General features: G+C 38.7%; 16 protein-coding genes and 4 pseudogenes across 16 annotated transcripts in view; 4 read left to right on the top strand and 16 right to left on the bottom strand.

Annotated features, from left to right (window-relative positions):
* LOC124059173 (extracellular calcium-sensing receptor-like) overlaps positions 1 to 676 on the top strand; it is a 4,145-nt gene extending 3,469 nt beyond the window's left edge. The window contains exons 11-13 of the mRNA XM_046388996.1: positions 1 to 12; positions 104 to 184; positions 323 to 676. The exon at positions 1 to 12 is cut by the window's left edge and continues 461 nt beyond it. Coding sequence (XP_046244952.1) covers positions 1 to 12; positions 104 to 184; positions 323 to 676 — 447 coding nt within the window. The remainder of the gene's footprint in view (positions 13 to 103; positions 185 to 322) is intronic.
* A 1,268-nt stretch (positions 677 to 1,944) lies between these two features.
* Positions 1,945 to 4,625, bottom strand: LOC124059486 (annotated as a pseudogene).
* Positions 4,626 to 10,410: 5,785 nt separating this feature from the next.
* LOC124059487 (extracellular calcium-sensing receptor-like) lies at positions 10,411 to 13,212 on the bottom strand. Its single transcript, XM_046389513.1, has 4 exons — positions 11,988 to 13,212; positions 11,678 to 11,902; positions 11,417 to 11,540; positions 10,411 to 11,312 (listed from the first exon to the last, which is right to left on the bottom strand). Exons 1-4 carry the CDS (start codon positions 12,516 to 12,518, stop codon positions 10,411 to 10,413), a joined length of 1,782 nt encoding a protein of 593 aa, XP_046245469.1. The 5' UTR covers positions 12,519 to 13,212.
* A 6,320-nt stretch (positions 13,213 to 19,532) lies between these two features.
* On the top strand, positions 19,533 to 28,291 carry LOC124059485 (extracellular calcium-sensing receptor-like). The gene is made up of 8 exons (XM_046389511.1): positions 19,533 to 20,072; positions 20,191 to 20,488; positions 20,817 to 21,104; positions 21,902 to 22,453; positions 22,563 to 22,784; positions 26,642 to 26,765; positions 26,883 to 27,355; positions 27,477 to 28,291. The coding sequence occupies exons 1-8, from the start codon at positions 19,852 to 19,854 to the stop codon at positions 27,897 to 27,899; spliced, it is 2,601 nt and encodes an 866-aa protein (XP_046245467.1). The 5' UTR covers positions 19,533 to 19,851; the 3' UTR covers positions 27,900 to 28,291.
* A 1,520-nt stretch (positions 28,292 to 29,811) lies between these two features.
* Positions 29,812 to 35,383, top strand: LOC124059172 (extracellular calcium-sensing receptor-like). Its single transcript, XM_046388994.1, has 6 exons — positions 29,812 to 30,126; positions 30,744 to 31,031; positions 32,152 to 32,703; positions 32,809 to 33,011; positions 33,612 to 34,104; positions 34,360 to 35,383. The coding sequence occupies exons 1-6, from the start codon at positions 29,812 to 29,814 to the stop codon at positions 34,780 to 34,782; spliced, it is 2,274 nt and encodes a 757-aa protein (XP_046244950.1). The 3' UTR covers positions 34,783 to 35,383.
* Positions 35,384 to 35,497: 114 nt separating this feature from the next.
* On the bottom strand, positions 35,498 to 39,623 carry LOC124059171 (extracellular calcium-sensing receptor-like). Its single transcript, XM_046388993.1, has 8 exons — positions 39,492 to 39,623; positions 39,269 to 39,402; positions 38,756 to 38,884; positions 38,332 to 38,515; positions 37,400 to 38,212; positions 37,060 to 37,281; positions 36,826 to 36,949; positions 35,498 to 36,745 (listed from the first exon to the last, which is right to left on the bottom strand). The coding sequence occupies exons 1-8, from the start codon at positions 39,621 to 39,623 to the stop codon at positions 35,847 to 35,849; spliced, it is 2,637 nt and encodes an 878-aa protein (XP_046244949.1). The 3' UTR covers positions 35,498 to 35,846.
* Positions 39,624 to 40,881: 1,258 nt separating this feature from the next.
* Positions 40,882 to 41,976, bottom strand: LOC124059873 (vomeronasal type-2 receptor 26-like; the record flags this gene model as incomplete). The annotated part of the gene is made up of 1 exon (XM_046390253.1): positions 40,882 to 41,976. A coding segment is annotated over one exon (921 nt), but the record flags the coding sequence as incomplete, so codon positions are not given.
* An 882-nt stretch (positions 41,977 to 42,858) lies between these two features.
* LOC124059872 (extracellular calcium-sensing receptor-like) lies at positions 42,859 to 44,123 on the bottom strand. Its single transcript, XM_046390251.1, has one exon. The coding sequence runs from the start codon at positions 43,801 to 43,803 to the stop codon at positions 42,889 to 42,891; it is 915 nt and encodes a 304-aa protein (XP_046246207.1). The 5' UTR covers positions 43,804 to 44,123; the 3' UTR covers positions 42,859 to 42,888.
* Positions 44,124 to 46,593: 2,470 nt separating this feature from the next.
* Positions 46,594 to 51,766, bottom strand: LOC124059170 (extracellular calcium-sensing receptor-like). The gene is made up of 9 exons (XM_046388992.1): positions 51,687 to 51,766; positions 51,023 to 51,196; positions 50,496 to 50,784; positions 50,329 to 50,415; positions 49,790 to 49,981; positions 48,887 to 49,420; positions 48,577 to 48,801; positions 47,737 to 47,860; positions 46,594 to 47,628 (listed from the first exon to the last, which is right to left on the bottom strand). The coding sequence occupies exons 1-9, from the start codon at positions 51,764 to 51,766 to the stop codon at positions 46,727 to 46,729; spliced, it is 2,607 nt and encodes an 868-aa protein (XP_046244948.1). The 3' UTR covers positions 46,594 to 46,726.
* Positions 51,767 to 52,503: 737 nt separating this feature from the next.
* LOC124059871 (extracellular calcium-sensing receptor-like) lies at positions 52,504 to 58,230 on the top strand. Its single transcript, XM_046390250.1, has 8 exons — positions 52,504 to 52,870; positions 53,026 to 53,377; positions 53,982 to 54,269; positions 55,486 to 56,037; positions 56,137 to 56,358; positions 56,926 to 57,049; positions 57,160 to 57,632; positions 57,721 to 58,230. Exons 1-8 carry the CDS (start codon positions 52,647 to 52,649, stop codon positions 58,141 to 58,143), a joined length of 2,658 nt encoding a protein of 885 aa, XP_046246206.1. The 5' UTR covers positions 52,504 to 52,646; the 3' UTR covers positions 58,144 to 58,230.
* A 782-nt stretch (positions 58,231 to 59,012) lies between these two features.
* LOC124059169 (extracellular calcium-sensing receptor-like) lies at positions 59,013 to 61,850 on the bottom strand. The gene is made up of 5 exons (XM_046388991.1): positions 61,716 to 61,850; positions 60,784 to 61,596; positions 60,442 to 60,663; positions 60,202 to 60,325; positions 59,013 to 60,121 (listed from the first exon to the last, which is right to left on the bottom strand). The coding sequence occupies exons 1-5, from the start codon at positions 61,848 to 61,850 to the stop codon at positions 59,202 to 59,204; spliced, it is 2,214 nt and encodes a 737-aa protein (XP_046244947.1). The 3' UTR covers positions 59,013 to 59,201.
* A 1,263-nt stretch (positions 61,851 to 63,113) lies between these two features.
* LOC124059168 (extracellular calcium-sensing receptor-like) lies at positions 63,114 to 66,177 on the bottom strand. Its single transcript, XM_046388990.1, has 4 exons — positions 65,830 to 66,177; positions 64,987 to 65,217; positions 64,575 to 64,698; positions 63,114 to 64,426 (listed from the first exon to the last, which is right to left on the bottom strand). Exons 1-4 carry the CDS (start codon positions 66,175 to 66,177, stop codon positions 63,513 to 63,515), a joined length of 1,617 nt encoding a protein of 538 aa, XP_046244946.1. The 3' UTR covers positions 63,114 to 63,512.
* Positions 66,178 to 76,628: 10,451 nt separating this feature from the next.
* Positions 76,629 to 79,842, bottom strand: LOC124059837 (annotated as a pseudogene).
* A 704-nt stretch (positions 79,843 to 80,546) lies between these two features.
* On the bottom strand, positions 80,547 to 86,645 carry LOC124059851 (extracellular calcium-sensing receptor-like). The gene is made up of 6 exons (XM_046390231.1): positions 86,498 to 86,645; positions 85,985 to 86,282; positions 84,940 to 85,734; positions 83,929 to 84,156; positions 83,614 to 83,737; positions 80,547 to 81,693 (listed from the first exon to the last, which is right to left on the bottom strand). The coding sequence occupies exons 1-6, from the start codon at positions 86,584 to 86,586 to the stop codon at positions 80,780 to 80,782; spliced, it is 2,448 nt and encodes an 815-aa protein (XP_046246187.1). The 5' UTR covers positions 86,587 to 86,645; the 3' UTR covers positions 80,547 to 80,779.
* A 979-nt stretch (positions 86,646 to 87,624) lies between these two features.
* Positions 87,625 to 92,033, bottom strand: LOC124059606 (extracellular calcium-sensing receptor-like). Its single transcript, XM_046389762.1, has 6 exons — positions 91,536 to 92,033; positions 91,010 to 91,307; positions 90,048 to 90,842; positions 89,663 to 89,890; positions 89,355 to 89,478; positions 87,625 to 88,901 (listed from the first exon to the last, which is right to left on the bottom strand). Exons 1-6 carry the CDS (start codon positions 91,766 to 91,768, stop codon positions 87,988 to 87,990), a joined length of 2,592 nt encoding a protein of 863 aa, XP_046245718.1. The 5' UTR covers positions 91,769 to 92,033; the 3' UTR covers positions 87,625 to 87,987.
* Positions 92,034 to 93,436: 1,403 nt separating this feature from the next.
* Positions 93,437 to 97,939, bottom strand: LOC124059607 (extracellular calcium-sensing receptor-like). Its single transcript, XM_046389763.1, has 6 exons — positions 97,144 to 97,939; positions 96,653 to 96,947; positions 95,655 to 96,449; positions 95,250 to 95,477; positions 94,955 to 95,078; positions 93,437 to 94,783 (listed from the first exon to the last, which is right to left on the bottom strand). The coding sequence occupies exons 1-6, from the start codon at positions 97,374 to 97,376 to the stop codon at positions 93,876 to 93,878; spliced, it is 2,583 nt and encodes an 860-aa protein (XP_046245719.1). The 5' UTR covers positions 97,377 to 97,939; the 3' UTR covers positions 93,437 to 93,875.
* A 1,370-nt stretch (positions 97,940 to 99,309) lies between these two features.
* LOC124059167 lies at positions 99,310 to 105,693 on the bottom strand (annotated as a pseudogene).
* Positions 105,694 to 106,432: 739 nt separating this feature from the next.
* Positions 106,433 to 110,048, bottom strand: LOC124059166 (annotated as a pseudogene).
* Positions 110,049 to 111,839: 1,791 nt separating this feature from the next.
* On the bottom strand, positions 111,840 to 118,278 carry LOC124059604 (extracellular calcium-sensing receptor-like). Its single transcript, XM_046389758.1, has 6 exons — positions 117,188 to 118,278; positions 116,694 to 116,991; positions 115,620 to 116,414; positions 115,220 to 115,447; positions 114,925 to 115,048; positions 111,840 to 113,286 (listed from the first exon to the last, which is right to left on the bottom strand). Exons 1-6 carry the CDS (start codon positions 117,418 to 117,420, stop codon positions 112,370 to 112,372), a joined length of 2,595 nt encoding a protein of 864 aa, XP_046245714.1. The 5' UTR covers positions 117,421 to 118,278; the 3' UTR covers positions 111,840 to 112,369.
* An 807-nt stretch (positions 118,279 to 119,085) lies between these two features.
* LOC124059845 (extracellular calcium-sensing receptor-like) lies at positions 119,086 to 123,425 on the bottom strand. The gene is made up of 6 exons (XM_046390225.1): positions 123,165 to 123,425; positions 122,654 to 122,951; positions 121,737 to 122,531; positions 121,337 to 121,564; positions 121,042 to 121,165; positions 119,086 to 120,437 (listed from the first exon to the last, which is right to left on the bottom strand). Exons 1-6 carry the CDS (start codon positions 123,395 to 123,397, stop codon positions 119,521 to 119,523), a joined length of 2,595 nt encoding a protein of 864 aa, XP_046246181.1. The 5' UTR covers positions 123,398 to 123,425; the 3' UTR covers positions 119,086 to 119,520.
* Between the last annotated feature and the right edge of the window lie 2,364 nt (positions 123,426 to 125,789).

Raw genomic sequence — 125,789 nt, 5'->3', positions numbered from 1 at the left:
ACAGCTCCTCAGGTGGGAGGGCGATAGAACCACTACTTATTTTAAGTTGTGATCATTTTTTATGTCTTCTAAATAATTGACTATCTTCCTTTTTTGCTCTCAGGTTTGTCTCTGTGCTGGTTGGCTGTTGGGCGCACCTCCCTTCCCGTTCAGAAACCCAGCTTACCAAGCCTCAACTGGAAAAGTAAGACTCACAATGTCCCAACATCAGAAAACTTCAAAACCTACACATATCATATAAAATTTGTTATTTCACACTGTCATGGAAAGTGTAGCATATGTATCTACTGATTTGTAATCATGTGTTGTCGGACACATTTAGATTGTTGTGGAGTGTAAGGAGCCATGGCCTCCTGGATTTTATCTGATCCTGGGCTACATTGGCCTACTGGCCTTCCTCTGCCTCCTGCTGGCGTTTCTCGGACGCAAGCTTCCTGATGCGTTCAATGAAGCAAAACTCATCACATTCAGCATGCTGATCTTCTGGGCTGTGTGGATTTCCTTCATCCCAGCTTATGTCAGCTCCCCTGGGAAGTTCACCGTGGCTGTAGAAGTTTTTGCTATATTAGCCTCCACTTTTGGACTGTTACTGTGTGTTTTTGTGCCCAAATGTTATATAATTTTATTGCGGCCTGAGAGAAACATTAAGAAAGGTTTAACTGGAAAAAAGGCATGAATGAACACAACATTTATCAAATGCTCTTAAATTTGAAATGATGAAACAAAAAAAAAATTGTTGTTTCCATGTTTTCTTTTCAATAATGCTTCAGTGCCTTTGCCTCTTTATGGTGAAATTAAAATTGACTTTGTCAGTGCTTTTTGTCTCATTCTGGATTGTCACTTAGATGCTAACTTATTTTGCTCAGCAGTTCATTTACTTTAATTATACATAAAAATGCTGCAATAATTGATGGTATGTGATCTTCTTTCTCTATGCTGTGGAAGCTTGGTGTCAGTATCTGTAGTACTGTAGTACCAAAACTCTTGACCTAAGATCCAGGCTCTACTGAGTAAAAATATTTAATCCTCCGTATTCTTGAAAGAATAGCTATGATTATCTGCTTCAGTTGAGCTTGAGGAGCATGTAATCTTAATTTTATTTTTTGCATTTTGTTCTGGGAACACAAATGGTACAGATATTGCACTTAATCTCTCAATGCTGAATGATTTGTCAATTTCTTGAGAGGGGCTTTTGAGAACTTCACAAAGCAGTTTTTTTCTTTAATAAAAAGTGGAAGCTTATGTGGCTGGGACTGACTTCACCAAGGCACTTCTGATTTTTTCAGAACCAACTTCACTTTCTGTTCGACACAATATGAAATGTACAAGGGATCATCTTGGTCATCTTCAAATTTATGCACCATTTAATGTTCTTTTAATGTTTTTTTATGTTTCTGTAATGCCTCAGCTTAGTCCTTCCCTGTCCCCCTGCCTTCCTTCTTGATTGATGGCAATTTGTGCTTTTTGATAAGCAAAGTAACAACTAAATAATCACACATATTTAACTTTAGTTTTCTCAGGTTGTGAGCCTGACCATGTTACTATGCATAAGCATACATTATGTTGCAAATTAGCCTTTTGGGATAGCATAATCACTTACAACCCTTTTCTTGTCTGATATGTATAAAATACATTTCTAAACCCATCCATCTTGGATTGATAAAAATCTTCAACTGACAGATGTAGCACGGTAGAAATTCAGCATAAAGCATTTTCTCAAAAAAAGACAAGCCTCAGAAACTTCAATTAATCAACTAAAATTCAACTAATTTCTTCATTCAAGTCACAGGCTTCCTGTAATATAATTGATATACCTATTAGATGCATATTCCTGTGGTTCAGTTGCAGTGTTATAACACATCACATACTGCCCAGTAAACAAAAATGCAAAATTAAACAATAAACATTGGATAGATATTTTAAATATTTTCAGGTAATAAAACATTATTTCTTTTATTTTCCCATGAGGTGTTGTTTTGTATTCTTTTCTGGTTTCAGCAAAATTATAAAACACTTAGGAGCAAACAGGCAGAACAACAATCCAAAGCTGGAAGCCAGAATGGCAAATGACTCCACTGCATCTGCATAATTGCCAGGAGAACTGATATAAGCAGGGATGAATGCCAGCCACACAGCACAGAAGATCAGCATGCTAAAAGTGATGAACTTGGCCTCGTTGAAGTTACTTGGCAACTTACGAGCCAGAAAAGCCAGGACAAAGGACAGACAAGCCTGTAGGCCAATATAACCCAGAACGCACCAGAATGCGAGGCTGGAGCCCACGTTACACTCCAGTATGATCTTGGAGCGTTCATATTGCGTATTTCGTGATGGACTAGGGGGAGCAACAATGAGCCAGACAGCACATATAACCACCTGAACCAGAGTACAACCAAGTATGATGACCCTCTGCTGCTTGGGCCCCAACCACTTCATGATGTTGTCCCCTGGCCTGGTGGCAGTGAAAGCAGCCAACACCACCAGAGTCTTCCCCAGGATGCAGGAGAGGCAAAGTGAAAATGTGATGCTAAAGGCAGTGTGGCGCAGCATGCATGACCAAGATGCGGGTTCTCCAATGAACACCAGGGAGTTCAGGAAACACAACGTCAGTGAGAAGAGTATGAAGAAGCTGAGTTCAGAGTTGTTCACCCGAACGATAGCTGTGTTTCTATGATGGAAAAAGACTCCAAAGACACTTAAAGTGAAGCAGGCGCCCACCGCAGAGGTCACTGTCAGGGCTATACCCAAGGAATCATAGGCCAAGAACTCCACCTTCTTGGGGATGCAGGCCGTTCTGTCTTCGTTTGACCAGAAGTCCTCAGGACAAAATGTGCACTCTACAGAATCTGAAGGGTCAAACAGGTTATTCAATATTCAAATTTTACCTGAATGTATGAGAACATATGACATTGGAACTGCTGTTATCTCTATTGTTTGGTATGAGGCTTACTTGTCTGATTGCTAATTTTGCCACTGTCACATGGAACACAGTCAAAGCAGCAAACAGGCTCCCCACGACGGACAGCCTTCCGGTACCCTGGAAGACAGCTGGAACTGCACACAGACACTGGTACCTAGGGAGCAGATAATGGCTCTCAGCTCTGCAGTGTGTAATGAGTGTGCTGAAATTATTGGTTTCCTGACCATCACTGTAAACTGAATGTCTCTGTGATTTGTGCTCTTTAAATAAAACACAGTGTGAGCAGCTTGCCTCACTGAGATGCCCTGCCCATATTATCCTGCCCTCCTGGATCACCAGCTCCTCTCCAGCAGGCTTGGTTCCATCAAACAACCCCACACTGACAAACTCAGTTTTTCCGCCTGTGCCTCTCTGCCAGTTGATGATATCATAATAGGGTATGGAGTCACCCTTCAGGTCAAAGTTCACTTTCTCCCCAGCAATGTTAAATGTCACTTCCTGGAGGTAATATTGGAGCTTGAAAACAAATAGATAATATAAAATATTCTTTCAAACAATATTTTCAGTGCAATATTGTAACAGGAACTGGAATATACCTGCCAGGGTTGTATATTGTTGCGCTCAGCACATGAGTTGTTCTGGAAAGGCCCACTGCCTGGTTGACAGAGAAGTAGGTTGTGGAGGGAATGAGCAATGGCATATACAGCCTTGTAGACATTATAGGCCACTCTGGGGCTGGATGTATTCATGTAGGCTGAATGTTGCTCCAACAGGGACTCCTGTCCTGTACAGGGAGGAAAGTGGGAGGCAGAGGAGAGAGAAGGACTGCAACCATACAGAGCCTCCCACAGCTCCTTCACTAGAAGATTATTGGGATACATGTGAGGGTTTATTGTTTGTAGGTAGTCACTGAGCCTGGAGATGTGACCTCTCCTGATGCCAAACCCAATGGTGCCCCCAAGGTAAGGGTAATACTTGCTCTCAGTAAAGACAGATGCTGTCACCCAGGCTTCACTAGCCACCCATTGGATTCCAGTGATGTTCTGTGTCATGTAGTCTTTCATGAAAGATGTCATCTCCCCTTCACCTGAAAATACCACCACCACTTTAGCCAAAGAGCTCCGCATCACCTTTAATGAGAGGCAGATGATGAAGTTAGAAGAGAGTTTCACAAGGAAGAGAAAAGGCAAAAGGACAGCAGGTTAAAATAAAAAACACTGAGTCCAAATGTGGATTATGTAAATGACTTTGTATCTTTTGTATCATCTTTGTAACAGCAGTTTAAGCCAATATAAGCTACATGAGCCAGATGAACTATGGGCTGAAAGCAACACATAGAGTTTGACAATTTGTATGTACCTGCACGATCTCTAATGTCTTCTGCCGATTGTAGAGCAGAGGGATAATTTCTTGGTATGCGACACACACTTTGGTACCCTGTAATTCTTTTATTAAACCTTCAACAGCAAAGCGGCCATAATCACGGTCCCCTCGCAACAGTCCCACCCAAGTCCAATTAAAATTTACCAACAGCTGAGCAATGGCCTTCACCTGGGTTAAAGAAAAATAAGGGTCAACTAATGTCGTCTTAAAACTTACATTATAAAAAGTAAATGCTATTGGCTTACAATTTAATATCATTTATTATTTGTGACTGTAATACTGATTTTCTCTGATTTTCCCAGTGAATAATATAAGAGAACACACATACACACATATATAGTTTTTTTTTTTTTAAATGCTATAACACAAACCATTTTAAACCTGAGGCCAAACCCTCACCTGATAGTCATCATTAGGCACTACTCTGAAGAAGTTAGGATATTTTCTTCTGTCAGAGAGACACGTACATGAAGAAAAATAGCTGATCTGTATAAAGAAAAAAATGAGCACAGCAGCAGAGTTCAGTAAAACAGATTATAGGGAAAAGCACAATGTCCTGTATTTTGAACTGAGCTTAACAGAATAAACTTATCAAGAATGGACCCAGCAGACATTCAGAACTTGAGAATTTGAGAACAATTTTTATGATCTGTCACACACCCTTCAGTGTTTATATGTCAAGTCAAGTCCGTCCTCAGACCCAGCACTCCAGCCTCAGTGCTGCGCAGCACTCCAGTCTCACTGCATCCCAGCGCTACAGGCTGCTAGCACGGTGGAGGACAAGCTGCCCAGCACTGTGGAGGACCTGTTGCCCAGTGCTGTAGAGTTGCCACCTGTCCTGTCTGGTCCCCAGGAAATGATTCATCCAACCCCTTGTTTTGGTTTCCAAGCAACAGTCTTGTACCCATTTTTCAGTTGGTTAGTTTGACAACTGGCCTAGCTTCACTGCCTGTGGCCTGCCTGAATTCTGCTCCTTGTTCCTAATTTAGACTTCCAGCTGCTTTTAGTATTTTGTCTTTAACTGTTTGCTTTAATTACTCCTTTAACTGAGTTTATAAAAGTTTCCTGTTCATTATACCGCCCTGTATTTTGACTTGACTTTGACAATATTAATAACACACATAACGTGATATCGTATAAGTAATTAAGCTCACATGTTTGGCCTTGCAAAATGTAATTTTTCTTTTTTTGGAAACACCTTCTCCACAGATGCCCTATCTGCTTCTATACACAGTTGTTTTGGGTGTTATTGATTTTTCCAAAAAAGAAACAAAACGTCCAATAGACAAGGTCAAAATTAATTTCATAAATAACATTTTTTTTTCAGTGTTTCTACTGATGTTGCAATAATATTGTTTTTGTGAATTCTTTTGGTGGTAACAGTCACGAAATGAAAATCTGATATTATGACAGCCCTAAAGACATACAGAGAAACACAGACCCCATTGAGATTTTATTTATTCTGTTTGTTTTTGAGAATTTAAAATTAGAGAAAAATAATCTTGGAATATGATGAGAAAGTAGCAGGAAACAAACAGCCTGATCAAACTGCTGCAGTGTGAAGTGGTAAAGACAAAATTAGAATAGTCTAACAATATTGCAGGAGTTCTATGTGACGTATGTTTTGTTTATCTTTCTTGAATTTCTTTTATGATAATCGGATATGTGAAAATAGTGGTTGTTTTTTTGTTTTTGCTTACTTTTTGTGGTCCCTTTTTTTGATGTGGTAAGTGCATATGATGTAGATTTTGTATATTAGCATATCAAAATAAAATCTAAAACACACATACACACACAATTATAGCGTATAAAATTAATATATTGAGAGGATTACAAAGGAATAGAGTAATCATTACCACTGGTATTCTGAATGGCTGCAGGATTCTTGACAGAACAATAGACTGAACAGAACCAGATTCCCCAATCACAGCAAGAAGTGGAGAGGCACCACTGCACATGGGAGAGTCATCCTCGCTCAGTCCGTTCAACACAGCCAGAGCAGCTCGCTGACTAGTCAGTGGATATCCGCATGAATCAATGATTTTGTATCCAAGGGTGTAATTGGCCAATAGCTCTGCACTCTGGTTTATCTCTTCCACTGCCAGTCTCATAGTCTGAGCCCAGCGGAAACGTCTGGGATCAAATCTGTAATCCAGCAAGCAAATACACACAGCACAAACACACTGAAAACAGCAAGTATAGAAACAAGGTCAAATTAAAATCAAAGATCATTTGTTCACATGAAGTTAATTGAATTGTATCAACGCAAATGGTTTCCTTTTGCTTTGTCCATATTATCTCAGATTTCTCATTCTTTAATTATATGATATGTTACTAGTATATGTATTTGGTAATGCTTTATGTAAAGGTCAGTAATTTTTCAAATGATTTGACCTCATTTTTGAAAAAATGAATGCATTGTTCAACTGGTACATTTCCAAAAATTAACTCCATTTAAATGCTTGTGTAATCTTAAGTAAATAACTTTTTTCCAAATATAAGTAGTACTGAAATACAGAGTTCCTTCCAAGAAACTTCTTGGAAATTATTTTGAAATCATTACGGAATTATACACCAGCAACATAATTACCATGCCTTCATGTGTTGGCCTCTCTCAGGCTAAATTTTTACTGTGTTCTAAATCTCGTAAATAGGTGCATACATGCTATGCAATCCAACAAAATTGTTTGTTTGTTGCTAAAATTGGAAACCAATAAGAATCCATTTGTGATTTGGAAATATGAACCTCACCCTGTGCACTTTACTTCTAGGGGTTTGTAGGTATTGTTGAGGTCCGGCATCTCCTGGTTATAGTGAATGGGGAAGATTCCCCCAATAACATAGTCACCTTTGGTCTGAAAGCCTTGCTGGTATCTGTTTTGGAGGATGCAATCTTTAGCTGCGGGTGGGGGTGGAGAGGTGAAGCTGGAAATTGGGTTATAAGTTATAGTGAGGACACAGACAGAGTAAAGAAAGAGAAACAAGATGAGTAGAGTCATACTGTTAGACATCCCCGAAAGAATAGAGAAAGAGCAAGGAACAATGGCAAGCTATATACAGTATCAGAGCCCCTCATCTTTCAAGACACATGAACAGCCCCGCCTGGTTTTCCACAGTTGGCTGATGCAGAATGAAATGATCTAACAGGAGAACGAGGCTTAGGGAGAAAAAAAAAAAGTTCATCTCGATGCTCCTAACAATAAACAAATGCAGCCTAATTTGATTAATTCTACTTACTGTAATGTTGCATTTTGGATGAAACAGTTGTAGAAAGTTGTTCATTTGAATTTGTCATCTTATTGAAGGCTATAGTTGGTGACACTGTAAAAATGTATGACGTCATACTGGAATGGAACCACAAGGTTCCATTCTGCGTACAATACACAAAGCCCACCTGCCACAAAGCCTTTCAAACACATGGTTCACCTGAAGCTGCACTTTCATTAAGTAAGTAAATTAAAGGAAATTATGCAATGTGATTTCATGGGATGGCACACAAATAGCATCCAGCTTTTTGATTATCATGTTCATGTTATCATGCCATTCATATTTTATGACTTTTAGGCATCCAGGAAAGGATGAAGTCAGTTGACTTTTGTTACACCTTTCTTTTCTTAGTCACATGACCTTTGATCACAGTTCGGGTTTTTTTTAAGCATATAAACTACTTAGGTATAGGATTTGCTAAGAAAAGATCCTGATTTGGGTTTAAATAAGTTTACTGATGTAATTTGAAAATGTTATACAAAATCAGCATTGGCTCTTAATTAAAATTGCCATAATTACACCATTCAAGAAATTAACTGCAACAAAATCTATAACAGTTGAAATTGGTCTGGAAATTTGCCATGAAGACTACTTAAAACCACTAAATACACAATGCTATAATTTATTGGGAATTTATCAGCATGCAGTCCATGTAATATGTGCAAATTTCTTTTACTTAAAATAAAATTGTTTTACCTAAAGACATAAATCTGACTTGATGAGACTATAATGTCTATATAATGAACATTATTTACAGTTTGGTATAAGAAGATAATACTACAATACCAGCTTTCATCATGATCATCTTGGTCATCTTGGCAATTGTGCTCCAGGCTTTTGTATTGAGCATGAAAGCCCTCTTTATTCATTCATGGCACTGTGAGTTTTTCTACAAGCAAAGAAAAAATCAGCATATTTGTCTAAACTCTTCCCAGGACATGAATCTGACCATGTTACAATATATTAGCATGCAATAGGACAGCACAATAATTACTTATTACTTTTATTTCTTTAAAATGCACATTTACAGTGGTATGAAAAAGTTTGGGCACCCCTGATCATTTTCAGGATTTTCCTTTATAAATCATTGGTTGTTCGGATCAGCAATTTCAGTTAAATATATCATATAGCAGACAAACACAGTGATATTTCAGAAGTGAAATGAAGTTTATAGGATTAACAGAAAGTGTGCAACAATTACTTAAACAACATTAGGCAGGTGCATAAATTTGGGGACCCTTGTTGTTTTATTGATTTGAGTACCTTTAGCACTAATTATTGGAACACAAAGTTTGTTTGGTAAGCTCATTGACCCTTGACCTACATACACAGGTGAATCCGATCATGAGAAAGGGTATTTCAGGTGGCCAGTAGCAAGTTGTTCTCCCTTTTGCATCTTCTCTGAGGAGTGGCAACATGGGAGCCTCAAAACAACTCTCAAATGACCTGAAAACAAAGATTGTCCAACATCATGGTTTAGGGGAAGGATACAAAAAGCTGGCTCAGAGATTTAAGCTGTCAGTTTCCACTGTGAGGAACATAGTGAGGAAATGGAAGACCACAGGCACAGTCCTAGTTAAGGCCCGGAGTGGCAGGCCAAGAAAAATCTCTGATAAGCAGAGGCGAGGAATGGTGAGAACTCAAACTCAACCCACAGACCAGCTCCAAAGACCTACAACATGATCTTGCTGCAGATGGTGTCACTGTGCATCGTTCAACTATTCAGCGCACTTTGCACAAGGAGATGCTGTATGGGAGAGTAATGTGGCGGAAGCCTTTTCTACGCACATGCCACAAACAGAGTCGCTTGAGGTATGCTAAAGCACATTTGGACAAGCCAGCTTCCTTTTGGATTAAGGTGCTGTGGACTGATGAATGTAAAATTGAGTTATTTGGACATAACAAGGGGCGGTATGCATGGCGGAAGAAGAACACAGCATTCCAAGACAAACACTTGCTACACACAGTAAAATTTGGTGGTGGTTCCATCATGCTGTGGGGCTGTGTGGCCAGTGCAGGTACTGGCAATCTTGTAAAAGTTGAAGGTCGCATGGATTCCAGTCAGTATCAGCAGATTCTTGCCAACAATGTTCAAGAATCAGTGACAAAGTTGAAGTTGCGCCAGGGCTGGATACTTCAACAAGACAACGACCCCAAACACTGCTCAAACTCTACAAAGGCATTCATGCAGAGGAACAACTACAACGTTCTGGAATGGCCATCTCAGTCCCCAGACCTGAACATTATTGAAAATCTGTGGTGTGATTTAAAGCGGGCTGTCCATGCTCGGAAACCATCAAACCTGACTGAACTGGAGATTTTTTGTAAAGAAGAATGGTCAAAAATACCTTCAACCAGACTCCAGACCCTCATTGGAAGCTATAGGAAGCGTTTAGAGGCTGTTATTTCTGCAAAAGGAGGATCTACGAAATATTGATGTCATTTTTCTGTTGTGGTGCCCAAATTTATGCACCTGCCTAATGTTGTTTAAGTAATTGTTGCACACTTTCTGTTAATTCTATAAACTTCATTTCACTTCTGAAATATCACTGTGTTTGTCTGCTATATGATATATTTAACTGAAATTGCTGATCCGAACAACCAATGATTTATAAAGGAAAATCCTGAAAATGATCAGGGGTGCCCAAACTTTTTCATACCACTGTAAGTCATAAGTTGTTTATAATTATACTTTGTTGTACACTTCCACAATGCTGTAATGTCAGTCACATAACACCCAGTCAATACAAGTATAAAAAATTGTTAAGACATTTTTGAAATAACAAAAACTTTGAATACAAATCTTATTTATTTTCTCAAAATATTTTAAATATGACATTTTACTTATTTTCTTTTCCCATGAGGTGTTGTTTCGTATTTTTTTCTGGTTTCAGCAAAATTATAAAACACTTAGGAGCAAACAGGCAGAACAACAATCCAAAGCTGGAAGCCAGAATGGCAAATGACTCCACTGCATCTGCATAATTGCCAGGAGAACTAATATAAGCAGGGATGAATGCCAGCCACACAGCACAGAAGATCAGCATACTGAAAGTGATGAACTTGGCCTCGTTGAAGTTACTTGGCAACTTACGAGCCAGAAAAGCCAGGACAAAGGACAGACAAGCCTGTAGGCCAATATAACCCAGAACGCACCAGAATGCGAGGCTGGAGCCCACGTTACACTCCAGTATGATCTTGGAGCGTTCATATTGCGTATTTCGTGATGGACTAGGGGGGGCATCAATGAGCCAGGCGGCGCAGATAACCACCTGAACCAGAGTACAACCAAGTATGATGACCCTCTGCTGCTTGGGCCCCAACCACTTCATGACGTTGTTCCCTGGCCTGGTGGCAGTGAAAGCAGCCAACACCACCAGAGTCTTCCCCAGGATACAGGAGAAGCAAAGTGAAAATGTGATGCTAAAGGCAGTGTGGCGTAGCATGCAGGACCAAGATGTTGGCTCTCCAATGAACACCAGGGAACACAGAAAACACAACGTCAGTGAGAACAGGGTGAAGAAGCTGAGTTCAGAGTTGTTCACTCGAACGATAGCTGTGTTTCTATGATAGAAAAAGACTCCAAAGACACTTATAGTGAAGCAGGCGCCCACCGCAGAGGTCACTGTCAGGGCTATACCCAAGGAATCATAGGCCAAGAACTCCACCTTCTTGGGGATGCAGGCTGTTCTATTTTCGTTTGACCAGAAGTCCTCAGGACAAAATGTGCACTCTACAGAATCTGAAGGGTCAAACAGGATATTCAATATTCAAATTTTACCTGAATGTATGAGAACATATGACATTGCAACTGCTGTTATCTCTATTGTTTGGTATGAGGCTTACTTGTCTGATTGCTAATTTTGCCACTGTCACATGGAACACAGTCAAAGCAGCAAACAGGCTCCCCACGACGGACAGCCTTCCGGTACCCTGGAAGACAGCTGGAACTGCACACAGACACTGGTACCTAGGGAGCAGATAATGGCTCTCAGCTCTGCAGTGTATAATGAGTGTGCTGAAATTATTGATTTCCTGACCATCACTGTAAACTGAATGTCTCTGTGATTTGTGCTCTTTAAATAAAACACAGTGTGAGCAGCTTGCCTCACTGAGATGTCCTGCCCATATTATCCTGCCCTCCTGGATCACCAGCTCCTCTCCAGCAGGCTTGGTTCCATCAAACAACCCCACATTGACAAACTCAGTTTTTCCGCCTGTGCCTCTCTGCCAGTTGATGATATCATAATAGGGTATGGAGTCACCCTTCAGGTCAAAGTTCACTTTCTCCCCAGCAATGTTAAATGTCACTTCCTGGAGGTAATATTGGAGCTTGAAAACAAATAGATAATATAAAATACTCTTTCAAACAATATTTTCAGTGCAATATTGTAACAGTACAAATACTGGAATATACCTGCCAGGGTTGTATATTGTTGCGCTCAGCACATGAGTTGTTCTGGAAAGGCCCACTGCCTGGTTGACAGAGAAGTAGGTTGTGGAGGGAATAAGCAATGGCATATACAGCCTTGTAAACATTATAGGCCACTCTGGGGCTGGATGTATTCATGTAGGCTGAATGTTGTTCCAACAAGAACTCCTGTCCTGTACAGGGAGGAAAGTGGGAGGCAGAGGAGAGAGAAGGACTGCAACCATACAGAGCCTCCCACAGCTCCTTCACTAGAAGATTATTGGGATACATGTGAGGGTTTATTGTTTGTAGGTAGTCACTGAGCCTGGAGATGTGACCTCTCCTGATGCCAAACCCAATGGTGCCCCCAAGGTAAGGGTAATACTCTTTCCCTGTAAAGACAGATGCTGTGACCCAGGCTTCACTAGCCACCCATTGGATTCCAGTGATGTTCTGCATCTTGTAATCCCTCAAGAAAGGTGTCATCTCCCCCTCAGCTAAAAATACCACCACCACTTTAGCCAAAGAGGTGTGCATCACCTTTACAGAGAGGCAGATGATGGAGTTGAGAAGAGGAGAGTTTCCCAAAATAGAAGGCAAAAGAGAAAGCAGGTTAAAAATAAGTGACACTGCGTAAGAAAGGTGTATAATGTAAAGTTATGTGTATTTTTTATACCACACATTATATGTAGAATGTGAAATTTACAAATTTGATGATACCTAGTGATAACGTCAATTAAGACATTGTTGCAGACAGCCGCTTAAGCCAGGTGCAGATAATAAAATATAAGGGCTGACAGTAAGCCAAAGATGGCACCAATTTTCACCAGGGTTGTCTAATTTTTATGCCAAACTAAACTGGCATATGGGGAAACAATACAAACTATAAAAAAGGTGAAATAAAAACTGACTAACTGACTAAATTCAGTGTGACTTTTTATCTACCTCTATGATTTCCAGTGCCCTCTGGCGATTGTAGAGCAGAGGGATAATTTCGTGATATGCTACACACACTTTGGTATCCTGTAATTCTTTGATTAAACCTTCAACAGCGAAGCGGCCATAATCACGGTCCCCTCGCAACAGTCCCACCCAAGTCCAGTTGAAGTGTACTAGCAGCTGAGCAATGGCCTTCACCTGGGTTAAAGAAAAATAAGGGTCAACTAAAAAACACAGACATATTGTTTAAAAAAGTAAAGGCAATTAGCCGACACTGATACATTGATGTAATCTGAATTTGAATCTACAAGGTGTTCAGACAACTGAAGTACATTTTTTGTGTGTATATATATATATATTCATACATACATATTAAAGGCGATGAAACCTGAGGCCAAATCCTCACCTGATAGTGATCACTAGGTATTACTCTGAAGAAGTTAGGATATTTTTTTCTGTCAGAGAGACATGCACATGAAGAAAAGTAGCTAATCTGTGTCAAGAAAGAGAATGAGAACAGAACATTTGATCTTCATGATAAATTTACACTCAAGAATGGTACAAGACGGGGTTGCCAGACTTCTTTTTCTTGTCTATAGAGCAATGAAATACATCACAAAACACCCAAAAATCATTTAAAATTTAAGTGGACAGAATAATATATTAAGGATGTGTAATAAGTGACATCATGCCAATGAGAATGGCAACTGTAAAATACAGGCAGTAAGTAGCCTAGCTGCCTCTGATATTTGTAGGCTATCACATAATCAATCACCTGATCTAACATCCCATTCACTATTCAGTTTGATAATAGAATCTGCTGCAACAATTGACTTTTGCTGTTTCACATTATATCAAATTATATTATTATATTATTTACTTTGCCAAGCTAGCATAATGCTAGTATTCCGACTCAAAGCTTAGCCAAAGAGCTCAAATATATCCCATTGCCGAGTCATGTCTAAGGTTCGTCCTAATTACTTGAGCAGTAAACGTTTCCGTTGCGTGACATCCTTAGAAATGATTACTCTAGTTATTTATCAAACCCTCAGGTCTTACCAAGGAAAGTGAATGATGACTTTTGAAAAACTTTAGATTTTAGTTGCAAAGTGTGAAAATATAAGTTAATTGTCTTCTTTTTTTCTTTGTCTTGTAACCATCTTATTGTTGAAGTATAACCAATGGGTAATTAATAGACTTCAGGACACAATCGTCCTCCTGCATTGGATGCTACAGACCACCGTATGTGATAATGGATACCTCATTGTATATTATCATTTACATAAGCAAAAGATACAGGAAGTATTTACTATGTCACTCAATAATATTAAATCTGACTTTAGCAAACGTGAACCTTTTAGATAGTATTAATTACCCTTAATTGTTTTTAGGGCTGGGCAATATTATCGCTGTAAACGTATTAATTAATTAACGCCAACAATTATTTTATCATGCATTAACTCGGTGTTTTTATTACAATAATTACTTTTAAAATCCGTAGCTCACTAGCTAACTAACCGTTGCTCACTTGCTCACTAAAAAAACTGTGTTAATGATAGATAAAACAATTGTCAGCGTTAATTAATGCGTTAACTTGCCCAGGCCTAATTATTTTTTAAAAGCATATTCTGTTATTACAAACTCTATGTCTATCCACCAAAACATATTTTCAAATGAGAGAATATGCATTCTGTCAAATTTATGGGAAAACAATGAGCCAATTTTTAAAAAAAAAAAGAAAAAAAGAAAAAGGAAAAAGAAATTGTAACTGACAATATGAATGGAAACAAATTTGGTCTGACCAGTGCAGGATTTTTTAAGTGTAATTTACAATTTAAATCCAAACACTTAATTAAATTCATTTGGTTGGCAGAGGAATTATATAATTAGTATAATTACAATTGATTCAGAGCAATTCAGTTTACAAAAGTTTGCAAAAATGCAACAATCATATTCCATAAAAACAATATAGAACATATTTTTGGGACCCAAAAGTTAAAATGTTGTTGTATGTTTTTGTACAGTTATAGTCACAGACTTGCCCTCCACCTCTTTGCACTCTGCATCAGGAAAAAAAAACACAAAACACAAAATAAACAATGTCGTTGACGATTAATTTGAATGTTGAATATTGCAATAATATCATGATTTATTTTCACCACAACAATAATGTAGTGAAAATCTGATATTGTGACAGACATAAAAACATGTAGTTTGGACTTAAACATGGTTCGATCTTTTGTTTGTTTGTTTGTTTGTTTGCAAGAGAGTGAAGAAATGCAACAGCCCGCTTGAACACCTCAAATGTCCACTAGTGACAGATAAAAGAGGGGTGTAACTGTATTCCAAGATATATATATATATATATATTTGATGTTTGTTTCGTTTATGTTTGTGTTTCATTTAAGTTGATGAGATATGAAGCTGAAGAACACTTGTTTATTTTATAAGTGGATAAATGTGTGTTGTAGTTCTGTTTGTTCTTTGTGTTAGGCTGGGTTTTTGGGGTGAATACAGTATGATATACATTTTGTATATTGAGAAATTAAAAGAAAATGTTGTGGAGGGTCATCATTACCATTGGGATTCTGAATGGCTGCAGGATTCTTGACAACACAATCGATAATGTAGAGCCAGATTCCCCAATCACAGAAAGGAGTGGAGAGGCACCACTGCACATGGGAAAGACATCCTCATTCAGGCCATTCAGCACAGCCAGAGCAGCTCTTTGGCCAGTCAGTGGATATGCACATGAATCAAAGATTTTATATCCAAGGGTGTAATTGTCCAATAGCTCTGTACTCTGGTTTATCTCTTCCACTGCCAGTCTCATAGTCTGAGCCCAGCGGAAAGCTCTGGGATCAAATCTGTGACCCAGCAAACAAATTCACACACACACACACACACACACACACACACACACACACACACACAGTTTACTTTGTCTATATTTCCTCATAAAATAATTTCATTGTATTTATTTTAATTTTCAATAAAGTAAAGTAATTTTAGGGAAAATAAATACATTGCTCAAATGATACACTTCGAAGGATAAATTCCAATTAGTTGCTTGTTTATCCTTGGGCTAACGACTATTTCCAAATATAAATAGTACTAAATTACACAGTTCTTTCTAAGAATGAAAATTATTTTGAAATTAATAAGGAATTACAAACCCATAAAATAAAATAATGCCATGCCTTTTTGTGTGTCCAATTTTGAATCTGAATCTTTAACTCAATCTCAAAGTGCAAGTTAGCCATTTCTGTATAAAATGTTTTCTTACATGTCAGGCTAAATTTTTTTTTTACCACATTTTAAAGTCTGGTAAATATACTGTAAATAGATTAGGCCATCAAAAGGATTTGACATGTTTATTGCACAAAATCAGACATCATATCATTTCGAACCCACTTACATTAAACTCACCCATTGCACTTCACTGGCGGTGGTTTGTAGGTATTGTTGAGGTCCGGCATCTCCTGGTTATAGTGAAGAGGGAAGATCCCCCCAATAACATAGTCACCCTTGGCCTCAAAGCCCGGCTGAAATCTGTTTTGAAGCATGCATTCTTTAGCTGCAGATGGGGATGGAGAGGTGAAGCTGGAAATTGGATTATAAGTTATAGTGGGGACACAGACAGAGTAAAGCAAGAGGAATAAGATAAGTAGAGTCATATTGTTGGACTTCCCTGAAAGAGAACAGAGAAAGAGCAAGGAATTAAGACTTAAGTTATATACAGCATCAGACCTTCTCATATTTCAAGACATCAAGACATTGGATATGAGCAGCCCCGCCTGATTGTCTATACTTGGCTGATGCAGAATGAAATGATGTAAGAGGAGAGCAATATGGGAAAATGAAAGTTCTACGAAAAAAATATTTTTGTTACTATTCACCTCAAAATTTATTAGGTGCTCCTAATACTGCAGTCTAATGCTATAAATCCTGCTGGGTTGTAATGTTCCATTTTTGATGATACTATTTAGAGAGGTGTTCATTCAAACTTTTCATCTTTTTGGAGGCTGTAGGTGGTCACACAAAGTGCATGATGTTGGATTGAAGGATTTCCAACCCGCTGTCATCCCAGGTTGTCAAATTTTGTCACAGGCTGCTTGGGTCTAAAAAAGATGCACATGACTCCCTTTTAAGTTTTGTGCGCAAAGCACAGAGCTTCTCTGCCATGGCATTGGGTTGTATGCCATATGTGACTCAGCACTCAACCCCTTCCATCCCTGTTTAATCCCACTTACTTTCACATCTTATTTAATAGCATTTATATTTTATAACATTTAGCTAAAGGAAAAGGTAAAGTTACACGACTTTTGTCATGTGATGTTTGTGATAGTTGCAATTTGGTTATGTTCAGCCACCAAAAATTAGGTTTCAGATTTACGTGCACTATTTGGACAAAAATATTAATATCTCATGACACTTTCCAATTAGAGCAAGTCTAGACCAAACTCTTTAATTAAATTGTAATACAGAGAGCCCAACATTCCCCCTTGAGCAAGCACTTGGCAACAGTGGCAAGGAAAAACTGCCTTTTTGAAGGCAGAAACCTCAGAGCAGACCCCTATAAGCTTTATCAAACAGGAAAGTTTTTAGTCTACTCTTAAATGTAGAGAGGGTGTCCGCCTCCCGGACCGAAACCGGAAGATGGTTGATAACTAAAGGCTCTGGTTCCCAATCTACTTTTGAAGACTCTAGGAACCACAAGAAGTCCTGAATTTTGGGAACACAAAGCTCTGGTTGGATAGCAGGGAACTATCAACTCTTTAAGATAGGATGGTGCCTGACCGTTCAGGGCTTTATATGTGAGGAGGAGAATTTTAAAATTTATTCTGAATTTTACAGGTAGCCAATGTAGAGAAGCCAGTACAGGAGAAATATGATCTCTCTTGCTGGTTCTTGTGAGTAATCTTGCTGCAGCGTTCTGGATTAGCTGGAGAATCTTTATGAATTTATTGGCGCAGTGTGATAGAAGGGAATTACAATAATCCAGCCTGGAGGTAATGAATGCATGGACTAATTTTTCTGCATCTTTCCGATTCAGAATGTGCCTAATTTTTGCAATGTTGCAGAGGTGAAAGAATGCAGTCTTTGAAGTATTCGATATATGTGTGTTAAAGGACATGTCCTGGTCAAAGATAACTCCTGAATTTCTTACAGTGGAGCTTGAGGCCATGGCTAAGCGATCTAGCATTGCTATATCACTGAATAATTTGCTTCTAAGGTGTTCAGGGCCCAGTACAATAACTTCTGTTTTGTCTGAATTTAGAAGTAGGAAATTGCAAGTCATCCAGGCTTTTATGTCTTTAAGACATGCCTGAAGTTTGACAAGCTGATTTGTATCATCTGGTTTCATTGACAAGTACAATAGTATGTCATCTGCATAACAATGAAAACGTATGGAGTGTTTCCTGATAATATCACCGATGGAGAGCATATAAAAGGTGAATAATAATGGCCCAAGGACAGAACCTTGGGGAACTCCGTGACTAACTTTTGTGCATGTGTACGATGTATCATTAACATGAACAAATTGAGATCGATCTGATAAATAGGAATGAAACCAGCTCAATGCAGTTCCTTTGATGCCCATTAGGTATTCCATTCTGTCTAATAAAATAGAATGGTCATTGGTGTCATATGCAGCACTAAGGTCTAACAGTACAAGGACAGAGATAAGTCCCTTGTGTGATGCCATTAGGAGGTCATTTGTGACTTTGACCAATGCCGTTTCTGTGCTGTGATGGGCTCTAAAGCCAGATTGAAAATTCTCTGTTATGTGACTTCCATGACATTGCATTCTAAATACATAGACAGCTTTGCAGCTATAAGGGCTTCCACTCTTCTGACAAGTTTTTGAAGTGTTTCTGTGGGACGTTTTCCCTATTCATGCAGTAGAGCATTTGTGAGGTCAGACCCTGATTTTGGACAACAAGGTCTGACTTGCAGTCTGTGTTCCAGTTCATCCCAAAGGTGTTCAATGGGCTTTGAGGTTAGGACTCAGGACAATCTCATCCAACCATGTCTTTATAGAGGACCTTTCCCAAGCTGTTACCACAAAATTTGAACCATAGCATTCATTTACTTAAATGCATGATATAATTTAAAAATGTTAATAGATCACCCCATTATTGACCTACGTACATTTATCCAGATAACTGTGCCTTAAGGTCTTTCTTCAAAAGACTATGACCATGCTGTAATACAAGAGTGAGAAAAGCATAATAAACAATAGTGCCCTGATTGAATGTGTAAAAAGCAAAAATAAATAAATATAGTAAGGAAAATGGGAATCCAACAACTACAGAGAGAATTAAATGATAATTTTAATGTCATACCAACAAAATAAAGGGATAAAAACTGCTAGGGTGTCCTCTCCTTGTTGTTCCATGAATGTGCAGTACACTGTATAGTTATATATCCCGTGAACTTGAATTAGAATTTAGAGGTATTTTACAATTATGAAATCACAAATTGTTTTCTAATGTTGAAAAAACATACGTGGAAGAGTACACAATATCCTTTATTGTTAACAAATATATTAAAAATAAACAAATCAACTAAAATAATGAGCAGTGTATTGGTCTCTGACCAGTTTGTCATTGATGTTATTAGGAAACACTATAGCATGCAGGTAGTCAGAAAGATCTCTCCCATGGCTCATCATCTACGATGTTGTCTCAAAAGGGGCACAATACTGTCATCGTAAACTATTGTACTAACTATGTACAGGTTGTACAGTTAATGATGTCACAACTGCCGTAAATGGGTGGTCCTCTCAGCTTCACATGTGTTAACTACAGTATATAAATCAGAAGCGTCATGAACTACAATCCCTTGCATGTAACCAGAAAGCTGCTTCTCTCATATATTCAGCCGTTAAACTATTTAAAATTACTTACTCAAACCTGGACCAGCAATGGCAATGATAGCTACAAAGCTGCTTATTTTTCTTTGTCTCTTCAGAAAACTTGGTTTAGCTGCTGCTCTGGTTAACTGTGTTTTTTGGGGTGAAGAGGAGAAAAACAGTTTGTATGAAGATGGAGATGTAGTGATAGGGGGCTTATTCCCTCTACACTACAGCCCTGTCGCTTCTCTTTCAACATACAATACAAAACCAATACCTACTATGTACAAATAGTAAGTGACTGTTTAATATAGATGATGGTAAATAATTTGTGTGAAAAGAGCTAATTTAATTTTATTGATTTGTATTTGACATTTGCGTTGTGTGATGAACTGCTTTTCACTTCTACAGTTTCAATTCTCGTGCCTTGCGATGGATGCAAACCATGACTTTTGCTATCAAAGAGATCAACCAGCGCATTGACCTCCTGCCACAACTCAAGCTGGGGTTCAACATTCTTGACAGCTGTGATGATGACATTTCTGTGTCCCTGAGAGCATCTTTACTGCTGGTGAACGGCCAGCCAGAGAGTTCTAACTCAGGCTGTGCTGCCGTTCAAAGGACTGTGTCCCCAGTAATCATAGGAGGTGCTGCCTCTGGAGTGTCTGTGGCTCTGCTGAGAAGCCTGGGTTCTTTCCATATCCCTCTGGTAAGATTTCCTGGATGTCTAAGCACATTTGTTCTGATAATATTTAATAATATTATGTTTTTGCCTTTTTAAATCAGTTGTCAGACAAATTTATATTTTCAAAACTTTTAACATAACAGTTCAAATTTTCATATTAAAAGATCTGTATCAATTCTGTATTAAATCTGTATTAGTTATATTCAATTTATACAACTGATTAGTCACCAAAAAGTCGAAAATTGTGCACCGTTGAATGCTTGTGAAGACAGCGGTATTGTCTGGTAAAATTTCCTTTCCAGGGAGCCAATTTTTTTGCTGAAGGTTAACTATGTTTTTGCTATGAAACCAGGTGAGCTACTTTGCCTCCTGCAGCTGTCTGAGTAACCAAAGGGAATTCCCCTCATTCATGCGCACCATGCCTAGTGATGCCTTCCAGGTCAGAGCTCTGGCCCGGTTGTTTAGCTATTTTGGCTGGACCTGGGTGGGAGTGATTGGCATGGATACTGATTACGGTCGCTTTGCCATCCAGCTCTTCTTGCGGGAGTCAGTGCAGTATGGTGTATGTGCTGCCTACACTCATCTCTACCCTATTGTCCTCAGTCAGAAGGCTCTAGATGAACTTCTGGATGTTATCCAGGTACGTATGTAGAGGTTAAAAAAAACAAACAAACAAAAAGAAAAAACAGTGGCAATAAATTCCCTCTGAAAGATGTGAGTTAACTCTGTGGTTATTTGGGGTTGCTGTTTGAATTTACTTTTTGTTCTTCATAAGTCTAACAAAAGAATCAGAAAAATGACCAAATGGTCAGAATATTTAGTGCACTTATTTTGAAAATTACAATTCATTTTCTTGTTTCATTGAAAATATAAGTATGTACCTCCTACCACAGACAACAATAAAAATAAATTCAAATTAATAAATCAAAATTAAATAATTAATCATTGGAAATACTTTAAGTAAAGAAGACTGAAAACTGAAGTACAGTTTTAGTCTCTAGACATAGTTTTTTTGTCTGTCCTTTGTTTCTTTGGCTTTGATTGATGATCAAATCTAATGTTTTTGGCTAAGAGTAATAAAATTTTAAATTGCCATATCGATAGACGTTTGGTATCACAAAGCTTTTGTATTGTAACAATACAAACTGTAACTTATGTTGTTATATGACCTATAACTAACCAAGTTTTGACAGCTTGTCAGTTTAATCTGACCCATTTTAGGTTTTCACAGCAGAACATGGCATTGATGATCAGTGTTCACCTACCTGTCTGTAGTGCTGATATTGTGGCTGACCTTTGAATGTTATTGTAGGTGTTTGAATGCAAACCATATTTCATATGAAGAAGGGGAAGCCCAACACAATTTGACTTATAGTTCTTAGAACAGCTTAAATTTCTTTAGATCTTAACTATACCTATACCATGTTTATTGTTTAGACAGCTTCTGCAAAGGTCATCATTAACTTCTCTGGTGAGACAGACATGAACAGTATTCTGAGAGAGATTCGACATCGTAATATCACTGGTCTGCAGTGGATCGCCAGTGAGGCTTGGGCCACTGCCAAATCACTCTGGGAAAAGTTTGGGGACCTCCTAAAGGGAACGCTTGGATTCGCCATTCGGAGAGCTGATGTGATTCCAGGGCTGAAACAACACCTCACTAGTCTCAGACCATCCGACATTCATGAATCAGCATTCCTGGCAGAGTTTTGGGAAGAGATATTTAACTGTCGACTGAACGGATCAGCGAACAGCCACTCTCACGGGGTCGACAGTTACCTTAACAGATTGCCATGTAAAGGGACAGAGGATTTAAATAATATTTACTCTCCTTATTCCGATGTGACACAGCTAAGAGTGTCCTATAATGTCTACAAGTCTGTGTATCTGGTGGCCCATGCTTTGCAAGACATGAGTAACTGCAAAGTTGGACAGGGGCCTTTTCTTAATGGTACCTGTGCAGACCCAAAAGATTTTAAACCTTGGCAGGTGAGACTAATGATGCAAATATCATTTTTTTAAAGTAAAAACTTGATAAGATGAAAAAGTCAAATCCAACAAAGTTTTTGTTGAGATAACCTGTTCCTTATTCCCTCAGCTCATCTACTACATGAAGCATGCCAATTTTTCTGCACTTGGGGAGAAAGTCAACTTTGATCAAAACGGTGACCCCATTGCTTATTATGATCTTATGAACTGGCAAAAGAGGCCTGATGGCTCACTACATTTGGTAAAAGTAGGTTTCTATGACGCCTCCTCGCCTACTGGACGCAGTCTGGTCATAAATGACACAGTGATACAGTGGCCTATTGGGAAACAGGTGTGTTCTCTGCAAAAGGGCTTGAGGCCGTGTTCACCTCTTCGACTGTTGTATGTACTGTTGATCAACACATCAGCTAATTTGTTTTTATTAGTGTGTCATATCCTTCACTTTTAAGAAAAAGTTTAAGAGTAATTACAAAGGTAATATGCAAATATTATTAAGATCAAGATGGCGCCGCGGACGGTCGCCTCGGAGTTTCTCTCCACCCTGTGGACTATCTTTTTTGTAGTTTTTGTTAGTTTTCCGGTAGTTTTCTCATTCCAATACACCAGAGAAGAACTCTTGAGCATAAGAGATACGTCTCTACCCAATTTTCCACCACTTTTCCACAATTCTGGAAGTTTTCCGGAGTTTTTGGTCAGAGGCGCAGCGGCTCTCTATGGAATTACGCGGAGATGGAGACGCCGTCGGGGGAAGCGCGCAGGAGCACTCGTTAGGCTGAGGCAGCGGGGGTTACGCACGGCGCTCCCGTCTATTCACCTGGCAAATGTTCGCTCCCTGGCAAACAAAATGGACGAACTGCTGCTTCTAATCTCCAAAAACTCCGACTTTAGGAACTCCGCCGCTCTGTGTTTCACTGAAACCTGGCTCAGCGAACACATCCCGGACGCTTCTCTCCAGCTGCCCGGCTTCCGGCTCTTCCGTGCGGACCGCAACTCGGAGCTCTCTGGAAAGAAGAGGGGAGGCGGAACGTGCTTTTTTGTCAACGAAGGTTGGTGTGAAGATGTCACAGTGTTAAGGAAATCATGCAGTCCTCATCTTGAGTCGTTATTCATAAACTGTAAACCATTTTATTCACCGCGGGAGTTCTCCTCGTTCATCCTGGTCAGTGTTTACATTCCACCTCAGGCATGTGTAACGGAGGCGTTACAACACCTAGCTGACCAGGTATCAGACATGGAGGCTAAACATCCAGACTCCCTGCTCATCATTCTTGGGGATTTTAACAGAGCAAACCTCAGCCAAGAACTCCCAAAATACAGACAACAGATAAAGTGTCCCACCAGGGATGCTAACACGCTGGACCACTGTTATACTGTTCTAAAGGACTCCTATCGCTCTGTTTCCCGTGCTGCTTTGGGACTCTCTGACCACTGCATGGTCCATCTCATCCCAACCTACAGGCAGAAGGTAAAATCAGCAAAGCCTGTAGTGAGGACAATTAAGAGATGGACAGCTGAGTCAAAGCTGGAGTTACAGGCCTGCTTTGACTGCACTGACTGGAGTGTCTTCGAGGCTGCAGCCACAGACCTGGATGAACTGACCGACACTGTGACATCCTACATCAGTTTTTGTGAGGACTCATGTGTGCAGACCAAAACCTTCTGCACATACAACAACAACAAACCATGGTTCACCAATAAACTCAGGAAGCTGCGCCAGGCTAAGGAGGAGGCCCACAGAAGTGGGGACAGGGCCCTGTACAAAAAGGCCAGGAACACACTGACGAGGGAGATCAGAGCTGCAAAGAGGTGCTACTCTGAGAAGCTGAAAGACAGGTTTTCAGCCAACGACCCTACTTCAGTGTGGAAAGGCCTGAGAGACATCACCAACTACAGGAGCCCATCCCCCCACCCTGTGGGTAACAAAGGACTGGCAGAGGAGCTGAACAGCTTCTACTGCCGCTTTTCACACCCTTCTCCCACCCCATCCACAACACTCAACCTCTGTGCCATACCTGACACCTCACCCTCCCCCCTCAACTCAGACCTCCTACCAGCACTGAAGGTCAATGTGGAGGAGGTGCATCGGCTCTTCAAGAGGCAGAAGACCAGGAAGGCTCCAGGACCTGACGGTGTGTCCCCCTCCTGCCTGAGAATCTGCGCTGACCAGCTGGCACCCATCTTCACCCAGATCTTCAACAGATCTCTGGAGCTGTGTGAAGTACCCTCCTGCTTCAAACGTTCCACCATCATCCCAGTCCCCAAAAAACCCACCATCACGGGGTTGAATGACTACAGACCCGTCGCCCTGACGTCTGTGGTCATGAAATCCTTTGAGAGGCTGGTGCTGAACCACCTGAAGTTCATCACAGGCCCCCGGCTTGACCCCCTGCAGTTTGCCTACCGGGCAAACCGGTCGGTGGATGACGCAGTCAACATGGGACTGCACTTCATCCTCCATCACCTCGACACCCCAGGGACATATGCCAGGATCCTGTTTGTGGACTTCAGCTCTGCATTCAACACCATCATCCCAGAAATCCTCCGCCAGAAGCTCTCACAGCTCACAGTGCCGACCTCCACCTCTCAGTGGATCTACAACTTCCTCACTGACAGGAGGCAGCAGGTGAGGCTGGGGAGCATCACCTCCAGCACCAGAACCATCAGTACTGGCGCCCCCCAGGGGTGTGTTCTTTCCCCGCTGCTCTTCTCCCTATACACTAACGACTGCTCCTCAGGGGACCCGTCCGTAAAACTACTTAAGTTTGCGGACGACACAACTGTAGTTGGCCTCATCAAGGATGGTGATGAGGCTGCCTACAGACGTGAAGTAGACCAGCTGGTCCTCTGGTGTGGTCAGAACAACCTGGAGCTTAACCCGCTCAAGACTGTGGAGATGACAGTGGACTTTAGGAAGAACCCACCCACCGTACCTCCTCTTACCATTCTCAACAACACAGTGTCTACTGTGGACTCCTTTAAGTTCCTGGGAACTACAATCGCCCGGGATCTCAAGTGGAAGTCCCACGTAGACCTAATCAGAAAAAAGGCCCAGCAGAGGTTGTATTTTCTGCGACAGCTGAAAAAGTTCAACCTGCCTCAGGAGCTGCTGACCATCTTCTACACCTCCATCGTCCAGTCTGTTCTCTGCACTTCCATCACTGTCTGGTTTGGATCGGCCACCAAACAGGACAGAAACAGACTGCAACGGACAATCAGGTCTGCAGAAAAAATCATCGGGGCCGACCTGCCCTCCATCCAGGACTTATACCAGTCCAGGGTCAAAAAACGGGCAGGAAGCATCACTGCAGACCCCTCACACCCTGCACACAAACTGTTTGATCTGCTTCCCTCTGGTAGGCGTTACAGAGCTCTGTATGCCAAGACCACCAGACACAAAAACAGTTTCTTCCCCCAGGCTGTCTCCCTGATCTCCCCATAAACCACCTGCCATTGTGTGAACCATCACACTGTTTGCACTACCTCATTCCACTGGTTGCACTACATGTATATATATATATATATATATATTTTTTCTTCTTGTAAATATTTTATTCTTCTTTTTATTATTATTATTGCTTTTTTGTATTTTGTATGGTGCACAGGACAGAGAAAAATCCGGAGTCAAATTCCTTGTATGGTCACACATACTTGGCAAATAAAGCTGATTCTGATTCTGATTCTGAAATTTGGGAAATTGTCATAGCCGATGTGATTACAGAGTGTAAGTATGTTTTACAAACATAATTCATGATTATATCAATGTAAATCCCTTTGCATTTGTGTAATACTCTGAGAAAACTTTATTCAAAAAATGTTAGGATAATTCAAAATTGCAGTAATTATCTTTACAAGAAAAAAAATGTTTATTGATATCAAATTTTTGGAGATTGGATAATGTTAATAAATTAAAGAGCATACAAACAGGACCATCATTTGTAGTATAAGATTATTAAAACATTATTTCTTTTTAATCCTATTGATTACCTATTACAGCAATTGGTAGATCACATAACTGTATATACTTTGAGTTGTAGCTTTTATAAATCATATTAAATTCAGTTTCTATACTTTAACATTTTAGTCTGTATCTGAAATAGTCTGCAAATAGTATTGCATAACACAGCAGTGACAGTGGTGGATACTGGTTGGAATCAGAGTCTTTCTGAGTGGCTGAAATTTGCCTCTTAGGCCTCCCGCTCTGTATGCAGTGAGAGTTGCCCTCCAGGCTCCCGCATTGCCAGGAGAAAGGGGGAACCCATCTGCTGTTTTGACTGTGTCCCCTGTGCTGAAGGGGAAGTTAGCAATAAGACTGGTTTGTTGTCTTCTGTCTTTTGTCATTCTTTCTTCTATGTTGCCCATATATAAACTGATGTGCTTATATGTAAATGTAGCATCTCCAAACTAAAAAATCCTCTTCTGGCATCTATAGATTCTTTAGAGTGCTCACGCTGCTCAAAGGACACGTGGCCCAATCAAGCAAGAAATCTCTGCATCCCAAAGACGGTTGAGTTCCTGTCTTTCCATGAGCTGATGGGTGGTGTGCTTTGTGCTGTATCCGTCCTTGGAGCTTGTATTTCCCTCTCCATCCTGGCCATATTCTTTACATACAAAGACACACCACTTGTTCGGGCCAACAATATGGAACTGAGCTTCCTTCTCTTGCTGTTTCTTGCTGTCTGCTTCCTTGTTGGTCTGTTGTTCATTGGTGAGCCTTCAGACTGGCTTTGCCGTATCAGGTACCCAGCATTTGGGATCAGTTTTGCTCTGTGCATTTCATGTTTACTGGCCAAGACTATAGTGGTTCTAATGGCATTTAGATCCACGCTGCCAGGAAGCAATGTCATGAAATGGTTTGGACCCAACCAGCAGAGAGCCAGTGCACTTTTAGGAACAGCAGTCCAGGTAGGATCACTTTCCACAAGTCAGCTTAATAAATGCATTTGGTTTTTTTTCTTTTTGCTTTTTTGTTTTTCACTTATGTCGATTTAAAATGATCATCCTACATATTTTTCCCTCCACTCAGGTAATAATCTGTCTTATCTGGCTGCTCACCAGTCCACCTCATGCCAATAACAACACAGGTTACCACAGTGCTATCATCATCATCGAGTGTGTTCCTGGTTCAGAGGTTTGCTTCTGGTGTGTTCTTGGATACATTGGCTTCCTGGCCTGCGTGTGTTTCCTGATGGCATTTTTGGCTCGGAAGCTACCAGATAATTTTAATGAGGCAAAGTTCATCACATTCAGCATGCTGATATTCTTTGCAGTCTGGATTACTTTTATCCCAGTTTATGTGAGCACAGCTGGGAAATACACAGTGGCTGTCCATATTTTTGCTATCTTAGCTTCAGCTTTTGGTCTCATTTTTTGCATTTTTGTTCCCAAGTGCTACATTATCATTCTGAAACCAGAAAGAAACTCCAAGAAAAACATGATGCAAAGATGAAGATGGAAGTAAAATACATGTGTTGAGTAAGAATTTACATGTGTGAGAAAGTCTTTTTAATGCGATATTTGTGTGTTTTTTCAATAAGGATTCGTGATGGAAATAAAACTGCGATATATAGAAAATCGTTTTTAAATGATGTTGTCCTAATGCAACCTAAAACAGCTTTTTTCTCATTAGAAACACTCTGTGTATTTAAATTAGTTACAACTACCTAAATACTATTCTCTTCTTGATTTAAATTATATATAACCTTCTAATCTAGAGCTTTCTTCAGTGTATCATCAGTACGCTGCAGTCTAAATAAAATGGAACACCTCTTACAGAGTTATAAGAGTTATTTTTTTATACATTATTTATTTAAAGTAAATAATAATAAAGTAAATAATAATAAGTATTATATTAATGATGATAAAAGTAATCAACAAAAAAACAACACTGTAATACAGATAATTGTTTGTTATTAAATTGTGAAAGATGATATTAATTAAAGTTTTACAAAACTAAAAATACTGAACATTTTTCAGCATCCAGGGCCCCCTTGTTGGGAGCCCAAAAAGGGATCACAAAGATAATAGAATGAATAGCCATGGTCCTGAATGTACAGTCCCTCCCTACAAACAACTCGTGTGGTTATCACACATTACATTTTGATTTCTGCATATGGCCTAATTAACAGTCAATAGAACTAATTTACAGAAATTCTTATATATGTATATATATATATATATATATATATATATACATATATAACTTTGAATGCATAAATGTGAGGCAGCTACAAAATGTATATAGATATGGATACATTTTTCTTGGATACTCATACTGAATACTCATTTCAACCAAGTACTTGCTCAATCCTACAAACTGAATATTAATGCCATTTAAATGTATCTATTTACCCAGTATTTAGTGTTAGTATTTAGATGTGCTTAGCTTAACATAACATTAACAGATTCTTAATGAATATGGCTTGCAAGTAAGATCAAATGGTCAGCAACAAAGCAGCAAACAAAAACATCCAAATAACAGAAAAATGGAAGAAAAAAAAAACTGTGAAAGATCACATATGCATTGTCAACACTGGATGTGTTTTTGGCATGCATGTCTCATACAATGCATATGTTTGACACAACAACTGCACTATAACAGCTATCTATGCAAGAGCAGATTTACTTCCTTGAGGAAGTACTCACTACTTGTGTTTTTGACTTTGAGCACCATCAAAACATGTGTGACCACAACCTATGTTAAATCTGTTGTTTATTTATTTATTTAGGGAACTGGATATTCATCATATAGGAACACAAGGTGTCACCTTTCATCATGTAACAACTGTATCTGGGCGGTCCTTCAGTATAGTATAGTTTATAAATCAACAATGTACTGCGTGTGAACTATCATAATCCCTTGCATGTGACCAGAAAGGGGGCTGCTTCTCTTATATATTTAGCCATTAAACTATTTAACATTATTGAGCTAGATTTCTCAAACCTGGGCCAATAATGGCAATGACAGCTGCAAAGCTTCTTATTTTTCTTTCTCTTTATGGGCGGAAACCTGGTTTAGCTGCTGCTCTGGATAACTGTGTTTTCTTCGGGGAAGAGGAGAAAAACAGTCTTTACGAAGATGGAGATGTGGTAATAGGGGGCTTATTCCCTCTACATTACAGCCCTGTGTCATCTCTTCCAACATACAAAACAAAACCCAAACCATATATGTATAAATAGTAAGTGACTGTTTAATATAGATGATAGTAAGTAGCTTGTGTGGAAAACAATTGATGTAACTATATTGTTTGTGTTTTGTTTAGAAGATTGTAATATACTAGTGTGTATATATTTGTGTTGTGTGATGAACTGCTTTTCACTTCTACAGTTTCAATTCTCGTGCCTTGCGATGGATGCAAACCATGACTTTTGCTATCAAAGAGATCAACCAGCGCAGTGACCTCCTGCCACAACTCAAGTTGGGTTTCCACATTCGTGACAGCTCTGATGACATACCTGTGTCCCTGAGAGCATCTTTACTGCTGGTGAACGGCCAGCCAGAGAGAGTCTCCAGAGCTGAGAGCGTGATGAAAAGCAAAGATCCAAAAAGTAACATTAGTTCTAACTCAGGCTGTGCTGCCGTTCAAAGGACTGTGTCCCCAGTAATCATAGGAGGTGCTGCCTCCGGAGTGTCTGTGGCTCTGCTGAGAAGCCTGGGTTCTTTCCATATCCCCCTGGTGAGATTTCCTGGTTGTCTAAGCACTTTTGTTATGTTAACGTGAATAATATATGTCTATTGCCATTTTAAATAAGTTGTTTACGTTTTATTGATATTACTGAGGCGACTTACAGTTGCAAATCATTTCTGCCTTGTTAAAACTGCGTAACATCTCCACAGTATCAAAAGTCACTTTTCAGCTTTATGTAAAATATATTTTCAGACCACTGAAAATGGCTTATTAAGCTTTAGAGATTGGAATGTTTTTAGTCCATGAACAGATTTCTTCAGGTTTTTTTTTTTTTTTTTTTTTAAATTCAAAATCAGTCAGGTTTGTCGCGACAGATAAAGTGAATAAAATACAGCTGTTCATTGGACATTTCTTTGTTTGTAAATTCACCAGTATTATGTCTGTAGTGTAAAAAATTTTAATCTGACATTATATTTTCTAGGCATTTTACTTAGACCATTTCAAATTTTAATATTTTTAAATCAGTATTAATTTATCTGTCAGTTTTACAACTGTGTAGCTACATCGTCAGACTGCAATCTTCTTTTTTCATGAAATGAAATGAAATATCTTTTTCAGGGAGTCAAATTGTGCAGAAGTTTAACTATTGTTTGCTATGAAACCAGGTGAGCTACTTTGCATCCTGCAGCTGTCTGAGTAACCAAAGGGAATTCCCCTCATTCATGCGCACCATGCCTAGTGATGCCTTCCAGGTCAGAGCTCTGGCCCGGTTGATAATCTATTTTGGCTGGACCTGGGTGGGAGTGATTGGGGTGGAATCTGATTACGCCCGATTTGCCATCCAGCTGTTCCTGCAGGAGTCAGTGCAGTATGGTGTATGTGCTGCCTACACTCATTTCTACCCTGTTGTCCTGAGTCAGCAGGCTCTAGATGAGCTTCTGATGGTTATTCAGGTATCTACAAATAAATAGAAATGCAGGGGTTAGACGGTGGTTATTTGAGGTTGTTGTTTGACTTTGTTTGGGTCTGCAAGTCAAAAGAAGCAAAAGAAGTAAAAATGTGACCAAAAGTTCAGAATATCTAATATTTATCTTGACAAAAATCTAATTACATTAAGTTTAAATAAACAAAGCATGAAATACTTTCAGACTCAAGTATAGTTTCAGTCAAGAAAAATATATTTTTTTGTTTCAATAACACTGTCCTTTGCTGCTTTGACTGATGATCAGTTGTAGTGTTTTGTCATCAGAGTAATAAAATTAAAAACTTTTAAGAGGTTTTGGCTCACAAAGCATATTGTATGAAAAAGCATTTTCAGGATTATACACTACACTACATTTTTATATCTTCTTGTCATTTACTGATTAAATAAATAAGGCATATTTATTCAATCAGCAAATAAATAACTTGTTTTGCAGCGCCTGTATATGTGGCTTATTTTTATACATATTCATTAGTGCAGTTCTTCAGAGTGTTATAATGTACACTGATCCGCCACAACATTTAAACCACTGACATGATGTGAATATCATTCATTATCTTGTAACAATATTCTACTATGGTGTCACTTTGACATGCACCATCTGTCCGAATCCAAACGTTCCTCAAAGGCAAAGGCCTCCCACAGTGGGAAAATATTCCCACTGCACCACAAAAACTGCTTAGGAATTGCCCAAGGAATTTGACAAAGAGTTCAAGGCATAGATCTGCTCTCCAAAGTCCCTAGATCCCAATCCAAATGAGCACTGGTGGGATGTGCTGGAACAAGTCTAATTCATGGAGGCCCCACCTTGCAGCCCACAGGACCAAAATTATCCATCAGACACCACAATCCGGAGAACTGAACCTGGCTCTGACCCATCAAGGCATTGATGCAGCCTGGGGGCGAGCAGAACATTGTATTTATGATTTGTCTTATTCACCTAACCTTTCAGCGGCTTTAATATTGTGGCTGATTGAACGTGCACCAAATTTCATATAAAGTAGAGGAGGTCCAACACACCATCATTTACAGCACTTAAAACAGTATAAACTTCATTAGATATTAACTATACCTCCGTTTTCATTGTTTAGGCAGCATCCACAAAGGTCATCATTAACTTTTGCAGTGAGTCAGAGATGAACAGTATTCTGAGAGAGATTCGGCGGCAGAACATAACCGGTCTGCAGTGGATCGCCAGTGAGGCTTGGTCCACTGCCAGATCACTCTGGGAAAAGTTTGGGGACCTCCTAAAGGGAACACTTGGATTTGCCATCCAGAGAGCTGATGTGATTCCAGGGCTGAAACAACACCTCACTAGTCTCAGACCATCCGATATTCATGAATCAGCATTCCTGGCAGAGTTTTGGGAAGAGCTGTTTAACTGTCAACTGAACGGGTCAGTGAACAGCCACTCTCACGGGGTCGACAGTTACCTTGACAGATCGCCATGTAAAGGGACAGAGGATTTAAATAATGTTTACTCTCCTTATTCCGATGTGACACAGCTAAGAGTGTCCTATAATGTCTACAAGGCTGTGTATCTGGTGGCCCATGCTTTGCAAGACATGAGTAACTGCAAAGTTGGACAGGGGCCTTTTCTTAATGGTACCTGTGCAGACCCAAAAGATTTTAAACCTTGGCAGGTGAGACTAGTTGTGCATAAAATATTATTTTTAAGTAAAAACTTGATGAGATGAGAAAATCTTTTTTTTTTTTTTTGGGATAACCTGTTTCCCTTCCTCCCTCAGCTCATCTACTACATGAAGCATGCCAATTTTTCTGCACTGGGGGAGAAAGTCAACTTTGATCAAAACGGTGACCCCATTGCTTATTATGATCTCTTGAACTGGCAAAAGAGGCCTGATGGCTCATTACATTTGGTAAAAGTAGGCTTCTATGACGCTTCCTCGCCTTCTGGACGCAGTCTGGTCATAAATGACACAGTGATACAGTGGCCTACTGGGAAACAGGTGTGTTCTCTGCAAAAGGGCTTGAGGCCGTGTTCACCTCTTCGACTGTTGTATGTACTGTAAATGAACGTATTAACTTATAACAAATGTGCAATATACTTAACTGTTAAACAAGCAAAATAAAATAGTAAAAACCTAGCTTACAAGTCAAAAAGTGCAGTACTTAGGTTTGTAAGGATAAACAGACTTTCTGTAAAATAATTAACAGAATTATGAATGGAAATTAACAAAATCAGTCCCGTGGAAAGTGCACTGCACATAGTCTGTGGTGTCCAGAAACAGAACAAACATGGAAAAGTCGATGGATACTGTCTGAAATCAGCATCTTTCTGAGTGACTGAAATTTGCCTCTTAGGCCTCCCGCTCTGTATGCAGTGAGAGTTGCCCTCCAGGCTCCCGCATCGCCAGGAGAAAAGGGGAACCCATCTGCTGTTTTGACTGTGTCCCCTGTGCTGAGGGGGAAGTTAGCAACATGACTGGTTTGTCTTCTGTCTTTTGTCATCCTTTCCTTTATGCTATCTAAATTTGAACTCACTTGCTTTTATGTGTGTGTGTAAATGTGGCTTCTCTGAACTAAAAAGTCCTCCTCTGGCATCTGTAGATTCTTTGGAGTGCTCACGCTGCTCAAAGGACACGTGGCCCAATCAAGCAAGAAATCTCTGCATCCCAAAGACGGTTGAGTTCCTGTCTTTCCATGAGCTGATGGGTGGTGTGCTTTGTGCTGTATCCGTCCTTGGAGCTTGTATTTCCCTCTCCATCCTGGCCATATTCTTTACATACAAAGACACACCACTTGTTCGGGCCAACAATATGGAACTGAGCTTCCTTCTCTTGCTGTTTCTTGCTGTCTGCTTCCTTGTTGGTCTGTTGTTCATTGGTGAGCCTTCAGACTGGCTTTGCCGTATCAGGTACCCAGCATTTGGGATCAGTTTTGCTCTGTGCATTTCATGTTTACTGGCCAAGACTGCAGTGGTTCTAATGGCATTTAGATCCACACTACCAGGAAGCAATGTCATGAAATGGTTTGGACCCAACCAGCAGAGAGCCAGTGCACTTTTAGGAACAGCAGTCCAGGTAGGATCACTTTCCATAAATCAAATTGATAAATGTCTTTATTATTTGTGTGTGTCTGTGTGTGTGTGGATGGGTATTCCTTTAGTTGTGGCATCAAAAATCTGTTTACACAGTGTGTTGTTTACACACATCGTGGGGACACTTATGGGGAAAAACATGTCCCTACAATGCAAATCATTGAATATTGGTGTAAGCATTTGCATTGAGGTTAGCTTGTGTTTTCAATAAGAACATCTTGTTTTTTTTCCACCTCAGGTAATAGTCTCTCTGACTTGGCTGCTCACCAGTCCACCTTATGCCAATAACAACACAGGTTACCACAGTGCTATCATCATCATCGAGTGTGTTCCTGGTTCAGAGGTTGGCTTCTGGTGTGTTCTTGGATACATTGGCATCCTGGCCTGCATGTGTTTCCTGATGGCATTTTTGGCTCGGAAGCTACCAGATAATTTTAACGAGGCAAAGTTCATCACATTCAGCATGCTGATATTCTTTGCAGTCTGGATTACTTTCATCCCAGTTTATGTGAGCACAGCTGGGAAATACACAGTGGCTGTCCATATTTTTGCTATCTTAGCTTCAGCTTTTGGTCTCCTTTTTTGCATTTTTGTTCCCAAGTGCTACATTATCATTCTGAAACCAGAAAGAAACTCCAAGAAAAACATGATGCAAAGATGAAGATGGAAGTAAAATACATGTGTTGAGTAAGAATTTACATGTGTGAGAAAGTCTTTTTAATGCGATATTTGTGTTGTGTTGTTTTATTCAAGTACAATGCTTTGTTGTCCAGAACAAATTTTTTCTCACATTGCAAAAAGTTTTCTCTGTCGATGCAACTATTGATAGCATGTTATAATACAAATATGATTAGATTTCTTTTTTTAAATTTACGTTGTTGACAACTTCCTTTAGTGTATGATCAGTGTACGACAAACTTACATAATATTAAATAAAGTGAAACTCATCTTATTCATGTTGAAAAAGAGTTTTTTTTTATGATGAAACATACATAAACAAACAGCAATATTGCAGTACAGCAGATTGTTTGATTAATAAATTGTTTAGGATGATAGAGAATACAGTTTGATCCATGTTAAAGAAACTGTTCAAGTGAATGGTGTAATGATGCCTTAATGGTGACATTTTCAGCCACAGACATTTGATTTTTTTTTGTTCTTTGGACAATATAATCATGATTTACTTATACTTCCCACAGAATTTAGGTAGGTATTCAATTATTTGCTCATACTTTATGTACATTTGATTCCTTGACTTAAACTTGGATTTGGACTTAGACTTTATTGAAGACCACAAAAACAAGAAACTTTATAAACTTTAAACTTTATATTTTTTATCACTTTTATTAAAAAAAAAAAGGTCTAAAACTGTAAGAACATAGATTTTCACAGCACTTGCATAGATACAGTGAGAATAATTTGTTAAAGTGAACAATCTCTGATATTTAATAGATATAAAGTAAAGTAATTATAAAGTAATTATAGATTTGAAGTAATTATATTGATATATCAATTATATCAAAGTTTTCTCCTAAAATAGCGTATTTCTTGTGCATCTTGTGCACTTGTGCTTTCATCTATACAGAAGACTTTTAGTAAATAAATACAAAACCTGTGAATCTTTATCATCTGAATTACATAAAAAATACTATAATATCTTGCTCCACCCATATACTCTTGCATAGTTACTTTATATAAAAGTGAGAACCTTTTAACCTTTTTTGTTCACAGTTTTCCCATGACATGTTTCTTGGTATTTTTATCTGGTTTGATCAGTATTATGTAACATTTAGGTACAAAAATGCTAAGTAATAAGCCAAATGCTGAAGACAAAATCGCAAATGTTTCCACAGCTACGGTGAACTTTCCTGGAGAGCTGACATATGCTGGGATAAAAGTAATCCACACAGCACAGAATATCAGCATGCTGAATGTGATAAATTTGGCTTCATTAAAGTTATCAGGCAAATTCCTTGCCAGAAATGCCAGGACCAAGCATATTACTGCAAGGATCCCTATGTACCCCAGCACCACATAGAAAGCAGCCTCAGAGCCTGTGTTACATTCTAAAACAATCTTCTTGTTGCTGTATTTGAAAACCATGTCTGGGAAAGGTGGGTTTAACTTTAGCCACAACACACATATTACTATTTGAATCAATGTGCAGAAGCAAACGATGATCCTTTGCTGTGCCTGACCAAACTTTCCAGCAATGTTGTTGCCAGGAAATCTGGCTTTGAACGCTGTAACAACAACAATAGTTTTCCCCAAGATGCAGGAAATACAAAGTGCAAATGTTACACCAAAAGCTGTGTGGCGCAGCATGCATGTCCAGACTGTGGGTCTGCCGATGAAAGTAAGGGGACAGAGAAAGCACAAGAAAAGAGAAAACAACAGGAAACAGCTCAGCTCAGAGTTGCTGGCCTTTATCACAGGAGTTTCTCTGAAGCGGATAAAGACCATCATTGTGACCAGCGACAGGGAGGCCCCTAACAGGGACACTACTGTCACAGCTATTCCCATTGGCTCATGATATGACAGGAACTCAATAGCTTTAGGAATGCATTCATCCCTCCTCTCATTGGACCAGTATTCCTGTGGACAGGGTGTGCAGTCGGCTGCACCTGTTAAAATACAAAACAGATTTCATTCTATGATACTGGATTGTTGATGTTTGTTCTTGTGGCATACACTCTTTTGATACCTGTTGAATTAGCTATAGTTCCATCAGCACATGTGACACAGTCAAAACAGCAGATGGGTTTTCCCTTTATTTGTGCTCTCCTGGTTCCTACTGGACAAACGTTAGAGCACACTGATGTCGGAACCTGAGGGGGACAAAAAATTAAAAAATGAACAATAGTACAACTAGATTCACTTGATCTTATATTATGGCTCACACTCTACAAACTTAGAAAGACAAAGCCTTCACAATTACCATTTTTCCTGTCCTCCACACAATTTCTTCCTCTTGGATGCTCAGCATATGATCACCATGAGCAGCAGAAGAAAAGTGACCCAGAGTGACATGCTGCACTTGTCCATCAATCAGCTGCCAGTTAATTATATCATAAGAAGCAGGAGGGTCACCATTGACATCAAAGAACACATTATCCCCAAACTGATTCCTAAAATTCACCCTCTGCAGATGATCAGTGACCTAGGAAAACAAACAAATTTTTTGTTCACTTTGAAGTAATAACATCTACATAGATCCATCCATTTAGTTTCATTTATTTGCAGATAATTGGACATACTTTATTTTGATTATTTCTCACCTCTTTGGGTTGAATTTCTGATACATTCAAACAAGGCCTCACTGTTTTTTCTCCCGGTGACTGGCAGAAAATCAGTTGATGAAGAGCATGTGCAATGGCATAAACTGCTTTATACACGTTATAGGACACTCTGAGCTGTGTGACATTAAAGAACGCATGCTTTGAATTCATTAATGTCTCATTGCCTGTGCATATTTGAGCATCTGTGTGCTCCCCAGGTGAAACTGGTTTACAGCCGACCATAATCTCCCAAAAATCCATCACAAAGGCAGCACTTGGATTGGAATAAGGGCTAATGCTTGTAAGAAATGGTTTTAGATTTGGAATAGCCATCTTCTGCACCACAAACCCTAAGGCTCCCCCAAAAGCTTGGTATATTTCAGGGGTGGAGGGTCGAGCTGCTGTTATCCAGGCCTCACTGCCAATCCACTGAATTCCTGTAATGTTCTGTTTAACAACCTCTTTCATCAAAGGGTAAAAGTCACCCTCTGGAACAAAAGCAAGAATGACTTTGACAGTTGACTGCTTGATCATTTCCACAACAGCCAGAATTTTATCCATACTGTACGTACGTAAAATTGTCCCGACAAATGCAACACAAACTCCAAGCTTTTTAACCTCTCGAGTAAAAGCCGTGATCCCGTTTCGTCCGTAGTCATTGTCTGACTGTATGGCCCCGACCCACTCCCAGCCAAAACGTTTGACCAGAGCTGCCAAAGCTTTTGCCTGGAAATAATCGCTGGGGATTGTTCGAAAAAATGTAGGATATTTAGTTCTATCACTCAGGCAGGCACATGTTGAGAAGTAACTTACCTAGAAAAAGAGCACCAAAGAAAGTCTAAGTAAAATCTCACAGAACAAGTGTGACAAAAGCATCAGATATCACAGAATACTAATGCAATTAAACACCATTTAAACATTTAAACACTTACTACTGGCACTTGAAATGGCCCAAGAGTTCCAGCCACAGCTAGAGACTGTGATGATCCAGCCTCTGCTATGAGGGCAGATATAGCAGGAGGGCAAGGGGAAGTCAGTTCTACCTCCTGTGGGTTACTAGCCAGCGTTAGTGCAGCACGTAATGTATTTGTAGGAGATGAACAAGAGTTGAGAATCCTATAGCCAAGAGATATGTTTGGCAGGAGAGCAGGATCTTTGTTGATTTCTTCAATTGCAAATATCATCACTTGAGTCCACCGAAAAGCACGCAGGTCAAATCTAAAAAGGTTTCCATGATTGAAATAGGCTGTAGGTTTACAGACTTGCTGCTGTACATGTTAATACAATGGCACATTTGTAAGACAACAGCAGAATAACAATTTTAAGTATGGGTAAATAAAATACATTTAAACTTACAGTGCACACTTCACTCTGGGTGGGTTGCTCTCAAACGTAGTAGAAGTGCTACTTATGTCTTTGTTGAAAATGGGGAAAATCCCTCCGATCATTATGTCTCCCTGCTTGAACGAACTTGGCATGTCAAACCTACCAAAAAGTTTACATCCAGAAACTGTGTTTATGTAGAGTACAAATACAGACAAGACAATAGCTCCTTGCAACCCTCGCATGTTTGCCAGGCTTTTCTTTTTCTTATTTTTTTTCAAAGAGACAGGAGACAGCTCTCATAACAACTGTGTTAGGTAAATGTCGACATCTCTTCATAAAAGGTAGATTTGTTTCCCACAGGACAGAGTCATTGTGAATACATAGGTAAGGGGTGTGTTATGTGACGTGACCTTTTTTCATTCCTTTTCATCAATAACTGGCTTTTGAAAGACTAATAATAATGATAATAAATAGTTTGTAATAAGAATAATAATAGTTTGCATTTATGGATGAGGAGGAAGATTTTTGTATGAAATATACTACTTGACTGGAAGCCAGTGAAGGTTGATAAATGTGCGAGTGATGTTCTGGCCTGGCAGCTGAGGGTTGCACGTACTGAGGACCTTGCAATACTTTGCTGGGTACCCCAGGCAGGACACCATTGCAGACAGGCAGTGCTGAAGACATGATCATGTCTTGTCTCATCATGTCTCAGCCATGAGGTCAAGGAGTGATGGGCCAAGTCTCAAGAGGCTTGATGTTTGACTGGAAAGTGGACTGGAGTGGAGTCCAGTATGACAATCAGGTTGCAGACTTTAGGGAAAGGGCAGGTGGAGGAGCCATCTTTGTCAAGAAGGTCTCCAACCTTCTGGAGGAAGGCCTTGGTGGTCACAGTCATGAGCTCAGTTTTATTGCTATTGAACTTGAGAAAGTAAGACCAGATCAGATGAATTTACTTGCATATATCACAATTAAACTCATACCTCTGCCGAAACAGTAAGTCAATTATTATGTCCACCTGTATTTGAAGATAAACAAGTATTTTCCAAATAAACTGCTGCGTAATCTTAGAAACAACAACAAACAACAACAACTGGATCACAATTACAACGTATGCCAAGTTGAACACTTGCAATTAAGCTCTTTCTGGTAAGGACAGGGAAGGAAAAAGGATAAGCATAATAATAAGTTGCTTGTCAAAATATATAAATAAATAAACTTGCCATGCGTATTTAGACACATTAGCTAACAGGTCTGTTTCTCCCCATATGTTTCACTCACTTGGACAAGTTATAACCTTAATTGTCAAGGCTTATGTGTTTGACTCACAAGCAAAGATAGTGAAATAATGTTAAATGACATGTTAACCCAGCCAATGTTGATATATATTGTCAACATTGGCTATTGTGGTTAACTCACTGTTGGTTTAGGAATCAAGCTGTACATATCACTTTAATCTGCCCACATCAATTAATGACAGGGATTTACGCTTCATATTTTGACAGACAGACGAGTCATACTACTGGGGAAAAATATCATGAATTTTTTTTAATGTCCAGTAGTTAATCACATTACAGTTTATTCTTAAAGAACAAAGTAGAGATGTTTTCTATTAGGATTATCATTCTGACATCTTTACATACAGTTACTGACTACGGTGACATCTGCTGGACATGACTTGATTCCACAGTGATGAAAGGATTTAAACAGACACCTTGTGAAACAACAATTCAAAATGTAAATCATGTCAGCCCTGTCATCTTTGTGTTCATCAATAATATAAAAATATAATAACATTCAATGACAGTGTCAGTATGTACAAGTTGAAAAACATGCAAAGACATCTTGGTTTGGTTGAGCAAGTATGATGAGCTCATACATGTTTTCTTAATGTTTCCAAGCAACATTATTATTTATGGTTTAATATTAAATATCAACAAAACTGCACTGTTTTTTTGGGGTTTTTTTGACAATTGTGTAAGTCCCACTAAATTAAAGGTGTTAGCGTTAGTCTGTACTACACTGCATGTATGTTTATGCTTTGCAATTTGGTTAAATGTTGTAAAATTTTGCATCCAACATGAGCATAATGAAATTATAAAGTGACAAAGTATAATGCAGTTACAAGCTGTGTAATATACAGTAATGATGTTAAAATAAAAACCGAAAAGAAGGCCCAAGTCAGTGTATTCAATTTATTCAGCACATTACAGCAAGTAAAAGATTCCGAATTACAACAGGGTTCCAAATTAGCTGTGAGACGAGGCAGTGAATTTTAATTTGCTGTCATACTAAGGCTATTCGTATTGAGGAAACATTTGAATTACAGATTAGAGAGTTCTTGGGGGTATTTTGCCCATCAAATGTTTTTTAGAGTTTTGTTCTGGTCTGAAGATAATAATATAACATTTTGGTAAAAAAATGCATATCAGCAAACCGAAACTGGAGGCCAAAATGGCAAAAATCTCCACAGCTACAGTGAACTTTCCAGGAGAACTCACATACGCTGGGATAAATGTGATCCAGACTGCACAGAATATCAGCATGCTGAACGTGATCAGTTTGGCTTCATTAAAGCTATCTGGCAGCTTCCTGGCAAGAAAAGCAAGTACAAAGCACAAGAGAGCAAGAAATCCAATATAACTCAACACAGCCCAGAATCCAACAGCTGAACCCAGGGCGCACTCTAAGATTATTTTCTCTTTATAGTACTTCATGTTCATCCTCGGGAATGGAGGGTTGATTGTTAGCCAAAGTATACAAATCACAACCTGAATGAGAGTAAAAGTCAGAACACTAAGTCTCTGTTGTGTAGGACCAAACCATTTCATCACATTACTGCCTGGAAGTGTGGCTCTGAAGGCCATCAACACCACTATTGTTTTCCCCAGGACACATGAGATACAGAGGACAAAGGTGATGCCAAATGCTGTGTGTCGCAGCATGCAGGACCACTCAGAGGGCCGACCGATGAAGGTCAGAGAACACAGGAAACACAGTTTTAATGAGAAGAGCAGCAGAAAGCTCAGTTCAGAGTTGTTGGCTTTTACAATGGGAGTCTCTTTATGAACTAGAAAAATGACTGATGTCAGAAGAGACAGAAATATGCCAACACAGCCAAATCCAGTTAAAAGTGCCCCCATGATCTCTTTATAGGAAAGGTATTCAGAAGGTTTTGGAAGGCACTGATCTTTCTTTTCATTTGGCCAAAATTCAGGTGGACAGATCAAACAGTCCAAGGAATCTGTAAAAGATGAGTGTTTTTTTTAAATTATTCTATTAATATTGCAATTCATTCTTAATACAATACACAAAAAAACTAATTGGATTTTGAAATCCTTACTCACTTGTCTGATTACTTATTGTTCCCTCAGGGCACTCAAAGCAGTCAAAACAGCACACAGGCTTAAGCTTGTTTATGGCCTTACGAGTCCCTGGTGGGCACGGTTCTCTGCAGACAGACCTCAGCACCTGGTTAGGTAAAACACAGCAGGTGAAAACTAAATAATGCAAAATATAATGTTTTGGAATTCACTGACAATGAAATATTTAAAACATGTTTATGAAAAAAAGAGTGCCACTCTTAACTCTGAAAGGACTCAATGTAAAGACTACCTCTCCATCTTAACCCCAAGAGAGGAAGCTGATGTTTATACTCTTTAAGATACTTGCTACTTGTGGTGACTACACTAATGTATAAGGTGCTGAAAATCTGGGTTACACAGTTTTCCATTCACTTTACCTCATTACTGTTTCCTCCCCAAATTATTTTGGTGTTGGCCTTTAATTTGAATTTTTTCCCCTCTGGAAAAGAGATATCATATAGTCCGATATTTACAATCTCTGCAGAGCCATCCTCTTTCATCTGCCAGTTCACTAAGTCATACTGGGCAACTGAGTCTCCATTTTCATCAAAAAAAACTTTAGCCCCACTCTCTGTTGTGAAGTTCACATACTTCAAGTGTTCCAACACCTACAGAGAGACAATTGGCATAGTGTAGTTGTAGAATAGATACACTTTGCAAGCAAAAGTCAAGACACTTGCTATTCAAATGGAACCCAAAATGGAATGAATACCTAAACATTTGAGTGTGTGTGTGTGTGTGTGTTCGTGTGTATGTGGTAACCACAACAAAATCAAAACATTACATGCCAAATATACATTACTGTGCCTGGATACATTTTCTATAACTTACTAGCTTAGGCTTAACTTCGGTCTTGTTCACACAGGGCTTTCCCGTGGTTGGATTTGATCCATTTTCACATTGCAATAATGCATGAATTGCATATGCCACCACATACACAGCTTTGTACACATTATTCTCAGCCCTGAAATCTGTCACATCTGTGTAGTCACTGGAAACTGTCCGGAGATCCTCTGTGCCAGTGCAGATAGCGGATGTATTTGAAGGAGAGAAGCTGCAGTCAAAGAAATTCTCCCACACAGCTTTAATTATAGCACTCTGTGGTTCATCAGATGGCTTTAAGCTGAGTAGGAATTCACCAAGACCTGGTATGGATGCCTGAGGGATGGCAAAGCCCATCGCTCCTTGTAAAATTCCTTTTCTTTCAGCCGAAGCAAGGTCTGCTTGTGTGATCCAAGACTCACTACCAACCCACTGCTTTCCTGTTATGTTATAATTCTCCATTTTTGAAAGGAACGATTTGGTGAAAGACAGAGACATAAATAACAGGACCACATTGGATGAGGATTCCCTTAATGTCTCTAAAATAGCTTTGAATTTGATTTCAGATTTCTTAGAGAAAGGTAGTATGTATTCAACACATATCTCCTGTTTCTTTGCTTCATCAATGAATTCAGCTGTACCTTCCTCTGAGTACAAACCATCAGAATAAATAATCCCCACCCAGCGCCAGTTAAAGTATTTCATAAGCTGCACCAGACCGATGATTTGGAAGCGGTCACTTGGCACTGTTCTGAAGAATGTGGGATATAGTCGTTTGTCACTCAAACAAGCACAGGTTGAAAGATGACTAACCTTCAAAGAAATAGGAAATAAAAACATATAAATATATATAAAAAGCAAATATGAATAAATTACTATAATAATGAACATTGCACAGTGTGCTTATTTCCCAAATTCCCCAATTTTATATTTTTTTCTCACCTGTGGAATGGATAATGGGCTTAGTATCATGTTTATGTCTTCACTCACTCCAGAAGATGAATGACCTAAAAGAGCCTGAATCTGACCACTACAGCTCTTTGAGTCCTCTCCATTTACAGCTTCTACAGCTGCCCGTATCAAATTTTCACTCCCACAGCCATTGTACAGCCTGTAGCCCAGACTCACTCCAGGAAGTAGCTTAGTATCTCTGTTGATCTCCTCCACAGTGAAAATCACTGTCCGGGCAAACTTCAGTTCCCTGTCATTCCACCTGAAAACACAGTTAAGTGTTGACACCATACAAACATGTTATTATAAGCTGATCATTTTGCAAAATATGACAAAATGCATGCATGTATTTTCTTAATGTCACATTTAAGGCATAGTCACTTACTTCTTGCAGTACGCATATGGAGGTGCCTGATAGTTATTATCTACCAGGGTGCGAGTACTAGTAATAGAGAAAATTCCTCCTATAATAAAATCACCTTCTTTTGAAAATTCCATGAATCCTGTCTGCCCAATTAATTTACATGTTTGGTTCTCTGACTTTGCACTCACCAGCAGGGTGCACAAGATAATAGCAATCCAACCCATCACGAGTCACCCTCCCCTTCACTAAAGCAATTCTGACCCTGGAGCTGACATTTATAGCTTTTTCTGCCTTAAGAGAAACATCATCAGCCAATGAGAGCACAATCTCAATTCTGCAAAGATCATTTTTTTATGCCTCACTGCCCTTCTAAGAGATTGATGTGTCCAATTTATGTGTTGAAGAAAGATGCTCTGGTTAACCTAAGGTAGTGAACTACTGAACATACTTCACAGTAAAATATTTTGTACAATGCAATTTTTGAAAATGATATATGAATTTTTGCATGTTTCCGAGACCTGGCCACCTTACTTTGCTCTTAGAACTGTTTACCTGTAGATCAAGTAGTGCAATGAAGGTGAAAACAAATTTCGTTGGAGTGAGTTCCCTCCAATGACAAAATATGTCACTTTAAAACGATCTCCAGTTAGAAAAGGTCGACCTAAGAGGGAGTGCATTAAAAGGAAATCAAAGTGTTGAATGGGCTCTTGCTCCTTTGTGCACACTAATGGGTGTAGAAACAATGGCAACTAGTTGTCACAGCTCTGAATTTTCATGTGTTTTGGATACTTCATTAACAAATGATGCTTCCTTTGCCCATATGTAGGGCAAAAGAACCCCATCTCATTATCTGTCATGCTCTGGTATATCAAGTGTATATCGCATTAAATGATGATTGTCACGATTGTCTTTTTCATTCCCAGTATGTGATACAATCAACTTATTTGCGCATATATGTTCTTAGGCAGGGTTGTTTCAGGTCAGTTCCCACATTTGGGTTTACCAAGTGTATCTGGCAGGCTCTCCTGCTGTCTGATCTAACTCAGTACCAAGTGGTTCAGTTCACAGCTCTTAGCTCATATCTCTCTGGTTTCCAAAGGTACAGCTGCAGATCTGGTAAAACAACCACAAAGTTGATCTTTGACTTGAATACACTTATGAATTGCCCTTTGCTAAAAAGTTATATAGCTGCCGAACAAGAAAAAAGCACAGGTATAAATTGGGCAGGCCATTCCTCCCCGTACCCTCCTGTGATGCCAGCTGTCAGCACATTTAGGACCCCTCCTTTACCTGTTTCCCAGCTGACACTGCACCTGACCCCTACCCTCGCAAGTGGTGGGTCCACAAGGTGGCGTCTGCATGTAGTTTTTTCAGGCTGTGACCGATAAGGGTCCCATGGGTCAAGACAAGATCCACCAGACACTCCTGGGTGAGCTTCCCTCACAGGTCTGGCTCCAGGGAGGAAATCATGACGTAAGCATTGCTTCTGTTTTGTACATTTATTTGTGTCCTTTCAAACAAAGTAGTGACCTAGTTCTTACACTTATAAATACCATATTAATGTTTTGTTTCATTTTACTCATTATTTTAATGTTAAACAAGCAATTTCAGGTGTACAGGTATCTCAAAGTCATTGAAAAGTAAAGTTAAAAAAGGCAACTTAAACTGTTTCAAATGCCCAGGGTGGTTCTAATGAACAAATGTATCTTATGTTACAAGAGGAATCTAGCAGCACATCTGAAATTTCACTGTTCCACATTTACTGTAAAAGATTTGCATTGTATGTTGAATGTTTTTTCATAATTTTATTGCAGTACCCTACTCAACTACCCTACTCAACTCAACTCACTGTATTGTTTCATTTGACAAGTTTGTCAGTTATAACATGTATTTCTAAATACGGAATGGCTTATAATGCATTGTGTATAAAAATTTGGAGGATACAAGGATACAAAGCGGAAGTGTCTTGTAAGCAAACTAACTGCTGAATGAATGGAGTGAACCACCCACTTGCATCTGCATTTGCAGCGGTTAGGAAATTCGAGAGCTCTTTTTCAAAGAAAGTAGGTAGCGCTAGCTCTGAAAATAGCTAAAAGTCCTGAGATGCATCACATACTAATCTGCGTACTGACATTGTTATCATGTGTTAATTTTCTCTATCTGTTTTGGCCAACAAGAGAATCGTAAAAGTATGACTGAGAAATCTTGCTGCACATTTCTGCTTTGTTTGTCTTGTTTTAATGGGCCTGCTATTTGTTTTCAAGTTTCATTGTTTTCATTGTGTTTAGCAGTGCATAGCAGGTGTCATGCTTTGGTTACAAAGACTGTGAACTGACTTATTTTAATGAAGTAAATATCAAATGAGAAGAAACAATAAAATTCAATTTTACGTGACACATTAGCTCATAGTACAAACATCAGGGTATTTTGAGACAGGTAGATAAATAATTGCTTGTTTAATGTTCATGAGATATTTTTGAAAGGTTAACTCATGGGAAGTTACTTCTTTTCTTTTCCCAGTAGGTGTTGTTTTGTATTCTTTTCTGGCTTCAATATAATAATGTAACACTTAGGAGAAAACAGGCAGAACAACAATCCAAAACTGGAAGCCAGAATGGCAAATGACTCCACTGCATCTGCATAATTCCCAGGAGAACTAATATAAGCAGGGATGAATGCCAGCCACACAGCACAGAAGATCAGCATGCTAAAAGTGATGAACTTGGCCTCGTTAAAGTTGCCTGGCAACTTACGAGCCAGAAAAGCTAGAATAAAGCACAGACAAGCCTGTAGGCCAATATAACCCAGAACGCACCAGAATGCGAGGCTGGAGCCCACGTTACACTCCAGTATGATCTTGGAGCGTTCATATTGTGTATTTCGTGATGGACTAGGGGGAGCATCAATAAGCCAGGCAGCACATATAACCACCTGAACAACGGTACAACTGAAGATGATGACCCTCTGCTGCTTGGGCCCCAACCACTTCATGATGTTGTCCCCTGGCCTGGTGGCAGTGAAAGCAGCCAACACCACCAGAGTCTTCCCCAGGATGCAGGAGAGGCATAGTGAAAATGTGATGCTAAAGGCAGTGTGGCGCAGCATGCAGGACCAAGATGTTGGCTCTCCAATGAATACCAGGGAGCACAGAAAACACAACGTCAGCGAGAAGAGTATGAAGAAGCTGAGTTCAGAGTTGTTCACCCGAACGACAGCTGTGTTTCTATGATAGAAAAAGACTGCAAAGACACTTAAAGTGAAGCAGGCGCCCACCGCAGAAGTCACCGTCAGGGCTATACCCAAGGAATCATAGGCCAAGAACTCCACCTTTTTGGGGATGCAGGCCGTTCTGTCTTCGTTTGACCAGAAGTCCTCAGGACAAAATGTGCACTCTACTGAATCTAAAGGGAAGATGATCAAACAAGATATCCAAAATTTAAATTTTATCTCACTGTATTACATCTTAGACTGGAACTGTTGTTGTCTCTATTGTTTGCTATGAGGCTCACTTGTCTGATTGCTAATTTTGCCGCTGTCACATGGAACACAGTCAAAGCAGCAAACAGGCTCCCCACGACGGACAGCCTTCCGGGACCCTGGAAGACAGCTGGAACTGCACACAGACACTGGTACCTAGGGAGCAGATAATGGTTTTCAGCTTTGCATTGACCTTGCTGAAATTATTTGTCAATCACTTGATTAGTCAAAGTTCTAAAAAAAAAAAAACTATTTTGAAAATTGAAAATTATTAAGAAAAAATATTAAGTAGCTCCTTAAATGTGAAGATGTGCTGCTTTGGTTTTTTGAACATTACTGTGAACTGAATGTCCATGCATTTAGCATTGTTGTTGAACAGACAGAAAACTTGCAATTGTCACTCTAGGTGTTTTTATTTTCTGACATTTTATAAATAAACAGATTAAGTTAAAAAAAAAATCTTCATAAATCATCATGATCTAAGTTTTAATTAACTGGTATTTAAGAAATTTCTCTAAATGACTCTGTTTCGGAATGTGTAGTTCTATTCAATATGTAAAAATGTGAATATAAAATGGAGGCATCTGAATACCTGTGATTGTTTTAAAAAGAATTCATTCATTTTTAATTTTATTGAAGGGAAAAACCCAAAGAGCCCTTTGTGCCTTTGTATGTTTTGTGTGCAAATGTAGTGTTTCATTTTTATGTATCTCTTAACTCTGCACTAGTCTGTCTACTGTTAGCTGTATGAATGTAACGGAACTCATATCAGATCCAGCTCATCCTGCCCACCTGACTTACCTCCACCTCAACCTATAGAACGTCAACAGTTGGCACCTGATGAAGGTAAAAACACAGTGTGAGCAGCTTGCCTCACTGAGATGCCCTGCCCATATTATCCTGTCCTCCTGGATCACCAGCTCCTCTCCAGCAGGCTTGGTTCCATCAAACAACCCCACGTTGACAAATTCAATGTTTCCGCCTGTGCCTCTCTGCCAGTTGATGATATCATAATAGGGTATGGAGTCACCCTTCAGGTCAAAGTTCACCTCCTCTCCGGCAATGTTAAACGTCACTTCCTGGAGGTAGTACTGAAGCTTGAAAACCAATAGATAATAGTAATTAGTCTAAAATACAACATTTTTGATGTAATATGGTAACAGCAAGAATACTGGATTATACCTGCCAGGGCTGTATATTGTTGCGCTCAGCACATGAGTTGTTTTGGAAAGGCCCACTGCCTGGTTGACAGAGAAGTAGGTTGTGGAGGGAATGAGCAATGGCATATACAGCCTTGTAGACATTATAGGCCACTCTGGGGCTGGATGTATTCATGTAGGCTGAATGCTGCTCCAACAAGGACTCCTGTCCTGTACAGGGAGGAAAGTGGGAGGCAGAGGAGAGAGAAGGACTGCAACCATACAGAGCCTCCCACAGCTCCTTCACTAGAAGATTATTGGGATACATGTGAGGGTTTATTGTTTGTAGGTAGTCACTGAGCCTGGAGATGTGACCTCTCCTGATGCCAAACCCAATGGTGCCCCCAAGGTAAGGGTAATACTCGCTCCCTGTAAAGACAGATGCTGTCACCCAGGCTTCACTAGCCACCCATTGGATTCCAGTGATGTTCTGTGTCATGTAATCTCTCAAGAATGGTGTCATCTCGCCCTCTGCTGAAAATACCACCACCACCTTAGCCAAAGAGCTCTGCATCACCTTTACAGAGAGGCAGATGATGGAGTAAGAAGAGAGTTTCATAATAAAAAGAGAAGGCAAAAGAAAGCAGGTTAGAACTAAGTCACAAGGTCTAAGGTTTTGGTAAGATTTGGTAAATTCCAAATTTGATATTACCTAGTGGTGATATGACATTTTGTCAGAAAATAGTGTATGCTGAGAGCAACATGCAGACTGAAATAGTTTTCACCGGGGTTGTCGAATTTTTTTGTATAAATATCACAATATTCCACACAAATTTTCATAAATGTCACTGAAACATAATCGGAATCTATTTTAAAATTGTCCGTGACGTGAAAAAAAAAAATCTCTAACGTTATAAAACTCAATGCAGGGTGTCTTTGTGTCTACCTCCATGATTTCCAGTGCCCTCTGGCGATTGTAGAGCAGAGGGATCATTTCTTGGTATGCTACACACACTTTGGTACCCTGTAATTCTCTCAGTAGACCTTGCACAGCAAAGAGCCCATACTGATGGTCCCCTCGCACCAGCCCCACCCAAGTCCAGTTGAAGCGTACCAGTAGCTGAGCTATGGCCTTCACCTGGGTTCACCAGAAATGAGTGTCAACATTTGGACAAGAAAAAAAAGACTGACATCATTTTAGTTTGTTTATAGTTTCTCTGCTCTACTCTGTATAGCACTGCAAAGTAATATGCTTTGCTGGTTGAGCAATTTTATAATTTTATAACTCTCAAAAATACTCCATAAACTCAAGCGACAGTTTGACTGAAAACAAAGCACTGATATTCCTAAAAAGTTAATTAAACTTGAACTCAGCAGACACAAGATCTTCCCTGGATGACACATATAGAATTTTGAAAAGGTGTCTTTTTACTGTGACAGCACTGAAAGGTTATCAAATCGTTCTAAATCTGAAGCCAAACTCACCTGATAGTCATCATTAGGGATTACTCTGAAGAAGGTGGGATATTTTCTTCGATCAGAGAAACAAGCACATGAAGAAAAGTAGCTGATCTGTGTGTAAAGTGCAGTAAAATGTATTATAGGTAACAAGTTGATGTTTTTTGGATTAAAGAGGAAAGAGTGATCATTACCATTGGAATTCTGAATGGCTGTAGGATTCTTGAAACTACGATAGACTGAGCAGAACCAGATTCCCCAATCACAGCAAGAAGCGGAGAGGCACCACTGCACATGGGAGAGTCAAGCTCTCTCAGCCCATTCAACACAGCCAGAGCAGCTCTCTGGCCAGTCAATGGATATGCACATGAATCAAAGATTTTGTATCCAAGGGTGTAATTAGGCAATAGCTCTGTACTCTGGTTTATCTCTTCCACTGCCAGCCTCATAGTCTGAGCCCAGCGGAAAGCTCTGGGATCAAAGCTGCAGCCCAGCCAACATAGATGCACACACGACACACACATTAGATACATCAAGCATGTAATCTTTACCTGCTGATATATGGCATATATGGCTAAATTATGCTATATTCTACCCAAACAAGTCTGGTGAATGTAAATAAATGTTGTATAACCCAATCATTAAAAAAAGAGTTCTACAACATCTTTGTTGTACAAAATCAGTCACCCTATAATTTCCAACCCACTTGTATTAAACTTACCCATTGCACTTCACTGGTGGTGGTTTGTAGGTATTGTTAAGGTCTGGCATCTCCTGGTTATAGTGAAGGGGGAAGATCCCGCCAATAATAAAGTCACCATTGTCCACAAAGCTTGGCTGAAAGCTGTTCTGAAGCATACATTGTCTAGCTGCAGGTGAGGGTGGAGAGGTGAAACTGGAAATTGGGTTATCAGTGATCACAAGGACACAGACAGAATAAAGCAAAGGGAATAAGACAAGCAGAGTCATATTGTTAGACATCCCCAAAGACACACACACAGAGAGAGAGAGAGAGAGAGAGAGAGCAAGGAATTAAAGCAAGTTATATACAGTATCTGATGTTATTATTCTTTCATCTTATGAATGACTGACTGACAGTGGGTTGGATATCAGCAGTACCGCCCTATTTGTTCAAGTAGATTGAATCACAAAAAATAAGTTTCATAAAATTCAAAAAGAGAACATATTCAAAACTTTCACATTTCCATGACAGAAATGTCTGATGTCGTGGGGTGCAATGGCATTGATTATGGCATTTGTGTTGCATTTTGCACTGTACTGAGCTGCTTCAAGGAATGAATGTACCATTCAGCACAAGTGGGTCCATTAATCAAAGGGTTGGTGGTTTAATCTCCAGTTCCTCCTGTCTACATGTAAAAGTGTACTTGGGAAAGACAAACTGAAACTCATGTTGCTCACAGACCAGGGCCTGAACACTGGTAGGTGCATGGTATCTTGCATCCATCACTGTGTATAAATGGCTGAATGAAAGGCATGTCTTAAAGTGCTACATCAATGTAGCAGCTTACACAGCATTTAATGTGCTTTACTTAACATACGAATTTCTGAATTCAGGCATACCGGAAAAGCAGCAACAACAACAACAAACTGTTTATTAAAGGTGAGGTGAGCTTTTCTTGAGAAAGATAGTATACACCATGTGTAAGGCCTTATCTTGTTCCCTCTTCTGCAAATCTCCCAACTCTGGCAATGTGGACAAATACAGGAAACCCAGACATGCTAACATGCTAAGAAACAATACAGAGACATAATAGAGTCTAACTAGCAGGCCTTCAATTCTGAGAACATGCGTTCCGTTTTAAGAATGAATCCAGACTGCTAAAGGAAAACTAGCAGTGCTGAAATAATGTACATTTCACCAAGATGAACGAAGGCCCAGAAGCCCTATCCACTAGCAAAGTCAAGTCAATTTCTTTATACTATACACTGTTTAGCCCACTTTAATATCCAGTGCAAATGTATACAGATCCTTCAAAGGGCTCAAGAACTTAAATTGTGTTGTATGACTACAACTTCAGCGCAAAGAAAACTAAAGAGATGACTATGAATGTAGTTTTTCATTGAGGGTACTGTATTCGCCCTACCATATGAACACATGTTCTTTCCTTAACCCTCCTGTTATGTTAGTGATGTCACAACTAGTGTATCTGGGCACTCCTCTCACCTTTGTGAGTGCTAAGCACAGCATATAAATCAGCTGTGTCCTGAAATATCATAATGCTTTTGTATATGACAAGAAACAGCAGCTATTTTTTATTTAGCCATTAAACATTTGACTTTACCTTTAACTTTAATTGGAGCTTTCCCTCAAACCTGGGCCAAAGATGGCAATGACAGCGACAAAGCTTCTTATTTTTCTTTCTCTTTATGGGGGAGGAACTGGTTTAGCTGCTTCTCTGGATAACTGTGTTTTCATGGGGGCAGAGGAGAAAAACAGTCTTTATGAAGATGGAGATGTGGTAATAGGGGGCTTATTCCCTCTACATTACAGCCCTGTGTCATCTCTTCCAACATACAAAACAAAACCAAAACCGTATATGTATAAGTAGTAAGTGATTACTCTGTTTTTCATAGCAGCTGGCTTGTGTAGTACACAGTAGATTTAAGTTCATTTTATTGGATTTTATTGAAATTTTGTTTCTGGTACTTTAATATACATTTATGTGCTTGTGCTGTGTGATGAATTGCTTTTCACTTTGGCAGTTTCAGCTCTCGTGCCTTGCGATGGATGCAAACCATGACTTTTGCCATCAAAGAGATCAACCAGCGCAGTGACCTCCTGCCACAACTCAAGTTGGGTTTCCACATACATGACAGCTGTGATGACATACCTGTGTCCCTGAGAGCATCTTTGCTGCTGGTGAATGGCCAGCCGGAGAGAGTCTCCAGAGCTGACAATGTGAACAAAACAGAGAAAAGTCTAAAAAGTAGCACTGGCTCTAATTTAGGCTGTGCTGCCATACAAAAGACTGTGTCCCCTGTTATCATAGGAGATGCTGCCTCTGGGGTGTCCATGGCTCTGCTAAGAAGTCTGGGGTCTTTCCATATCCCTCTGGTGAGACTTCCTGCCTGAGTTCTTTTGTCGTGATAATGTTAATAATATGTGTTTTGTAATGTTGAATCAGGCTTTCGTGATTTCTTGATAATAATGTAGGACCACACCATTGCAAAATGATACAAGAGCCCTATTTCAGCTTTGTGATAAGGCATTTCAGATAAGAGTTGTTAAAATGGTTTATTTAACTAGCAGGATTTTCTCAACCAACAGAGAAACACTAAATCTTTCAATGTAAAATAATTGAATTAAAATAATTGGAATAAGTTTTTCACTGGACAAAGATTTTATGTTTCCGTTGGACTACTAATGGACTTTTAAATGTAAAATGCTTTGTTTGAAAATGTACCACCATTATGCTTTGAAAAAGTATCAAAGTCCATATTTTAAAATCAGTACAGAATCATTTTCCATTTTTACATCTCAGTAGTAATTAAGTCACAAGAATCCATCTCCTTTTCCATTTAAAGTACAGGGAAAATTTCGAGTCACTGAATGCGTGTGAAGACAGTCGTATTGTTTGATGAAATCTGATGCTTGTTGAACAGCCTTTTCAGTGAGCCAAATTGTGCAGAAGTTTAACTATTGTTTGCTATGAAACCAGGTGAGCTACTTTGCCTCCTGCAGCTGTCTGAGTAACCAAAGGGAATTCCCCTCATTCATGCGCACCATGCCTAGTGATGCCTTCCAGGTCAGAGCTCTGGCCCGGCTGGTTAGCTATTTTGGCTGGACCTGGGTGGGAGTGATTGGGGTGGAATCTGATTACGCCCGATTTGCCATCCAGCTGTTCCTGCAAGAGTCAATGCAGTATGGTGTATGTGCTGCCTACACTCATTTCTACCCTGTTGTCCTGAGTCAGCAGGCTCTAGATGAGCTCCTGGATGTTATTCAGGTATTTAAAAATGTGTCATACATACACAGCAGACAAAATGTCATCCCCACCTGCAATAAATACTACATTTATCAAGCTAGTAATATAAAACATTTGATATTTACATTGTCAGAGGGATAAATCATAGTTGGTGTGAATGAATTCCAGGGTATAATTTTAGTCACTACAAGCAAATTTTATTCTCAGGAACATTGTCCTTTGCTTCCTTTACTTTTAATGATGTTCAGGTGTCATGTTTCTGTATGATAAAATGACAAATTTTGTTCTGTTGAATAGCCGTAAAAGTAATTCAGTACCTCTCTGACACAATTTCTCAACATTTAAACATTTCCTGCTGATACACTGGACTTTTTTTGACTTATTATTGATAAATTTGTTTTTGCATCCCTTGTACATGTGGCTAATCATAAACATATTAATTGGTGCAGCAAGTAAAAGTGTTACAATCTGTATGAGGCAATTATAAGTGGTTGAATATGAATAATATTTCTTAGAAACTATAGGTCCAACTGAAAAATACATATTTTCCTCTTATCTATAATGCCGTTTATCCATCTTATGTGCTTTGGTGTGAGCAACCATGTTTTGGAGATACTGGCTGCAGAACTGCCTGTCTTCTCTTGAACATAATGGAACTAGATGGTTCACTTAGAAAAAAATATATCTGAAAAACAAGATCATGACCTTGTCAGTCCAAGGAATCTACAGACCTTGTTGTCAGCTGGTTCATGGAGGAACTGTTTTCTTTCAACCAAACTGCACCATATCACGGAAAGAAGTGGACCTGTGGAAACCTGTGTAACATTAATGGCGTCCGTCTTGGCTGGGCTGTAATGCTAGTTCCCATGTTAAACTGCACACAAAGACTGTGTGCAGTTTACCTTGATTAAACAGGTCATGCTTTCTGAAAAGAGACATTGCTGTTGAGTTGCTTTTTTTTTTTCTTCAATTTACTCATTTATTTTATCATTTTGCTGCTTTGAGCACCAAAAGCTGAGTGCCATGAAGTTGGATTATATTAGCAAGAACGCATTTCTTTGGCAAGCATCTCCAAAACTTGACAACTCACACCAAAACATTCTAGACAGATTGACAAGTAACATCTTAGGTAATAGGAAAAAATGTGTTTCATTTAAGGGTGAGCTGACCCTTTAATTAAAGTTGTTTAACAGTTTAAATTGTATTAATTATATATACGTACATTTTCACAATTTAGACAGCGTCCTCAAAGGTCATCATTAACTTCTCTGGTGAATCAGAGATGCAGGGTATTCTGAGAGAGATTCGACATCGAAATATAACTGGTTTGCAGTGGATCGCCAGTGAGGCTTGGTCCACTGCCAGATCACTCTGGGAAAAGTTTGGGGACCTCCTAAAGGGAACACTTGGATTCGCCATCCGGAGAGCTGATGTGATTCCAGGGCTGAAACAACACCTCACTAGTCTCAGACCATCCGATATTCATGAATCAGCATTCCTGGCAGAGTTTTGGGAAGAGCTGTTTAACTGTCAACTGAACGGGTCAGTGAACAGCCACTCTCACGGGGTCGACAGTTACCTTGACAGATCGCCATGTAAAGGGAAGGAGGATTTAAATAATGTTTACTCTCCTTATTCCGATGTGACACAGCTAAGAGTGTCCTATAATGTCTACAAGGCTGTGTATCTGGTGGCCCATGCTTTGCAAGACATGAGTAACTGCAAAGTTGGACAGGGGCCTTTTCTTAATGGTACCTGTGCAGACCCCAAAGATTTTAAACCTTGGCAGGTGAGACTAGTTGTGCATTAAATATTATATTTAAGTAAAAACTTGATGAGATGAGAAAGTCATATCCATCATGGTTTTTTGTTTTCCTTATTCCCTCAGCTTATCTACTACATGAAGCATGCTAATTTCTCTGCACTGGGGGAGAAAGTCAACTTTGATCAAAACGGTGACCCCATTGCTTATTATGATCTTATGAACTGGCAAAAGAGGCCTGATGGCTCATTACACTTGGTAAAAGTAGGCTTCTATCATGCCTCCTCACCTACTGGACGCAGTCTGGTCATAAATGACACAGTGATACAGTGGCCTATTGGGAAACAGGTGTGTTCTCTGCAAAAGGGCTTGAGGCCGTGTTCACCTCTTCGACTGTTGTATGTACTGTTGATAAACACATCAGCAAATTTGTTTTTATTAGCGTGCAATATACTTATTTTTGAGAAAATGTTACCTTCAAATTTAACTGCTCAAGCTGATAGTTACATCAATTACCTGTGCATCTTCATAAATCCCATTATTAACCCAACATTTTGTTGACAGTTTTAGAATAATTACAGTACATAAGTTACATCTGACACAGGCTTGATAAACAGTTCTCTTTTCATTATGTGGGGATTAAAAGAGTTCATCCATTGTGTAACAAGTATCACAGTATTCTTACACCACAATTGTGTTGATTATTTATTACATTACATGCTCGGTCACAGAATTATATTCAGTTTTAGTTGCAAAAATGTAGCTTTTATAAATCACATTAAATTCGATTTCCATAACATTTTAGTCTGTATCTGAAATAGTCTGCAAAGACCAGTATTGCATAACACAGCAGTGTCAGTGGTGGATACTGGTTGAAATCAGAGTCTTTCTGAGTGGCTGAAATTTGCCTCTCAGGCCTCCCGCTCTGTATGCAGTGAGAGTTGCCCTCCAGGCTCTCGCATCGGCAGGAGAAAGGGGGAACCCATCTGCTGTTTTGACTGTGTCCCCTGTGCTGAAGGAGAAGTTAGCAATAAGACTGGTTTGTGGTCTTCTGTCATTTTTTCTTCTATGTTACCCATATATAAATTGTTGTGCTTCTATGTAAATGTAGCATCTCCAAACTAAAAAGTCCTCTTCTGGTGTCTATAGATTCTTTAGAGTGCTCACGCTGCTCAAAGGACACGTGGCCCAATCAAGCAAGAAATCTCTGCATCCCAAAGACGGTTGAGTTCCTGTCTTTCCATGAGCTGATGGGTGGTGTGCTTTGTGCTGTATCCGTCCTTGGAGCTTGTATTTCCCTCTCCATTCTGGCCATATTCTTTACATACAAAGACACACCACTTGTTCGGGCCAACAATATGGAACTGAGCTTCCTTCTCTTGCTGTTTCTTGCTGTCTGCTTCCTTGTTGGTCTGTTGTTCATTGGTGAGCCTTCAGACTGGCTTTGCCGTATCAGGTACCCAGCATTTGGGATCAGTTTTGCTCTGTGCATTTCATGTTTACTGGCCAAGACTATAGTGGTTCTAATGGCATTTAGATCCACACTGCCAGGGAGCAATGTCATGAAATGGTTTGGACCCAACCAACAGAGGGCCAGTGCACTTTTAGGAACAGCAGTTCAGGTAGAAATACTTGCCATAAGTTAAGTTGATAAATGTTCATTCAACTTTGTCACCTTAAAATGATCATCCTATTTTTCCCTCCACTCAGGTAATAATCTGTCTTATCTGGCTGCTCACCAGTCCACCTCATGCCAATAACAACACAGGTTACCACAGTGCTATCATCATCATCGAGTGTGTTCCCGGTTCAGAGGTTGGCTTCTGGTGTGTTCTTGGATACATTGGCATCCTGGCCTGCATGTGTTTCCTGATGGCATTTTTGGCTCGGAAGCTACCAGATAATTTTAACGAGGCAAAGTTCATCACATTCAGCATGCTGATATTCTTTGCAGTCTGGATTACTTTTATCCCAGTTTATGTGAGCACAGCTGGGAAATACACAGTGGCGGTCCATATTTTTGCTATCTTAGCTTCAGCTTTTGGTCTCCTTTTTTGCATTTTTTTCCCAAAATGCTGTATAATAATTCTGAAACCAGAAAAAAACACCAAGAAAAACATGATGCAAAGATAAAAATGAGAGTACATTACACATGTTGTTGAATTTCCATGCATGAGGAAGTCATTTCAATCAAACTGTGGCCATTTGAACTAGTAAACATAATGCTGAAAATATAATAAAGCAAACTTAAATGCTTTGGAACAGTTTTCTTTGATGATGCAACCAATGATACTATGCTGCATATACAAATGTATTTTGAAAAATTCCAACACCTTAACATCTATTTCATATATGTTTTACACAGTGTCTGAATATTTGTACTTATGGACATTAAATATGTAGGGGGAAAAGTTATCATACGGCATATGGTTTGCATTAAAATAAAATAGTATGCTTTTTTGACTGCCAGTATAATACCATCCATGAATTGTTTTTTGTAAGTGTTATCACCTTTTCTGTGAGCTGTTTCATATGAACATGCAGCCAAGGTCACTCTCAGGACTGTCTCCTTCCAGAGCGCTTATTGCCACATTGTTGGTTTCAGTCCTCTTGCAAGAGCTAAAATAAAATACATTTGGACGGTTTCTTCTTTTTCCACAAACTCTTTATTTTCTTAATTTTCCACCAAAGAATACATACACCTAATTTATCAAAATGTTTCCCTAAATAGAAGTCATTCATAAACAGATTAATAAACAATTATAACATCAATCACTACACACAGGGAAGATCATTTATTAAAAATAGTGAAGACATAACACATCATTTCGGTTGTTTTTGTGAAATAAAATTACAATGATACAACAAATATTCAATAAAGAACAGGTAATTGGTAATTTATGTATTTGGGGACAGCAAATATGCAATATTTTTTGTGCATTTTAACTACAGGACTTTTTGGGTATCCTTAATGTAATATTTTGTGGCATCAATTAAGTAAATTAGACTTAAGGATTAAAACTCTGTTAAGGATTAAGGTATTTTTTTGTCCTTGCACAACACTGGGTTGTACAGCAAAATAAAAGTTATTTGCATTATAACTTGTTTAATTCTTAATAAATCTTCTATCTAAAATCTTTTAAATCTTGTTAAATTCATATACTACTGGTTCTGCAGTACATTAGCACAAATTAAGAAATATTCTTTTTATTCCAGTTATTTCCCATGACATGTTTCTTAGTATTTTTATGTGGCTTGATCAGTATTATGTAACATTTTGGTGCAAAAATGCTAAGTAATAAGCCAAATGCCGACGACAAAATCGCAAATGTTTCCACAGCTACGGTGAACTTTCCTGGAGAGCTGACATATGCTGGGATAAAAGTAATCCACACAGCACAGAATATCAGCATGCTGAATGTGATAAATTTGGCTTCATTAAAGTTATCAGGCAAATTCCTTGCCAGAAATGCCAGGACCAAGCATATTACTGCAAGGATCCCTATGTACCCCAGCACCACATAGAAAGCAGCCTCAGAACCTGTGTTGCATTCTAAAACAATCTTCTTGTTGCTGTATTTGAAAACCATGTCTGGGAAAGGTGGGTTTAACTTCAGCCACAACACACATATTACTATTTGAATCAATGTGCAGAAGCAAACGATGATCCTTTGCTGTGCCTGACCAAACTTTTCAGCAACTTTGTTGCCAGGAAATGTGGCTTTGAAAGCTGTAACAACAACAATAGTTTTCCCCAAGATGCAGGAAATACAAAGTGCAAATGTTACACCAAAAGCTGTGTGGCGCAGCATGCATGTCCAGACTGTGGGTCTGCCGATGAAAGTAAGGGGACAGAGAAAGCACAAGAAAAGAGAAAACAACAGGAAACAGCTCAGCTCAGAGTTGCTGGCCTTTATCACAGGAGTTTCTCTGAAGCGGATAAAGACCATCATCGTGACCAGCGACAGGGAGGCCCCTAACAGGGACACTACTGTCACAGCTATTCCCATTGGCTCATGATATGACAGGAACTCAATAGCTTTAGGAATGCATTCATCCCTCCTCTCATTGGACCAGTATTCCTGTGGACAGGGTGTGCAGTCGGCTGCACCTGTTAAAATACAAAACAGATTTAATTCTATGATACTGGATTGTTGATGTTTGTTCTTGTGGCATACACTCTTTTGATACCTGTTGAATTAGCTATAGTTCCATCAGCACATGTGACACAGTCAAAACAGCAGATGGGTTTTCCCTTTATTTGTGCTCTCCTGGTTCCTACTGGACAAACGTTAGAGCACACTGATGTCGGAACCTGAGGGGGACAAAAAATTAAAAAATGAACAATAGTACAACTAGATTCACTTGATCTTATATTATGGCTCACATTCTACAAACTTACTGCATAAAAGACAAAGCCTTCACAATTACCATTTTTCCTGTCCTCCACACAATTTCTTCCTCTTGGATGCTCAGCATATGATCACCATGAGCAGCAGAAGAAAAGTGACCCAGCGTGACATGCTGCACTTGTCCATCAATCAGCTGCCAGTTAATTATATCATAAGAAGCAGGAGGGTCACCATTGACATCAAAGAACACATTATCCCCAAACTGATTCCTAAAATTCACCCTCTGCAGATGATCAGTGATCTAGGAAAAGAAATAGAATTGACATCACATTGAATGCTTAGAAACATCTACATGGATATATCCATTTAGTTTCATTTATTTGCAGATAATTGGACATATTTTATTTTGAATATTTCTCACCTCTTTGGGCTGAATTTCTGATACATTCAAACAAGGCCTCACTGTTTTTTCTCCCGGTGACTGGCAGAAAATCAGTTGATGAAGAGCATGTGCAATGGCATAAACTGCTTTATACACGTTATAGGACACTCTGAGCTGTGTGACATTAAAGAACACATGCTGGGAATTCATTAATGTCTCATTGCCTGTGCATATTTGAGCATCTGTGTGCTCCCCAGGTGAAACTGGTTTACAGCCGACCATAATCTCCCAAAAATCCATCACAAAGGCAGCACTTGGATTGGAATAAGGGCTAATGCCTGTAAGAAATGATTTTAGATTTGGAATAGCCATCTTCTGCACCACAAACCCTAAGGCTCCCCCAAAAGCTTGGTATATTTCAGGCGTGGAGGGTCGAGCTGCTGTTATCCAGGCCTCACTGCCAATCCACTGAATTCCTGTAATGTTCTGTTTCACAACCTCTTTCATCAAAGGGTAAAAGTCACCCTCTGGAACAAAAGCAAGAATGACTTTGACAGTTGACTGCTTGATCATTTCCACAACAGCCAGAATTTTATCCATACTGTACGTACGTAAAATTGTCCCAACAAATGCAACACAAACTCCAAGCTTTTTAACCTCTTGAGTAAAAGCCGTGATCCCGTTTCGTCCGTAGTCATTGTCTGACTGTATGGCCCCGACCCACTCCCAGCCAAAACGTTGGACCAGAGCTGCCAAAGCTTTTGCCTGGAAATAATCGCTGGGGATTGTTCGAAAAAATGTAGGATATTTAGTTCTATCACTCAGGCAGGCACATGTTGAGAAGTAACTTACCTAGAAAAAGAGCACCAAAGAAAGTCTAAATAAAATGTCACAGAACAAGCGTGACAAAAGCATCAGATATCACAGATTACTAATGCAATTAAACACCATTTAAACATTTAAACACTTACTACTGGCACTTGAAATGGCCCAAGAGTTCCAGCCACAGCTAGAGACTGAGATGATCCTGACTCTGCTATGAGGGCAGATATAGCAGGAGGACAAGGGGAAGTCAGGTCTACCTCTTCTGATCTACTAGCCAGCATTAGTGCAGCACGTAATGTATTTGTAGGAGATGCACAAGAGTTAAGGATTCTATAGCCAAGAGATATGTTTGGCAGGAGAGCAGGATCTTTGTTGATTTCTTCAATTGCAAATATCATCACTTGAGTCCACCGAAAAGCACGCAGGTCAAATCTAAAAAGGTTTCCATGATTGAAATAGGCTGTAAGTTTGCAGCCTTGCTGCTGTACATGTTAATACAATAGCAAGTTTGTAAGACAAGAGTAGAGTAACACATATGGAATATGCAAAAGTCAGATGGCTTAAAACTTACCCTGCACACTTCACTCGAGGTGGCTCGCTACTGAAAGTAAAAGTGCTAATTATCTCTTTATTGAAAACTGGGAAAATCCCTCCAATCATTATGTCTCCCTGCTCGAACAAACTTGGCATGTTAAACCTCCCAAGCAGTTTACAGCCAGAAACTGTGTTCATGTAGAGAACAAACACAGATAAGACCACAGCTCTCTTCAGCTCATGCATGTTTGCTCAGTGTTTTTTAAAGGGATGATGACAGCTCTTATAACAACTGTGTCAGATTCATGTTGATGAGTTCTCTTCATAAAAGGTTAATTTATTTTCCCTTGGGCACAGTTATCTTGGATGGATAAGATTCATATCCAGGACACGGACCACATGCATGCATACACACATAATAAGAATCAGACTCCCATGACACAGTAACACATTGGCACATACTATTAATTATGTTATATAACAGTGGAAACAAAATAAATAAATATTTGTCCATGTGGAGTTTGAATGAAGTATGTTTGGAATAAGTTGACAATACAGTTAAGCTTGTTTTAATTAAGTAAAAGAAACTTGAATTCAAAGGATATACTGTTGTATTTTCTGTTTCATAAGGGAAGGAATGTTTCCTTTCTTGACACTTGTGAATTTATATTGATTTTGGACTAAAGGAGCTAAGAAACTTTGTGAAATGTAGGAAACTCTTAAATACACTAACTTGCATAAACCTTACAAGTAACACTGGATGCTGAGAACCAAACCAGATTAAATGTACCTACAGTGGCAGTGAGTTAATTTGTTAAGTGGCAAAAGTAGCGAACAAAGGTAAATACAACCACAAGGTGCCATTTTGAAATTTGGTGATTCTGTCTGTTTTTCTTGAGAATGGGATGCTAAAGAGATTAAAATTTTTTTGGAGTAAGTAAGTAATAGTTTTTTTTTTGTTTCTTTGTTTTTTTTGACAAGGTTGAAGGTAACCAAGGTGCTATTGTCAAAACTGAGTGAAGGAATATTCAGTGTATTTAAATTTTAAGTGCAGTACACTGTAGAAATAGTACTGTATATCCCTGAACAATCCTTAATTCTTGCGTTTGCACCCTGTAAACATCTTCTACTTTGGGCTGCTTAGTGGCTACACTAGAAAGTTAATTAATTACTGCTTAATCTACTGGAGAAAATTGTGTGTTGCCTATCATATTTAGTCAACGGAATCTATGATCAAATACAAATAAGAAAAAAAATGTGAGTCACTGTTTTCACTTTATTCAGCACATTACAACAACTAAAGGTCATGAATTACAAAAGCGTCTGGTGGTTCTGCAATAACTGCCAGACAATGCAGCAAAATTGTTGTATTTTTGTTACTCTAAGGCTATTAACATTTAAGTACCAAATTAAAGAGTTCTTGTGGGTATTTTACCCATCAAATGTTTTTTAGAGTTTCGTTCTGGTCTGAAGATAATAATATAACATTTTGGTAAAAAAATGCATATCAGCAAACCAAAACTGGAGGCCAAAATGGCAAAAATCTCCACAGCTACAGTGAACTTTCCAGGAGAACTCACATACGCTGGGATAAATGTGATCCAGACTGCACAGAATATCAGCATGCTGAACGTGATCAGTTTGGCTTCATTAAAGCTATCTGGCAGCTTCCTGGCAAGAAAAGCAAGTACAAAGCACAAGAGAGCAAGAAATCCAATATAACTTAACACAGCCCAGAATCCAACAGCTGAACCCAGGGCGCACTCTAAGATTATTTTCTCTTTATAGTACTTCATGTTCATCCTCGGGAATGGAGGGTTGATTGTTAGCCAAAGTATACAAATCACAACCTGAATGAGAGTAAAAGTCAGAACACTAAGTCTCTGTTGTGTAGGACCAAACCATTTCATCACATTACTGCCTGGAAGTGTGGCTCTGAAGGCCATCAACACCACTATTGTTTTCCCCAGGACACATGAGATACAGAGGACAAAGGTGATGCCAAATGCTGTGTGTCGCAGCATGCAGGACCACTCAGAGGGCCGACCGATGAAGGTCAGAGAACACAGGAAACACAGTTTTAATGAGAAAAGCAGCAGAAAGCTCAGTTCAGAGTTGTTGGCTTTTACAATGGGAGTCTCTTTGTGAACCAGAAAAATGACTGATGTCAGAAGAGATAAAAATACACCAGCACAGCCAAATCCAGTTAAAAGTGCCCCCATGATCTCTTTATAGGAAAGGTATTCAGTAGGTTTTGGAAGGCACTGATCTTTCTTTTCATTTGGCCAAAATTCAGGTGGACAGATCAAACAGTCCAAGGAATCTGTAAAAGGAATGATGCATGTTTTTATTATTGTTATTGTTATTATTATTATTCCATTAGCATTCCAATTCATTCTTAATGCAATACACACACAAAAAAAAACAACAACAACAAAAAAAAACAATTCAATGTTAAAATCCTTACTCACTTGTCTGGTTACTTATTGTTCCCTCAGGGCACTCAAAGCAGTCAAAACAGCACACAGGCTTAAGCTTATTTATGGCCTTACGAGTCCCTAGTGGGCACGGCTCTCTGCAGACAGACCTCAGCACCTATTTAGGCAAAACAGGGTTTTAAAAACTTAAACTAATTTCACAAAATGTATTAAGTAAGTTACTGACACGCCAACAGTTACAAAGTTATTATGAAGTTGAAAGTGTCATTCTGTTTTAAAATCCCATCATATAATGTTTTCTATAATGTTAAGACTACCTCTCCATCTTAACCCCAAGGGAGGAAGCTAATGTTTATACTCTTTAACACACTTGATTGTGGTAGCCACACTAATGTATATGGTGCTGGGAACCTGGGTTACATATAAAGCTTTCCATTCACTTTACCTCATTCCTGTTTCCTCCCCAAACTATTTTGGTGTTGTCTTTTAGTTTGAATTTTTCCCCCTCTGGAAAGGAGTCATCATACTGGCCGATATTTACAATTTCAACTGAGCCATCATCTTTCATCTGCCAGTTCACTAAGTCATACTGGACAACTGAGTCTCCATTTCCATCAAAGAAAACTTTGGCCCCACTCTCTGTTGTGAAGTTCACATACTTTAGGTGTTCCAACACCTGCAGAGAGACAATTGGCATAGTGTAGTTGTATATTAGATACAACTTGCAGGCAAAAGTCAAACCACGAAGACACTTCTATTCGAATGGAACCCAAAATTAAATTAATGCTTAAACATTTGAATGTGTGTTTGTGTGTATGTGTATGTGTGTGAGTGTGTGTTTGTGTGTGTGTTTATATCACAGCAAATCATGCAGCATATCAAAAAAAGTGCTATGTATTGATATATACACACAAGAAAAGTCAGATACATGCTGTATTAATTTATTTGAACACACCCAATAAAAAGAACACACATATATACACATAGTGTATATACACATCAAACAATCCATGAGTCATGCAGTAAGATAATAATAAAAATAAATAAGAAGGAATTAAAAATAATTTAAAAATAAAGGTAAAGGTTAGGGTTAGGGTTGGGCAAGTTATGGTTTTGGTTTGAGTAAGTCTGCAGGAAATGAACATCAGTCTCTGTAATGTCCCCACTGGGCATGAAAACCTGCACTGTGTATATGTGTGTGTGCATGTGTGTATGTGTAACAGCAAAATTAGAAATACTACGTACCAAATATGCACCACAATGCCTGATTAAATTTACTATAACTTACCAGCTTAGGCTTAACTTCGGTCTTGTTCACACAGGGCTTTCCCGTGGTTGGATTTGATCCATTTTCACATTGCAATAATGCATGAATTGCATATGCCACCACATACACAGCTTTGTAAACATTATTCTCAGCCCTGAAATCTGTCACATCTGTGTAGTCACTGGAAACTGTCCGGAGATCCTCTGTGCCAGTGCAGATAGCGGATGTATTTGAAGGAGAGAAGCTGCAGTCAAAGAAATTCTCCCACACAGCTTTAATTATAGCACTCTGTGGTTCATCAGATGGCTTTAAGCTGAGTAGGAATTCACCAAGACCTGGTATGGATGCCTGAGGGATGGCAAAGCCCATCGCTCCTTGTAAAATTCCTTTTCTTTCAGCCGAAGCAAGGTCTGCTTGTGTGATCCAAGACTCACTACCAACCCACTGCTTTCCTGTTATGTTATAATTCTCCATTTTTGAAAGGAACGATTTGGTGAAAGACAGAGACATAAATAACAGGACCACATTGGATGAGGATTCCCTTAATGTCTCTAAAATAGCTTTAAACATGATCTCAGATGTCCTGGAGAAAAGTAGCCTGTATTCGACACATATCTCCTCTTTCTTTGCTTCCTCAGTGAATTCAGCTGTACCTTCCTCTGAGTATGAACCATCAGAATAAATAATCCCCACCCAGCGCCAGTTAAAGTATTTCATAAGCTGCACCAGACCGATGATTTGGAAGCGGTCACTTGGTACAGTTCTGAAGAACGTGGGGTATCGTTGTTTGTTACTCAAACAAGCACAGGTTGAAAGATGACTAACCTTCAAAGAAAAAAAAACAACTTTTAAATAGAGAAGGAAATATAAATAAACAACTCTGATGATGATTATTTTACAGTATGCAATTATTTCCCATTTCATATTTTTTTTCTCACCTGTGGAATGGATAATGGGCTTAGTATCATGTTTATGTCTTCGCTCACTCCAGAAGATGAATGACCTAAAAGAGCCTGAATCTGACCACTACAGCTCTTTGAGTCTTCTCCATTTACAGCTTCTACAGCTGCCCGCATCACATTTTCATACCCACAACCATTGTACAGTCTGTAGCCCAGACTCACTCCAGGGAGGAGCTTAGTATTTCTGTTGATCTCCTCCACAGTGAAAATCACTGTCCGGGCAAACTTCAGTTCTCTGTCATTCCACCTGAAAACACATTGGTTAAGTTTTGACACATGACCGACAAACAAGTTATAGGCTCATCATTTTACAACACATGACAACATACATATAAACCCTTATTTGTCACATAATATACAGTTTTTATACATATTTTTTAATCACAGTCACTTACTTTTCACAGTATACATATGGAGGTGCTTGAAAGCCATTATCTACCACGGTGCGAGTACTAGTAATCGTGAAAACTCCTCCTATAATAAAATCACCTTCTTTTGAAAATTCCATGAATCCTGTTTGGCCAATTAGTTTGCATGTTTGATTCTCTGACTTTGCCCTCACCAGAAGAGTGAATAAGATAATAGTGATCCAGTCCATCACGAGCCACCTTTCTCTTTCACTGAGGCAAATCTGACTTTGGAACTGACTTTTATAGTCTTTCTGCCATAACAGAAAACATGACATCATGAGAGCATAATTTCAGTTCCCTGTAGATTATTTAGGTTTTACATGTCCCTGCACTTCTAGGATACCGATTACTTTTTTTTATTTTTCTAACAATACACTCCAGTACTTCTAAAATAGTGAAGCACTGAATAAATTTAGGGGATATTCTGTATTGTAGTGTTTTTAAACAGAAGGCCTAAGTTAAGATCTCTATTTAAGAGACCTGGCCACCCTACTGTACATTCAGGTATCAAATTATCAATCATTTAATTGTACTAAAAAGATAATAATTGCACTGAGCTTAAATGATATGTTTAACACAATTTCAGTTTCAACGTTATTTTGTTTTGTTGTCAGCCGCTTATCTCGGTCCAGGCATTCCCAGGCCAGACAATAGATGTAGTGTCTCCATCATGGCCAGGGTCTGTCTCTTGGTCTCCTCCTGGATGGACATACCCGAAACACCTCCCCAGGGAAATGTCCTAGAGGTATCACACCCAACCCCCTCTGCCTCTCTCCCTTGCTCTCTCTCTCGCTCTCCTGCTCTCTCTCTCTCTCTCTCTCAACCCAACCGGTCAAGGCAGATGGCCGCCCATTTTGAGCCGGGGTCTGCTCCGAGGTTTCTGCCTTCTAAAAGGCAGTTTTTCCTCGCCACTGTCGCCAAGTGCTTGCGCAAGGGGGAATGTTGGGCTCTCTCTATTTTACAATTTAATTGAAGAGTTTGGTCTAGACCTGCTCAAATTGGAAAGTGAATTGGCGCTATATAAATAAACTGAATTGAATTGAATTGAATTGAATCCTAACCAGATCCTAATCAGAACCTCTTTATTTTAATTGTATTCCCTATCTTGGCATTCTATTAGTCACTATCCACAGCTCATGACCATATTTGAGGGTTTGAATGTAGTCTGATTGGTGTAGCATTAACTGGGAACGGATTTGACTCACTGCCGGCAATGCAAACCAGGCTGTCACTCCAACAATATAGAGATCAAATGACCCATAACAACAGGCCATCTGCCCCACATTCCTGGAGATCTTCCTGCAGGATACCCCAAGGGACACATTCATAAGCTGTTTCCAAATCCACAAAACTTTCCAGCACCGTCATGAGGTTATACAGCTGGTCCAGTGTTTCACGACCAGGGCAAGAACTGCATTGCTCCTCTTGAATCTGAAATTTGACTAACTGAAGGACTCTCCTTTCCAGCACCCTGGCATAGACCTTCACAGGGAGGCTGAGGAGTATGATCCCTCTATACAAAGATATGCCTCACACAGGGCATATCTCATATCTCTGTGGCCTAGAGGTTGGGGAAGTGGCTTGTGATCATAGGGTCACCGGTTCGATTCCCCCACCGGATGGGCAGGAAAAATTTGCATGTGGTGGAGTGATTAATGAGAAAAATGACTAACAGCACCAAACAGTAGCGTTGGCTATGGCAGCACCTGATCTTCACCCAAGTGTCCAGAACATATGGCCATAGATCCACTGATACACCTACAAAGTCATTCAGCGAACTGCAACCTAGGTTGTCCTGATACAGAGTGTACTTGTGGCCACCCTTATGTTCAAACATGGTGTTAGTTATGAACTGTGACCAGCATAGAAGTCCAATAACTGAACACCACTCAGGCAGACCCAGCATATATCTAGCTGGTATGTCTCAATCTCACACACAAGCCTCCTTCCCCACCGGAGAGGTGACATTCCATGTCCCAGCATCGAGCTTCAACAACCCGGGATTGGACTGTTGTTCAGGAAAATGAACATATACATCACTGAGATATATGTGCACAATGTTTTTTTTTTTTTTTGTTTGCTTGTTTGTTTTGTTTTTGTTTTTTTTGTTTTTTTGTGACAACAAATCTGACAGGTTTACTAACAATAAAATGTTCTCTCGTTTCCTAAAGTTAATGTAAATAGTGAAAAGTTGAAACAGTCAAACAGCTGTGAGTAGTGGACAGGACAGTACAGCATTGCCATAACAAACCTAATATACTGTATGTCATGCTGAATTTACAGGACAGCACACATAATTCATAATTTGACAAAGGTGTTTCTCATTCTTTTCAGTTTACCTTTACTTAACAGCTCACCAAATTGAATAATTGTTTAGGCCAATATAAATGCATGCAAGTCAGATATCATGTTTCATGTGTACAAGAATCCATTTTGCCTGTTGTTGAGTCTTCTTCTCATGTTGCAGAGGCAGTCCTTCATTCTGGCCCAGGACACATTTCTCGACAATACATTGTGTTACCAACTAAAGTAAAGCAAATTCAGCCGTAATTATAATGGGTCAATCTGCTTCTGATGCATTAATGAATATGTCCACTTTACAGACAAACTTTTCAAGAATTAGAAACATTTCCCATTTGATTTATTTCATTAGTTTGTCATCAGTTAATTAATTAATTAATAAGTATGCATTGGCTCCAGGGCATGTCAAAATAATCATAGACCTGAAGTGAAGTAATCACAGAGGTCAGAGATCAATTGTCATTATTTAATAAATACATTAGCTAGAAACAATGTATTGTGAGATATAACAGAAAGACTCACTGTATTCACACAAGTTTGAGTTATTACTATATCATAATAAGACATTAAAATAAATGAACAAACAGAAGACATTTCTGAAAATCTTTCATATACAGATGTGGACAACTGTACTTTAGAGTCAGATATTGTGTAAAGTGATAGCAGAACTCATAAAACTGCAGCTGCTGGGGGTTAATACACGAAACTGTCTCTTACATGTAACAAACCCTCATATAGGTCACCATTACGTTTCATTTTTGTTTTAGTTTTGCTTATTCTTTCTTCTTGGGAGGGCATACAATTGTTTGATAAAGACTACCAAAATAAATACTATTAAACTAAAATATTCCTGTTGAATGCACTGCTGCATGCTTAAAGGGTGAGAATAAAGGGATTATAAATTATTGTGACATTTCCATATCTACATTTTTCATAATTCTCACATCCTATTCAACTTTTGTTACAGCATGGCAGGTTTACTTATGTCTGTTTACTTATTCTTAAATTAACCTATTGATCTTAACAACCAGTACATACTTTGTTGGTGCCCTTGAATTCTGAAGACAGGTTACCAGTTGCACATTTAAAAGGACGCTCAAAAAATTTAATTCGGTCAGGACACATTGTAGTATACTCGGAAGTGATACAAAGACACAGCACAAAGTAGTCAGCAGCTCTATCTGCCCTAACACAGCCCAGGATCTTGGTGTCGATCCCACAGCATCAGCAACAAGCATGTGTTCAAAACAGTGTTTTACATTATTTGGAAAAAGAGGGCTGCAAATTAACCAGACAAACAATACAGTAACTGGCAAAGTCCTAAACTGCTGCTGTGTGGCACAAAACACTTTCATGACAGTACGAGTGGCCTTACAGACAATTAACACATGTACACTTCTCCTCAGTGCAGAAGAGAGGCAAATAACAAGAGATATCCCGATAGCTGTCTGTGACCACTCGGAAGTTTGATGGGTGGCAAGTGATGGTGAAAAATAGTGCCAGGACATGGTAAAAAGCATCACCATTGTGGAGTTACTGCCATGAGCAGGATTGACTGTGTTTGGAGTTACTTTTACTCTTGTGATGTAGATTCCAAGCAGTAACACAGCTGCCAAGAAGCATCTGGCAACCCGTCCCCTAATGTTTGTAGGCCACAGGCTCTCCACCTCGCCTGTGTAAACAGTAAATTTGTTGCCAACACTTTTTAATGAAATTCATGCATACTTGTCTTGAAATTAGTGATATTTTTGTTTTAAATATTACCTGCTTGTGGTAGAAATGCTTCTTTTGGACAAGGTGTTTGATAGAACTTTGATGGCACCTGTTGACAAAATGTGAAAATTTACTGCAGACACATCAGACAATCGAGCAAATACAGGTGGGGAATATGAACATATACAATATACTGTGAGAAGTTATAAATTTGTCAACTGGTCAGACTTATGTATACCATTTGCACTGTGATAACTGTTTCCTGGTCATAGTGAACTTACAGAATATTATGCATCAATAAATTAACTGAATTATTCAAAGAAGCAATTGATCCCGTGGTTTTTCCTATGTGGTTGTTCTGTCTGCAGAGGGTTTCTCATTTCACTACCCAGAAACTGTCCTCTATTACAAAATATATCAATGTCATAATGTAAAATTATGCATACAGTGATAGTTCTAAATATTTTTTTATATATCACCACACTTATGTGCAAACTCGAGTGAAAAAAATACTGTTATTGTGTCACAACATCCATTGCTCACATTAAAGGCACTACATAGAAATACTGTAGGAGTACCTACAAACCTGCAGAAAGCAGATCCCGACAAAAGCCTTCTTTGATGCTGCTAAAGACATCAGGCTCACTTGGCTTCCAGACAGGATGGAGATAAGGTATTCTGGACAGGCATATCCAAATCCTCTACACAAAGAGCCTTGCAGTATTTTTATATCAAGGTTGCATGCCTTATACATGCAGATACAATCCATTTTTTTCATGTCATCCATTACAACATGAGTAATGTTAGTGATATGGTAGCAGTGAGCCACAGATCTCAGGAGAACAAATGAAGGACATATACCTCCGTAATTCAAATGTGTGTTGTGATTATCTGTTGCTGTCTGCATGAAGGAAAAGTAAAAACACAGATGAAAATACACTTCAGCACAACAGTGACAGTAAGTAATGAATGAAAGCTGTTCTAAACTCAGATTTCATTTCATGTTAACTGTTCTGAGTGTGATTCCTCTTAACATCAACCTCTGGTGCTCACCTCCATTGTAAGTGGAATACAACTGGTATTAGACAGGAAATATACCAACAACTTCCGAAACTGACACTTGCAGACATGTCTGCTTTGCTTCTTTCCATTCACAGTCTCTTTCAGTCTTTGCAACAGGTTCATACAGCCATTAAAGTTCAAAGTCCAACAAGGAAAGAGAGTACAGTCTTTTTTGATCCAGCCTTGTGCGAAAATTATCCCCAAGGCAACATTCATTTCAAGAGATCTAAACAGATCAGAAAACAGAAAATAAAAGTTGCAAGCATCAGTTCATAATCACATTATGTAGCACATATCACATATTTATCACCCTTAACTTCTGTGACACATTCTTTTGAATACCCAAGTGTTCACCATTTGTAGTTAGAAATAAGCTAAACTGGTATTTAAAGGCAAAAGGTAATACTGGTAAAATAACATCTCCAAATCTAACAGTGCAGTGGAAAGCATTATAACTCAGTCTGTTACTTTGTATATAATTACAGTAAATTGACTTCAAGTTGTAAGTGGCTCATAAAACCTCATCTGGAGAATAGTCTAATTGTCTTTTAAGCGGTCTCTCATTAGGTTCCCTCAATTCAGAATGGTTCCCTGCTGAGGTATCGTTAGATTACAAGTTCAACACTGATGAATCTGATGGAAACCACACTGGGGTATCCAGACCCTTGACAGACAAAGCAACTGAATGAAAAAGATCCAAGTGAAGGAAATGGACAGAGAACATTACAATTTACCTCCAATTTACTCACCTCTGACATGTCAGTGTCAGTTTTGTTTTTTCATGAATAGCAGCCTTTTTATATAATGCATTTGAGCTGAAGCCCTTTGTCTCTTCATCATGCCCATACTGACAGAGCTCAGTACACTGGTCCAGTCTGAGCCATGTGCCAGATGACACCATCCAAGTAAACAGTGATAAAAAGACAAATGCGACTGTTGTCATCTCAAAGCCTCGCCTTTGGCACAGTCAGGATCGTTGGAAGGATGTATTTTATAGCTTCCTCTCTGCTACTCAAGTGTAGGTGGGTCAACCTCAGAGGTACATGCAAATATTTGTGAAAGATCTGAAGGATGTCAGGCATGAAGAATAAATCTGACAGGGAATACACATGGGCCCTGTTTCCTAATAACAACCAATTTGACAAATTTAGAGTGTTTACTGAAGCACTAAATAGTGAGGCATTTGTGTAACTCATTATGTAAGTCAAGTAGTTTAAAAAAACAAAACAAAAAAAACCCCAAACATTAACTGCCAAGCATCTTATGTCATAATTTACGAGATTGTTGTATCTCAAGTTAATTGGTTTCATTGGTTATTAGGAGATTCTGAGCATAATTTCCACTTAGCTGTCTAAATTCCAGGGCAACATAACTAATTTTTGAAGAACAACTACATCATCTAATAGTTATTGCACAAACACTACAGGTCTTCTGCATGGACAACATCATGATGTCTCACAGTAGTAAAGGCACAGGGGTAAATATTCATTACTGTCATTAGTTACACCAGTAACTTTGCTACTATGACTCAAAATGTCAGATAGATAGACTTTATTGATACCGAGGGAAATTCAATGTTAGTAATGTCAGTCACTTAAATCATTTAAAGTACCAGACACACAGGTATGCACAATGTTCTGCTTATGCTACATTCAATGTTTGCATTAGTGGACCCCCTTGCTGTGAAGGCAAATGGTCCATTCAGCAATTTTGCTATCAGAAATTTCTTCAAACATGAGGATACCCCGTTAGCACATTGGGCTAAAGTTCTATTTTGTGTTTTTTTCAGATTTGTGGAAGAAAAAAAAAAAAGTTGCATTTCCCATAACCTTTCTCTCTGAAGCACTCCAATGGGCCTGTATTTTGAAATACCACAAACTTATTCTTCTTTACACAATATACAGTCATAAAAGCAAACATTTTTTCTTTTATGCAGAACTTGACGCACATTGCACATTGACGCAGGCACCTGGTGAGTGTGTCAATGTGCATTAAGATATGTGATGGAGTTGTACAAGTATGTAGATAAAGCTTTTGCCCAATACTTTGTAAAATTAAAACAATGCACTTAGCGCATTTTTCTGGGTATTCTATCTGTTCATTTTATCTAGATAGTAGTATGTCTTCATTATGGTCATGTGTGTTTTTTGGGAACACAAAACATTGTATTTTTTGTGGTCAAAGATGCAATTTAGAGTTGCAATATGTTACTGTGTTTTACATTTTCTGCTGACAATGTTGACTTTTGTCTAACATCATTACCATATTATATTTTCACTGCATTCAAAAAACACTGAAATGAAACAATCTAACAAACACCAGACGTTCATTGCTTTGTAGCCAAACATCCTGGTGCCATGCAGGCCCTGCACCTACACAATTAAAATAAACAGGACCTATAATCCAATGCATTTCTTGAGATTACTTGAGAGTCTCAGCCCTAGTTACCCGGATGTTACACTCATTTCATGGTCTGTGCAGGTTCTCTAATCAAAGAGTGAGTCTGAAACATGATCAGTAACTATGCATAATTTTATTTTAATGTTTAAAATACAACATTTAAGTTGGATTACTCATAGGCCCATGGCATGGTACAGTAAACATGATGCCAGAGCTAAAAAAAAAAAAACATAGCAGAGACAGAAAGATCAAAACAAACTAAACGATGATGTAATTGATTGATGTAAAATGCAATATTTACATGTTGTGACAAAGGTGTTAATTAAAATTGACCCATGAAGCAATATGCCACCTGTTGTACTTCTTGTTGTGTAAAAGGATGAAGCAATCTCCTAATCTCTTGTGTCTACGTCTTGGGACCTTGCTGCAGCTTTCCCACAAGACTTAAGCTACTAGGTAATTAAGTTATGCTCACAACAGATGGGAACTTGTTTATCTTACACTGCTTTTCTTCAGCTGTTTGTGTGTGTGTGTGTATGTGTGTGTGTGTGCACATTTGTAACCTTTAATTCTCCTGATTTACATCATGGGTACATCATGTACGTTTGAACTCTGACCATCAGTGCAATTTCTTTCTTTCTTTCTTTTGTACTTAGGGAAACATGTTTCAGGCCTCTGGCTGTACTGAACCCTTTTCAGAATTCCTTATCATACTCTAGTAGTGCCATCATGAAGTTTCTCACCTTTGCGTCAAAGTTTTATCTAATTAAAAATAAAATCAACAAATGATTGCAAATCTTGAGGCTACATTTTCTGCACAGAGCACAACTTTTCATCTGTCCATACCTCATCTCATCCTAACCCCAGCCTGGCCTGCAAAATTGGAAAAAATCAAACATTTCCTCTCAGGAGTGCAGTCACTCCTATTCTTCTGCTTTAAACTGTATCTTAAAAAATGCTATATGTTTAATACCATTCACATTCAGTTTATCCAGTACTGTTGCAGTATTCTAACTTTTAAGATTTATTTCAGATATTGGTTTAAGAAAATATAAATAACACAGGAGAAAAAGGCCGTTATGGTTGTTGAACATGAACGGGTTCAGCTTGAGTTCAGTTCACCATGCAGATGACAGAAAAAAAGGCACAATACCGACATCAGCAACGTTTTGATAATTTTGATTATATGTACAGAGGTACTGCATGCCAAATCCGAATTTAAAATTAAATTTTTGATTGAAACAGTCGATGCACACCAAGAGCCAGTACAGACCGGTGGAATGATCAGAGGGAGTCTTCTATTAAAATGAAATTGTAAAAATATGAATCTATCATTCAATCTGATTACATTTAGTTACAAAAGGAGGAATAAGAATTTTATTAAAGGAAGAACAAGAAATATTTTAAATTACATTCCACATACCTTTCAACTATAATTTTATTGAAAAGGAGGTGAAGAGATGTTGGTACAGCTTGCGTACCTTGTGCTTAAATATCAATTAAGATTAAAATATGGTAAGGATGTAGCTCATATATCCTGTGTTTATGGCCACTGGACATTAAGTTAATTGTGTTTGTCAAAAAGACGTGGACATTAACAAATGAATATAACCTCTTGGTGAGGCTTTGTATTTACGCGCCAGTTCAATCGTTAGTATTTTTATCATTTTTAAGGATCTATCAATACTTAAAGGGCCATAAAGAAGTCTTATCTTGTACTGACATATAGTGCTGATTGCTTCCATACCAGTTAGTTATTAATTGAATAAAAGAGTTTATGGAAACACAGAACGTTTTTTAGTGTATCACCTTACTAATTTGCTGACACTGTATAAACTCATTATATCACTACTGGTGCCAATAGCTTACAAATGTTGGAGACTTATTCATGAAGAAAATATTCTTTACATTACTTATTTGGAATCATGCCAGAAGCTATATATGGATATTGCTCATTTTTTTAGTTGTGAAGAGGTGTTATATCTAAAAAAAATTGTAAGAAGAAACCAATACAAAACAAACATAAATTTAATACAAGGTTTATTTACTGAAGCAAATATTTATGCATTGAGGAATACAAACATATCCAAAATAAGAAGCACAGAATATGCAGCAGCAATAAATACATAAATAAAATTTGTTACAAGTGATTTCAACAGTGATTAAATATGTATATCATTAGTAGATGTCTTTCCCATTATGTGCTTCTTCGTGTTTTGTTCCGGTCTAAACAAAATTATGTAACATTTTGGTAGGAATATGCAGAAAAGTAGTCCATAACTGGAGGCTAGAATAGCAAATATCTCAACAGCCACTGTGAACTTCCCAGGAGAGCTGACATATGCTGGGACAAAAGTGATCCATACAGCACAAAATATCAGCATGCTAAAGGTAATAAATTTGGCTTCATTGAAATTATCAGGTAGTTTCCGAGCCAGAAAAGCGAGAAAAAAACATAACATGGCCAGAAGTCCTATGTACCCAAGCACAGCCCAAAAGCCTACAGCTGATCCCAGAGCGCACTCTAAGATGATTTTGTCCTTGTAGTGCAGCATATTCTTGTAAGGAAAAGGAGGGTTGATTGTCAGCCATAGCGTGCAAATTAAAACTTGTATGAGAGTGAAAGTCAGAACACTGAGTCTCTGCTGTGCAGGCCCAAACCATTTCATCACATTACTACCTGGAAGTGTGGCCCTGAAGGCCATCAACACCACTATTGTTTTCCCCAGAACACAAGAGATACAGAGGACAAAGGTGATGCCAAATGCAGTGTGTCGCAGCATGCAGGACCACTCAGAGGGCCGACCGATGAAGGTCAGAGAACACAGGAAACACAGAGTCAAGGAGAAGAGCAGCAGGAAGCTCAGCTCAGAGTTGTTGGCTCGTACTAGTGGGGTTTCTTTGTGGCAGTAGAAGACTAGTGTTGTTATCATAGTTACAAAAACTCCGAGCAGAGAAAATAAAACTAACAACGTTCCCAGGATTTCATCATATGATAAAAATTCTATTGCTTTGGGAATGCAGGCATCTCTCTCCTTGTTGGACCAGTACATTGGCAGGCATTTCAAACAGTGTATTGAATCTGCAAAAATGAAAAACAGTACAGAAAAATGTGGAGTTACATCAATGTTTTGTTTTAAGAAAACACTTGTAAAGCTGCTTTTCTGATCATCTGTTTTGTTTTACGTCATATATCATGTGTTATTATTTTACTGCATTTTAAACAAAAAGTGAAATACTTGAAATACATGAAATACATTGTTTATTTACTTGTTACATTGCTGATCTCGCCTGCTGGACAAGGTACGCAATCATAGCAGCAGACTGGCTTTCCTTTTTGGAGGACTTTACGAGTTCCTGGGAGGCAGTTGTCACTGCACGCTGACACGGGCACCTGAGACCCATTCAGTATGCACAGTTAAATAAAAATAAAAGATGTAAAGCTCAGCGTCACATATCAAGATTTTTAGAACCACAAGTTCAAACGTCAGTCTCTGCTTTACCTCTGTCAGCCCATTTCCCCAGACAACTGGGAGGTTATTCATGATAAACTGATGACTTTCTGGAAGAGAAGCATCATATATGCCAATTGTTTCTCCTTCCATGGTTCCTTTGTTTGTCACTTGTAAATTAACAAGTTCATATCTTGCTGGTGAGTCTCCATTATTGTCAAAATAAACTCTTTCCCCTTCCTCAGTGGTAAAATTCACAGTGTTGAGATAGTGCAAGACCTAGATAAGAAATTACACATTAATTCAGTTACATTAAATAATAATGACTCTTGCTGTAACACTCTGTCAGACTTGATTGGCTCCTCACCTGCCATGGTTGAAAGTGTTTGGTATCAGCACAGCTCCCATTTGCAAAGAGCCCTTTACCCTCCTCACATTTAATAAGGTTGTCAAGAGCGTGAGCCACTGCGTAAACTGACTTGTATACATTATTAGTAAATCTCAGCTCAGTCACATCAGTGAACTGTGACTGAACATTCTGCAAACTTTCAGAACCGCTGCATGGCTTTCTTTGTGCGTTTGCAGTTTCATTCAGAGTGCAGTCAAATGTGTTTTCCCAGAAATCTCTGACAAACTGACTCTCAGGGAACTGTCTGGGGTGAAGCTGCCTCAGGTATTCCTCCAGCCCTGAGATTTTAGCTTTGCTCACAGTGAAACCGAGTGAACCCAGCAGGATGCTGTGTCCCTCACTGTCAGTCAGAGAGTGATCTGTGATCCAGGCATCGCTGCCAACCCACTGCAGTCCTGTAATGTTCTGTTTGTACAACTCTTCAACCAGCAACTTAATTTCTCTGTGAGACATAAAAGCCATAATCACCTTGGAAGTGGAATACTTAATGATCTCTATAATGCTCTGCAACCTATTGGGTGGATCTGATGATGAAAAGGCTTCAGAATACTCAATGCACACTCCATATTCTTGTGCTGCTTGCTTAAATGCAGCTATACCATTGAGGCCATATTCATTATCTACAGCTATAGCCCCAATCCAGGTCCAACCAAAGTGCCTGACCAGCTTTGCTAATGCTCTGCTCTGGTAGTAGTCACTGGGAATAGTTCTGAAAAAGGTGGGATACTCTTTCCTGTTGCTCAGACAGGCGCAGGTGGCAAAATGGCTGATCTGCAGTGCAAGATACAAACATTTTAGTGGCTGTAAAATGCCAATATTTAACATTCTTGCACGTTCATTACTGGATCTGTACCACAGTTATGAAAGTTGCAGAAAATTGTAATATACTGCTGATATTTTATAGTCTTGGTACAAATGAGGATTGCATTCAATTTCATTTTACATGCACAATGACAATAAAGACTATTCTGTTCTATTCTATATTTCCAATAGCACACACTTACCACAGGTATCTGAAACCTTCCAACAACTTGTGCAAATGCAATAGTTGGTCTTGATCCTGAATGTCCCAAAATAGCTTGTACTGTCTCAGTTTTGGTGCAGTTGTTATTACTGACTTCTTTCTTCAGTCCACTCACCAGTGCCAACGCAGCTTTCAGTATGTCCATAGTTCCACAGTTATCATAGATCTTGTAGCCAAGTTGAGAATTAGGAAGTATATCAGGGTTTTTGTTGATCTCATTTATAGCAAATATCACAGTTTGAGCAAATTTGAATTCCCTAAAATTGAAGCTGGGGTGAGGAAAGATAGAATGGAATTGTGTATATTTATATTAATGTCTCAAATACATCATAAGATGCATACAAACTATTGAAAGTATATAGACATAGCAATACGTACTTCTTGCATTTTCGTACTTGTGGAATAGTCTCAAACGTGTTAATTGTGTAATCCTGCCCTGTGCGAAATGAAAAAATGCCTCCAATAACAAGGTCACCATCTTGGGCCAATTCAGCTGGTTGTGCCGAGTCTTGCAGTCGGCACACTGAGTTTCCCTTCCTCATTAGCAGAGCCAAGAGGAGCAAGTTCAACAATGGCATAGCTCTGCTCTGCTCTTCAGGCTGAGCCAACCAGGTCTTGGGTATATGCAGTGCTTTATAGGCATTCAACAACAGGGGGAAGTTGTCATGGTTGATCTCAAGCCTCAGGAGACCAGAGGAAACCAAACAAGTTTAGCCACAGGCGCTTTTTTTGTTGGATTGTTTTTCGGCAAACCTGTGGATTTTATTCTTTAATTACAATTCAATACACCATATTAATAATTGTGAAATCAATAAGGAATTCGGTGTTAGGCTTATGCATTTATGTATAATGTTTACATTTAATATGGCTTATTTGTTGTATATGCATTTTTATATTTCTTTGTATATTTGATATTTTTACACCATGGGTTATTCTTTTTGTGTAGTTTATTCTTTTTCTTTCACGGTATCATCACTGTGTGTAATGCTGCTACTGGACTGTAATTTCCCAGCCTGGGATCAAGAAAGTATATCTTTCTATTTATCTGTCTATTTAAAAATGTATATACAATTGTATTTAACACAGTCATCTCCTTACACTGTGTCCCAAATGAAATAATATAGTGGGAAAAATGTAATAGAGTGCAAGTCTTCAAATAAATCAATATTCTCATTGACAAAAATGTTAAAAATTATGATGGCACTAGAATACCTATGCCACCATATGATTTTAAGTTCTCAAAGTGATTTTGGTGAGACCTTGCCCATCATGTTCTTTTTTGTATTCTTCTCTGGTTTCAGTAAGATAATATAACATTTTGGAATAAAAATACAAATCAGCAGTCCAAAACTTGAAGCCAGAATTGCAAATATCTCCACAGCAACACTGAACTTCCCAGGAGAGCTGACATACGCTGGGATAAAAGTGATCCATACTGCACAGAATATCAGCATGCTAAAGGTGATAAATTTGGCTTCATTGAAATTGTCAGGCAGTTTCCGAGCCAGAAAAGCAAGAATAAAACACAACATGGCCAGAAGTCCGATGTACCCAAGTACAGCCCAAAAGCCTACAGCTGAGCCCAGAGCGCACTCTAAGATGATTTTGTCCTTGAATTCCTTAAGATTCTTAAAGGGAAAAGGAGGAGAAATTGTTAACCAGAGCACACATATGACAACTTGTACAAAAGTGAAACCCAGAACACTGAGTTTCTGCTGTGCAGGACCAAACCATTTCATCACATTACTACCTGGAAGTGTGGCCCTGAAGGCCATCAACACCACTATTGTTTTCCCCAGAACACAAGAGATACAGAGGACAAAGGTGATGCCAAAAGCAGTGTGTCGCAGCATGCAGGACCACTCAGAGGGCTGGCCGATGAAGGTCAGGGAACACAGGAAACACAGAGTCAAGGAGAAGAGCAGCAGGAAGCTCAGCTCAGAGTTGTTGGCCCTCACAATAGGAGTCTGCCTGAATTTGAAGAAAATGAATGCCACAGCAGCAGTCATACATGTTCCAAATAGAGAAGCAAAAGTGAGCAGTGCTCCCATGACCTCTTCATATGATAGAAACTCTGCTTCCTTTTTTACACAGGCATCTCTTCTCTCATTTGACCAGAAGTCAGGGTTGCATTTCACACAGGTGATAGAATCTGAAAAATAATATCAATTCAGGTACTGAATCAGTCCATGTTCATGCGCCTTTTCTATTTGTACAATACAGACACTGCAAGATTACCAGATAATACATGGATAATCTCATTGGATGGAATCATCACAAATGTTTTGGATCTGTCAAGTAGAAGACATAGCAAGTCTGTGAAGTGCAAAGAAATTATTATTTTTGCTTCATTTGTTTTATTTCTTAATAATTAAACACTATATCTAGTGTTTCTTGAATGACATGATAAGGTTGCATTTTCAAATGTCAGTTCACACAGTTTCATTCACTCTGAATGCATTTGTTGCAATTTCACAGAGACATATGTCAAAATCTGTGCAGATAAGACCAAAAATATATGGATGCTCGAATATCGTGATGAGGAAATAAAAAAAATCTTTTAGTAATTAGAGGGACCCTTTAAATAATCCTGGACTTACCATTTTTTTTTTTACCTTTTTACGGATAGGAGTATCACTGCAATGTTAATTTAAGTACAAAGACGATGATGGTGGCATAGGCATCGTGCAATCTACATCCCTCCAGATTCTGCAAATTTTTAACTGTCTGTCTCTTTGTTTCAGTTGCATTCATTGAAGTCTTGCTTACCTATTATACAGTTTACAAGATCTTTATTTAAAAAGTATTTAAAAATATTAAGTTGTCAAAAAGTACTTGGTCTTTTAGCCTCTATAGTCCTCTTTATCATGTACAATAATAAAGGACAAGTGAGTTTTTGGACTGTTGGTTGAACAGCACAATGCAAAAAGAGGCTAAGATCTTGGACAAATGGCCTTGAGGTTGGAGATCAAGGGTATCCGAGACCTTAAGCGGAGGTTGGACCCCTACACCTATGGTGGACTGGGATGCTCTGATGGCTGACCATTAGTACTGGGCTGCTGAAGTTCTGGGGCACTGGGCAGCAGGACCTCCATGTCGCTGGGCAGATTAGTAGCCTGGGAAGCCTGAAGGATAGAGGCTAGCAAATTGGATGCTATCAGACTGGGAATCTGATTGGAAACTAGTCCATGACCCCCAAAGGCATGGAGTTTCTCAGCCAAGGCTTTGAGCACAGCTGCCTCTCTGTGTTATTCACTAGAAGCCCTGTTTGTAGAAACCTTGAACCAAATGAAGTCAGCAATCAGGTTTATCATGCAAAGTGCTTGACAGGTCCATACCATAGTCCCTGATGGGCTAATGACCTGGCCGGCCCTGACTGCATCCCTGGATGTGTTCTCAGCCTGTGCTCAGCAACTAACTTCTTTATTAACATCATTCAATTGTCATCGCCCTATGCAGATGTTCTCAAATGTTTCAAAACTGCCTTCATTGTGTCAGTGCAAAAAAAAACAAAACATTACTCTACTCTGCCCTCTCCCATCTGGACAATAGTCAGCCTATGTCAGAATGCTGCTCAGTGACTACTCTTTAGTATTTAACACAATTATCCTCTCCTAACTTGTCACCAAACTCTGTGACCTTGGACATCCCTCTGCATCTGGATTCCATATTTTCTGATCAACAGGTCAGACTTGCCACACCTCCTCACCCTGAACACTGAAATTCCACAAGACACAATCTCACCTACAGCTGTACACCGATATACTTCTAATGCCATAAAAACCATCACGGATGTCACAGCAGTGGCTGGCCTCAGTATCTACAGTGAACAAGCACAGACTACCCAGATATTCAAAGGGATGATCTAATTATTATATAATTAAGTTATATAAGTTTTGAACACACTTGATTTACATGGATTTTTTTTTTTGTGTCCTTAAAGATGGCATAATATAATAATATAATAATTACTATGCAATCCATATTTTTGAAGTTAAATGAAAAATGATCCTTTTTTTATAACTGGCATGTAAATGAGACAACTTTTAATATTTAGTTTTGTTTTGTTCACCTGAGATGTTGCTTATTTCTCCCTCTGCACATCTTATACAGTCATAGCAGCAGACAGGCTTTCCTTTCTGCAGAACCTTGCGAGTACCTGGAGGACATTTCTCACTGCAGACTGACAAAGGCACCTGCATGAACAACATGACATGCATGGAAAAATATACTGGTGTTAACTATGACAAAGGTATTGTCTTTGGAAGCGTCTATGTTTAATTTTGATGGGGGAAACCAAACATTGTTGTAATAACTAATAACTCAAAAAAATATCATGATTAAAAACACCAACATTGACAATTAAAGTGATTGCATTGTGGCTTACCTGTTTTGAGTTCTGTGCCCAAATTAAAGACTTATTTTGAAGATTCAGCTGTTTGTCTGCAGGTAACGATGAATCGTGAAGACCAACTGTAACAAAGTCCACAACGCCACTTTTCGTTGGCTGCCAGTTTATAATTTCATACTTTGCTGCTGGGTCTCCATTCTCATTGAAATAAACTTCATCTCCTTCCTTTGTTTTGAACCGAATCTTTCTTATGTGCTGTAAAATCTACAAAGGTATAAAGTACCATCAATGTAGATCTTATAATCACTTTTATTGTCTCAACAGCATGACAAACAATTTATTTATTTTTTTAAAAAGTGTCCTTTATTAAAGGGGCTTCAGTGTAGGATTTAGTGGCCTTCAGCTGTGTCGTTACAGATTGCAACTAACTCATACTCCACTATTGTATTTGCTAAAAACATGAAGAAACAATAATGGCCCTCTCTGAAGCATGAGTTTGGTCCCCATGTAAAGTTCATTTTAAGCTAATATGAATATAATGATTCTTATGTTCTGGTAATAATACACCAAAGAACATCCATCCATATCTACATCCATATCCATTATCTATAATCGCTTGCCCCGTGCAGGATTGCAGGGGGCGCTGGAGCCCCAGATGACAGTGTGCAATAGGTAGGGTACACTGGGAATGCCAGCTAATCACGAGGCTGATATCTAGAGACAAACAACCCTTAATGCTCACATTCACATTTATGGGCAATTTAAAGTCACCAATTAACCTAACCTGCATGCCTTTGGACCGTGGGAAGAAGCCAGAGCTCCTGAAGGGAACCCAAGCAGATACAGGGGAGAACATACAAAGTCCAGACAGAAAGGCTGAACACCAAACAAAAAATTTCTTGCTGTGAGGGGACAGTGCTAACATAATTATAAACATTTAACTATGTGACATGTAACTATGTATTTCTGCCCCTGAATCCGCCTGAATCAAACAAACTCAACCTTTAATGTAGAAACTACAATTTAGCCGTTTAGTGTTCAACTCACCATAAATGGATCTAGCTTCTCCTTTTTGTCACATGTTTTATTACATTTGAGAATACCATGAAGTGCGTGGGCCACAGCATACACTCCCTTATAAACATTGTTAAAGATAGGCATGAGCGACATATCAGTGAAGCTGTTTTGCATTCCAGTCACATCTTCATGTCCAGTACATTCTCTCTGATTCCCTGCTGATGACACTGATTGCTTGAACTTGCAACTGAACATTGTTTCCCAAAACTCTGTAAACAATTCATTACTAGTTGAATTGAGTGGCTTCACATCTAACATGAACTCTCTCATGCCACTGACATGTGCTTTGGGGATGGACAGGCCTATGGCACCATCCAGAATGTGATGCTTGTCCATGGCTGCAGTTTGGGAATCAAAGATCCAGCCTTCACTGCCTACCCACTGGTATCCAGTCAGGTTGTGGTGAGACAACTCATGTATGAGCACATCCATGTCCATGTAGGAGAGAAAAGTGACAATCACCTTGGAAGTGGAAGCCTTGATAATGTCAATTATCTTTTGTATTTTGTCTGGTGGATCTGTTCTAAAGAAAGACACAGAGTACTCCAGACAGATGCCCAGCTGCTGGGCAGCTTCTGTAAATGTGGCCATGCCCTTATTGCCATAATCATCATTTGTTCTAATGGCTCCAACCCAAGTCCAACCAAAGTGCTTGACCAGCTGGGCCAGGGCTCTGCTCTGGTAATAGTCACTGGGTATTGTTCTGAGGAAGGATGGGTACTTGGTTTTATCACTGAGACAAGCACAAGTAGCAAAGTGGCTGATCTAAAAGAAAAAAAATCAATTATATCCCAAGATTATATATATATGTATAATATTTGTACACAAGTGGCTGATCTAAATGACAAAAATAATAGGTAGCCAAGGAAAAAGAATAAAAGTAAACAAATAAATAAATAAGCATTTGCACAGCGCACTGCAATTCTTTTTAACCATCTTTTGCTATGACCACGTGAAGAATTACAGAATAAAATGTTTTCACAAATTTAATTTGATTCTTAAAACTCTTACTCACCAGTGGGATGTGAAAGGGTCCGATGACAGTAGCTATGGCCATGCAAGGAGAGGAAGAGGTTTCTCCCATAATGGCCTGCACTTGGACAGTTCTAGTACATGCTTTCTCAGAGGATGAATATACCATTTCATTACCATTAGCCATGGACAGTGTGACCCTCACACCTCTGACGATGGAGCCACAGGCATCATAGATCTTATAGCCCAAAGAGATGCCAGGCAATAAACGTGTGCTGTTATTAATCTCTTCTATTGCAAAGAGCATAGCCTGGGCGTACTGGAACCCTCTGAAATTCAAACTTCATGTCGACAGATATGAAAAGTTGGAATTTCAACCCATATTTTTTAAAATAGAAACAATAGCACTCCAAATGAAAGCATTTGATACACAACATAGCATGTTTCTTATTTCAGTAATCAGTTTGAAAACCTTTTTCCCTGTTTTGTGTGCATATTCTCTTCCTACTAGATATTTTAAATTCAAAAAGATCTGTATTAAATTGGTATAATTTACCTGGTGCATTGCAGTGGCAGTGGTTTGTGCATGTAGGTGTCCTGTCTGTCTTTCCAGCTGCTGTGGAAAGAGAAGATTCCCCCCAACATAATGTCCCCATCTTTAGATAGCTGCGGATATTCTGGATCCCCTCTTCTTCTGCACACTGGCTGCTCAGCCTGAGAGAAAGATGCCACCAAAAACAGTTGTAAGAGTGCCCAACCCTGCTCTGGCCACCTGTGCGTGGACATCGTACTGTCTGAAAGAACTAAACCACTAGGTGCTATCACAGGTACATTCAAGTAAATCAAAAAACTTGAGCAGGTATTTATCCATTTTGCAGCAGCACAAAAACAAATGGAACAGTGATGTTTGATCTCTGTGGACCTTCAAAGTAGATGAGATCAGGGAGGGTATTGGGTATTAGTTTATTTTTATTTTTTTAAATGAATATGTTTTAACATAAGCATAGTTATGCTGTACAAAAGGACAGGAATGACAGGAATTTTAGTTTAAAACATTCAAAAATGAATATCATATTAATAACTACTAGCTAGCCAGCTAGCAAGGTGACAGTCTAATAGACCCCCATAATTTCGGCTGGGAAATGTATGCAAGTAGCAAGTTTGTAAAGTATGACATGTTCTTTATTGTTTCATTTTAGTTTATTGTAAACCTTCTGAATTCAAATTTCTGTCTTTTCTGAGCAAAGACAAGCCTCTAAATTAAAAAACATATTTTCCTGACCTTAATCAAAGTATCACTGTTGCCTAAACCTAACCACAGATGGGATTCAAACCCTGAAACAGTTCATAAATGTAGTCTATCGATCAGTGAAAGAAATGTGGTGCAGGCATGGAAGACAGTTGGGCTTAGCATCATGAAAGAAATAAACATTTGTGTCCATGTTCCTGAAAACCTATAGACTGTATTTCATGAATATTTGATAAACCACCATGATAGTATGTTGCACTGTTACACCAAAAAAAGAGCAAGACAGACAGGCTGCAGTGGCGAAACATAGAATGAAATATTATATATTTCAATAAATGTCTCAAATACTATAAAAAATAAACTTAGTCTATCCCTAAAAGAGATAGATGTAATATCACGTAGTGTTGCATTTTTGTACCTCTGAAATTGTCTGAAACATGTTCATTGTTAACTGCGAAATCCTGCTCAGTGTGAAATGATAAAAATGCCCCCAGTAACACAGTTGCTTTCTTGAGTCAGCTCAGCTGGGTGTGTTGAGTCATGACACGGGATCTTTCTTCCCCAGCATAATCAAGAGCCTCAGAATCAGCCTCGAAACTGGATGAACTCTAGAGCTCACTACAGAGCATTAAACACACATTCAACAGAAAAAAGAAATTTATGGTGGTTGAATTCCAGCCTCAGAATACCAAACAAATGGATTTTATTCTGTGATCACAGTTTTTACACACGTGTGTGTGTATATGAATATCCATATAACATATATTGGATAGCATGTGGTACAGTGGTTACAGTTTTCAGAATGATGTTGATGCCACCTTGCCCATCATATTCTTTTTTGTATTCTTCTCTGGTTTTAGTAAGATAATATAACATTTTGGAATAAAAATACAAATCAGCAGTCCAAAACTTGAAGCCAGAATTGCAAATATCTCCACAGCAACACTGAACTTCCCAGGAGAGCTGACATACGCTGGGATAAAAGTGATCCATACTGCACAGAATATCAGCATGCTAAAGGTGATAAATTTGGCTTCATTGAAATTGTCAGGCAGTTTCCGAGCCAGAAAAGCAAGAATAAAACACAACATGGCCAGAAGTCCGATGTACCCAAGCACAGCCCAAAAGCCTACAGCTGAGCCCAGAGCGCACTCTAAGATGATTTTATGCTTGGACTCCTCGAAATTTTTGAAGGGAAAAGGAGGAGAAATTGTTAACCAGAGGACACATATGACAACTTGTATGACAGTGAAACCCAGAACACTGAGTTTCTGCTGTGCAGGCCCAAACCATTTCATCACATTACTACCTGGAAGTGTGGCCCTGAAGGCCATCAACACCACTATTGTTTTCCCCAGAACACAAGAGATACAGAGGACAAAGGTGATGCCAAATGCTGTGTGTCGCAGCATGCAGGACCACTCAGAGGGCCGACCGATGAAGGTCAGGGAACACAGGAAACACAGAGTCAAGGAGAAGAGCAGCAGGAAGCTCAGCTCAGAGTTGTTGGCCCTGACAATAGGAGTCGTCCTGTGTGCGAAGAAAATGAAAGCTACCAGAGCAGTCATGCAAGTTCCGAACAGGGAGGCAGCAGTGAGCAGTGCTCCCATAATCTCTTCATATGATAGAAACTCTGCCTCCTTCTTTACACAGGCATGTCTCCTTTCATCTGACCAGAAGTCAGGGTCACATCTCACACAGGTGATAGAATCTGAAAAAAATAATGTTAATGCAGGTATTACAACTCACTCACTAAATTTGTCTTTTTTGTGCATCAATCTTAAATATTTCCAGTGCCTACAAAAGAGAACCTACATGGTTACCAGATAATATATGTATAATTATATAATTTAATTTTAATTTTATTAAATTTTAAGTTACTTTATTAATCCCAAGCTGGGAAATTACTTCTCTGCATTTAATAGGTACATGCTATTAGCATGAGCTGAATGTCAGTACAAAATATAGGTATTTTTATTCATTTTTGTTCATTGTTTTATTTAGTAATAACAACCATTCTAGTAGTTTGAGAAAAATTATCATGTATTTCTTGTAGGAATTTCCATGTATTTTAGGTCAGATTAGAAAACTATGCCAATTCTCAATGTTGACTTAACAACACAACAACTTTTGAACTTCTGTCTTGGACTAATTATTGCAATACCTGTAATGTTGCTTATTTCTCCCTCTGCACATCTTATACAGTCATAGCAGCAGACAGGCTTTCCTTTCTGCAGAACCTTGCGAGTTCCTGGGGGACATTTCTCACTGCAGACTGACAAAGGCACCTGCATGAACAAAATTATGACAAAAAATAAATGTGCAATTTCTTTTTTTTTTTTTGCTAAGAGGCTGTCATTGCAAGGATTTATATTTTGATGTGTCCAAATCAAGCATTATAATAAAGTAACAATTATTACTAATTAGCAATTATTACATCAAAACAATTGCTGTAATTTTATGGTACTTTACCTGTTGGGAGTTCTGTGCCCAAATTAAAGACTTATTTTGCAGATTCAGCTGTTGGTCGACAGGCAATGATGAATCATGAAAGCCAACTGTGACAAAGTCCACAATGCCATTTTCTGTTGGCTGCCAGTTTATAATTTCATACTTTGCTGCTGGGTCTCCATTCTCATTAAAGTAGACCTCATCTCCTTCCTTTGTTCTGAACCGAATCTTTCTTATGTGCTGTAAAATCTAAGAAGATTTGTGTCAGTGTAAATAATAATGTGACAGACATGGGTAACATAAAGGTCCGATGTCTAAGCAGAATGACAGAATAATTATCTAACAAATATTTTGTAGGTATGTTTTCGTGTAAAAATGATAGTTTATGTATTGTTGTTCAACTCACAGTGAATGGATCTAGCTGCACCTTTGTGTTACATGTTTTATTACAATTGAGAATGGCATGAAGTGCATGGGCCACAGCATAAACTCCTTTATAGACATTGTTAAAGATAGGCATGAGCGACATATCAGTAAAGCTGTTTTGCACTCCAGTCAGTTTTTCTTTTCCAGTGCACTCGCTCTGATTCTCTGCTGATGAATTTGAATTCTTGAACTTACAGCTAAATAATTTCTCCCAAAACTCTGTAAACAATTCATTACTAGATGAGTTGAGTGGCTTCACATCCAACATGAACTCCCTCATGCCGCTGACATGTGCTTTGGGGATGGACAGGCCTATGGCACCATCCAGGATGTGTTGCTTATCCATGGCTGCAGTTTGGGAATCAAAGATCCAGCTCTCACTGCCTACCCACTGGTACCCTGTCAGGTTGTGGTGAGAGAACTCATGAATTACCATATCCATATCCAAGTGGGAGAGGAAAGCAACAATCACCTTTGAAGTGGAAGCCTTGATAATGTCAATTGCCTTTTGTATATTGTCTGGTGGGTCGGTTCTAAAAACAGACACAGAGTACTCCAGACAGATGCCCAGCTGCTGGGCAGCTTCTGTGAATATGGCCATGCCATTATTGCCATAATCATCATTTGTTCTAATAGCTCCAACCCAAGTCCAACCAAAGTGCTTGACCAGCTGGGCCAGGGCTCTGCTCTGGTAGTAGTCACTGGGTATTGTTCTGAGGAAGGATGGGTACTTGGTTTTATCACTGAGACAAGCACACGTCGCAAAGTGGCTGATCTAAAAGAAAGAAATCATATCCCCAGATGAAGAAATAAAAGATTTACAAAACACACCAAACAAACAAATTTAAAAAAACAATCATAAACATTTTTCCATGACCAACTGGAAGAACTACTCACTAATAATTGTTTTTCACAAATACGTTTTCTTTTTCTCTTACCCACCATTGGTATATAAAAGGGTCCTATGACAGTAGCTATTGCCATGCAAGGAGAGGAAGAAGTCTCCCCCATTAAGGCCTGCACTTGGGCAGGTCTGGTACATGCTGCCTCGGACGGTGCATATATCGCTTCATTACCCGTAGCCAAGGCCAGTGCAACCCTGACACCTCTGGCAATCGAGCCACACACATCATAGAGCTTATAGCCCAGAGAGACTCCAGGCAGCAGGTCCGTGCTGTTATTAATCTCTTCTATTGCAAACAGCATAGCCTGGGCAAACTGGAACTCTCTGAAATGCAAACTTAATATCAACAGTTAGAAAATAGCTGAAATTGCAAAAAATTTTGTCCTCAAAATGTAAACAATAGCTTCGTAAATGAACACAATTAAATTGTATACACATACGCATAACAATACACATAACAAGATATATGTCTTACTTTAATGCTCAGTATGATCACCTTTTTTCTGTCTGTTGACTTCTGGTTTGATAATTTAGATAGAACTAGATTTTTATTATTTAATTTACCTGACACATTGCAGTGGCAGTGGTTTGTGCATGTAGGATTCCTGTCTCTCTTTCCATGTGCTATGGAAAGAGAAAAGACCCCCCAGTATAATTTCTCCATCCTTAGATAGTTGGGGATTCTCTGGATCCCCTCTCCACTTGCACACCGGATCCTCAGCTCGAGAAAGAGATGCCACCAACAGTAGGTGTAAGAATGCCCAACTCTTCTCTGGCCATCTCTGTGTGGATGTCATACCGACTAAGACACCTAAACCACTCACCACAAGCCTAAGTCTACCTTAATCTAAATCAGAAGCTAATGCTGATATTTATACATTTCAGAGCAGCATGAACAATGACGATATTACCGCAATGCTTGATTTCTATGGACATACCAGTGTATTGAGAAGAGGGAGGAGCCTAAACACAAAAAGAGTTTTGTGCCTTAGTTTATTCGAAATATCTAAATTATATGTTTTCGCAAACAAACACTCATGTGTACTATACAAAAGGTTTCCTGTTTTTACATTAACATTAAATAATTACTTTGGTGTAAATTGCCATTGAATTCATAATTTCAGTTAAATCACATCATGAAGGAGATGAGAAAATTAGACTTATTAAACTGACTTGAATGCCCCACAACAGTGAAGTTTTATTAAAGATATATAAAAACCATGATTGTAATATCTTGCTGAATTGAACCTGCATGGAAAAAAAGCCAACTGTTCCACTGAAGTCTGTCAAAGTCTTACTTATCCATCAAAATGTGATGGATGATGTGGCTATATTTTTCCCAAAGAGTCATATTGCAACCTTTATCTTGTCCCACCAGTGGAGACAGCTCGATTCTGGCAAATGGGACAACAAGAAACAGCATCCATCCATGAGTATCTTATGTGTTGGGCATTTCCTGTGACCAGGACTTACACTGCGTTGACACATTTTTGGAGACCACCATAAAGTTCTTCAAATGAATTTGTGTACAGGTCCATTGCATTTTGGACTCACTTTTGGATTTCTGAAGCATTTTTTTTGCTTTCTGGTGAAGGATAAAGCCTCATCAGTCAGTGAACCGAAGCAGCAAGCAGGCATTCTGACCACAGATCTGGTGTTTGCACATTGCTCATCTATGACCGATGTATTTGGTGGGTTGATTCAGGTTGGTCCAAGTGTTAAATAACTGAATCTGCAATGTCATATGAGAACAATGACCTGTGGCCTTGTAAAATGGACTTCTGATCAATTTTGATCCTATGTAGGACTTAAGCAGAAAATCATGTAAAATAATTATTTTATATATGTAGAAGTAATTTGAGAAAAAAGATCTGAATTCAATTAATAAAAACAATGTTTTTCCACTGCTACACATAAGAAAAAGCTCTAGACTTGACTTAAACATTCAACTCACAGTCATGCATAAACCTAACCTAACCAAAACAATGAAGGCAACCAGTCGGAGTAAGGTGGGTAAGAGTAAGCAGAAACAACAACATATTTGTGTCCACCTGATAAAGTCCAGTATTCGTTCTCATTTTAGCACTAATTTTAATCACTTCTTTTACCTGCCGTATGACATGATGGAAAAAAACTCACAGCAACTATAATGAAGTGTGTTTATCTGTCATTTCACAGCTGATGACCAATCAGTCTAGATCAGCCAACTGCTTTTAAATGCTATGGACTCAGAACAAGTGCATCATTAGTGAAAGACACACCATCAAGTGGGTAGCCCTGTTGTAATGGAGATGGAAAACCTTGCCATGCTAGGCTGATGTACCAAGTCAAACAATGTCAATCCAAGCAAGCAAGTCTTTGGAAAACCCCCAACAGAGAAAATGTATCTCAGCAGTAGCTTGGCAAGAAATTCTGGACTCTGGGTCCCAAGTGTACTTTAGTGTAGATACAGAGAAGACATAGAAGCTAAATGTGTGGTGACTTTTTAACTTTTTCTTAATAGTAGTGCTGTATTTTAGAAAAATGTGCAGTATGCAGAACATATATTGTCTGCATGGTAGCACTATGTTAACTTGCATTGTCTCAAATAGTACTGCTCATGGCAGTGCTTTGTACAAGTTCTACAACAAGGAGGGAAAAAAACTAAAGCCTCAGGAGACCAAAGGCACCAAGAAAATTAAGCTACAATTGCTTAGTTTTTTTTTAATTCTTATTATTATCACATTACAATTTTAGATCTCGTATGACAATATATTACACTGTATTCAATTCTGTCAGTATGTCACTGTATGTATCTCAGTAATACATCTACAATATAAAATGTCTACTTGTCTACTAATTATTATTTTTTAAAAAAAAGTAATAATGGCACTAAATGCCACCATCATTTTAAAGTTTCCTTACCTATTTTGGTGCCCCCTTCCCCATCATATTCTTTTTCGTATTCTTCTCTGGTTTCAGTAAGATAATATAACATTTTGGAATAAAAATACAAATCAGCAGCCCAAAACTTGAAGCCAGAATAGCAAATATCTCCACAGCAACACTGAACTTCCCAGGAGAGCTGACATACGCTGGGATAAAAGTGATCCATACTGCACAGAATATCAGCATGCTAAAGGTTATAAATTTGGCTTCATTGAAATTATCAGGCAGTTTACGAGCCAGAAAAGCAAGAATAAAACACAACATGGCCAGAAGTCCGATGTACCCAAGCACAGCCCAAAAGCCTACAGCTGAGCCCAGAGCGCACTCTAAGATGATTTTATGCTTGGACTCCTTAAGATTTCTCAGTGGAAAAGGAGGAGAAATTGTTAACCAGAGGACACATATGACAACTTGTATGACAGTGAAACCCAGAACACTGAGTCTCTGCTGTGCAGGACCAAACCATTTCATCACATTACTACCTGGAAGTGTGGCCCTGAAGGCCATCAACACCACTATTGTTTTCCCCAGAACACAAGAGATACAGAGGACAAAGGTGATCCCAAATGCAGTGTGTCGCAGCATGCAGGACCACTCAGAGGGCCGACCGATGAAGGTCAGAGAACACAGGAAACACAGAGTCAAGGAGAAGAGCAGCAGGAAGCTCAGCTCAGAGTTGTTGGCCCTGACAATAGGAGTCTGCCTGTTTCTGAAGAAAATGAAAGCTACAACAGCAGTCATGCATGTTCCAAATAGGGAGGCAGCAGTCAGTAATGCTCCCATAACCTCTTCATATGATAGAAACTCTTCCTCCTTCTTTTCACAGGCATCTCTTCTCTCATTTGACCAGAAGTCAGGGTGGCATCGCACACAATTGTTAGAATCTGAAATATAATATTAAAACAGGTGTTCCTTGCTCAGAATAATTGTCCTTTTTTCTCTTTGTGTTGCTTATTTTTTCGTTACAGTACTGACAGATAATTATACCAGTTTCTAAAATTTGTATGTGAGCATAACTTCATGACTTTGCATGTGATTCATTCAATTAACTACACCTGTAATGTTGCTTATTTCTCCCTCTGCACATCTTATACAGTCATAGCAGCAGACAGGCTTTCCTTTTTGCAGAACCTTACGAGTTCCAGGGGGACATTTCTCACTGCAAACTGACAAAGGCACCTGCATGAACAAAATGACAGTTAAAAAACTGTGTGGGCCACTTTGACGGTGTTGTTCTTGCAAGCATCTTAAACTATTTTTAACCAAAACATAAGTATATCGTGGAGTAACATTAAATTCAAATTAAAGAAAAAAGCAGTTAACAACTACAGTAATCACAAGGTATTTTACCTCTTGTGAGTTCTGTGCCCAAATTAAAGACTTATTTTGAAGATTCAGCTGTTGGTCGGCAGGCGATGATGAATCATGAAAGCCAACTGTAACAAAGTCCACAATGCCATTTTCAGTTGGCTGCCAGTTTATAATTTCATACTTTGCTGCTGGGTCTCCATTCTCATTAAAGTAGACCTCATCTCCTTCCTTTGTTCTGAACCGAATCTTTCTTATGTGCTGTAAAATCTAAGAAGATTTGTGTCAGTGTAAATAATAATGTGACAGACACGGGTAACATAAAGGTCTGATGTCTGAGCAGAATGACAGAAAAAATCAATTTCTTTTGTCAAAATTTAAATGATTTTCTTTGGAAATGTGACTTCATATATAAACTATAATTTAAGACTATCATATTCAACTTACCATAAACGGATCTGGCTGCACCTCTTTGTTACATGTTTGATTACAGCTCAGAATGGTATGAAGTGCGTGGGCCACAGCATACACTCCTTTATAGACATTGTAAAAGATAGGCATGAGCGACATATAAGTGAAGCTGTGGTGCAACTCAGCCACATCTTCATGTCCAGTACACTCAGTCTGGTTTGCTGCTAATGGCTTTGACTGTTTGAACTTACAGCTAAATAAAGTCTCCCAAAACTCTGTAAACAATTCATTACTAGATGAGTTGAGTGGCTTCACATCCAACATGAACTCTCTCATGCCACTGACATGTGCTTTGGGGATGGACAGGCCTATGGCACCATCCAGAATGTGATGCTTGTCCATGGCTGCAGTTTGGGAATCAGAGATCCAGCTCTCACTGCCTACCCACTGGTACCCTGTCAAATTGTGGTAAGACAACTCATGTATTAGTACATCCATGTCCTTGTGGGAGAGGAAAGCAACAATCACCTTGGAAGTGGAAGCTCTGATAACGTCAATTATCTTTTGTATTTTGTCTGGTGGATCTGTTCTAAAGACAGACACAGAGTACTCCAGACAGATGCCCAGCTGCTGGGCAGTTTCTATGAATGTGGCCATGCCATTATTGCCATAATCATCATTTGTTCTTATCGCTCCAACCCAAGTCCAACCAAAGTGCTTGACCAGCTGGGCCAGGGCTCTGCTCTGGTAGTAGTCACTGGGTATTGTTCTGAGGAAGGATGGGTACTTGGTTTTATCACTGAGACAAGCACAAGTAGCAAAGTGGCTGATCTAAAAGAAAAAAAAAAATCATATCCCAAGATTATACAGTATATATATACATATATATATATATATATATATATAATATTTTCACACCACACTACAGATCTTTTGACCCTTGACCAGTTGGCAGAATTACAGAATAAAATAAAAAATAAAACAATAATAACCAAAAATATATTTTTCACAAGTATTTACCAATCTTAACCCACCATTGGGATATGGAAAGGTCCGATGACAGTAGCTATAGCCATACAAGGAGAGGACGAGGTTTCTCCCATAATAGCCTGCACTTGGGAAGATCTGGTGCATGCCTCAGAGGGAGCAAATACCATTTCATTACCATTAATCAAGGACAGTGCAACTCTCACACCTCTGGCAATGGTGGCACAGGCATCATAGATCTTGTACCCCAGATAGATGCCAGGCAGTAGATCTGTGCTGTTATTAATTTCCTCTATGGCAAAGAGCATAGCCTGAGCAAACTGGAACCCTCTGAAATTTAAACTTGATGCAGAAAATTATAAATCTTGACATTAATAAACAATTTCTCCTCAACACAGAAACAATACTACAGTAAATTAAAACATTTGATAGTATTTACAGACACAACACATTTGAACTCAGTCTGATACCTCTTTTTTATCTACTCACTTCTTCACAGCTATTTTAAATCTAATTAGATGTCTATGGTATAATTTACCTGGTGCATTGCAGTGGCAGTGGTTTGTGCATGTAGGTATCTTGTCTGTCTGTCCACTTGCTGTGGAAGGAGAAGATTCCCCCCAACATAATGTCTCCATGTTTAGATAGCTGGGGATTTTCTGGATCCCCTCTCTGCCTGCACACCACCTCCTCAGCCTGAGAGAAAGATGCCACCAACAACAGTTGTAAGAGTGCCCAACTCTGCTCTGGCCACCTCTCAGTGGACATCATATCATCTAAGAAAACTAAACTACTGTGTGATGAATCAAAAGCTTGCACTGGAATTTATACATTTTTGGAGCAGCGTAAAAAAATAATTGATTGAACAATGATGTTTGATCTCTCTGGGCTTGGAGGGTGGGGCAAGAGGAGTGTGGTTCCCAAACAGAAATAGATAAGTGTCTTGTCTATTGTAAACATCTTTATTCTATGTGTAACTGAAATATTCATTTGTGCTATAAAAATGGTTTTCTCCATTTACATCAAAGGTTTGCAGGATTGTGTAAACGTAATGTAAAAACTCACATAAAAATAATCCCTCTCAATCATCACTTGTGACTGACTAGAATTTCTTCTTTTTTAATATTTGGGGCATTTGGGAAATGTCTGGATGTTAACCTTATAAAGTTGATATGGTCATTATATTGGTAATTACATGCCAGTTTTTACACATTAAGCAGACAAGGAGCAAGATTATTTATTTGGACATGTGTTTGGGTCAATTTGATGAATGCAAGTCGGATATTCACTCTCATTTTAGCTTTCTACCAACTAATTGCCAATTGCTTGCTTTTTAAATTGTTAACTATTTTTTCTGGGAAATGTAGATACAGGCTTTCTTTGTTTGTTTTTATTTGCTTTTTTGCTAAGAGCAGCCTGTTCTGTTCTGGTTAGTGGGAAAGGTGAGTCAGAACAACAAATTGTGGTTTATAACCCACAACTGTAAGTTAAGGTTGAATTGTGCTTGCATTTAAGGGAAGGACAGTGTACAGTGCCATCTTGTACAAGGATCATGATCATAACTTTAAGGCTACTGAGGGACAAGAAAATGTCAGTTAGATGAGGGTGAGGTAGCAGGAGTAGGAATGTAAAAAAGGCATATAGTCAAGGCACATCGGGGCAGTGCAATGTTTGACGGGTTAGTGTTAGGGCTAGGGTTAGGGTTGGGGTTAGATCCAAATAAACAGACTCAGGTTGACAAGTAGGCAGGTTAAGGTACAGGTAGTCAGATAAGCAGTCAAACAGGCACAGGTGGCTCAAAAGCAAAGAAGCATGTTAACAAAGAAACTAGAATGTTTTCCATCCATGTTTTTAATATGGGGAGAACGTCCACTTCAGAAAGAACTGTATTTCATTGTAGATCCCAACTGAAGTGCAAAGACCTCGACTGATTTACAGTCAGAAGCAACACTAGGGATGCTAAATCCAGATAACCAAACCACTAGCAAACAGTAATCCCTGAGAATATAACTCTGTTCGAATGCCTATGAAGACGATAAGGCAAGCTGAAGCAAAACCTACATTCTAAATGCAGCTTTTGGGAATGGAATAAATATAACAACACAAAATTGGAATATGATTAACTGGGTTGTGCACATAAGCCCCGGTATGGAACGCTGTCCTCCAAAGAGTGGTTCAGATGAAGTTTCATGATGTTGCCATTCAGTCTCAAGTGAAAGGTTTCATCAGTCTTGAACTTGTGGCATCATGGACAAGAGGATGCCAAAAAGAGCATGCGTTTAAGTTGAGGCTTATCCTGACAAGAGATCAAGTTCACCTGACCAAAGTGCACCAAGTGCCATCATTGCTACTAGTGAGAGATTCTACAACAGCAAAGATTTACTCACCAGCTATGCCTAAAGCAAGACTGAAGAGTGTTTTGATGCTCTTGGGGTAACTACTATGTTTTCAAAACCTGAGCAACAGTCTGGTTATTGACGGGTTCCCAGTTGATGACAAAGACAACAAACAGACAACAGTCATTACCAAATGGGTATGAGCAGTGCATGAAATCCTGGACTGACTTGCATTGGTCCTTGCTTAGGTCTCCATAGCTATGGATTGAAGCTGAAGCCATTTAAATGTCATTTGCTTCAAAAATATATATATATATATGTTTCATTTTCAAACTTCTGGAATGGTCTGAAATGTATTAATTACATGTGATAGCAGCCCCTAAAATAGTATTGCCCTACTCCAGTCCTCAGGTTGGACCAATCAGGACTCAAGCCCCAGGAGACCAGAGGAAACTGAGCAAGTAAACCAAGGATGATTTTGAAACAATTTTACAAACTGCATTAAATGTGATGACATCAGTAAGGAATTATATAATAGACATGTATATTTGTTTGTTCTTAGCTCAAGTAGTAGAGCAGGCTGTCCAGTGTTCATACAGTTCAAGTTCATTACTTGGCTCTTCCTGTCCACATGTCTAATGTCATTTTTACACCAAACTCAGCGTGTATATGCGGGTATTTGTAATGTGGCTAAAACCACAAAAACACACAATTGACTTTCTCATTGCTAGGAGATGAATTTTCCCCTTTTTTTCTGCTGTGTCAATTTCAACATTACTAACTCGTTGGAAAACAGGGAACAGTAGGAAGCTAAATGGAGGCCAATGACAATGTTACGGTAGTTTCTTTTTTAAAAATATCTTTTACTTCAGCCTTTCTTTTAAACTCAAAGTTTACTGAATAATGTTTGACCACTGCTTCACCAGAGATGGATGGACAAGTAGTAATACTAATGCCCAGAACTTCATCATGCATTGAGACATTGTTCGAGAAAAGGTCATTTGTTACGATGTGGGTTGAGCGTAAAAAATTGTGAATCTATTTCCATTGCTGCTGCACTTTCCTACTGAACACAAAACCCAGATGTTAGTGGTTGTTAGTGGAGTTTTTTTGCACGGTGTGAAAAGGGTTTAAGTGCTTTTGAGCAGGACACTGAACCCCAGTTGTCCGCCTATGGTCAAGTCAATACTTTGCAGATGTGTGAGAATGTGGCATTAATAAATGATTGATGTGACTGTATTAAATTTATTATTTGCTTTCATCTTGACATACTATGTTACAAGTAAAGAGCTTTATAGTGCAAAAAATTACATTACTAGAATGCAAGTCTCCAGCAAAAGATAGATGTCAACTTGAGAGTCTGGTCAACAATTTATCATGTTAAAATTTCAATGTACTGTAATGCCTTTGCCACGATAATATTTTAAGTTTTCAAAATGCTTTTGGTGCCCCTTTCCCCATCATATTCCTTTTTGTATTCTTCTCTGGTTTCAGTAAGATGATATAACATTTTGGAATAAAAATGCAAATCAGCAGTCCAAAACTTGAAGCCAGAATTGCAAATATCTCCACAGCAACACTGAACTTCCCAGGAGAGCTGACATACGCTGGGATAAAAGTGATCCATACTGCACAGAATATCAGCATGCTAAAGGTGATAAATTTGGCTTCATTGAAATTATCAGGCAGTTTCCGAGCCAGAAAAGCAAGAATAAAACACAACATGGCCAGAAGTCCGATGTACCCAAGCACAGCCCAAAAGCCTACAGCTGAGCCCAGAGCGCACTCTAAGATGATTTTGTCCTTGAACTCCTTAAAATTCTTAAAGGGAAAAGGAGGAGAAATTGTTAACCAGAGCACACATATGACAACTTGTACAACAGTGAAACCCAGAACACTGAGTTTCTGCTGTGTAGGCCCAAACCATTTCATCACATTACTACCTGGAAGTGTGGCCCTGAAGGCCATCAACACCACTATTGTTTTCCCCAGAACACAAGACATACAGAGGACAAAGGTGATCCCAAAAGCAGTGTGTCGCAGCATGCAGGACCACTCAGAGGGCCGACCGATGAAGGTCAAAGAACACAGGAAACACAGAGTCAAGGAGAAGAGCAGCAGGAAGCTCAGCTCAGAATTGTTGGCCCTGACAATCGGAGTTTTCCTATGTTTGAAGAAAATGAAAGCTACCAGAGCAGTCATACATGTTCCAAACAGGGAGGCTGCAGTGAGCAGTGCTCCCATAACCTCTTCATAAGATAGAAACTCTGCATCCTTCTTTACACAGGCATCTCTTCTCTCATTTGACCAGAAGTCAGGGTCACATCTCACACAGGCGATAGAATCTGAAAAAAAAAGCAAAATGCAGGGTTTCGACATGCACAATGAATCAGTCTTTTTGTGTCCATGTTGTATCTTGTCTATTCCTGTGAAACAAAAATTACGGATTGCTAGATAATAAATGGATAACTTCATTAGATGTTGCCATCATGAATGTTTTGGAGCTGTTAAGTAAAACATAGATAGATAGATACTTTATTGAGCATAAAGTCAAAGTACAGTATAAAATATATTATTTTTTGACTCATTTATTTTATTTCTTAATAACTATAAACACTATAACTTTTTGTTTCTTAAAAAGTGTGATGATTTTTCAAATGTCACTTCCCACTGTTTCATACACTAAAATACCAAAATTATTTGAATGCTCAAAAACTGACGAGGAGATGAGAAAATACTTTTGATCTTTTAGTAATTTGAGGGACCCTTCAGTTAATTCTTATCTTTTTACAGATAGTATCATTGCAGCATTAATTTACATACAACAATCAAGATGGTGGTACATGCACGAGGTTCTACATCTCTCTGTATTCTGCAAATTTTTAGTTGTCTGCCTGTTTATTTCAGGTGTGTTCACTGAAAACAGGATTGCTTACATATGATACAGCTGACAATATCTTTTCGATTTATTGATGAATAAAGTATTCCATCTGAAGAAAAGTAGTTGAGAAAGTATTTGAAAGTACTAAGCATTTGAATACATTTTGAGAACTTTTCAGTGATAATTGCTGGGTTCAGCTTCTTAAATGTAAGGATTTGCTTCTTTTCTCATTTAAAATAATAAATTAATTCGTCTTTCAGGGTTTTGGACTTTTGGTTAGACAAAGGAAGGCATAAAGAGTTAGAGATCTTGGGCAAATGGCCTGGAGGTTGGAGAACAAGGGAACGAGAGGCTGGAGGTGTGCAGCCTCAGGGCAGGACAGTGGTGGAACCCCAGACCTAAGATGCACAACAATTGTTTTGAATGTTATTATACCTGTGATATTGCTTATTTCTCCCTCTGCACATCTTATACAGTCATAGCAGCAGACAGGCTTTCCTTTCTGCAGAACCTTGCGAGTTCCTGGCAAACATTTCTCACTGCAAACTGACAAAGGCACCTGTATGAACAAAATGACATTCATTGAAAAATCTATTTTCATTCACTATGACAAAGGTGTTGTCTTTGCAAACATCCATTATAAGTGCAAGGATGGCAAGTAAACACCGATGATATAATAAAAATACCTAATAACTTATGCAGTTATAAAAATTCAAATAGATTGTCATTAATAACTATAGTGATCAAATTGTGGCTTACCTGTTTTGAGTTCTGTGCCCAAATTAAAGACTTATTTTGAAGATTCAGCTGTTTGTCTGCAGTTAACGATGAATCGTGAAGACCAACTGTAACAAAGTCCACAACGCCACTTTTTGTTGGCTGCCAGTTTATAATTTCATACTTTGCTGCTGGGTCTCCATTCTCATTAAAATAAACCTCATCTCCTTCCTTTGTTTTGAAGTGAATATTTCTTATGTGCTGCAAAATCTACAAAGGTATAAAGTACGATCAATGTAGATCACTTTCTTAAAATCGCTTTTATTGTCTCAACAGTATGAGAGACCATTTGTTTCAAAAAATAAATTAACTTTTTTAAAGAGGCTTCAGTGTGTAGGACTTCTGGAGGTGAGGTTGCAGATTGCAACTAACATTGAACTTTTCATGTAGAAACTGTAATTTAAGTCATTGGTGTTCAACTCACCTTAAATGGATCTAGTTGTCCCTGGTTGTTACATGTTTTATTACAGCTGAGAATACTATGAAGTGCGTGGGCCACAGCATACACTCCTTTATAGACATTATTGAAGATAGGCATGAGTGACATATCAGTGAAGCTGTTATGCACACCATTCAAGTCTTCATGTCCAGTACATTGACTCTGATTCTCCGCCAATGATGTTGATTTCTTGAACTTACAGCTGAATAAAGTCTCCCAAAACTCTGTAAACAATTCATTACTAGATGAATTGAGTGGTTTCACATCCAACATGAACTCTCTCATGCCACTGACATGTGCTTTGGGGATGGACAGGCCTATGGCACCATCCAGAATGTGATGCTTGTCCATGGCTGCAGTTTGGGAATCCAAGATCCAGCCTTCACTGCCTACCCACTGATACCCTGTCAGGTTGTGTTGAGACAACTCATGTATAAGGACATCCATGTCCATGTGGGAGAGGAACGCAACAATCACCTTGGAAGTGGAAGCTTTGATAATGTCTATGATCTTTTGTATTTTGTCTAGTGTATCTGTTCTAAAGAAAGGCACAGAGTACTCCAGACATACACCCAGCTGCTGGGCAGCTTCTGTAAATGTGGCCATGCCATTATTGCCATAATCATCATTTGTTCTAATCGCTCCAACCCAAGTCCAACCAAAGTGCTTGACCAACTGGGCCAAAGCTCTGCTCTGGTAGTAGTCACTGGGTATTGTTCTGAGGAAGGATGGGTACTTGGTTTTATCACTGAGACAAGCACAAGTTGCAAAGTGGCTGATCTGAGGTAAAAAAAAAACAAAAAAAAAAACAAGACAAAACAAAACAAACAACAACAATAAAAAAAATAAAAAACAAGGACCCAGGGAAAAGTATAGAAAGAGTGTAAAAGTATACAACATAAAGCATTTGCACAGCACATCATATTTTTACAACCCCTTTGCTATGAGCAGCTGAAGAATTACAGGATATTTTTTTATAGAAATTTAACTTGATTTTTAAAAATCTTACTCACCAGTGGGATATCGAAAGGTCCGATGACAGTAGCTATGGCCATGCAAGGAGAGGATGAGGTTTCTCCCATAATAGCCGGCACTTGGGCAGGTCTGGTACATGCTGTCTGAGAGGGAGCAGCTACCACTTCATTACCATTAATCAAGGCCAGTGAGACCCTCACACCTCTGGCAATGGAGCCACAGGCATCATAGAGTTTATAGCCCAAAGAGATGCCAGGCAATAAACTTGTGCTGTTATTAATTTCCTCAATGGCAAAGAGCATAGCCTGGGCAAACTGGAACCCTCTGAAATTCAAACTTCATGCCAACACATATAAAAAGCTATATTTTTTTGTTGCACAGTAATTGAAAGCAGTTGATACACAATATAATATGTTTCTTATTTAGGTAATCATTTTGAACACCTTTTCTTAACCTGTCTCGTATGCATCTTCCATAATGAATTTAAAATATATATAATAGGATGTTTCTGTTATTTTCTTTCAAATTTAAATAGATTTCTGTTAAATTTGTATAATTTACCTGGTGCATTGCAGTGGCAGTGGTTTGTGCATGTAGGTGTCCTGTATATCTTTCCAGCTGCTGTGAAAAGAGAAGATTCCTCCCAGAATAATGTCTCCATCTTTAGATAGCTGGGGATTTTCTTGATCTCCTCTTCGCCTGCACACCGACTCCTCGGCCTGAGAAACAGATGCCACCAACAGCAGCTGCAAGAGAGCCCAACCCTGCTCTGGCCACTTGTGTGTGGACATCATACAGTCTGGGAGAGCCAAACCACTGGGTGCTCTCAGAAGTATGTTCATGTAAATCAAAAGCTTGTGGCTGGTATTTATACATTTTTGCTGCAGCATAAAAATAATGGAACAGTGATGTTTGATCTCTTAGGACCATTGGGGTGGGTAAGACAAGGAAGATAACCAAACAGAAAATAAAGAACCAATAGTTAGCTGTATGTTTTTCTTCCATATGTTACTATTGGAACATTATGGTGGTACAATTTATATGTCACAAAATAATAGACAAAATATTTTTTTTTTCTCCAAATAATAAATATATCAGGATTTGCAGGATAAATTTATTTCAATTATTTATTTTGGACGGGGAATCTTTAAAGATGGAATTTAATAGACATTCCTGGGGAAAAAAATAAAAGTAATGCAAACTACCGCATGTTAATCAGCTAGCCTTGGCCCATCTTATCTCGTAGTGCCACTTTGTACCTCAACTAAGGACATCATGACATCATATTTCCCTTTTTCTGAACTAAATTTAGCTCATTTGTCTTTAATTCATCGTATAACACACTTCAGATTCAGGGGCATCTTTGTTTGTTTTTCCACAGACTCTGGTTTGGTTGAAATAAAAGGGTAACAAGGTACTTTGCATGTTTTTAGTAGAATTCTGTGCTTTTTAGTCCACCTTGCGTGCTTATGTGGTTTACCTGAATTGCTGTGTCTTGTCATATGTGTCTCTATTTTTAATCACTTGGTTTGCCTTAAAATACTGATGTGATTTCTTTAATAGACAAACTCAAGTATGTTATGACCTCTGAAAAGTCAGATGTCCAACTGCAGCCACTTATTATAAGATGCGCAACAGGCGCACATAAGAGTTGTAGCTGGAGCTTAAGGCTCATGGCCCCAGGGCCTAAGGCTCAATACACCGTCTCCACAAGACATGAGTTAAAACATATATATATTCATAAATGTATTTTATATTTTTATATACCTGGGCATGAGGGAGGACAGGACTTGGGCATTTTATTGTGATTTTAACCATAGACTGTATATGAAATAAAGAATGAATCTACCATGATGTCCATGATACCATACCATGATACCATGATACACTTGTCTTGGGACTGGTTTGGCATTACAGCCACCATCATCTTGATTTTTGGAGCCAAAAGTGACCATATTTGGAGGGTTGCACAAAGAAAGATGCATATTGCTATGCCTGTATTCTACATCTCTATTCTTTGTGAATGCAAGGAATATATTCATGAAATTTTGTAAAACTTAGTTCAGATGTCAACTTGGACTCGAGACTGACAGTTCGGTGGTCAAAGGTCAAGCTACTGTGTCCTCACATCAGTCCAATTCTCATTATCATGATATTTCAGGAATGTCTTGAGGGCCAATCAATACATGACAACTGCTGAGTCACTTGAGCAAAAGAATGAATGCCAATTGTACCCTTTGCCACTGAGAGCGAAAAGGGTTTACGTGTCTTTCAGCAAGACACTGAACCTCAATTCTTTGCCAATGGTCAGGTCAATACCTGGTGGTGTGTGAAAATTTATCATTGATAAATGACTGATATGATGGTATATTATATTTGATGAATGCTTTCATCTTACATGCTATGTTACAAGAGCAAGTCTCCAATAAAAAGAAGACAGATGTCAACAGGACAGTCTGGTTAACAATTTATTAGGTAAAACTTGTGCTGTAACGTCTTTCACAATGGTTTTGATGATGCCCCCTTTCCCATCATATTCTTTTTCGTATTCTTCTCTGGTTTCAGTAAGATAATATAACATTTTGGAATAAAAATACAAATCAGCAGTCCAAAACTTGAAGCCAGAATTGCAAATATCTCCACAGCAACACTGAACTTCCCAGGAGAGCTGACATACGCTGGGATAAAAGTGATCCATACTGCACAGAATATCAGCATGCTAAAGGTTATAAATTTGGCTTCATTGAAATTATCAGGCAGTTTACGAGCCAGAAAAGCAAGAATAAAACACAACATGGCCAGAAGTCCGATGTACCCAAGCACAGCCCAAAAGCCTACAGCTGAGCCCAGAGCGCACTCTAAGATGATTTTGTCCTTGAACGTCTCAAAATTCTTAAAGGGAAAAGGAGGAGAAATTGTTAACCAGAGGACACATATGACAACTTGTACGAAAGTGAAACCCAGAACACTGAGTTTCTGCTGTGCAGGCCCAAACCATTTCATCACATTACTACCTGGAAGTGTGGCCCTGAAGGCCATCAACACCACTATTGTTTTCCCCAGAACACAAGAGATACAGAGGACAAAGGTGATGCCAAATGCAGTGTGTCGCAGCATGCAGGACCACTCAGAGGGCCGACCAATGAAGGTCAGGGAACACAGGAAACACAGAGTCAAGGAGAAGAGCAGCAGGAAGCTCAGCTCAGAGTTGTTGGCCCTGACAATAGGAGTCTGTCTGTTTCTGAAGAAAATGAAAGCTACAACAGCAGTCATACATGTTCCAAATAGGGAGGCAGCAGTGAGCAGTGCTCCCATAATCTCTTCATATGATAGAAACTCTGCTTCCTTCTTTACACAGGCATGTCTCTCCTCATTTGACCAGAACTCATGGTGGCATCGCACACAGGTGATGGAATCTGAAAAAAAAAAACCAACATAAATATTAATGTAGACATTAGACATACTCATTGAACCTGTATTTTTTTATGTCCATGTTACGTCTTTTGTATTCCTGTGAGACAGATATATATATTTATATTAGGTATATATTTTCAAAATATAGATAAAGCCTTATTATTATTTTTCTCAACAAAACATGCACTTTTCTGTTTTTTGAAAGTCAGTTTTGACTGCTGTAACACAAACACAATTTCATTCACTCTCAGTCCATTTACTGCATTTACTTTATATTGTTGGTCTCTTTGTAATTTGACTGACCTCATCATTTAAGGTCATACATACATTATACATTTCCCCAACATCTTACAAGTCCAATGAATGTGAACATAGAAGTCTGAGATTCAACGAGTTCAAAGCATTAAACTTTTCACTGTTGATAAATTTTTATCAACATTAACATCACTGTCAATCTAAATACACTTGTGTGACAAAAAATATTGACACTAGGGCTTTAACCTTGATGTGATTTCCATGACTGTCTAAATTTATGTAGGTAATTTAAACCTCATGTATCACTATCTATTTAGAAAATGTGATGATTTGATGTCTGAATTATATAGATTCTGAGATCACTTTAATCATTACATAATCATTATGTGAAACCTGTCAGAACTCCACAAATGCATTTTGAGATGATAAAACTATGAATTAATTTTTGCTTTGTCTTGCATTAAATATTACTACACCTGTGATGTTGCTTATTTCTCCCTTTGCACATCTTATGCAGTCATAGCAGCAGACAGGCTTTCCTTTCTGCAGAACCTTGCGAGTTCCTGGGGGACATTTCTTGTTGCAAACTGACAAAGGCACCTGCATGAAAAGACATGTATTCACTTTGTCAAGGTGCTACCTCTGCAAGCATTTTACTTTGCAGACGCTGACTCCAAAATTGACAATACAGTCACAATAATAGTTTTTACATATATTTATAGATATATATTCATCACAGTTCAAATAAAATGTATTTTCCAATTACAGTGATCACATGATAGTTTACCTCTTGTGAGTTTTGCGCCCAAATTAAAGACTTATTTTGCAGATTCAGCTGTTGGTCTGCAGGTAAAGACGCATCATGAAACCCAACTGTGACAAAGTCCACGAAGCCATTTTCTCTTGGCTGCCAGTTTATAATTTCATACTTTGCTACTGGGTCTCCATTCTCATCAAAGTAAACCTCATCTCCTTCCTTTGTTTTGAAGTGAATATTTCTTATGTGTTGTAAAACCTAAGATTTGAATCATCCCAGATTGTTAGCTGGCATATTTTAGGGTTATTGTCTCAACAGCATGATAGACAGTCTGCAACCTTTTAAAAAATGTAATCATTTTATTTGTTAATATAAAAACTTAGTATGTACGTCTATGATGTTCAACTCACCGTGAATGGATCTAGCTGCACCTTTTTGTTGCATGTTTTATTACATCCGAGAACACTGTGAAGTGCGTGGGCCACAGCATACACTCCTTTATAGACATTGTAAAAGATAGGCATGAGCGACATATCAGTGAAGCTGTTCTGCAGCCCAGTCACATCTTCATGTCCAGTACACTGACTCTGATTCTCTGCTGATGAATTTGAATGCTTAAACTTACAGTTAAATAATTTCTCCCAAAACCCTGCAAACAATTCATTTCTTGATGAACTGAGTGGCTTCACATTCAAGATGAACTCTCTCATGCCACTGACTTGTGCTTTGGGGATGGACAGGCCTATGGCACCATCCAGAATGTGATGTTTATCCATGGCTGCAATTTGTGAATCCAAGATCCAGCCTTCACTGCCTACCCACTGGTACCCTGTCATGTTGTGAGGAGACAACTCATGTATAAGGACATCCATGTCCATGTGGGAGAGGAAAGCAACGATCACCTTGGAAGTGGAAGTCTTGATAATATCAATTATCTTCTGTATTTTGTCTGGTGGATCTGTTCTAAAGACAGACACAGAGTACTCCAGACAGATGCCCAGCTGCTGGGCAGCTTCTGTAAATGTGGCCATGCCATTATTGCCATAATCATCATTTGTTCTAACAGCTCCAACCCAAGTCCAACCGAAGTGCTTAACCAACTGGGCCAGAGCTCTGCTCTGGTAGTAGTCACTGGGTATTGTTCTGAGGAAGGATGGGTACTTGGTTTTATCACTGAGGCAAGCACAAGTAGCAAAGTGGCTGATCTAAAAGAAAAACAAAAAAGATATTCTCAGCTTAAAATGTATATTACAGATTTACATAACACACTATTTTTGTAAAACCTTTTTTACAGAAAAAGGATTATTTTTCAAATATGTAATTTCTTTTTTCCTTTCTTACCCACCAGTGGAATATGAAAAGGTCCTATGACAGTAGCTATTGCCATGCAAGGGGAAGAAGAGGTCACTCCCAAAAGAGCCTGCACTTGGACAGGCTGATTACATGGTTCTTCAGAGGATGCAAATGCCATGTCATTACCATTAGCTGAGGCCAGTGCAACCTTCACTCCTCTGGCGATAGAGCCACAGACGTCAAAGAGCTTATATCCCAAAGAGATACCAGGCAGCAAGTCTGTGCTGTTATTAATTTCCTCTATTGCAAAGAGCATAGCCTGGGCATACTGGAACCCTCTGAAATTCAGACTTGATGAGGACAGTTAAGTTATTTGATGGTATTGCACATAAAATGTGATAAAAAAGTTCAATGATTTTAGTATTGTGATCAATTTTTTTGTACCGGTTTTATAACTTTACTCACTTTCTCTTTGATATTTGAAATCTAAATATACTTTACCTGGTGCATTGCAGTGGCAGTGGTTTGTGCATGTAGGTATCCTTTCTCTCTTTCCAGCTGCTGTGGAAAGAAAAGACTCCCCCCAACATAATGTCTCCATCTTTTGATAGCTGCGGATTTTCTGGATCCCCTCTTCGCCTGCACACTTGGTCTTTAGCCTGAGAGAAAGACACCACTAATAACAGTTGTAAAAGTGCCCAACTCTGCTCTGGCCATCTCTGTGTGGATGTCATACAGTCTGAGAGAGCTAAACTACTGAGTGGCATGATAAGTACCTTAATGGTAATGAAATGTTTGCACTGGTATTTATCATACCATCAGAAAATAGTGGAGGGACGCACTATGATGACATCCTGAGGTTTCTGAAGAGCCATTGTGAAGCTCAGTGTGGGCGGTTCCAGCCCTTGCCATCTTTGCATTGTCTGACTCCACCTAACTTTTGGCTAATCCAAAAATGGGCAAAGGGGTGGCACATGGGTGAGAGAAGTTCAGAGATGCCAAGTAACACTGAACCACAGCCACCTAACTCAAAGCTACCAAGCTAGCTAAGGCTGATAAGCTAGGCTATTGTTGTTTTCACATCATATGTTGTGTGATAAAAAGGTTCACATGGAAAGCAAGTAAGTTTACAAAAGTAAATGTTTGTCTTGCGGGAATAGGCTCCAGCCGTCCTGTGACCCTGATGGATAAGCGGTGCACCTACTACAGTAACTACAGTGATTAAATTGCCTTATAAAAAGGTGCAAATAACATCTTTATAATCAACAGACAACTGCATATATTAGACCTTATAAACTTATAGATTGATTAACTTTTAGTAAATGCTTTGCATCTACTTACTACATACTCACTTCTCGTGAGTGATGAATGTTGCCGGGATACACATGCCTTGGTTTGTGAGTCATGAAGTTGCTGAAGTCCCTTTTAATTATTTAAGTCACATTGAAGTTGACTTCAATGTGACAGTGAAAAAAAGATGTAAATCTGAAAACACAAAATCTGCATCTGAAAAACACAACACCTCCATCCATTTTCTATACCGCTTATCCCTCAGGGTCGCGGGGGAGCTGGAGCCTATCCCAGCTGACTACAGGCGAGAGGCGAGGTACACCCTGGACTGGTCGCCAGTCAATCGCAGGGCCAACACACAAAGACAGACAACCACACACTCTCACACTCACACCTAGGGGCAATTTAGAGTAGCCAATTAACCTAATGTGCATGTTTTTGGTATTGTGGGAGGAAGCCGGAGTACCCGGAGAAAACCCACGCAGGCACAGGGAGAACATGCAAACTCCACATAGAAGGGCCCAGACTGGGATTCGAACCTGGAACCCACTTGGTATGAGGCGACAGTCCTAACCACAGCACCACCGTGCCGCCCACACAACACCTCAGTTATTAAAATATGAAAGTGAAAAGTGAAAATAAATAATTTATTCAAAATAATTTCAGAACTGAATAAAAAGTATTTTTTAAAAAAACAACTTTTCCTATACCTATTTTTAGTTCGAGTACATTGTTGTATTTCAACAATAAGTTCAAATTTCAACTTTCAATTTCAAGTATTTTTTTTTTTCAAATTAATGAAACTTTGGTCCCTGATTTGCCTTCACAGTGATGTCTGGGTTTGCATCACTTTACAGTTAGGGTCTAATCCAGGGTAATGGATTAAACCCTAACTGTAACATAATCATAACATAATAATCCTTCCGCATGCAAAATTTAATAAAAAAGGTCACCATCTTGGATCTGATCAGCTGGTTGTACTGAACGTTACAACTGGTACCCTGAGTTTGCCGGCCCTCTGAGGAGAACCATAAGGAGCAGCTTTAACAATGGTTTATCTCTGTTCAGCTCTGGGCCACTCAGCCTAATCAGTTGTCATCCTACAAAAAGGAAATACATAATAGAGAGACAAAGAGAGAAATGGATGTTGATTGTAAATTACTTTGTATTATACACTATTGTGTAATGTCATGTCAACAGACTATGTCACAAATTATATTATATATATACTGAACAAATACTATAGTTGTACAGTTAAAGTCTTTACAGAAATAAAGATAGATGTCTACATGACAGTTTTTTTATGATGGCACTAGAGTGCTTTTGCCACCATATGATTTTATGTTTTCAAAATGTTGATGTTGATTGCCCCTTTCCCATCATATTCTTTTTCGTATTCTTCTCTGGTTTTAGTAAGATAATATAACATTTTGGAAAAAAAATACAAATCAGCAGTCCAAAACTTGAAGCCAGAATAGCAAATATCTCCACAGCAACACTGAACTTCCCCGGGGAACTGACATACGCTGGGATAAAAGTGATCCATACTGCACAGAATATCAGCATGCTAAAGGTGATAAATTTGGCTTCATTGAAATTATCAGGCAGTTTACGAGCCAGAAAAGCAAGAGTAAAACACAACATGGCCAGAAGTCCGATGTACCCAAGTACAGCCCAAAAGCCTACAGCTGAGCCCAGAGCGCACTCTAAGATGATTTTGTCCTTGAAATTCTTAAAATTCTTAAATGGAAAAGGAGGAGAAATTGTTAACCAGAAGACACATATGACAACTTGTATAAGAGTGAAACCCAGAACACTGAGTCTCTGCTGTGCAGGCCCAAACCATTTCATCACATTACTACCTGGAAGTGTGGCCCTGAAGGCCATCAACACGACGATTGTTTTCCCCAGAACACAAGACATACAGAGGACAAAGGTGATCCCAAATGCAGTGTGTCGCAGCATGCAGGACCACTCAGAGGGCCGACCGATGAAGGTCAGAGAACACAGGAAACACAGAGTCAAGGAGAAGAGCAGCAGGAAGCTCAGTTCAGAGTTGTTGGCCCTGACAATAGGAGTCTCCCTGTATCTGAAGAAAATGAATGCCACAACTGCAGTCGTGCAAGTTCCAAATAGGGAGGCAGCAGTGAGCAGTGCTCCCATAATCTCTTCATATGATAGAAACTCTGCCTCCTTCTTTACACAGGCATCTCTTCTCTCATTTGACCAGAACTCAGGGTCACATCTCATACAGGTGACAGAATCTGACAGAAAACAAAAACATAAAAGCAGGTGTTATGCCTGACAAGTACATTTACCTTGTTGCATTTTTATGCCTACTAAGCAGACATTACATGTTCATTACAAATGAGACAATTCAGCTCAGAAAAGATAAAATAATATAAAATAGAACAAACATATGTTGTGCTGGTACATGTATGCTGGTAAATACAAGTAGTGACCAACGGACTGAGACAACAGAGTTTAACCCTATGCAGTACAGGGACACGCCACCACATCTTTGTCGCATAACTAATTTAAGATGGCATAGCTGAAAGACACAACCTCGCTGAGAAAAGTGGGGACTTCAGACTATATACAAGTTTTTAAATTTTGCAATATGTCAAGTAAATCCCAAGTTACGATAAACAATATACACAATGCTTTTTCTTGAACATGTCACGTCACGTTTGGTGCGAGTTCTGGAAATAATATAAATAAGTTTTAAGTTTTATAAATAACTTGTGGTGCATTTTATTGTGACAGCTGATTGTGTTGTCAATAGTTGTAAATAGCTGTACAAAAAAACACCTGAGGCATTTACTGCATTTTAAGGTAAATTACAGTAAAAAACTTGTTGTTTGCTAAATAAGTTTTTGAAATTTACAATTGATATTTGCATTCTAAGTTATAAAAATAAAATTTTCACAAATGCAATAATTAAGTTACTAAATTATGTGCATGCACTTTATTTTTATTGACAAGATAACAACTGACAAAAATGGTCCTCTTCCGTAGTTGTTAGTGGGACGTACATTTGTGTATCATCCACATAGCTACAAATAATGAATGAATGAAAATTTGGAACACCATTTGGACCACAAAAAAGGAGACAACACTGACTGCAAATTAAACACCTCTGTGTGAAGAATAACATCTGACCAATCTAAAGCAGCAGGAAAAAAAAATATCACCTGTGCTTACAGCGCAGCTGAAATAAAAAATATTTAATATTTAAAGAGATTTGCAGTTTTGGTACATTTGCACACAGCCTTTATTCATATTCATAAAGCAACTCTACTCAACTAATTTCGTGATTTGGTCTTTATCCATTTTTTTTATTGTTTTTATCTTATGATGCCTACATCATCATGTATCATTAGTTTCTTGCAAATAAAAGACATTGTACGTATAATGATGCAGTATTGATTAATCTTTCATTTTTATTTATTCATAACAAAAATGATATATTCGATTTACATAATTGCTGCCAATAGGTGACAGTTATTTCATGACTAATGACAAAATCACACAGTCACAGTCAGTGTTTTATATCTTTGTTTGATGTATTGAATTTTGATGTAATGTTGGTTTTTGGTTTGTTTGTTATACTTAAACTTAAAATAGACACTTCAATGTGAGAACTTTTTAATTAATTATTTAATTTAAGATATAACTATACATATATATACATTTTAGATATTTTACTTTACTTTAGATATATATATTATTACTCATACGGATTGTGCCACAACCCCTCCTTTCACCTCATATAGATGTGACCCAAGATTTCTGAAAATAAAGGTAGGTATGTAATTAATTAGTCTTAATTAATTAGAATAAGGTATGTGATTGCAACATCTTCTACATCTTCTAGATTTTTGCATGAAATATTACTACACCTGTAGTATTGCTTATTTCTCCTTCTGCACATCTTATACAGTCATAGCAGCAGACAGGCTTTCCTTTTTGCAGAACCTTGCGAGTTCCTGGGGAACATTTGTCGCTGCAAACTGACAAAGGCACCTGCATGAACAAAATCACAATTAGAAAAATTGTATGTGCATTCACTTTGAGAAATTTTGTCTAATACAGCTTCTAGTAAAATGACACGGTCTCAATAATTAATAACATAAACAATTATTACAATTCAAATAGACTGTCATTAAGAATTACAGTGATCAGATGGTAGTTTACCTGTTGGGAGTTCTGTGCCCATATCAAGGACTTATTTTGCAGAATCAGCTGTTGGCCTGCAGGTAAAGATGTATCGTGAAGTCCAACTGTGACAAAATCCACAACGCCACTTTTGGTTGGCTGCCAGTTTATAATTTCATACTTTGCTGCTGGGTCTCCATTCTCATTAAAGTAAACCTCATCTCCTTCCTTTGTTTTGAAATGAATCTTTCTTATGTGCTGTAAAATCTAAGAAAATAGGCTTGATCATTTCCTGAAAAATACTTTGATATCTGTTGTCTTAAGATTATGAAAGACTGCGATTTATTTTCAGAATTTAAAGTATTTTCTTCATGTGACTGATTTAATGAGACTAAATGTGAAAGTAAAGTATAATTCCAGTATCTGCTGTTCAACTTACCGTTAATGGATCTAGCTGCACCTTGTTGTTACATGTTTTATTACAACTGAGAATGTTGTGAAGTGCGTGGGCCACCGCATACACTCCTTTATAAATATTGTAAAAGAGAGGCATGAGCGACATATCAGTGAAGCTGTTTTCCACTCCACTCACGTCTTCATGTCCAGTACATTCTCTCTGATTCTCTGCTGATGAATTTGACTGCTTGAACTTGCAGCTAAATAAAGTCTCCCAAAACTCTGTAAACAATTCATAGCCAGACAATTTGAGTGGTTTCACATCCAACATGAACTCTCTCATGCCACTGACATGTGCTTTGGGGATGGACAGGCCTATGGCACCATCCAGAATGTGATGCTTATCCATGGCTGCAGTTTGGGAATCAACAATCCAGCCCTCACTGCCTACCCACTGGTACTCTGTCAGATTTTGCTGAGACAACTCATGTATTATCACATACAACTCTGGGGGGGAGAGGAAAGCAACAATCACCTTGGAAGTGGAAGCTTTGATGATGTTGACTATCTTTTGTATTTTGTCTGGTGGATCTGTTCTAAAGACAGATACAGAGTACTCCAGACATATGCCTAGTTGCAAAGCAGTATTTGTAAATATAGCCATGCCATTATTGCCATAATCATCATTTGTTCTAATAGCTCCAACCCAAGTCCAACCAAAGTGCTTGACCAACTGGGCCAGGGCTTTGCTCTGGTAGTAGTCACTGGGTATTGTTCTGAGGAAGGATGGGTACTTGGTTTTATCACTGAGACAAGCACAAGTAGCAATGTGGCTGACCTAAACAAAAAAAAAAAAAAAAAAGTTATCAAATCACAAGATAAATATGTCTGTGACATTTTCACAGTTTAACAGAAATTATTTTAAAGCACATTTTTTTGATAAACAACTTAAAGAAGTAGGGAATAATAATAATAATAATAATAATAATGATTATTATTATTATTATTACTGTTATTATTATTATTATTATTATTATTATTATTATTATTATTATTATTATTATTATTATTATTATTATTATTATTATTAGTATATTTTCATTAATATCTTACGCACCAGTGGTATATGAAAGGGTCCGATGACAGTAGAAATAGCCATGCAAGGAGAGGAAGAGGTCCCTCCGATAATGGCCTGAACTTGGTCAGTTCTGGTACATGGTGCCTCTGAAGGTGTAAATACTATTTCATTGCCATTAGCCAAGGCCAGTGCAACCCTCACACCTCTAGCAATGAAGATACAGTCATCATACATCTTGTAGCCCAAAGAAATACCAGGCAACAGTTCTGTACTGTTATTAATCTCCTCTATTGCAAAGAGCATAGCCTGGGCGTACTGGAACCCTCTGAAATTCAAACTTGATGCAGACAGTTTTAAATTGTTAAATTGAAGAAACAATGAAACAGTAAATTAAATATTTGATGGTACTTATATGCACAATAAATTCTATTTCTTATTTATTTTAATACTCACTTTGAGAGTTTGGTTTTGGAAATGTTTTGTATCTGTAGTCACTTACTCTTAGATATTTGGAGCCTATAAAGATGGTTTACCTTGTGCATTGCAGTGGCAGTGGTTTGTGCATGTAGGTATCCTGTTTGTTTATCCACTTGTTGTGGAAAGAGAAGATTCCCCCCAGCATGATGTCCCCATCCTTTGACAGTTGGGGATTTTCTGGATCCCCTCTCTGCCTGCACACCGTCTCCTCAGCCTTAGAGAATGATACCACCAACAAAAGCAGTAAGACTGCCCAACCCTTCTCTGGCCTCCTCTGTGTGGACGTCATGCTGTCTCAGAGAGCTAATGCACAGAGCGGCATCACACATGCCTTAATATAATTCAAGGGTGTACACTGATATTTATACATTGTGTAGCAGCATAAAACAAATAATTGAAAAGTGATATTTTAGGTGGAGGAGAAGGAGGTGCTCAAACATAAAAAAGCTTTGGGCCTTAGCTTATTTTAAATATCGTACCTTAACATCTCGCCAAATATGAGCATTAATTGTGAAAAGTGATAAGTCAAGTCAAATTTTATTTATCTAGTCCAATATCACAATTTGCCACTATGGGTTTTTCATCACCATATTTGTATTTGCAATACATAAGAACTTGTCTGCATGTCATCTCTAATGAAAAATGAGATGCTTCTGTTACCACTTATTCAAAATGCAAAAGGTATAATATGGATCTAGTTTAAATAAAGATTTTCTAGCTGAAACATTCTAAATCATTTGAAGAACAGTCATCAGGTCAGGATGAAACAAAGGATATAAATGAAGGTCAAGACATCAGCCATGGACATGAAAGACCTAATTTTATCTTACAAAAGGGAGAAAGGGTGAGGGAAAAGCATGTAGGGATGATGGGATATGAGGCTGATTCATGTATGCAAATTTCCATAAATCTGAATATTTTGTGGTGCATGCCATTTCCAACTTTTGTGCACACATACACTTTTAGATCCACAAACTGTTACCAGAGATCTTTATATGGTAGTAGAAACAGTAATGAAGATTTTTTTATAATTAATTAATAAATAACGTACCTATAAAAAGTATTCATGCCCTTGAGTGATTTCCCCTTTTATAAATAGAATCATGTTTAATATAAGTTTGGCTTTGTTGACAAAATAAATTACAACAACAACAAGAAAAAAAAAAACCCCAAAACCCTTAATGTCAAAGTGAAAACAGATTTCAGTCAGGCTTGCACATCTGGACACTGCAATTTTACTCTATTGCTCTTTGCAAAACTGCTCAAGCTCTGTCAGGTTGTATGGCGATGAACAGGCCTTTTGAAGTCAAAAATCTATTTTAATATTGTAATTGTATTACAATCTGTCATGCCAATATACTATATCATGAATTAAATTATACACAGAAAAGTTCTACAACAAGTTCTACAGTAGAACAAGGGAAGTAATAAAATAAAATGAAGACTGAATGAATTAATATGTATTTTGCTCTACATGAGAAATTATTATGTAAAATTTAGAAAGTAGCTAGAATGACTTAGCCACCATATAATTTTAAGTTTTCACAATGGTTTTGGTGTCCCTTTCCAATCATATTCTTTTTCATATTCTTCTGTGGTTTCAGTAAGATAATATTACATTTTGGAATAAAAAAACAAATCAGCAGTTCAAAATTTGAAGCCAGAATAACAAATATTTCCACAGCAACACTGAACTCATAATAAAAATGAGACTTGAAAGTGAAAAAAAGATCTAAAACTGATAAAATGCGATTTGAAACTGTAAAAAAAAGATGTAAATCTGCAAACACAAAATCTGCAACTGAAAAACACAACACCTCAATTACTGAAATACATATGAAAGTTAAAATTGAAAATAAATAATTTATTCAAAATAATTTCAGAACTGAATAAGACTAATTTTTTAATTGAAAAAAAAAAAAACATTCTATACCTATTTTTAGTTCGAGTGCAATGTTATATTTTGTAAGTTTTAAGTTCAAAATCCAAAATTCAACTTTCAGTTTCAAGGTTTTTTTTGTTTTTCAAATTAATGAAACTTTGGGCCCTGATTTGCCTCTACAGTGATGTCTGGGTTTGCATCACTTTAGAGTCACTTTACAATTAGGGTCTAATCCAGGGTAATGGAATACCCTGGATTATCCTACAAAAAGGAAATACATAATTGAGAGCCAAAGAGAGAGATGGATGTTGATTGTAAATTACTTTGTATTGTATATTACTGTGTAATGTCATGTCAACAGACTATGTCGCAAATTAAATTTTATATATATTGGACAAATACTATAGTTGTACAGTTAAAGTCTTCGCAAAAATAAAGATAGATACCTACTTGACAGTATTTTATGATGGCACTAGAGTGCTTTTGCCACCATATGATTTTATGTTTTCAAAATGTTGATGTTGATTGCCCCTTTCCCATCATATTCTTTTTCGTATTCTTCTCTGGTTTCAGTAAGATGATATAACATTTTGGAAAAAAAATACAAATCAGCAGTCCAAAACTTGAAGCCAGAATAGCAAATATCTCCACAGCAACACTGAACTTTCCAGGAGAGCTGACATACGCTGGGATAAAAGTGATCCATACTGCACAGAATATCAGCATGCTAAAGGTGATAAATTTGGCTTCATTGAAATTATCAGGCAGTTTCCGAGCCAGAAAAGCGAGAATAAAACACAACATGGCCAGAAGTCCGATGTACCCAAGCACAGCCCAAAAGCCTACAGCTGAGCCCAGAGCGCACTCTAAGATGATTTTGTCCTTGAAATTCTTGATATTCTTAAAGGGAAAAGGAGGAGAAATTGTTAACCAGAGGACACATATGACAACTTGTATAAGAGTGAAACCCAGAACACTGAGTTTCTGCTGTGCAGGACCAAACCATTTCATCACATTACTACCTGGAAGTGTGGCCCTGAAGGCCATCAACACCACTATTGTTTTCCCCAGAACACAAGAGATACAGAGGACAAAGGTGATCCCAAATGCAGTGTGTCGCAGCATGCAGGACCACTCAGAGGGCCGACCGATGAAGGTCAGAGAACACAGGAAACACAGTTTTAATGAGAAGAGCAGCAGGAAGCTCAGCTCAGAGTTGTTGGCCCTCACAATGGGAGTCTGCCTGTATGTGAAGAAAATGAAAGCCACAACTGCAGTCATACATGTTCCAAATAGGGAGGCAGCAGTGAGCAGTGCTCCCATGACCTCTTCATATGATAGAAACTCTGCCTCCTTCTTTACACAGGCATCTCTTCTCTCATTTGACCAGAACTCAGGGTCACATCTCATACAGGTGATGGAATCTGTCAAAAAAACAAAAACATAAATCAGTATCACACCGTTTCAGTATCAAAAACAGTATCATTGCAATATCAATATATCAATTTATGAGAGTACATATAAAATCATACATCATCATAATTAACTGTACTGATGTGGTTAATGCCTTATGTACGCCAGCCTCCCTAATATTTTGTTTCTTGGCTTAAAGCATTCAAGGGATGCACAGACCACACATACATACTCACAAACGTAATTGCTGCCTATAGGTGACAGTGATTCCATGACTAATTACAAAAGGTCACAGTCAGTGTTTTATATCTATGTTTAATGTATTCAGTTTTGATGTAATGTTGGTTTATGGTTTGTTTATTATACTTAATCTTAAAATAGGCACATCAATGTGAGATCTTTTTAAGTATATGTACATTTTAGATATTTTACTTTACTTTAGATATATATTATTACTCATACGGATTGTGCCACAACCCCTCCTTTCACCTCATATAGATGTGACTCAAGATTTCTGAAAATAAAGGTAGGTATGTAATTAATTAGTCTTAATTAATTAGAATAAGGTATGTGATTGCAACATCTTCTAGATTTTTGCATGAAATATTGCTACACCTGTAGTATTGCTTATTTCTCCTTCTGCACATCTTATACAGTCATAGCAGCAGACAGGCTTTCCTTTTTGCAGAACCTTGCGAGTTCCTGGGGAACATTTGTCGCTGCAAACTGACAAAGGCACCTGCATGAACAAAATCACAATTAGAAAAATTGTATGTGCATTCACTTTGAGAAATTTTGTCTAATACAGCTTCTAGTAAAATGACACGGTCTCAATAATTAATAACATAAACAATTATTACAATTCAAATAGACTGTCATTAAGAATTACAGTGATCAGATGGTAGTTTACCTGTTGGGAGTTCTGTGCCCATATCAAGGACTTATTTTGCAGAATCAGCTGTTGGCCTGCAGGTAAAGATGTATCGTGAAGTCCAACTGTGACAAAATCCACAACGCCACTTTTGGTTGGCTGCCAGTTTATAATTTCATACTTTGCTGCTGGGTCTCCATTCTCATTAAAGTAAACCTCATCTCCTTCCTTTGTTTTGAACTGAATCTTTCTTATGTGCTCCAAAATCTAAGAAAATAGGCTTGATCATTTCCTGAAAAATACTTTGATATCTGTTCTCTCAAGATTATGAAAGACTGTGCTTTATTTTCATAATTTAAAGTATTTTCTTCATGTGACTGATTTAATGAGACTAAATGTGAAAGTAAAGTATAATTCCAGTATCTGCTGTTCAACTTACCGTTAATGGATCTAGCTGCACCTTGTTGTTACATGTTTTATTACAACTGAGAATGTTGTGAAGTGCGTGGGCCACCGCATACACTCCTTTATAAACATTGTAAAAGAGAGGCATGAGCGACATATCAGTGAAGCTGTTTTCCACCCCACTCACATCTTCGTGTCCAGTACATTCTCTCTGATTTGCTGCTAATGTATTTGACTGCTTGAACTTACAGCTAAATAAAGTCTCCCAAAACTCTGTAAACAATTCATAGCCAGATGAATTGAGTGGCTTCACATCCAACATGAACTCTCTCATGCCACTGACATGTGCTTTGGGGATGGACAGGCCTATGGCACCATCCAGAATGTGATGCTTATCCATGGCTGCAGTTTGAAAATCAAAAATCCAGGCCTCAGTGCCTACCCACTGGTACCCTGTCAGATTTTGCTGAGACAACTCATGTATTATCACGTACAACTCTGTGGGGGAGAGGAAAGCAACAATCACCTTGGAAGTGGATGACTTGATATTTTCAATTATCTTTTGTATTTTGTCTAGTGGATCTGTTCTAAAGAAAGACACAGAGTACTCCACACAAATGCCCAGCTGCTGGGCAGTTTTTACAAATGTAGCCATGCCCTTATTGCCATAATCATCATTTGTTCTAATGGCTCCAATCCAAGTCCAACCGAAGTGCTTGACCAATTGGGCCAAAGCTCTGCTCTGGTAGTAGTCACTGGGTATTGTTCTGAGGAAGGATGAGTACTTGGTTTTATCACTGAGACAAGCACAAGTAGCAACCTGGCTGATCTAAAAGAGAGGAAGGAATTTTGTCCTGAGAATAACATATGAAATAATGCCCTGTGCAATGACCAAACAGAAGACATCCAGAATAATAATTCCTTCAAAAATACAACTTTATTTTTACTCACCAGTGGGATATGAAAGGGTCCAATGATAGTAGCTGTAGCCATGCAAGGAGAGGAAGCTATACCTAAAATGATCGCCTGCACATTGGCAGGTCTAGTACATTGTTCATCAGAGAGTGCAAATGCTACTTCATCACCAGTCACTAAGGAGAGGGAGACCATCACACTTCTAGCAACTGAGCTGCAAGCATCATAGATCTTATAGCCTAGAGAGATGCCAGGCAACAGGTCTGTGCTGTTGTTTATCTCCTCTATGGCAAAGAGCATTGCCTGGGTATACTGGAACCCTCTGAAATTCAGACTTGATGAGGACAGTTATAAATGGTTAAAACTGAAACCAGTTTGACCTTAAAATAGAGCCAACAACATGAAAGTATGAATGCATTTATAAAATCAAAGGATATTTCAAACTTCAATAGAGAGCTGAATAATATTTTTTCTACCTGTTTTGTAGCTGGACTCTTGTACTCTTGGATATTTGAAAACTAATTTGGAGCGGTGCAGTATTATTTACCTGGTGCATTGTAGTGGTAGTGGTTTATGCTGGTAGGTACCCTGTCTGTCTCGCCACGTACTGTGGAAATTGTAGATTCCCCCCAGCATAATGTCCCCATCCTTAGATAACTGGGGGTTCTCGGGATCCCCTCGTCGCCTGCACACCGGCTCCTCAGCATGAGAGAAAAACACCACCAACAACAGCTGTAAGAGTGCCCAACCCTGCTCTTGCCACTTCTGTGCGGACATCATGCTGTCGAAGAGAGATAAACCACTGAGAGACATCACATGTACCTTAATGTAATTCAGAAGTGCACACTTATATTTATATATTGTGCAACAGCTTCACAAAAGATCATTGAAAAGTGATATTTTTTTCTCTGTGGACATGCAAGGTGGGCTGAGAAAAGGGAGGTGCCTAAACAGGAAAAAAGTTTTGGGCCATAATCTATTTTAAATATGGAGCATCTGTTTGTACCTGGGTGAGAACAGACAATCAATCGACTGTTTTCACGTGACTCCCTTACTCTGCCCCTTGGCTCCACAAAACCTATAGCATGTTATTTTTTTTCTCTAGAAGTGTCTCGTCCAGTCCCACCATACTAGGTTCTTATTGGCTAGAACTACTTTGCTGTGATGTTACTGGGTAAAATTACTATGCTGGGACTGGCTAGTACTTGTTGCCTCGTATACATGACTGTGATTGGAGATTAGCTGTTTTATTCACTAACACTAGATACATTTCTTTACATTAACACCTGAACATTATGTTGGCAAAATTTATACTGGAATTCTAATATCTATTCTAAACAGTGATGTAAAGTTGAGAGATTTAGACTGACTGGACTCACTAAAATGCCCACAAACATATCAATCATGCAAAAATGCGGTAACATTGTGACTGACTTATTTGTTTTGAGGGACAGATGGAGGCAGTATAAAAAGCAATGAATGCAACACTTTCATTTTATGAAGAGGATATGGCTATTGTGTGAGAAATGTCAGCTCATTTATAAACCAAGCACTCACAAAGCAAGATCATCTTTTCATTTCAATTCTTTCATTATCATTTTTGTACCTAGTTGATGAATGTAGGCACAAATGGTTTAGCTGCTAGATGCTTTACTATGTTTACCAACTAACTGACATAGTTGTCTATTTGACAGTTTGTATTGGGTAAGTTGAGTGCAGTGGGTTGTTACATTTGGTTTGCTAATGTCTATGATGGCCCTGGGAACTCTGCAACTTAAGAAAACACCTACAAACAGATGATTCACAAGCAATTTAAGGGAACATTTTCTCTCTCTTTTGACATCGCATGCCAAAGAATGTTTTATTTCAATTCTATCACAGTCTGTCAATCCACAGAGTGTGACTGTGAGAAACATGACAAGTTTGATCGAGGGCCATAAATATAAACAGAAGAAAAGGTAAGATACAGTGTCTGTTAAATGAACATGGTTGGTCCACTGACTCCAGCCAAAGTTGGATTGTCCTGTCGCTGAAATACCAAGCTGATTCGCAAGTAGGTGTTAGCCAACTCTGCAAGCCCAACCACATCAGCTTGCTCATCAGGCAGGTTTAGGCAATGGAGAAGAAACCCAATCAAATACACAATTTTTAAAACATAAAATGGCTGTTAATATTTGGCCTTTATTTCTAATGCCCTAGTTTTGTTAAGTATATTTGGTCATGTCTTAGTACGCTAGTTGTGATCTGCTCCAGTTTGTACTCTTAAAGTTATCGCATTACCTTGTTGAAACTTCCTGTATCTGTTTCGAATTAAAACCCTTCATTTCTTAACAACGCTGTTATTGTGAAACAATTGCAGGAACATGTTGCGGAAAACTAATTTGCTGTTGCACTTTCTCCCGTGCCTCACACAACACCAGATGAAACTGGAATAGTGTTTCAAATCACCTTCTGAGTTGAACCCTTAACCTTATTTTACCTTTATTTAAGATAATGTAAGTTAAAAATGATCTTCTTTTAAAGTTGCACCTATTCATTCTTGCATGTACAACTACACCAGCAACTGGTGCTATGGAATATAGTTTCCACTTTGGTCAGGATCTGATATTTAATGTTCTGTTTGACAGGTCAACTGGCCTTTGTGATCAAAATTTACAAAATAAAAAACCCTTTAATGTCAAAGTGAAAACATATTTCTACAAAGTAATGGCAATTATTAATTAAAAATATATAATGTAAAATAAGTGATTGCATAAATATTCACCCACTTTAAAGTGACTGACCTAATTCAGCAAAGGTCCAGCCAACTACTGTCTCACAATTAGTGATATGCTGATCACCTGAGTGCAGTAAATGTGTCTCAAGTGACTGAGTGAAAGAAGAAGGTATATGTGTAAATCTGTCTAGACCAGGCTGTCCTCACAAAGTGAGTGACCATGCAAGAAGGGAGGGAGGCCACCAAGACACCTGTGACTACTTTGAAGGAGTGAAAACCTTCCGCAGCTGAGGTGGGAGAGACTTACTTGTTAAGTCAAAACTTGGAAGAAAGCTCATCTTAATACTCGACCAGGGTTCACCCAAAAGCATAGGGAGACTCCAAGGTCAACTTGAAAAAGATTCTTTGGTCTGATTAAACCAGAATTGAACTTTTGGGCCATCAGAATACAGGTTA

Source organism: Scatophagus argus, chromosome 5 (genome assembly GCF_020382885.2).
Source record: "Scatophagus argus isolate fScaArg1 chromosome 5, fScaArg1.pri, whole genome shotgun sequence".
NCBI classification, from domain to species: Eukaryota; Metazoa; Chordata; class Actinopteri; family Scatophagidae; genus Scatophagus; species Scatophagus argus.
Note: the sequence above shows the minus strand (reverse complement) of the source record. Positions and strands in the feature narration are given on the sequence as shown.

What these genes read in the sequence shown, in the direction of transcription:
- LOC124059168 (XM_046388990.1), bottom strand. Translation starts at nt 66,177, where the DNA reads ATGGGCTTTGCCATCCCTCAGGCATCCATACCAGGTCTTGGTGAATTC. An exon ending in CCGAAGTTAAGCCTAAGCTG is followed by an intron (nt 65,218 to 65,829) that starts GTAAGTTATAGT and finishes GTCTCTCTGCAG; the next exon opens with GTGTTGGAACACCTAAAGTA. An exon ending in AACAATAAGTAACCAGACAA is followed by an intron (nt 64,427 to 64,574) that starts GTGAGTAAGGAT and finishes TTCCTTTTACAG; the next exon opens with ATTCCTTGGACTGTTTGATC.
- LOC124059171 (XM_046388993.1), bottom strand. Translation starts at nt 39,623, where the DNA reads ATGACTGTGACCACCAAGGCCTTCCTCCAGAAGGTTGGAGACCTTCTT. An exon ending in CCACTCCAGTCCACTTTCCA is followed by an intron (nt 39,403 to 39,491) that starts GTCAAACATCAA and finishes TCATGTCTTCAG; the next exon opens with CACTGCCTGTCTGCAATGGT. An exon ending in AACTATAGCTAATTCAACAG is followed by an intron (nt 36,746 to 36,825) that starts GTATCAAAAGAG and finishes GTATTTTAACAG; the next exon opens with GTGCAGCCGACTGCACACCC.
- LOC124059845 (XM_046390225.1), bottom strand. Translation starts at nt 123,397, where the DNA reads ATGATGTCCGCACAGAAGTGGCAAGAGCAGGGTTGGGCACTCTTACAG. An exon ending in TGCAGCTAGATCCATTAACG is followed by an intron (nt 121,565 to 121,736) that starts GTAAGTTGAACA and finishes CTATTTTCTTAG; the next exon opens with ATTTTGGAGCACATAAGAAA. An exon ending in AGAAATAAGCAATACTACAG is followed by an intron (nt 120,438 to 121,041) that starts GTGTAGCAATAT and finishes TTTTTTTGACAG; the next exon opens with ATTCCATCACCTGTATGAGA.
- LOC124059487 (XM_046389513.1), bottom strand. Translation starts at nt 12,518, where the DNA reads ATGCACACCTCTTTGGCTAAAGTGGTGGTGGTATTTTTAGCTGAGGGG. An exon ending in GGGCAGGACATCTCAGTGAG is followed by an intron (nt 11,541 to 11,677) that starts GCAAGCTGCTCA and finishes TCTGCTCCCTAG; the next exon opens with GTACCAGTGTCTGTGTGCAG. An exon ending in CAAAATTAGCAATCAGACAA is followed by an intron (nt 11,313 to 11,416) that starts GTAAGCCTCATA and finishes TTGACCCTTCAG; the next exon opens with ATTCTGTAGAGTGCACATTT.
- LOC124059607 (XM_046389763.1), bottom strand. Translation starts at nt 97,376, where the DNA reads ATGATGTCCACTGAGAGGTGGCCAGAGCAGAGTTGGGCACTCTTACAA. An exon ending in GACCTTTCCATATCCCAATG is followed by an intron (nt 96,450 to 96,652) that starts GTGGGTTAAGAT and finishes TTTTTCTTTTAG; the next exon opens with ATCAGCCACTTTGCTACTTG. An exon ending in TGCAGCCAGATCCGTTTATG is followed by an intron (nt 95,478 to 95,654) that starts GTAAGTTGAATA and finishes AAATCTTCTTAG; the next exon opens with ATTTTACAGCACATAAGAAA.
- LOC124059871 (XM_046390250.1), top strand. Translation starts at nt 52,647, where the DNA reads ATGGCAATGACAGCGACAAAGCTTCTTATTTTTCTTTCTCTTTATGGG. An exon ending in AAACCGTATATGTATAAGTA is followed by an intron (nt 52,871 to 53,025) that starts GTAAGTGATTAC and finishes TCACTTTGGCAG; the next exon opens with TTTCAGCTCTCGTGCCTTGC. An exon ending in AGCTCCTGGATGTTATTCAG is followed by an intron (nt 54,270 to 55,485) that starts GTATTTAAAAAT and finishes TTCACAATTTAG; the next exon opens with ACAGCGTCCTCAAAGGTCAT.
- LOC124059851 (XM_046390231.1), bottom strand. Translation starts at nt 86,586, where the DNA reads ATGTTGGGGGGAATCTTCTCTTTCCACAGCAGCTGGAAAGACAGACAG. An exon ending in GGGCACAGAACTCAAAACAG is followed by an intron (nt 83,738 to 83,928) that starts GTAAGCCACAAT and finishes TTGTTCATGCAG; the next exon opens with GTGCCTTTGTCAGTCTGCAG. An exon ending in AGAAATAAGCAACATCTCAG is followed by an intron (nt 81,694 to 83,613) that starts GTGAACAAAACA and finishes ATTATTTTTCAG; the next exon opens with ATTCTATCACCTGTGTGAAA.
- LOC124059170 (XM_046388992.1), bottom strand. Translation starts at nt 51,766, where the DNA reads ATGGATGCAAGATACCATGCACCTACCAGTGTTCAGGCCCTGGTCTGT. An exon ending in AGCCATTCAGAATTCCAATG is followed by an intron (nt 50,416 to 50,495) that starts GTAATGATCACT and finishes CTTTACACACAG; the next exon opens with ATCAGCTACTTTTCTTCATG. An exon ending in ACAATATACAGCCCTGGCAG is followed by an intron (nt 48,802 to 48,886) that starts GTATAATCCAGT and finishes TTGGTTTTCAAG; the next exon opens with CTTCAGTACTACCTCCAGGA.
- LOC124059169 (XM_046388991.1), bottom strand. Translation starts at nt 61,850, where the DNA reads ATGCTGGCTAGTAGATCAGAAGAGGTAGACCTGACTTCCCCTTGTCCT. An exon ending in CAGAAATTCAGCCCAAAGAG is followed by an intron (nt 60,664 to 60,783) that starts GTGAGAAATATT and finishes TTCTTTTCCTAG; the next exon opens with ATCACTGATCATCTGCAGAG. An exon ending in TGTGGAGGACAGGAAAAATG is followed by an intron (nt 60,326 to 60,441) that starts GTAATTGTGAAG and finishes TGTCCCCCTCAG; the next exon opens with GTTCCGACATCAGTGTGCTC.
- LOC124059485 (XM_046389511.1), top strand. Translation starts at nt 19,852, where the DNA reads ATGGCAATGATAGCTACAAAGCTGCTTATTTTTCTTTGTCTCTTCAGA. An exon ending in AGTGGCCTATTGGGAAACAG is followed by an intron (nt 22,785 to 26,641) that starts GTGTGTTCTCTG and finishes TTTGCCTCTTAG; the next exon opens with GCCTCCCGCTCTGTATGCAG. An exon ending in GGAAGTTAGCAATAAGACTG is followed by an intron (nt 26,766 to 26,882) that starts GTTTGTTGTCTT and finishes TGGCATCTATAG; the next exon opens with ATTCTTTAGAGTGCTCACGC.
- LOC124059872 (XM_046390251.1), bottom strand. Translation starts at nt 43,803, where the DNA reads ATGTTCATTATTATAGTAATTTATTCATATTTGCTTTTTATATATATT.
- LOC124059606 (XM_046389762.1), bottom strand. Translation starts at nt 91,768, where the DNA reads ATGACATCCACACAGAGATGGCCAGAGAAGAGTTGGGCATTCTTACAC. An exon ending in CTGCCACTGCAATGTGTCAG is followed by an intron (nt 91,308 to 91,535) that starts GTAAATTAAATA and finishes GTTGATATTAAG; the next exon opens with TTTGCATTTCAGAGAGTTCC. An exon ending in GGGCACAGAACTCCCAACAG is followed by an intron (nt 89,479 to 89,662) that starts GTAAAGTACCAT and finishes TTGTTCATGCAG; the next exon opens with GTGCCTTTGTCAGTCTGCAG.
- LOC124059172 (XM_046388994.1), top strand. Translation starts at nt 29,812, where the DNA reads ATGACTTTTGCTATCAAAGAGATCAACCAGCGCAGTGACCTCCTGCCA. An exon ending in ATAAATGACACAGTGATACA is followed by an intron (nt 33,012 to 33,611) that starts GTGGCCTACTGG and finishes TGAACTAAAAAG; the next exon opens with TCCTCCTCTGGCATCTGTAG. An exon ending in TTTTAGGAACAGCAGTCCAG is followed by an intron (nt 34,105 to 34,359) that starts GTAGGATCACTT and finishes TTTCCACCTCAG; the next exon opens with GTAATAGTCTCTCTGACTTG.
- LOC124059604 (XM_046389758.1), bottom strand. Translation starts at nt 117,420, where the DNA reads ATGACGTCCACACAGAGGAGGCCAGAGAAGGGTTGGGCAGTCTTACTG. An exon ending in GACCCTTTCATATACCACTG is followed by an intron (nt 116,415 to 116,693) that starts GTGCGTAAGATA and finishes TTTTTTGTTTAG; the next exon opens with GTCAGCCACATTGCTACTTG. An exon ending in TGCAGCTAGATCCATTAACG is followed by an intron (nt 115,448 to 115,619) that starts GTAAGTTGAACA and finishes CTATTTTCTTAG; the next exon opens with ATTTTACAGCACATAAGAAA.